Raw genomic sequence first — 139,375 nt, 5'->3', positions numbered from 1 at the left:
CAAAAACACTGGGACTTTTTCTTTTTTTTTTTTTTTCCTTTTTTTTTAATTTCTCCTACTCGTGCGACGGGATTCCGTGGAATTAGACAGCATTTTAGCCTCCTGCAACTACCTTGTGTGCAAATCGCCATCGGAAGTCCTAAGGGACCAGGAGAGAAACAGAGAGAGGGGGGGAGAGAAAGAGGGCGGGGGGGAAGAGAGAAAGAGAGGGGAAAAAAATAGCCATAATAGTAGTAGTAATAATAATAGCAATAATCGTCATTAGCCTGTGATATCGCTGCATTTTGCCTGAAGCTGGCAGGAAGGACGATGTGCCCTCGTGGCTAGATTTCTCTCCATCTAAAGGCAAACCAACAACAACTAGAACAAAAAAAAATATAAACCCCCACATCAACAGCAACCCAAGATACTGAAAAAATCGAGAAGGAATGTTTGGTGGACGGTGTATATGTAATCTGTGAGAGAGGAAACCAAAAAATAAGCAATCCATCCTCACTGAACTGGAGATCTACAGCCCAGCGCGGGATCCTAACTGTCAGTCTCCGTGGGGATATATTTTTGCACAGGCGAGAGACTTCTGGATGCTGGGGTAAGATTTTCGTGCTCTTCCTGGAGGCGGCTCAATGTTTCTCCTCTCTCCCTGCTCGGTGGTGAGCTAAGCAAACAAGGCAACAGCAAACACCCACCCGGTCCCCTCGCAGAAAGCCCCCTGCATGACTGCAGCGGAGCCATTCGGGAGGCCTTTGTGGAGAGTTTGCCAGGCCCCTGCTCTCCCCCCCAGCCCACCCACCCGCCCCACTCCGCTTCTCCCACGGTGTTTGAGGCCGAAGTGCCGCTTATCCTGCGGGGACCGGGTGGGCTGCCTGAGTTGATGCTATAATAGAGCCGAAAGTAGAAAAAGTGAGACTGTTTCTGCTAGCTTGGGTGCCGGCTCCACCTTCCCCAGGGTTGCTGTTTTCCTCTCTAGCATAGGTGGGAAGTGAAGAGGTCTCTTGGCAGGAAAGTGCGCCAGGAGAGGCTGGGGTCAGAGCCCAGGACGAGAGCAGACTCGCAGATAGAGCTGCTGGTTGTTTGGCTTTGTGCAGCGCCGTGCTGTACTGCAGGGCTGGGTCAGGCTGCATGGAAAAGTGTCTCCTGGTTTTTATCCCCGGTTGTTTTATTCCCGTGTACTCGCCTCTGAAATTATTTTAATCATTCAAGTGTCGGGGAGGAGGGTGGACGGCTGTGTGTGGAAGAAATATGGGGAAGGATGTTTAACCGGTCTGCTTTTCGCCATTGTTTGTGTGTATCTAGAGAGAAAAATGCCAGCCGGGCATTGTAACCTGTCAGTTTTAATTAATCTGAATTTCGTCGTAATCGCCTTGATTTGAACGCACTAAGCAAATTGCTTTCATCTATTCCTGATCGTATAAAAAGACCTATATGGTCGGCTTGGGTGAGGAGTAATGGAAAAGCGGGTTATTTCCATCCTGGCTTCGAAATGCCTTCGGGTAGGAAAAAAAAAAAAAAAGGAAAAAAAAGAAAAAAAATTGATTTTTGATACTAAGCAATCTTGCATGGACTTCGTCTCCAGGTGGTGGCTGGTTTACATTTAAATATGTGAGGATTTCTAAATACTGTGCTGCATGACCGCTTGATGGAAAAAATAAAACCGAAAGAGAAAGAACGATTAACACCCACACTTCGCATGGTCCCATTCTGGATGTTCTGCCCAAATTCACCCGGGCTCTGCTGTAATGCGGATCTGTCAGGCTCACGAGACCCGATTTCTGAAAGCACTGCTATTGGTACCATCATTTGCTGAAAAGTTGGGAAAGGGAAACAAGCTGGACAGTGAGCGGGCTTCCACCCGGGCATAGGCAAGAGCAGCCATATTAGGCTTAGAGGAAGAGCTGTTTTCATGGGTATCTTTGCTTTACATATGAGAGAGGACACAAAAAACGATCCTTACGAGCTGGCTGAGTTGTACATGGGCATATGATCGCATGCTGAATTGCAGCACGTACTTTGGGCTCGTGTTATACAAATAGCTTCCTATAAAAGTTACACAAGTACAGGTACTTTAATTATAATACAATTCTGAGAGTCCATCAAAATATGAAGTTGGAGCTTTGAAGTCGTTGATTTGACAGTCCCGCTATAGTGATACTTCCTGAACCCGCCCCGTAAAGCAAGCATCGATGAAGAAATGTCTTTAGTTCGGTGGGTTTCACGATATGTGAATAAGGCTCTCCTATAAAGTTAGCAGTGGTACAGTAAAATCTGATGTGTTTCTTGGCGAGTTGGTCAAAATAATTAAATAAAAAAAATGAAATACCTTTATAAATCATTGTTAAAATTTAATGTGCATTAGAGAGAACCTTATATCCTATAAAATTCAATTTAGCTTAGAATCCCAGTCAATTACCTTGACGTGAATTTCTGTGGCACAGTGTGGATCTCGGCATCTCAGAAACAATCTAGCTACGACTGGCTGGTCTCGGCATTGAGGCATTTCACTTTCTGTAGCTTTCTGGACTTAATCTAGAGGGCACATTATATATCTCATAGCTCTTGTGCGTTGTTTGTATCCTGAACTGGTAGGCAGAAAATGCTCGTTTGCCAGAGGCAAACGCGATAGGATTATTTTTTCCTCTCGGTGAATATATTTCCTGGATTAACAAATCTAAGGTCAAGTTCAAGGCATCGATTCTAGCAATACTTTTAAATGTAAGTCGACACGGGAATGTTTTGGCGGACTTTTTTTTTTTTTTTTTTTTTTTTTTTAATGTGTTGAGTAAAGCGGCACTCTCGGTTGCGGGTGAACTTTGCATGGGAACACCGCTTGGGATACGGCCGTCCGCAGGGACAACTGTCGATTACCAGCACCTTACTTTCAAGGGATCACTGGGGATGTTTCCCTAAACCGCTCTGCTTAATTCTTCATAAAATACATTGACACGAAAGGGGATTGGTACCTGCTCACTACAAACGGTGCTAAGGACATGGGGCTTTGTGGGTCTAGGTGGGAGTGGGTGGAAAGTGTCTGCTCTTCTGTACCGGCTCATTATAACCAAGGAAATTTGCTTTCGCCCCAGTTCAGAGCCCGCCGCTGGCTCTAGACTTCCCTCTCCCGCAGACGAAGTTTGCTAGAAGTCCCTTGCACCTGTATCTCGACGGACGAGGGGGGAAATAAGTGGCTGTGTGAATGTTTTCTTGTGTTGGGAGAGCCTCCGAGAGTGTTCAGGGGGAGAAAAAGAGACATTTATAGCAGCATCGTCAGTCAATCAATTTCTGGTACACTAGCTGGTCTGAGGAAATCTCTTCTTGCGACCGTCTGATTGCCAAACCCCGCAGCATTGTCTTTCGGGACTAGGCTCCGAGCAGCAAATGTAAACATTTTAGAGGTGTGCTAAATCCCATTTAGCCCCCAGAGAGAGCCCCCAGACCCCGGAGCTCCGGGCTGGGAGACCGGGGGGTGAGGAGACGCGACATTGCGAGAGACTCCCCGCGCGTTGGGAAGGCGCCGGGAGGCTGTCAGAACAGCAAACTGCTCGTCTGCTGGTGAGCAAGAGAATAGCTGCCGAAACACCAAGTTTTCTATCTAGAAGTAGCTTCCTCTCCTGAAAAAAAAGCCCGGAATATTTCGGCTACTTGCTGCTATCAGAGAGCCCTCGGATGTTCTTCAGCTCAAAGGGATGCAAAATATCACTATTGGTGGCCAACAACGTGTATATCTCCGTAGCTCCGTAGTCGTTGAATCCTAAAATTCAAACTAGACGGGAAGCTTGGTAGGAAAAATACCCGTTCACCCTCTTGATATCAGCAACTTAAAAAGACACAGAGGGTGACAGAGGAAAGGATTTTGCTAATTGATATTAAAAATGAATCTAAAGTATTCTAGCCCACATGAGTGCAGCCTTTTGAGATGTTCAAGCCCCTGAAATAATGTAATGTGGTAAAAATAATAAAAAAAAAAGAAGTCAGAATTACACTGAATCCTCTTTACATTTGCTCATTCTCTTTACACGTATTCTGCAGTTTCCTAGCAAAATCACAACCACGCCGCCTCACGTTTTGGAAAATAAATAGCCATTTCACAGTACGGGGTTTCTACCTTATCCAAATATACACATACACAAATATATACAAGAATTCACCTATTATTTAAATTATTTAGCTAGCTATTGTAGCACTTCATTCTATTGCAATCTTACGGAAACATATTTAGTTAAAAGAAGGAAAAAAAAAGAAGAAGAAGAAGAAGTACGCCTATACCTTTTTTCCATAACAGACAAAATGGCAAACAGAAAATAAATGCCTTTTAAGAACTTCTGAGCCCGAGATATTTAAAATCCAAATAATTAACAGGTTTTTCTGAAGCTGCATTCCTGGCAAATTTTGCGACGACTTATCGCCTTGTGCCCCTATTTGCATTGGTAAAGGCGGAAAGACGGTGCGCTTTTTTTTTTTTGTTGGCAGCGACATTTCAAATTCCCTAATGCTAGGTTTTCTAATAAGCCTTTGTAGACTGTAATCAACCCTCAGTTTTACAAAACACTGCCCTAACTCCTTAGATATTTTCTCCTGCTCCAGTGATAATACACTTCACCCTCCCTATGCGAGAGAAGCAACAGAGATTGAAGCCAGCGATCCTGTAATATTTTAATTAGCTCCTCTTGACGCAAATTCCTTCTAGCACACGTTCCTCCTGTTAATTAGAGGCACCCACCCTACTGGCAAGGTAAATGGTCGGCTTCAAATATTTTCCAAGCAGAGCCCGGTGCAGAAAGACAACAATTTAGATACAATAGAACTTGACCTTTTGGAGAAGCAGTAGCGAGTTAAACAGTTCCCCTTGCACACCATCTGTATATGTAAAAGCTAGACTACCGAGGCGTCCTAGTTCTGTTTATATTCCTCCAAAGAAGAAGAGATCTAGCTCTTTTCTCCTCCCTTTGTTTAGCTTAGCTATGGGTAAGAGTCTCCCCACCTCTTGGCCACGCTTCTCCTTTGCAAAACCGTCCTGCAGCAGAGGTTCCAAATTCAGAGCGGTTTTACCCTCTCTAATCCGGTCGAAATACATGGGAAGGCGTAACGAATGCATTTTGCTTCTCCAAACGAAATGCCTGCCTTTGTTTATGTTGTTCTCAGTGAGGTTAGCGAGGGGAAGGCTCGGTTTTCCCCCTTCCTCAACGCGGAAGTCCCAATTACTGTATTAAAAGAGCAATTCAACATTAGACCAAATAATCAACATTGATAATTGTGCTGAACACAGCAACTTAACAGCAGGCTCCCTGCAATTACCCACACATTCCGGGACTTTAGGCGTACATTATCTCTTGTTTCACTTAACAGCAAATAAAGCAGAGAACAGCCTGTGCCTTGGGTGTCTACTCGCTCCCAGACGAGCTGTGCCCCCCTCGGTTTCCCCATCGCCCTTCCCGCTTGCTGTGCAGGCGGCACCCGGAGGCGTTTTGGGGTCCCCCTGCGTTACAAACCCGCTTGCAGAGAAATAGGCAGCTCGCTTTGGAGAGGTGGGGGAGAGAGCCGAGCGATCCAAAAGCAGGCATCAGGGCTGCACGTGTGCATGCTGTGCAAGCACATATATGCCCAGACACACGCACACCCACGCACACACACACACTCCTATTTCCAGTTGCCTTCTCGCCCTTCTTGCCTTAATTTCCCTTTGTTTCCCAGAGGCAGCCCCGACCTCTGGCACGGCGGAGCCTCGCACGGCGCCGCAGCCCCCGCTGCAGAGAGGAGCGGCAAAGAGCCCCATACAAACCTGTGCCAGCTCTGCTCCCCATTTCTAGCCCCAAGGTTTGAAATTTATTGAAATGCAAGAGGGCGGCTGCAGTGAGTCCGAGGAGGTGGCGTCCCGCGATTAAGTGTTGGGCAGCTCTGTCATGTCTGCTCTGGCACAAGCTGAAGTTGACTGCCAAAGTGCTATAAAACCGCAGGTCAGTCTAGAACTGTTTTCGGTTCCCCTAGACGCGCCGTGTTCAATTATAGCCTTAAAAGCCCTAATACAAGTGCAAGAATTTGTTTGCCATCACACAGAGGCGGGGCGAGGCTCGGCAATGGTGGCGCCTTTGTTATCTCAAAGTCACTGAAATCCTTATACATTCCTTTTTGTTCGAAGGGAGGAGTGTCTGCGTGTGTGCAGGGTGTGGGGAGAGGTTTTCATCGACGGAATTGAACGGTGCGGGTGTACAGGGGAAATAACCAATGCTCGGACACCAAAAGAGGGCTTCCGACCCCCCAGTCCACTCCACCCACCACCCCACCACGACCACCCCCTGCAAAAAACCGGGGGAAAGTGAATGCGAGCAAAATTACAGCGTTGAGGAAAAAGCCAACCAGGGCTCTGGCACACCCCTCCCCACCTCAAGTTAAAAAAAAAAAAAAAAATTAAGAGGGAGAGAGAGGGAAAGCCCCCAAACCTCCCAAAGCTTTTTACAATCCCTAAACGACATTGCAGTCTTCTGCTAGCGGTTTTGACGACATGCAATCCCTTTCCATCCACTTTCTAGCAAATATGTCAAGTTGGAAGATTAATTCATTAATTTCAAGTTCAGCTCACAGACGTGCAGTAAGCATAAGAAGTTCTTGCAGCAAACCAAAATAAAGAGTTCATTACAGGGATACGTCCGGAGCATTTGATTTGTGAAGGGTAACCCTTGTAAAATAAGAAAAAGGCATATAAACATTAATGCTAATAAATTAGTTTACTCCACTACAAAGTAATTACTTGATAATCTTGAATTTACAGCTTGAATTCAAACGCAATAGTTAACTATAATGTAGGGGAAATACATAATGAGAATATTTTCTCTCTGCATAACATGATTAGATTTGTTATTGAGTCGGTTACGATAAGCCAAGCAATAAATAAACAAATCGATGTTGACATTTAAATACCGAGGATCTCCAGAATTTAGTAGAGAACTTTCTCCGGATATATAAATACTTCGACAGCACTGCAGAGGAAGAGGGGGGGAAAATCCAAATATTATTTCCCTAACATTTTCGTTTCCCTTCCACTAGCCTCCCAAGTCCACGGGGGCACGGATCTTGAACTACGTCTGATTTCCTAAAAGTACTGACTTCACAATAGCCGTTTGCCACCCTGTTTTTCTATTTTGATAAAATCCAGCCGGAACTGAAATATTTATTTTCTGAAATCGAACATCAGAAGAGCAAAAAAAAAACTTTTTCCGAGAGCTTAGGGATGTCCGTGCCTCAAAAGGTGCTGTATTCTTTGGCGTATTTCTGTGTTTTCTTTGGCTTTGCTCATTCGGAGGGGTGTGCATTTTTATTGGCAGAAAAAGTACTTTTTCGTCTCTGCCCCGTACAATCCGCTTTCTATATCATCCCTTTCATGCAACAATAGTAAAAGTTTAACCAGGTTTTTAAAATAGTTCTCCCTGAGTGTCAGCCTTCAGCGACGACACAAAGCTAAAAGGAAAGTATCTCGGTACGGCGAGTTTGTTCCTACCGGTTAACAGTATGTCAAATAATTTTAACTAGGCTTCTGGCAATTAAACTCGGAGTATTTGTCAAGCTGGGGTAGCCCAATATCCACTGGTTTTTCAAGCATTTAGTTGCAGAGTTGAGGCGGAGAGATCAGCAAACAGTCTTTAGCTCCGTGGTCTGCACTTTAAGGGGCTTGCTGGCTTTCTGGCGTTGCGACTAAGGCAAGGGATGATTTGGAGAGGGTGAGGAGGGGAAACCTGCGTCCCGGGGACCCGACACTGTTAACTACCTCCAGTAAACCTTGGCTGAAGCCGCGCGGGGTATTTGAGGTTAATATGTAAGTAAGGGAAGGAAGACACTAAGCGCTTCGGAAGTGAACATGAATGCAAGCATGTAATCTATTCACCATGAAAATCAGTAAAGACTTGACCCTGGCACATTCTTCCTCGTAAGGTTTCCAGAAAAACCCTGAAGAGTGAGGTCTTTTTTCTTTTTTTTTTTTTTTGGGCGGGGGGGGGGGGAGGAGGGAAAGCTCAAACCGATCAAAAAAAAAAAAAAAGGACAAAAAATAAAAAAGGGGGAAAAAAGGAGACGTTTTCTTCAGGAGCGTTTTCCTCCTCCTCGTAAGCAGCTTTCCACAAGAAAGCGTGCGTGCATCTCTACTACGGTGCCCTCCTTCTCGGAGCCTGCCAGCGAGCCGCCGAACGCCCCAGCAAGCCCACAAACAAACAGAAAGGTCTCACCTAACCCCGGGGGGAATTGATAAGCCTCTCTGCTGCAGAGCCAGAGGGTGCCAGGGCCCGGGCGGCTAAGCCGGGGCAGTGGCAGGGCGGCAGTGTGTCCCCCCGGGCTCCCCCCCGGCCCAGCTGCGCTCGGCTCGCCCCTGGGCGCTGGCGACGAGCTGTTGCTTTCCCCCGCGACGGCCACAAAGGGAGCGGGGCCCGGGCCCGCCGCTCGTCAATGTCAACGTCGGGCCACGTGACCGCACCTCCCTGCGCCGCCGGGAGAGCTCTCCACGTCAGCCTACGTCTCCCCATCCCTTACTTCACGGATCCGCTTCAAAGGGGCAGCTGCGCTAGAGAATCATGTTAAGCTCAGCTAATGCGGAGAAGCCGAGGTAGCCCTAATGATGGATTTTGATGAGCGTGTTCCTTGTTCCTCTAACATGTATTTGCCAAGTTGTACTTACTACGTCTCGGGTCCTGATTTTTCCAGCCTCCCTTCTTTTTTGCCCCAAACCCCGTCTTCTCGCCCTATGACATACTCCTACTCCTCCAACCTACCCCAGGTCCAACCTGTGAGAGAAGTTACCTTCAGGGAATATGCCATTGATCCCTCCAGTAAATGGCACCCCAGGAACAATCTGCCCCACTGCTACTCCGCAGAGGAGATCATGCACAGAGACTGCCTGCCTGCCACCAACACTGCTAGCATGGGCGAGATGTTCGGCAAAAACACAGCTAACGTCTACCACCCCAGCACCAACGTCTCCTCCAATTTCTATAGCACGGTGGGCAGGAACGGGGTCCTGCCCCAGGCTTTCGACCAATTTTTCGAGACGGCTTATGGCACGGCGGAAAACCTGGCCTCGGCGGACTACCCGGTAGACAAGAGTGGCGAGAAGGCGCCCGCGGCCGCCGGGGCGGCGGCGGCGGCAACTTCAAGTTCGGAGGGCGGCTGCGGCAGGGCGGCGGCGGCGGCGGCGGAGAAGGAGAGGAGGAGGCGGCCGGAGAGCAGCAGCAGCCCCGAGTCATCTTCCGGCAACAATGAGGAGAAATCCGGCAGTTCCAGTACGTATAAAGGCAGCGCCGGAGCGCTTTTAGCAAAGGCAGCTTGAAATCTAGCGCACCGCCGCTGTTAAATTTTTATATGCTGTTTTATAAGCATATAAGGTTTATGAAGGGCCTTTAGATTTCCCCCAACAAAACTTTGTTATAAAAGGCGAGATCACGTGTTTAGTGCTGAAATTGGCCGTGAAATACCCACCGGGCAATGGATGCCTAATTTTTTTTTCCTTTTTCTTCTCCTTTTTTTTTTCTTTTTTCTGCTTTTTTTAAAAAAATAATAATAAAAAAAACAGTTCCGTGGTCAGCTCTTGAAAATATAATAACGTTCGTTCTGTGCCTGTAAATTCGGCAAAAAAGGAGATCCTGACTCCTTTGATATCAATGTAATCCAGTGATTTTATAAAAGCCATGTGTTGCACCAGAAGTCTAGTTAGGAGCTGAATTCAAAGCCCTCGCCGTTTTAACGATTGCGCTAGAATAGCGTTTAACAGATAAAGTAGCCGCCTGAACTGTAGCAATATATTAAAAGAAGCAAATTAACCTAAAGCTGGCCTTTTTGTCTAAAGGAAGCCATTTTACTAAGGCACTGTGGCAATTACGTGTTGCCTTCTGTCCAACAGTTTGTTACTTACAATTGTTATTCAATCTGTCAAAGTCTGATTTTTTTATGTGAGCTTTTTAAAAGGCAAAGCTAGTATACGGCCGGGGGAAAAAAATACCTCGACAATGAACTGTACCAGAAAAGGAAGTTTTTAAAGGGATAGCAGCTACGTTTAATGTAAAGAGCTCCTGAACCTTGAAACCTTTTATATTCTGCTTAATGAACTTTAAAACCGTAATGGCTAATCGAGAGGAGAATACCTCAATGCGGTGGAGAACGTACTTGAAAATAGCCGGCTAGGGGGAGAGGGAGACGCCTCAGCCTTGGGCTCAGGGGTTTTTCCCCTGCTCGGGACGCAGGGACGGGATTAGGCCGGGCAGCGAGGGCGAGGTGCAGGCGGGCAGGGGCTCGGGGTGGGCTGGGCGCGGGCCCCCCCGCCCGCTGCAGGCAGCCAGGTGATGGCTGCTCCCCGGGCAGCTCCGTGCGGGGTGGCGCCCGGCCGAGCAGCCCACAAAGGCTTTCCTCCGGCTCGTGAAATCCGCGAGAGCCCCCCGCCACCGCTCTTTCCTCCAGCTGCCCTCCCCGCGGAGGAAGCGCGGCCGGATCGCGGCTCTCGGCGGGGGTTTCGCCCTGCGCGCTGCCGGGGCCGCGGCGCCGCGGGGGCCGGGCTGTGCCGGCTGCTCCGGGCCGGGCCGCACGCACCCGCCACGGCGGAGGGCTGGCGCCAAGCCCCAGAGCCACCAGCTCCCACCCCGGAGCGGGCAAAACGCGTCTTTTCCACGTTAATGTGCTTTCCCTGGGAGTACCCCCGTCCCTCCTCAGCCCCCGCCGCCGGCCACCGCCGGGTCTCAAATGTTTCTGCCTTTTTTCGCTCCACAGGTGGACAACGTACGCGTAAAAAGAGATGCCCATACACCAAATACCAGATTAGAGAGTTAGAAAGGGAATTCTTCTTCAGTGTCTACATAAACAAAGAGAAACGCCTCCAGCTCTCCCGAATGCTCAATCTGACCGACCGTCAAGTCAAAATATGGTTTCAGAACAGAAGAATGAAAGAAAAAAAAATTAACAGGGACCGATTACAATATTACTCAGCTAATCCACTACTTTAAAACTCATAGCGTTTTTCAGGACGAGATTAAATTCAGATTTCGCCCTTGACAAGGTCAAGCCACGGGGTTACGTGGAGGAAGGAGGTGTGTATCTGACGGGACTAGAAGAATCTAAGGTTTTAGACACACGTAAACCTTCTCTGGAACTGCGATGATGATTTTTTATATATGTATTTACATATCAACTGGAATCGATTTGATTTTGACACACATGGGATCCATTTCTAAACGTGCACGTCACCTCTGAGTGCAAAATCCATACCTCTTACCTTTGCAGGCACTGCGGCTCACCCTGCCACCGCTTTCGGCAGGCACGGGCGGGGACGGTCCCTCTCCATCCCCGGACTCGCCCATCCTCTGCCCTTCCTCGCCCCTGTGCTGCTGTGCAACATCTGTCTGGAGATCGCCAGGTCGGGCTCACCCGACCAGGACCACTACAGAATATAAACTCTGAGAAATAATCTTTTGTTCTTCCTTAGGAAAATGTCTGGGTTAGAGGCAGTGTTCCATTGCTCGTGGGTTTGAAATAAGATTTGAAGGACGGAGACACACACACAGACACACACACACACATACACACACATATGCACACACACACATACAAACAGAACTAAAGAAAGGGGGGGATGTCATGTCCACACCTTCCTGGGGCCAACCGCGAGTAGTTGTAATATGGATGTAGTGATGGTTATAGTAGTGTTTCCTTTGGGGATGTGGGATGGGATGGGGGCGAGGGGAAAAAAGACCCAAATGAAAAAATTAATTATTTACTTTTAAAAATCAGGTATAAATTCGCCATATGTCGTAAAGAAACAATCACTAAAAATAAAATTAGAAAAATTTTATTAGCTCTTGTTTTATTTATGACAACAGACTATGCGTTGCCATCTTTTTGGAGACAAATCATATACAAATACTAAAAATAAATCGGCAAAAGAGTGTGAATTTCAGCGTTTTAAAAGAAACAGCTCCTTAAAGGAAACTAACCTTCTGGCTTCTGGCTCACAAACTTTCTTCAGGAAATACCTGTGGAGAACGACAGTTTAGCAAATACCACACAACACTTAATTGAAACTTGGAGTTGTGCAATGCACTAACATTGGATGATTAAAATAACTCTATTGCATGTTCGTTTAAAGGTGACTAGTGAGGAGTTTAAACAGAAGCCAAACAATGTAAATATGGTAATTTTGTTGTTGTCTACTTTAAATGTCATGAGCTCTACTTTGTCGCCCAGTCGACGTATGCAAAGAATGGAGAATTGTTTGAACTTATTTTAAATATCTATAAATATATATATTTCCCTGCAGGAACCAAAGCGTGAAAAAATTGCAATTAAAAAAAAAAAAACAAAAAAAAAGAGGAAAAAAAAGGAAAATATTTAAAATTCTATATCAGTTTACAAAGGATACCGTGTTCTATCGTTGAGGTAATTTGCTGTCGAGAAAATCTGAATGTATATTTCATACAGGAATGGTGTTTTACAAGACTTGTAAATAATAAAAAAAAAAGAATCCATGACCTATTTTGTTCGAATGCCCTTTTTTTTCTCCTGGTTGGTTTTTTTTCAGTGGTGTTTTTTTTGGGTTTTTTTTATTGTTCCTTTGGGGCTAAAGGATGTGGGATTTCTTTACATGTGCAACAAAGTGGTGATAAGAATGTTTTTGACTAATAAATTTTACCAAATGGATGTAATTTCTTTGTCACAATTCACAAAATGCAATATCTTTATATGACGTTACTGTTTTCAATCTGTATCATCTATATGTATATACAGTTTTCTTTTAATATGCGCAAGTATTTGGTTGCATGTATACAGTGGAACAGCGCACAAGGAAAATAAAATTTAAAAAAAAAAAAAAAGGAAACTTTATATTTTTACTCTGGTGTTACATTACTGCATGTTCTTTTCTCAAATGTAACTCCGGGACCCGAAATTCCTCGTGACCTTCTTCGGCCATTTGGGGCGAATTACTCTTCTTTTGTGAACTTCATCGTTAAATCTTCGACTCTGGAGTTAACAAGTGAACCTAGGCTTGTTTGAGCATACTTCCAGCGGGTCACAGGAAAAGGAAAATTAAGTGTGTACATAGCTCGCTACGTGTTAGGCCTTCTCCTTCTCCTGCCAGCACCGGCAGGGCAAGGTCCTGTGCTCCAGGGCTGGATGTGCCATTGCCGCTTGCTCCCCGCCGCATGTGTCCAGGAGAAATGCCTGCCGGTAGCATTTGGGACGCGTTTTATAAGCTGGCACCAAAGGGAAGTTTCAAGCCAGCTGATGGATGTGGCCAGAATTTGAGAGCCCTAAGAAAATTGTTGTCTTTGGGGAAAAGAATCCGCATGGCAGCGTGGTGGAAATGGACTGTTTGAAATTGTCCTTGATCTCCAAGGCAGGGAGGGGGTGGACTGAGGCGGGCAGCGGGGGGAGGAGGGCTGGAGGGAGAAAGTTGGAGAGGGCAGGGGGGAGAAAACCCCAAACACCAAACAATAGCTGAGATAGGAATGTGTTTTGAGGAGAGTATTTGAATCTTTGATGTTGACCCTAATCCTAATCAGGAGAAGAAAGTGGATTCTGTTTTTGCATTGTTTACTGGCTTTGAACTTCTGTATTGCTTGGACATCACCCATAACCTTGAGGTGAAGGACTTACTGACTTTGGGCCTTTGTTGACCACCGCCACCCAGCCAGACAACGTTTTCCCAAAGGGAATGTTGAAAAGTGAGCGGGAAAAGAGGGGACTTTGTTTGTTTGTTTGTCTAGTATGCAAGGGGAAATGCCAGTTAAAAGGAGACAGACAGATGGATGGACAGACGGTGAGAGAGGGATAGAGGGACGGATGGAGAGCTGAATGGCAATGAAAGTTAAGCCTGCAAGCTTCCTTTCCTGGTTAAAAATTAACTGGTATTCAGAGCCAATCCTAGAGACAGTAAAAACATGGAGTTTCTGTGGTCGGGGTTTGGATTTCCTAGCCCAATAAAATCGCATCCTCTGTGTTGCTGTGACATTGCGGCCATAAAAACTGTCCGTGACTCGTCCGCTCGCCTGTACCAAACGCATCGCTCTAAAGGCAGCCGAGGCGCGCCCGGAGGTTTTTACACCGGGAGGTGAGCCACCATCGCTCCCCGCCGCCGTCCGTCTGTCCGTCCCCCCGCCGGCCCGCCGTCCTGCCGCGGGGCCCCGGCGTGAGGGCGGGCGGGCAGACTGACGGACGGACGGACGGATGGACGTCGGCCGCGGTTTAGGGGCTGCTTTGCCACAAGATGGCGATCTTCAGATCAATGTCAAAGCCGCCCGGGGCGAGGGGAGCAGCCCTGCAAAGGGAGAGGGAAAAAAAAAAAAAAAAAGAAAGAAAATCTTGGCCTTTGTTCACTTTGCATCCCTGGAGCCACACGGGTAATTATTGCACTTACCGGGCTCCGCTGTACAAAAAGCCGCTCGGGATGCCGGGGGAGGGGGGACACGCTGGGGCTTCTCGGTGGAGTTAAAGCCTCTGGGCTTTGCGTTAGGAAATGCGCGAAGGTAAGTGTTTTATACATCTATCCGGCACGGAGAGCGGCGAGGAGTGTGCGGTGACCGGAATGGTACCCTGCCATGTGGGGTGGCCCTTGCCCTCACCGCTGAGCACCGCGGAACAGAACCGCAGGGAGGGGAAAGGATGCAAAAAGTTGATGATTAGGATGTGAAATAATATAGAAGGGACTTTCTAAGCTGCAGTTGACCTTTTATTTTCTCTTAGTTTTGGCCAGCCACGTGGAAAATCCTGGTTATCTGGAAATATTTTTTTCAGAGTAACTTGTAGCTTTCTTCCACTTATTAAAAAGAAAAAAATAAAAAGATGAAAAAAAAGAGTGTAGCATTGGAAATATTATGAAACTTGACATTTATGTGTGGAACAGTAGGTGTCTTCAATCAAATAGATGTATGGCAACACAGTCTGCAAATGACAGACAATTCTGACGATCTTATTAGTCTTGAACTATAGTTTAGTTAGGGTCGTTTGGTAACTTTAAAGGGTAGTCTGCTTCCTTGCAGCTGGACACAGATTGTGGTAAACAACTTTTGTCATACTTATGCTAAAAACTGTTTATGTGATTGCATATTAGGTCAATGTTCATGCAAGACCAGATTTAGACTTCGATTCTTTCTTTTCTTTTCTCTTTCTTTCTTTCTTTCTTTCCTTCTTTCTTTCTTTCTTAATCAGCACATGTGCTGTAAACAAACAATAGTCACTCATTCTCATGTGCTCAGGGCTGCTCTGGATTGTAGCTTTGAAACTCTATCCTCTCTACGAGTACCCCTAACTCCAGGTTACTTTTCATGCCCATAAAATTTTCACATGTTTTTCTTATGTCTCCATTTGAGAAGGGTGGGCGGGAAGGTGGTATTGTATGGAGAAGATACTGGTTTGGCTACATACTTTAATACACGTGTTTCTTAGAGCAGAGTTTAAAATATCTGTCCGAAAAAAATTTAAAATATGATTTTATCCTTTATCTTCTATGTATATAATGCCTGTTGCCTGCGGTATTTTTTAAATTGTGCTTCCAGGGGACTGTTGCAAGTGTAGTTAAAAGCACATGCTCAGTCGACAGAGAGCAGTTTCAGATGATTATTGGAACCTATCGATTTCATCAAAGATGCTCCATTAAAAGCTCGGGGATGTTGATCCCTTTTGACTCCCCTCAGCAATTCCAGGACGCAAGAAGCCACGTGAGAAGCAGGGAGATTTGAGGGTCCCTTTGCAACATTTCATTTTACACCAGTCAAGTTAAACTCCGCATATTTGATCAAATATTTATTTTTCCCCTTGTTGTTTCCCTGTCCCATTCAATACTTGGCTGAATAAATCAAAGGGACCCCAGCAGCAGTTAAAGCGCCCTCTGGTTACGAATTGTTTACTGACGGCCGCGGTCATAGGATAATATTTTAAAAAAACAAGCTTGTTTCTTACAATAACTGTTTATTATTTCACATTATTTGGGTTTGCATGTTTTGGAGGGAAGAGGGAAAGCCAGCTCAGTGTCTACACTGTGTTTAATTAATCGTGTACTCAACTTCAACTCACATACCACATCCAAACCCCTGGGAGGCTTTTTCATAAGCTCATTGGGTTTGTGTTTTGTTGTCTATATTTTTTTTGAATTTTTTTTTTGTTTGTTTGGGTCACAATCTTTTCATTAAATGCGCTGAAATCGAAACTTCTGGCCGACGTGTGTGTCTGACAGCCAAGCTATACCGCAACCAAAAAAAAAAAAAAAAAAAATGGATTCAGATCTTCTTTAAAGGGAAGACAGCCACAAAAAAAAGGAGAAAGGCTACAGTTTCAAATGCTTAATAGAGCTGTGCGGCGCATCTCTGGCAATAGAAGGGGTACACTTAAAAGACAGACTTGGGCATGGAATATTTTCCCCACACATATATAACCCGATACCGTTGTTGCTTCTGCATGGTGTTTGGGGCTCTCTGGACAATAGAAAGCCCCGTTGTTCTCGTCAGTGCCGGAAAACGGTGAGGAAATAAAGCCCTAATGAATTGGTTTGGGTGTATTTTGTCCTGCCGCACACCAGCATTTGAAACTCGTCAGAATTACTTGCAAAATATGTTCCTAATCCAAATAAGTAAAACGATACATGTATAATATAAAACATAGTTAGGCGAGCAAGCCTCCGGATGGCTGGAATAAAATTAAATCGCCGCCTAATTTTTAACGAGATAATCCGCCAAAACAAGCCAACCTCCCCAGCAGCACCACCAGTGTGAAAGAATTTCTAGTAAAGATAAAATTAGTGGGGCCGTCATTTGTCACCTAACTTGGCACAGACGCTGTTCCTAAACCTCCTGTCTGAAATCCGCCTTCTTTGGAGCAAATCCAGGAAAAAAAAAAAAAAAAAAAAAAAAAGGAAAAAAGAAAAAAGAGGAATCTGGCACACACACACGTTCCAGGGAGCTGACAGTTCCAATATTAAATAACTATAGTCTGATCGCATTAATTTTTGGAGCTGCATAAAATGCAGTCCACGGCTGTACTCTCAGATAGGCGGCGCATGCACTCCCGCACAGACTGCAAGGCCGTTTACGTTTTCACAAATTGCAGCTTGCCCATGTCTACAAATAAAAGCATATTTTAATTAGCTCGCAAAATGCGTCTCTGGATTAACAGCGCTGATCTTTTGGGTTATACGGGCCAATAATAAAAAGATAAATCACGGTTTAACACGATACGTTTTGAGATTTCCAGTCAGAGTTTGCTTAGGCTGAGCTGTCGGTTTTTATTTATTCCCTTTTTGTTTTTAATTTTAGTTCAACCAATAAAACGGCTTAACGACTCTATTAATGCATCTATTATATTTTTCTTAGATCAATAAAATTTTATTTTGATAGTATTGTCTATGTACGCCATGAATTTAGATTCTCCACGAAAACACCTTCTCGCTGGCTTTGATATTTATCAGAATTTTATTTGCTCAGTTTTATAGACCCTCGGATAGCTTTACTTACAGAAGTAGAATTAAAAAGAAAGTAATTCTCGTCCCCTGGCGTCCACAATATTCTTTAAAATTTCTTTTAAATAGGGGTTAAGTTCCAAGGGACACATTGTTAAGCGCTGGTAACGCAGTAGCTGCACTCAGCGCATGCCAAATTAGCTCAGTTTAGTCAGAATTGACCATTATCTTTTATAGTTACGAATCAAGTGAACATTATTAGTTTTACTTCGCTGGGTTTGATGATGCTGGTTACTATTTGCCTTGGCCTTGTTAGCGATTAAAGAAAGCGGAGATAATGCAGCGCCGAGCTGAGTTCATGATCTAGACGGGGTCGGTGCCTTGACCATCAAACCGGCTCCGTTTACTGCGGTCACCGCAAGAGCCCACGGCAGCTCCCGCGGGACCTGACACGGGGCTGGGGTAACCCACTGCTGCAAAACCTAAACGGGGAGGCCAAAGAACACCTTCCAAAATTCTCACCGGCCTCTGTGCCTTTTGTCTGATTCCCCTGCACTAGATCGCAGAGGGAGGAGAAGCCAACTCGCGTCTCACCGATGCACTCCCAGTCATTTCGGCTGACGAGGTTTGCAGCATACTTTTTATAGTACTTTCCTTCATTTTAATCCAATTTTTTAAAGGGAGCTGCTTATTTTAAAAACAGTTTTGGAATGATTTCAAGCGTTTCTCCTCGGTTCCGTATGGCTTTTAGATTTGCAATCCGTTTCTATTTAATTTGGCAAATGCAAAATAAACATACCACAAGAGCGGACTTCCCCAGAGTAATTTTTATACCTGACTTGTGTAGAGAAATGTATTTGGAAGGCGGCGCTGGGGCTCACGTTTCTTTTTATTTAGATCTGTATTTATGAAGCTAAGCCTATTGATAATAGCCTTCCTGTATACCAGCCAATAAACCAGTTCCTTATGTGGTATTAATTTTGTTAGTAATGATATGGCCCTCATAGGAATCTGATAAGGGTTCGTCCATCGCACATTAACACATCCAAAGTTAGTCTGGTTGGGAAATCACAAACAATGTCACAGGAGGAAATGCGGGAAGGGAAAAAAACCTCGAAGGGCTTCTACAGGCTGGGAGATCTACCCCTGTCACCGCATCCCACGGGCCGGTCAGAAGGAAACCGCGATGTGATGTTCGCCCCACCACGCTGGAAAAATCAGGCGCCTTTCCACAGAGATTTTATGGGTGTTTCAAAGTTGTAGCATCCCCTGCCTGCCCTGGCGCTTCCCGGGGGCGCGGAGGGACGCTGGGGAGGGCCCCACGGGAAGGGACACTGCCCTCCTGCCGCAAGGAGGGATTCCTCCCGGGCAATGTCACGCTGTGGAAAAAAAGCTTTTCCCCGTGACAGGCAAATATTGCGGGACAAGACCACGTGGGGCTTGACAGATCCGTGGGGCGAGGGGGCAGAAGTGCTCCCTGGGGATTTCGAGGGCCGAGGGTAGGGCTGGGGAATTCGGGGCGCCGCGCCTGCTCCGGCACACCCGTCCCCGCAGGCAGCGGCCCCAGCACCGCCGCCGGTGCCCTCCAGGCAGGGACTCTGGTCCCGGCCGGTGGTGACGCCCGGTCGGCCGCCGCTCTCACCCGCCCGACCTGCTGGAAGCGGAAAGCGGCCGATGGCCGCTTCTCCCTGCGGCGTGCGGGAGAGAGGAGCGAGTGATGCTCCTCAGGGATGGGCAGCGGGAACTGGGCAGCCTCAGGCTCCCCTTGAACTAAAGTGCCCTTGTTCCACTGCCCAGGCAGTGAGGCGACTTCAAAATGGCATAAGCGGGAGATGATGGAAGTGAAAGCAAGTCATCATTAAGCATTTCATTACGAAATCTATCTGTCTCTCTGCCTGCGTCCCTGCCTGTCTGCTCTCTGTCTGCTACCTCCGCCACAATTACATATCGACTGGACCGGGCTGTCTAGTATCTCGGTATTTATCTAGCTACTCTTATTTCTATTATTTAGTGCATTGCTTAACGGAGACGATGCTTTTGAAGAGGCGAAAGTGAAAAGACCCAAATGGAGAGGGAGGGAGGGGAGATATAAAAATGATCGTCCAAATATAAACACATCAATAAACACGGTGCGCAGCATCCTGCGAGGATCCATTTGAACTGCTCGCGTCTGGATTCTTTCTGTGACATATGTCTGGTTTTATATTTTAAATGGTAATCAGACCTCAGTAAGAATCCAGCGTTAACTAAAGCATTAGAAGCTGCAACCGCACAATCAATCCTCCCAGAGTGGCATTGCTCCCTAAGAGATTCCTCAGCGCAGCGGCGAGCATTTTATCTCCAGGAAAATTAAGCCCAGCCTGGCGTCGTGGCGGTGATGTTAGGCTGCAAGCAGCCCCCTTCCTCGCTAGTTTAACGCGGGAGGCACCAGGCCCCTTTACGGTTTCCAATGATCCGTGATAAACAATAACACGTCTTTTATTTCTTAAAAAAACGAGACAATCAAATAAAATGAGCAGAGGCTGAGCATAAAACACCGGGCGAGCCGTGGCTTTATTAATTTCGTGTGACACATAGCTGCGGAGGGAGGTGAGCAGGCATTGCTGCTGGAAAGCCCGACCACGGGGAGAGAGGAGCGATAGTAAAAGCTTCATCTGGACACGGCTTCAGCCTAGGTATAATAAACATCAGGACCGCCGGGCTATTTTATAGCGGTGTGTGTGATAAGAAGGGAGCAAACTTGGAGCCAGTACCAGCACAGCCCTCTCTTTCCCCTTCCCCTTCCCCTTCCCCTTCCCCTTCCCCTTCCCGGGAGCGCGGCTCCAGCCTGGGCGCAGGCGCTGGCCCATATGGTGGAAGTGCGCGCGCCCGTGTGTATGGAAATCCATATTACACATTAATATACATCTATCTTCCAAATTCAGAGGTCGACCTGAGAGCAGCTCTGTGCATACGAAACCAGACGGGGAGGGGTTGCTGGGGAGGCCCGGGCTTCCATTGGCTGCGGGCGCCTGCCGTGGTGCGGGGGTATCTCTCATCATATTCAGCATGTTTTGCACAAGAAATGTCAGCCAGAAAGGGCTATCTACTCCCTTCGCCAAATTATTCCACAACAATGTCATGCTCCGAGAGCCCGGCTGCAAACTCTTTTTTGGTAGACTCCCTGATCAGCTCGGGCAGAGGGGAAGCGGCGGGAGCAGGAGGCGGAGGCGGAGGAGGAGGCGGCTACTATCCCAACAGTGGGATCTACCTGCCACAGGCGTCCGATCTGTCCTACGGGCTGCAAAGCTGCGGACTTTTCCCCGTTCTGGGCAAACGCAATGAAGGTACTTCTCAAAGCATGGTCCCCAACTCGCACTCCTACGTGTCAGGGATGGAAGTGTGGCTAGATCCTCCCCGGTCCTGTCGCATGGAAGAGCCGGAGAGCCAGCAGGCCACCTCGTGCTCCTTCGCTACGAGCATTAAGGAGGAGAGCTCCTACTGCCTCTATGACTCAGAGAAATGCCCCAAGGGCTCGGCCGCCACCGAGCTCGCTCCCTTCCCGCGGCTGAGCGCCGAGGTCAGCCCAGCCAGCGGCGGCGGCGGCGGGGTCCCCGTCCCGGGCTACTTCCGCCTCTCCCAGGCTTATGGCACTTCCAAGAACTACGGCGCGGGGCCAGCCGGGGCAGCCCCCTTCCCTCCGCAGCCCCCCGGCAGCTTCCAGACGCCTCCATCTTTGCCTCCCGTCCCGGAGCCGGGGAGGAAGGAGGATGAGGAGCGTGAAGGAAGCCCCTTGGCGTGCGTCTCCCAGAGGGAGGACGAGACTCAGGCTTCATCTTCCACCGCAGAGGAGCTCTCTCCAGCTCCGTCAGAGAGCAGCAAAGCTTCTCCAGAGAAAGAGCCTGTAGGTAAGCGAATGATGATGGTGATGGTGGTAGTGATGATTAAAGAGAAAAAAAGAAAAGAAAGAAAGTAAGAAAGAAAAATAGTCGTTGAGGATCATAGTGGCATTGAAATGCGAAAGGAGGATCCCAGCTGCCCCGCGGGGCTGCCAAGAAGCGCTGCTCAGACTGACCTTCTGAACTTTGTAATATTCGGGCATGGGGTTGCCGTAAAAATTAATGTCCATCCTATAGTTTAAAACCCTTAGAGCCTCCGCTATGGGCAACTTTAGCCTGCATGCTGCTAAAACATATAGAAAAACAAGATCAATCTCTCCCCCGTGATGTGAAGGTGCCTACCAGATAACAGAGATGTTTGTAAAGCATCCAAAATAAGCAATAGGCAGTGCCAATAAATAAACCTATTAACGCGGTAAGTTATATTTTACGATCCAGAATGCTTTTCGGAATAACAACCGCGCTGAAATGTGCCATCTATGAGCTGCTATCAAATTAGACTGATGAATGCACGGCGAATATCCTTCAGCATCTACACTAGATAACAGAGCTGTTATTTATACTTTTCTTTATTTATTTCCCTTTCGTGTCCCCATGGCAAAAAATAGCTCCCCTTCCCCGGACGGCAGATTTAGCAGGAGCTTCTCTCCGTCCGCCTTTCGGACGCCCTTTTATTCCTTTATTCCTTTTAGGTGACTCGTTGGAAAGTAGCATTTAAAGAAAAGGGAAAAAAAAAAAAAAAGGAAGGGTCAGCGAAAAACTGTTAGAGAGCCAACCCCAAACCACTAACCACTCTTGAGCCATCAAGGGATTGGTGTTACCTCTTTCCCAGTCAGTTTCACTGTTAGAAGTCACCTCAAAACGTTTTTATTGTTGTTATGACCGCATTTTTCTTTCCCGAAATGGTTGGAAATGAGAAGGCCATGGCGAAGCTCTCCGGAAAGGCAGGGGCTGAAGGCAGGGAGGCTCCGGCTCCCCAGCTCACCTTGTTTTCCACCTCCGTAGCACGCTTACAAAATCCAGATGCTTTGTTTTTTTGGAAGCAGGTGCCTGGGGGGAAGGAAATGAGACGGCAGGCCCTTCAGCAACTGCCCCCAGTACCAAAGGGCTCGGAATGGCCGACAGGGAGAGGGTAGGAGCTCGTTTTGGAGGGTCGGAGATAAACTACAATCCGGGGCACGCTGCCCCGCCAGAGGCTGCCCGGAGGTTTGTGAGCAGGGGCAGTTCTTACCAAAACCTTTGGGAAACCGTTCTGAAGCTCTCGGTTCCCTCAAGGACACCCCACATTCCCGTTCTCCGCAGCTGGCGGAGCGACCCCATCGCACACACAGACACAGGCACACGCACAGATGCTCCTTCCTTCTCCCCCACAGCTCTCTGCCTCCTACCCGATGGTAACGTCCATTTTTTACTTTCTCAAAACTAGGCAATTCAAAAGGAGAAAATGCAGCAAACTGGCTCACGGCAAAAAGTGGCAGAAAGAAACGATGCCCCTATACCAAGCATCAAACTCTCGAGCTGGAAAAGGAGTTTCTATTCAATATGTACCTGACTCGTGAGCGTCGCCTAGAGATCAGCCGCACAGTCCACCTCACAGACAGACAAGTTAAAATCTGGTTTCAGAACCGCAGAATGAAACTGAAGAAAATGAACAGAGAGAATAGGATTCGGGAGCTCACAGCCAACTTTAATTTCTCTTGATGAACCTATAAACACATCTTTATGGTTTAAAGAGCCAGTATCATTTTCCTAGGCTGTATTCATCTGCACCTGTATGGATTAACGATTTTAGGCGCTCTCAATATGTCCTTAACCTCTTAAGAGCTACTTTGGGGGGTGGGCGGACTAAAGTCACGCTAAAGCACAAAATGCCGTGTGTGAACCTCCCCTCTTCCTTCAGCCTTTCCCGGGGCCAATTTGTTTCCTCTAAGCTTTGAAACATAAAAATACCATTTCAGGAGCTGCAAATATGTTTCTCCCTATCTGTCTCTCTGAAAAGTAAACAATCCTAGTTAAAGGCGCATTCATTTAAAATAAAAGTGCTGTAACTTGGACTGTACGTAGCTGCACAATGAAGAATTTAAGCGTTGCCATATTTCTATATATTAGGAGCTTTCCCCTTCTCTGTTTGCCTTTTCTCCCCCTCCCCCTTTTTTCCTTCGAAAAGCGGGACTTAAAATAATGAAATGCAGGCATCCTTTACAAGGGTTTCACGGGAACGCGTGTTAGGAATTATTTTTCTTTTTTTTTTTTTTTTTTACACTTTACCTTAAAAGCCAATATTACAGCTTTAAATTTGGCCAGGAAAATGAAATATCTTCTCTTTAAAGGTATAAAAGATTTCGTTTTACTCATGGACTAAATTATTACACTTACCTCTGAATTTCTCTCGCTGGTTGTAGATATTTACTTAATGTAGTTTTGCTTAAATATGTGAATTTGGTGATTTTCTTTTGTGTCTATATATAACGTTACCATTGGTAACGCATGACAAGCACACAGAAATTCCCCCTTGAAAAGAAAATAGTCACTTTTTTCCTCACTAATTTCACTGAAAGTATATATCCTGAACATCAGATGGACTTTCTGAGCCAGAGTCTGAGATTGCGAGGGAGAATATGTTCGTCTTTCTTTATACTGTGAAGTTACATTCATTAAAGGGTCAAACATATAGGTCAAAAAATAAAAAAAAAATTAAAAAAAAAAGAGAGAAAGAAGGGGAAAAGCTATAAATACAGATATGGATAAATGTCTATTATTATTAAAATGGCGATACTGTTTTAAGCAAATGCATTCTATCGTTATTATAAATGTTAGTTCTAGCTATATCTAGTTCTTACCTTAAATTGGAATAAATTAATATTGTAATGCTGCTGTGCGTGAAAAAGACGATGTTTATGTTCTCATAGAAGAATAAAAAACCGTGGAATGAATCCTTTTAATTTTACCTCTTTTTGTGACTGTTTATCCTCAGGTTCTACTTTATGTCTTCGAGAACTTTTACAACAGGAATAGTTGCCTAAACCCCCTGCAATTACTTTAGGAATCTATTTAAATATTACCTAGACGGTCGTAATTTGTCTGGGCCATATAGCGATGGTGCTCTAAGGTTTGTCGGCTTTTGTTCAGTTTTATGACTTGCTAGTATATCTGGATTGTTGCTGTCTTGAACGAGTGGTTTCAGTTGACTGAGGAACTGCATAGACTGAGGAAGCAAATTACTATTTCTTGAGGGTAGGGAAACGATATATTTCTTCTCTTTTTTTTTCCTTTTTTTTTTTTCCTTTTTGTTAATCGAACACCTACAAGTGTGCGGAGATCTTTAACTCCAGAGGACGTTGACAAAATTCTAGCTTTATCTCAGGGCTGAGAAGAAATCGTAAAGGTGAGATCATGGGAGGGGGGGGGACCCCAGCCTCGCCTCCCTGCCAGCGGGCCCCTCCAGACAAGGCTATTCCCTACCTGGCTGCATGTGGAAGAGCTTATTTCACACAGGCTGCCTTTTTTTTTTTTTTCCTTGTCTTTTTTTTTTTTTTTTTTCTTTTTTTCTGCATCCTCTGTTCCTTGCTGCATGTTTAGCTAACAGAGTCTTGCACAAAGGGAAGGCAAAAGGAAGGCTGGAAGAAAAGAGACAGCTAATGCTTCCTTGCAAGGGTATATGTATGCCGGGAGGAGGGGGGGGACAGACTTTGAACCCGGGCTGGCTTCTTGGGAGCCGTTAGCTTTTCGTGATGTAACATCGTCGTGCACGGCCCTTTTTTCCCCGATTACATCTGCATGGAAAGGCGAAAGCTGCCCGCTCGCGTGTGTGTGGGTGGTTGTTATTATATTTTACTCTTGTTTTCATTAACCCACCCGAGGCTGGCCGGGGGGCGCGGAGGGGCGCCGGCGGGGTGGGCGGGAGGGCGAGAGGCATGTTTTAGTCACGTTTCTGGTTTTATTTTCGTAGCGGGATCCTTGCGTTAAGGACCACGGCAATGGGGAAAGTAATAATTAGCGCCTGAGAACTGCTCTGTGGTTTAGGTAGTTTCATGTTGTTGGGGCTCCACCTTTCTCTCTACAGCACGAAACTGCCTTAATTACTTCAGTTGATATCATCACCAGGTATGCTTGGTGCGAGGGTCCTTTATACCCGAAGAAATCTTAGCGCTGAAGTGAACTGTAGGCGTCAAGTCCCAATGCCATTGTTTCCCATCTGCAGCGGAGCCTCCTTTGATTCCTCAGATAAACACGGCAGCCGAGGGGGGAAGCTTGACAAGTTCTTCAAGGTTAGCTAGCTCCTAAGCGAGTCCCTGCCTGCTTGCGGGTTTTTAATATATCTCGTTGGCTGCATTCAAGGTCAGGTGCGTTTTTGCATTCCGCTCGGCGTGGGTCGAGCTCGGGGGGCCGGGGGGAGGTGGGCGGCTGTTTTATTTTTCAATCTGCATGTATTAAAAACCGAGAGACCTGAAAGCGTGCCTGGGGGAGGGGGGGGGGAGAGATCAAATCTACCTGCCCCACTCCAGGCGTCATCAAAAACTGGGGCCCGGAGCGCACCCACGGGCGGCGGGGATGCCCGGCCCGGCCGGCGGCTCTCGGCCCCGGTGCTGGGCAGGCCGGTGCTGCCGGAGCCTGGCTCGGGGCTCGGCCGGCTCCGCGCCTCCGCCGTCGGGTCCCCTACCCCGGGGCTGCCCGCGGCCCGCAAGGCCTCGGTTACGATCACGATTGCAGTGCGGGCTCTCCGCGGCGGCGGAACGGGCAACAGCGACCTCTCCGGGCCCGCTGCCGTCGCCGCCACCGCCGCCTTTTGTGTTCGCAGCGCGACCGCGGGCAATGGGCGGGCTCCCGCCGGGCCCTCCGCCAGCAGCCAGCGCCGCCGCTGCCGCGGAGCGGGGCACCCTCCGCGGAGGGAAGGAGGGCGGGGAAAAGGACAGAAAACTCACTCGTTGCTCGTTTAATTCTATTTATTTTTTAGCGGTCGTGATTATGTTTGCCTTTAAAAAATAGCAATAGTAAAATAAAACCTGAGAAGTTTTTCGAAACTTCAGGCTGGGCTGCAGGAGCTCAGATGAGTTTGGATAGCGGATTTCAGCCGTACTCAGAAATGCAGTCGTCCCCGGTCATGGCAGGAGCAGACCACTGCATTGCAGTAAAATTTAAGTGCTTGTGTTTGCTTCTCCACACAAGGTCTGACGGGCTATCTGCAGTGTCTGTGTACATTTCGGGGAGTGTATTTACAGTTCCGTGTTTGTGTGTGCGCCTGTATGGCGTCTTTTGCCTCTGCCCTTTTGATTCCCAGCTGAATCGCCTCATCCTGATTTTGGACTGCTTCCTCTAAATTCTGAATCATTTTTTCTCTTCACTGTGCCAAAACCCCTCCGTGGCTTCGTACCACCACTGGTTCCGTGAGAGAGGTCTGCAGTGGCAGGAAACCCTGGGAAAGGCGATCCTGAACTTCCCGTTCAGGCGAGATCGCCAACGCCCGCGAATTCCTGCCCCGCGCCCGCGTACGCTGAGCGCCTCCGCGGTGCGCGGCTAATGAAGCAGCGCCTGAAGCTGCCCCCCCGTAAAACCCGACGGGATCCTTCCTGATGCAGCCGGGGGCTGGAGCTAGCGGAATGGGAGCTCTGTTCGGTTGTGTTGGGATGGAGGACAGGGAGTACTTTTATTTGGACACGATCGCTCCAGTGCTGCTTCGTTCCTGGGAATTCTGGTTTCATGTAGCATTTTAATGTCAATGTCTGTTTCTGCCCTGTTTGGGGTCTTTTGGCCCCGAAGGTGGAAGTCACCAAAACCTTAAGTAATTTGCAAAGTAAATTGATGAAGAGAAATCGCCTACGTGGCTCGTATGAAAAATGTACTTTGGGTGAAAATGGATCTAAAACGGCGATAAAAGAGTTGAATATCCCAGCGTAATTGTCAGCAACGTGACCGCGTGAAAAATATCTAATTATTTGCTGTATTTCTCCTCTTACTTTCTGTACAACCTCTCCTGCCCCTTGGATGTTGGCAGCGAACAAATGCGGAATTTTACAGGGGAAATAAAAACGCAGTCACGTTCTTTTAAGCGCTATTGTTATTGTTATTCATTTGCTATTAGTTTTGGTGACGAACCAAAAAAATAAAACCCGCTGCTGAAGTTGAGAACCCAAATTCGAATATAAACATCCAGGACTCCTGCAGCTAAGATTATTTTTTCTGAATGGAAAAAGGAAGTTCTACAATCACATTTCACCACAGCTGACTCTTAATAATAAATACAAATGACGTGGAGTTCCGTCTTTCCAGGAAAGAAATACAATTATTTTTTTTCTATTACGGAGTGTCTATACAATGGGGGGGGGGAGAGAGCTTTATTTGCATTTTTAAAATTGTTAGAAAATAACGGGCCCCTTGTTTATTGAGATCTTGAACTGTTCCACGATTTTCGAAGTCTAATAGGGGATAATAGTTTCATTATGAGCCTTTGTAATTTTGAATGTGGGAGAGAGCGGTGTTAAAATAGGCCCTCTGTAAGATTTCGGATTAAACTGTTGAGAAGACATGAAAAGAAAAAGAAAGAAGGAGAGCGAGAGAGAGAGAGGGAGAGAGACAGCCCACATAGCGATGTAAAACTAATTAAAACCACACTTTCGCATGCACAATATTTACACGCGATTCTAATCATTACTCAGTCGTCCCTGCCGTTTGCTGGGCTCTATTTTCAATACAAGATATTTCGAGTAAATTGAGCCTCTCACGGAGATTTTTTTTGTGCCCCCTGCATCTTAGTGACCGCGCTCCTTCGCCAGCCACGGGGATAAACAGCGTGAATGTCCGCCAGGGAGAAACCAGGGAGTCGCAGGCATGTTTGCCAAGAGCTCAGCCACTTCTTTAATTCCTAACACTGGACTTGGATCTGGCCGCCTCTTACTTTCCCCCGCGCACCCTCCCCTCCTTCTGCGGAGGATTGTAACCCTCCGCTCGGCTTCCGATGCCGCTAGCGTGTGTCCTGCAGTCACAGGAGGTGCCAGCAAATAAATAACTATATTTGCACATAAATTTGATTCACCAGAATGCCGGACGGCCGGCTGCGAACGCCCCTTTGATAGCCGCCTGGAGAAGCAGGGTGCCTTTCGGCAGAGGGGAGACGGGGCATTTTCTCCCCTTTCCCCCCGCTGCTTCCCTGCATAGTTGAAGAATTAATTGTGGTGATAAATACCGCAGCCCGGCTCTGCCCGCACTCCTTCCCTCCCGGCCAGGACGGCGGCTCACTCCGGCCACCGCCGCCCAGCCCCGGCTGCTCTCCCCGGCCTGGCGAAGGGCTCCCCGGTCCAAGGGCAGGGGCGGCGGGCAGGACGAGGAGGGTGTTCCGGTCACTGCCACACCGTGCCCGGCGGGCTGGGCTGGTGAAGTGCACTTTGGTGCGGGCCGGGCTAAATACCGAGCCAGCGCCTGCCCCTGTCCTTCTCCGGCCGGGCGGGGAGGGCCGGCTCTGTGCCGGGGTTTCGGAAAGGGGATACGTTGAATTTGACTTTCCGCTGCCAGCTCTGAGCCGAACGGAACGGTATTATTTACAGTGGGTTCCCAAACTAAACACAATAGTATAATTTAACCTTTCCAAGCACTCGTAAATTTTTACTGCTGTGAAACACAGCGATGCAAATGAGCGCGCTCATAGTTACTGACTTAATAACAACCCCGTGGCTCCCGAAACAATAACTCCTTATGAAATATAATAAATGTATATTTAAATACAGTATACCGCAACTACTATTTTGCTCTTTTTATTGCTTCGGTTATTGTATCGTTTTATGTGAAGGTCTCCGATCACAAGGGTGGCGGGATTTTTTTCCGCGGAGAACACGACCCACTGATGGGATGATTAATTTTGATATAAAATAGTCCGCTTAAACGAAAAAAAAAAAAAAAAGAAAGAAAGAAAAAGAGAGAGAGGGGAGAGAGAGAGGCAGAGAGAGAGAAAGAGGGGAGGGGGGCTGTAATACGGAATCTGATCTTTTAATCTCAGTTGGCCGCAATTAAAACAAACCCCGCCGTATAACTCAAATATCCCTTTGCATAAAAACATATGGCCTCGCTATAAAAATTATGGCTGGAAAACACTGACCCATTAATAGCCCGCGGACTGATTTATACTTTATTGTTCTGCTCCCCCGCCACGTGACAGGCGCAGCCAATGGGCGCCTGCGCTGCCCTCAACTTATTACTGACTCTACTTCTCCGCCAGCACCAAGTTGTTACGTGAAACCCGCAGCCCCGAACCGCGGCGGGTCCTCCGCCGCCCGCCCGCCCGCCATGTCGGCTCCCGGGACCCTCAGCAATTACTACGTGGACTCCTTCCTGGTGCCGGAGGGGGACGAGCTGGCGGCGCCCCGCTACGCCCCCGCCCCACTGGGGCCGCCGCCGCGGCCGGCGGCGCTGGCCGAGCACCCCGAGCTGGCCCCCTGCAGCTTCCAGCCCAAGGCGCCCGTCTTCGGCCCCCCTTGGAGCCCCGCGCACCCCGCCGGCGCCAGCGGCGTCCCCGCCGTCTACCACCCCTACGCGCACCACCAGGCGCCCGTGGCACCGCCCGACGGCAGGTACATGCGTTCGTGGCTTGAGCCTGTGCCGGGCTCCTTGTCTTTCCCCGGGTTACCTACCAGCAGGCATTACGGCATTAAACCTGAACCGCTGGCGGCCAGGAGGGCTGACTGTACCACGTTTGACACTCACACTTTGTCTCTCTCTGATTATGCTTGTGGTTCTCCTCCAGTTGATAGGGATAAGCAAAGCCACGAAGGCGCATTCTCTGAAAGCAATGGAGAAAGTGAGGCAAACGGAGAGAAACCGCAGATCGATCCAAGTAAGTGGGACGGCGAGGGTAATGGACTTCAGGGCTCCGCGCCGGCCGCGGGGAGGTGTCGAGGCGCTGGGGCTAATTACGCGGCCGAGCACCGGCCGCTGCCGCCGCCGCTGCGCCAGCCCGCCGGGCTCTGCCATCTGCAGAAGCCAGCGCCGCCTTTCTCAGGCTCGAACGGGATCTAGGACGGCTCTGGCTTTCCAGGGTGAAAGGAAACAAAAAACCCACCCAACAACCGCCACTTAAAAAAACATTAAAAAAAAAAAAAAAAAAGAAAAAAAAGGGGAAAAAGAGAGAGAGAGAAATGCAATAGCCGCCCATCCTCACTCCTGCCACCCCAGCAAACTCAGCAGGACGTGCTCACATCCTCCTGCCTCGCCGCGCTCCCAGGCGTGGGCAGACGCCGGGGAGAGGGGTGCCTAGAAAGCATTGGATGTGAATCAGATCTTTTTTGAGACGGCTCTCAGGACAGGGCGGCTATTGCTGGGCTGAGAGCAGAAACCTCGCCGTTGACTTGGTTCCTCCCCTCCCCCTTTCGTCTCCTCGGTGGAAAACCCCGGGCTGGATGCTCCCAGGACTGCGAGACTGGTGGCAGAGCGCCTCGGGATTACTATCGCGATTAACGCCGTGCAAATAAGGGTCCTAAGAGGGCGAGGGTTTAATTATGCCAGCTGTAGATTAACTCGCCAGCTCCCTGGGTTTTGCCAGGTATGACACAGGAGAAGGTAGAGATTAAAAAGACAAACAATTTCGATGACATGTTGATCTGGCTGGTTACTCCCCGGGCTGGCAGTTTGAGGTGTAGGAAGGCCAGGAAGGAGGGAAGGAGTTAGAGAGTGAGGAAGAGAGAGGAGGAGAAAGTATTTAAAAATTGTATTCTCTCCAAACAATAAAAAAGGCGAGGGGAGGCGGGGGCAACGGGGCTTTGCCGCGTGTGGTTGCGTGTGACCTCCCCATGTGTCTGTATTTTGGAGTCCATTGTGCCTCACGAGCCTCTGTGCCTGGGGAAATGAGAGCCACGTCCCAAACACGAACACCGGGACACCTGATGGGCTCTTTCTGCGTGGATTTCCCTCCCAGCCCCCTCCCTCCACCTCCCACCCTCCCCCTCAGCCTGAACTTCTGTTGTTTTCGTTGTAGATAATCCAGCTGCAAACTGGCTCCACGCAAGGTCCACCAGGAAAAAGCGATGCCCTTACACCAAGCATCAGACACTGGAACTGGAGAAGGAGTTTCTGTTCAATATGTATCTCACTAGGGACCGTAGATACGAGGTGGCCAGACTCCTCAATTTGACAGAGAGACAAGTGAAAATCTGGTTTCAGAACAGGAGGATGAAAATGAAGAAAATCAACAAAGATCGAGCGAAGGACGAATGAGGGCGACACGTGGGTTAAAATGAAAATGCGTAAAGTGAAAGAAAAAAAAAAAAGAAAAAAGTTAAACAAAAAAAAAAAATTCATCCCCTCGAGCCCTGCCATGCAATGCGTCTGGGTCCAGGCCTCATTTTTCCCTTGGCAAATTCTGATTATGATTGTACAATGATAGTCACAGAGGCCAGATTGCCAGGAGAGGTACAGTAAGACTTTTAATTTTCTAATAGGAAAGAAAAAGGGGGCATTAGCACGAAAAGGCTGTCTAACTGGCTTGTATAAATCTACCTGTTTCTTCACTTATGGAAAGAAAAAAAAAAAAGAAAAAACTACCTTTTCATAATGCACAAGTATTTACGGACTGTATAGTTTAGTCTACGTAGTTAATTTTATTCGCTTTTTTTGCGTGGCAGAGAGATCTCTGCTCTAATACTTGAACACTGTGTTTTATTGTGGTAATTATGTTTGTGACTCAATTTATGTGCTTGGGTGCTGTACCGGATGTAATGGTGTAAGCTAGAATTCAATTTGAACTCAGGTTGTTTATTATAAAAATTGCATAGAGTATAGCTCTGTAGTGTATTAAGTCTTTTCTGTATAATTAGACAGTTAACCTTTGATTGTAAAATATATATATTATATATATCCCAATGCAAAATAAAAAAAAAAAAAGGTAGAAAAAACCGTTCGTTCGGGATGTCTGGGAATTACGGTTCTCAAAATATGAAGCAAGTAATTTTAGTATGCACAGTTGATACATATATAGTACTGTCTTTGTCGGTTGTATATATAATCTATATATTAAAAAAAGTAAATAAACAGACTAGCTTAAATATTGTTTTTGCACCAGTGAGCAGTTAGCAGATTTCGGAGCTATACGTATATGTGAAAAGGGTAACTACCTATGGTTTATGTTTGAATTTTAATCGAATGATTTGATGGTTATTGTAATGAAGGTTAATTTTATTGATAATAAATTATACATTATAAAAACCTACATTTGGTTATTGTAAATTTGTATCGATTAAAAAAAAAATCTGGGAAGTTATGTTAATGCAGAACGTACACTGTCTATTTTGAAACAGTTACCTCATGGCCTACTGACCAAATCGTTGTGTTGAAATGATATTTAACTTTTTGCCAAATAAAATATATTGATTCTTTTATATTTTGTGATGTTTTAAGATTACTGAGGAGAGATTCTTCCACAGCACACCGAGTCTCCCCAGCAGATGTGGCGGGGCTAGGGCAGCTGCAGAGGCGAGGAGTGGTATTATTTTCGAGCCAAGGCAAACCCACGGTGTTATAAACGCAGCCCCCAGGTGACGAAAATTTGGTCTTATTTTTATCCGAAATGGACACATTCAGTGTCCTAAATGCCATAACTTCTCTGAGGGTAGGGATTTCTTCCTCCCTTCGGGATGTGATTCGGTAAGCTGGTGCTTAGCAGTGCGCGGAGGGAGCCCTTGGATGGCAGCAGGGCACGGTGCCTAGCCAACGCCGTTTTAATAAAATTCGCCGCCGGGGCGGGGGAACTAGGACCAAACCAAAATGTCCGACGTTCTTTAGCGCGGACAACAATGTAAATCTGCTCAGATGGCGACATTTAAACTGAGATTGTTAATTGGCTTCCACCAGAAAATGTCCAGCACTAAGTGTGCTTCCACAATCCCGGTGAAAATGCTCGCCTTACCAGGGGGTTCGTTTCAAATTCCCTGCTAGAGATAATTGCCCATGCAAAATATGTTATTTCAAACGTCGTCCACTATTTTCCTTCCCGTGCCTTCATTTTTGTGATTTTTTTTCCCTTTTAGATGTCCCGTGGCAAATAAATACAACCCGTTGCGTTTTACTAGCGCCTCAGATTATATATGTATTTATAGATAGATATAGAATCAGATAAAATTTTACTGACAATTATGGTAGAATTTATGGTGTCAATTTTAGTCGCTGATTTAGCCGAAGGAAAGTGGTGGGCTGGCCACAGTCTACAGCAGAGAATGCAAAATTGTATTTATTTTTAAAAAGAGAAGAATGATTTCTTTGGAGTGGAAGATTTCCATACATCCCCTCCCCATTTCACTTACCCCTCCCCCGCCGCCCCAAGCCAAACCAAGCTCAGCAACAAAAGAAAATAGCAAAGTCTATGAGCTTGCTGAAATTTACCCTTGTTTTGGGCGGACATCTTACTGCTTGCTCACGGTGGATATCCTCCATAACATGAATCGCAGCACAGCTCTACATCACACGGACCCTTGTTTGCAAATATGGCGAATAACAATAAAATCCTTCTTGTTTTATGAAGGTACCTTTACACACACACACACACACACACATATATATATATATATATATATATATATATATATATATGTATATGTATATGTGTTGAAAGCAAAATAGGACGGAACATGCTTATGGTCTTGGCAGAAGTTGTTGTTAGGAAAATTCAGAGCCATACTACAGTGCAATAAAAGAAAATGACTGCTGTAACCGTTTATGGGGTGTAAAACGCTGCAGGGCTGAAGACAAAACTTAGGGAGCCGGCAAGAAGTTTACAGATGTGCAGAACTGCGGGAGGAAAAAAAATTGCTTTCGACTTCACCTTAAAAAAAAAAAATAGAAAAGGAAATAATTCCGAGGTAAGATTTGATGAGTTCTAATTAGCAAAAGGGAGCCCGTTCTGGCGTGCACACACACAAAAAAACCCCTAATTGATCCCCGAGCCAGTATTTGGGGATGCTGGGACGCCCTCTGTTGTTGCAGACAGAGGCAACTTCAAAGAATCAGCATTAAGAGTGTGTAATAAATGACGGGTCTGCAAACTGTCTGGAATTCGGCTCTTAATGAGTTTACAACTGTCCAGCCACAATTAAGATTTTCTACAAAAGCCTTTTCATTTGTTTTGTCTGGCTGTTTTAGATAAAGCGGGAGAGCGGAAATAACAACCTTTTATTGGCCTTCCCGTGCTTAAATCCAGGCTGGGAGGTGGACATTTATCTTGCCGCGGGCTGGCGGGCCGGGGCGCGGGCCGCGGCGGGCCGGGCCGGGCGGCGGCGGCGCCGCAGTGGCGGCCGGCCGGCGGCAGGTGGCGCTGTGAGCCCGCGAAACGGAGCCCGGCCGCCCTCCGCCATCAAGCGCTCGGCCGCCTCCCGACAGCTCCTAAAATGTCGACTTTATGGGAGCATAACTGGGCTCGGGAGCGCTGAGGTGGTTTTGACAAAGGCCGGCGGGTTTGAGGGTGCTTTTTGACCCCCTTTATCCCCGAGTTTTTTCCCGCCTTATCCCACCGAGCGGGTGCCGTCAGGGTGGCGTTTGCCACCTGGCCACGCTCAGGGCACTCGTGGAGAAAGTGAAGCTTGATCTGCACCAAGGACACACTGTGCATTTCTTATTCTCAAAATACCGAGACATTTCCTATTATGTGATAAAGACGGATTGAGCCCTGGCACCCAGCTGCCAGCTCCTTCTTTTCTCCCTTGCCCCAAACCTTTGCTCTTCTCTGCTTAAGCTCGGAGCCTGCAAACAGGGTATCCTGATTTCCCGAAGGGCTGGTGTGAAATGAAATATTGGGAGAAAGGGGGAATTGAAGGGTTCGGGCAGGATGTAAGAAGGTCTCCCCCGCTCAGCCTGGGAGGAGAGCGCCTGAAGATCTTCACCCTTGGAGCTCTGGGGCCAACCGATGGATTTTCCAATGCCCTTGTCCGCTCTGCGCGGCTGAGACAGTCGTGCGGGGAACCGGCAGTGCTGCAAAAATCTAGTTGGAAAATTATTTACCGGCCGGAGAAATTCTTCAACAGCTGTCTTTGATACAAATAAAAAGCCCTGCTTGTGTCCGAAGCAATTTCAACTCTGTGGGACTCGTTGTGATTATATTACACAGATGTGAGAAGGCTGATGCTCTGCAAACTTGACGTGTCTCTCAAAGTCATTCCTAACTTGTTCTCGCCGTCTATTTTGTTTCCTCAAATAGTTTTCTTTTTTTTCCCTCTTTTTTTCTTTCTTTTTTTTCTTTTTTTTTTTTTTTAATTTTTCTTTTTTCTTCTTTTTTTTCCTCCTTTTTTTTTTTTTTTTTTTTTTTTTCCGCTTTGCTTTTGTTGGCTCCCGCGTCTTGAGAATGAGGCTTAGTGTGGAGTTGTGGAATATTTTCAGATGGCAATTGCCAAAAGAGACGGGAGAAAAAAGTAATTGGAAGGAAAATAAATGCAGGAGGAAAGGAAGTATAAAATATGGGCTGAAGTATAAACGTTGTATTTCGTAAGTTTAAGCCAGAAAACTAAACAAATCCCTGCATAGTCCTCTGTAACAGAGCTACTTTCTCTGCGTCTTACTTACATTTCCTTAAATCAAAGTCATTCTCTTTATATCGAAATTCAGCACTGGGAATGCAGTGAGCTAGTTTTTTTTTCCCGCACTGATTCAAAGATTTAATACTTTCTAGGGATAAGGATCAACAGCCACTCCCTGCTTTCTAACAAGAGCCTTCCTATCAAATGTTTGTCGACAATGGCATTGCTAAACTTATTATGAGTAATTATTTTTTTTCTTGGGCAGTAAAATTATATTGAAATTAAAAAGTGTTTATGCATCGTCATACTAAGTAATAACTTGGCACAGCATGTTCCATTATAATCGTGGATAAATTATGGCGAGAACAGATTCCAAACCAGCAAAATCTTCTCTACTATGAACCACATCAAGATACTGCTTAGTACACAAGCCATAATCATGTAGTGCTCCCAGGTCGCTTATAACTTACGAGCACCGTTTTATCACTACATTTTACTTCCCGGAAAGCTCAGTGCCAAAGAGGGGTAGTCCAGAGCTTACAAGGAAAAAAAATACAATTTATCCATCCTAGAGGATTATTTTTTAAAGCGTGAGAGAATATTACCATGACCAAAACCTTGAAATCTGCGCCTGTTCACCCTTTCTCGATTGGAAAAAAAAAAATTCAAATGCAAAGCGGATTTACAGGCACGATAATCCAGCCTGATCCTGTAAGCGACAAAACGGGAGATTTCAGAGAGTGTTTCAGAAGCAGCGTTATGCCCAACTCGCAGAGGGTGGGGGGAGTCAACAAGGTGGTGGGGACCCATGTCTAGGGGTCCTTCTAGCATTTATTCATTGAAGGCTTTTCGATAAATCTAAACGGCTTGCAGGGGAAAATAAACTGCAAGCAAAATACATTTTTAAAAACCGTGGCAGCGACGAACACAAGTAAGCAAACAAAAATACCTAAACGTGCAAATTGTAGAGAATCAGAGAGCTCGAAATGCAGCCACCCAGACAATCTATTCGTTCCTACACTATATTTAAGTCTAAACATTGGTTATATTTGCTGTTTCTTTTTTCTTGCATCTTGGTATGTTGTCACCAGAGGAGCAATTTATTGGTCTAATGCCATCTACTTCAGCCTCTTTGATCTTCTTGGTCGTCGTTTTGTTTGCATCTCATTCGTTTAAGTTCTTGGGCCTCTATTCCCCTCCAGCAGCCTCTTCTGCCGGCATGCTCACGCACCGCAGTTGCGACCGCAGGGATACTGTCTAATATTGGTGAATTGGAAGAAATAGCCGAAGGGGCTCTTTCGGCGCCTTCTCCCTTAATGCCTGCGAATAATAACTGCGTTTTCACATACTTAACACTTGGCAAACATTTACATACATCCAGCACATCTGCATGCTCCGAAGCACCAGTATCTTAGGGATCTGGTGATTTCAAGAATTGACTTGCTTCTGTCAGTAACCTGTGTTCATGGGGCTGCAATAACCACGCATAAAGGGTGCCAAAGGGTGCGCGGGTGGGTGTTGGAGGTGTGCAGGGGGGGGAGAGGGTGCTCCAGGTTTACAAACCACAAAGTTTAGGGTCCGTGCGAAATATCGGCAAGAACAATTTTAACTGGTGAGAAAGTCTTTGTACACGGGGCACCAAACTATAATTGAAAGGAGAATTTCCGGGGCAATTCCATTGTGCTTCTTCCAGTTTATGATGTGCAATACAGGCAGGCAGTAAAAGCTGTCTTTACCAGGACTCCCTGTCTGAGGGAAGGAAACTCATTTTACGATCCGTTTAAAGGAAGGGCACGGAGCAGCATCCTCAATGGAGAGCCATTCGCATTGTTGGGGACCCCAGTGTTTAGAAAAGCAGCAACTCTCCCCGTCATGCGGGCGTACCGCTGCCGCCTAACGCTCTGGACTGCAAGGTATGTAGGGCGGAAAGGTAACTCGGGCAGGAAAGAGGCGGCGGCGATTTGAAGCTATTTGCAGGCGATTTCTCCAACTCTTAGACTTTCGGTTTATTCTGTATTTTCTTCCTGAGACATTCAGAAAGTTGAGTCCTCAATTTTTTTTTTTTTTTGGTGGGGGGGGGCATTATTTGTAGTGGGTGCTAGGGGGTTTTTGTGCATTCTGTTGTTGGGTGGGACTTTTTTGTTTAGTTGGATGTCGTTGTTTGTTTAGGGGTTTGGGGGTGCTTTTTTCAGTTTTTTCCCTCCTTTATTTTCCCGAGGAGGACGACTGTGATTTTCGCCCCCCCTCGGGGGCTGGCTGCTGGGAAGCGCCCTGCTTTCCGCGGCTCTGGGGAGCGGCGGGGGTGCCCTGGCACACCCTGCGCAGGTTTGCCGCCTGCCTCTTGCCATTACAGCGCGCAAACAACGCGGGGTGTGTGTGTGGGGGGGGCCGAGAGGAGCCACCTCCTTTAAAACGGGCGCACACAGATAACTCCACGCGTACACATTTAAACCTCTAAAACCTGATTTCTCCCAGCGCCCCGCGGTCCGCCAGCGCCCGGGTGGGGCGCGGTGTCCCCGGGGCCGGGCGGGCGGCGGCTGAGGGCGCTGGCGGGCGGGCGGCCCCGGCCCGTCCATGGCCGGGCACCGTCGGGCCCCGGCCGGCACCACCTGTGAGGCGGGCGGGGATTGGCGGGCGGCGTCACATGACCGGTCACGTGCTGCGGGCAGCTCGGTCCAAAAGAAAATGGGGTTTGGTGTAAATCTGGGGGTGTAATGTTATCATATATCACGCTACCTCGTAAAACCGACACTGAAGCCTGCCGGACAACAAATCACAGGTCAAAATTATGAGCTCTTCGTATTATGTGAATGCGCTTTTTAGCAAATATACGGCGGGGGCTTCTCTTTTCCAAAATGCGGAGCCTACTTCTTGCTCCTTTGCAAGCAACTCCCAGAGAAGCGGCTATGGACCAGGCGCGGGTGCCTTCGCCTCCTCCATGCCCGGCTTGTACAATGTGAACAGTACCATATATCAAAGCCCGTTCTCTTCCGGATACAGCCTGGGCTCTGATGCCTACAACCTGCATTGTTCCTCTTTTGATCAGAACATTCCCGTCCTCTGCAATGAGCTAACCAAACCCAGCTGTGAGAAAGCGGAGGAAAGCAACCTGCACAACCAGGCTGAGCCTAATTTCCGGATATACCCCTGGATGAGGTCTTCAGGTAGGGGCGAGCGGAGAGGGCTCGGAGCCGTGGCAGCCAGGCAAAGCGTGTCGCCAGGATTACTGTCAGCACAGCCTTTATGGTTTTAATTATAGCCGAGGCGCCATTGCGTAGAAAGCCCGTGGCATTGTATGTAAATGAGTATCATAAAACTTTTTATTGCCCAATTAATGGGTTCTAGCCTCGTAAATTTATTTAACTCCATTTGCTATGGAATTTTTAGCATTGAGTTGATTTGCGCTGTTTGCTATGAAAAAGCGGAGAGCTGGCTGCGGGCTCCCGGAGCCCCCACGGATTAAGCTTCTCCCCTGCCCTCTTGTCGAAGTTGGGGGGAAAAAAAAATCCCGCTGGCTGGGCGAGGCGGAGGGGACAGAGGCGTTCGGGAGCGAGGGACGGCGTGTCGAGGGCTCTGCCAGCTCGCGTTGCCGAGACGTGCCACTCTCGTCCCCCCTGCCCTTTCCACGGAGATAAGAATCTATAGAAATGTACTAAACAGGAAAGCGGAGGGGGGAGGGGGGCACTGGGGCACGAGAGTGTGTGTGTGTGAAAAAGGAGAGCTCCCTTCTGGAGCTAAATGCTATGTATTGTTTACGATCCAGGCGGGATGGGTGGGGGGAGCCCACGACATTAAAATAAAATAAATACAGCCCAGCCTTCCAGCTTTTTATTTCCCCTTGCGAAACGTGAAAGTCTGGAAGGTTTTAGGGAAATACATCGCCTGGGGGAAAAGTTCCTCCTCCCAAAAGCAATTTCCTCCCCCACCTCCTCTCCTGAACGCTTTCTCTTCACTTTTTCTAGGTCTCGAGCAACTTAATTTTTGCCCTGCCTGAGCAGGGCAGGTCGTGTGGCTGAAATGTCTTTGTTAGGGCAAAGTGGGGGGGCGGGTGGAAGTCGAAGAAGGGGATCGTTCACTCTGGCTCGGCCACTTTTCTGTTTGTATGCTTGTTTATTTATTTATTTATTTATTAAAATTGTCAATAAGAAAAATAAAAAAAGAAAACTTTCCACTTCTCTTCTTGTCTAACTCCTGGCCGTGTGTGTGCCTGTTTTCAGGTCCAGATAGGAAGCGAGGGCGCCAGACCTACACCCGCTACCAGACCCTGGAGCTGGAGAAGGAATTCCACTTCAATCGTTATCTGACTCGGCGGCGGAGGATAGAGATCGCCCATGCCCTCTGCCTGACGGAGAGGCAGATCAAAATCTGGTTCCAAAACCGGAGGATGAAGTGGAAGAAGGAGCACAAGGAGGAGAGCTCCAGCACCCCGGCTCCCAACGAGCCCACGTCAGCAGCAGCCTCTGTCGAGAAAGTGGAAGAAGACGAAGAGGAGGAGGACTAAGGAGTCCCACTCGAGGAAGTGATCTCTTAGAATAGTGTGTGCACATGACAGTTGGAAAAGCTCCCTTTAAAGGAGAAAAGAAAAAAAAAAAAAAAGAGAGACTTTTTATTAAAAGAGAAATCAGTTCCCATTAATGATCATCTTGAAAGCAAGCATTTGCAAACATGAAAACATTTCTTGGGTTGGTCTTCCAGCCTTCTCTCCACTCTCCCATACTCCCCAAGCCTGCCCTATGCCGAACCTTTCGGTATTATCTCCTAAGAGCATCTTACAATCAGCTTGGTTTTTTTTAATCTCCATTAACCCAAATCTGGGTGGGCTTCTTCAGGGGACGTTTCAGTGGGAGAACTGCTGCTTGCACAGATAGTAAACCGTGACCTTCCGAAGTAACTACCTGACTCCATAGTCCCAATCATGTGTAAGGGGAAAAGTGCATTAGGCTCACATTAAGAAAAACTACCTAATTTTGAATAAGTAGCTCTGCACTTCTCTTTTTGTTTTCTTTTTTTTTTATTGTTGTTAGAAAAGTATCTTAAGTAACAGCTACACTAACAAAAGGTTAAACAGCAAATAAAGGGGGGAAAATGTTCCACAAACCACTACAATCTACAGCAATTATTTGTACTACCTATTTTCCAGACTACCTACCTATGTATCTTGCTCTGCCTACCTATCTTCGAAAGTATACTGTATTTTAGTAGTCAAAAGGATGTTACAAGATTACTAATGTGAATCGCAAAATGCTTTTAGACATGTAAGTGTAGTCGTTCGAAAAGCACGCATCAATAGCTTTGGTATAGAATTTGGTACCGAAAAGTCTGAATATATTTAAATTTAAAATAATATATTTATTCCAAAGCAATTATAAATGAAAACCATATGCTGCAATATATCTTTGTTCTCGATTCTTTGCTATTTCGAGAGAGGAAGCAAACACACGCCAATATTGTACAAAGCGGTTTAATATCTCCCGTTGGCTTCTACCTTCAGCTGCTTCTGCTAAAGGCCGTTTTCTTATTCTGCGTTGATCTTACTTAATATAGCGGAAAGTGTTCTTTGAAAAGTGAATTTAAATGATCATGTAACCACCTTTAAAAAAAAAAACAACCACAAACTATTTGTCCTGATTATCTGAACGTGTTAATATGTAATACCATGATTTTTCCTACAATAGCAGATATTGTAATTTTTTTGTCATTTATATTCGTCTTGAACCTCATTTGTAAGATCATGTCATAAATTGGGAAGTATGTAATTAATTTGGAAACTTTGTAGCATGATGTATTGTTAAGAACTCTGTATAAATCCGTCTTGAAGGTTTGGCTAAAGTTTATTCACAAATTGTATGTTACAATGTGTTTCGGTGTGTTCGTTGTGAACATTTGGATATGCCGTGTAAGTATTGGAAGTGGGAAAAATAATGTCTGTGAACTCTCTTTGGAAGTGATACCGTGTTCAACTATCTCCCACGATAAATGTGTTTTATGTTACACAGAAAATAAATATGCTTGTTGACAATGAATTGTGTTTCTTTATTAAGGAACAAGTTCGAGGGAAGCAAAAAAAATATATTACATAGACTAATAAAGAAATTAGACCATCTAAACATTTTTTTTCGGTAATCAGAAAGGGAAAAAAAACCCAACAACAAAGTGATGAATTGATAGGAATCAGTCAATATCTCTATCTCGACTTCGTGATTTTTTTTCCCTAGCGTTGTTGATTAATAAAGCGGAAAGCCTTCTTTATGGGAGAGCTTCCTTCCACCGTGTTCCCGTGTCCTCCTGCAGTCATTACCCCAGTCCAGACGATCGGCGATCAAGTCGAAATCTCATGCCGTGAAAGAATATTTTGTAACGAACAGAAAGTGAAAGACGAAACTTCCAAGTGTAAATGATCTGATGGGGTACATATGTGGTTTGTGCGTGCGGCTTTCGGGGGCCAGGGGGCATCACGGTAGCACGAAAATGGGGGAAAACTGCCCCGCTTTAGTAAACGTCTTATTTTTGCCAGGTACCACGTAGTATCAATGAGATCTAATATTACCCCCCCCCCTTTTTTTTTTTCTAATTAAAAGAAAAAAAAAAAAATCGAACCTGAAAAGTCCTTTTATTCGGCCGGGTAAATACAGGTAAGACCTGGAGCATTATTTGCGCTGAAGTTCCCTTTTTTCTACTACACTCCGTTCCTGGTCAACGCACTAATTGTAATTTTAATAAAATTAGTACAAAGTCCAGGTCTTTTAAAAAACTCCAGGGCTGCCTCTGTGGTAAGATGGCGCCTCTCTAAGACCTGCCTCTTCTTAGTGATGAGGAAAAGGCCATAAATCCGTTGTTGTTTATGAAAATTTACAACTTTGCAATACAACTTTATGAGTTGTTCGGTTTTTCCATTGGTCGTTGTCGGTCATGTGGATGGTAACCGTGAACATGAACTTTTTTATAATTTCCCTTGCGAGAATAGAGCCGCATTCTTTTGCTGAGCTCTGTCCTGCTTCGGATCTCTCTGGCTTTCAATCCCCATTTCATTTGTTCTTTGTAAGGCAATAGTGAACAAAGTGTGCTGAGGTTCGGCATAAGCAGCCGCCTAGAACACAGATCCGGGATGGCAATTTCCAGTTCCCCCGCTGGAAGGTGTGGCATATTGGATTCAAAGCACTGGCGTGGCAGATTTTCAACTTGCAACCTGGCTAATTTCCTGCTTCTTCTGGCACCAAAAGGAGGGCGATTCGTCTCCTGTGCAGCCAAAGCGACAGCTGTCAAAGTCGCAGGGGCTCCTGTGAGCCAGAACCTAAAAGGTGAGAAATGTATATGACACTACTGTAAGCAGGGAAAAATGGTTTAATACGTTTAAATATTAGACATGTGCAATTAAACCAAATGGAAATGTTACCGGCCAAAAATAGAGATGGCTGCAGCTCAGCTGATTTTAACTTAGGCAGTGCATGCAAAAATATGCCTAAATAAAATGTTTGTTTTATGTAATTTAGCTAAGAAGAGGTGGATTTTTTTTTTTTTTTCACGAAGTTGATTTCTTTTTGCCTTCGGCAGGGGTATGTTGTGACGTTCAGGTTATTTTCTAATAATTCAGTTTTACAGCATCAGTGGAGGGGATTTTTTTCCCCCAGCATGGGGGGGAAAAAGTGATATCCCCACACATTTTTAAATATTAATTCGCAGTATTAACTCATTAGCTTGAATTTCATTTGCGGTTGAAGAAATTTAGATGTGATTTATTTTTTTACTATGTTATTAAAAAAAAAAAAAAAAAGGAAAACAACAGCCGAACAGCACAATGTCTCCTTGCTTCTCTGCCATGTCCGGGAGGTTATTTCTAGACGGGGGGAAACGGCGCGAATGTGGCTTAGATTTTCTTTATCAGATCGAGCGCTGCCTGCATAAATCCCTTGCCCCGCCGTGGGTCCGCCGCCGGCCGTTCGCGGCTTGCGCGCCTCGGGTGCGCGGAGCGGGCTTGGCGGCGGCTGAGCCCATTTCAGCGCCGGAGACGGAGCTTTCCCCCCCCTTGCTCTCCTTGTTGTGACTGTTACGGTGCGGCGCTGGGGCGGGGGAGCGGCGGCCGGCGGGCCGGTGCCCCGCGGTGTGCGCCGGTGGGGGGCAGCGAGCACCCGCGGACGGCGCCCCCGGCAGCCCCCGCCGCTGCCGCCCGGCTCCGCTCCCGCCTCCTCACGGCGAGAGAGCGGCTCGGAAGGCTTTAAACGGCGGCCGCGGGTCCGGCTGTGCCGCCGGGTTGATAAAGCACTGCATTTGCATTGCATTGCGGCATCCGCCGGGCTGGAGCTGCAGTGAGCGCCGATTATTTATTGCGGTGGCGGGTGCTCAGTGCTGCCACGGCGTGGCGGGACGGCGGAGGCGGGCGCCGAGCGGAGCGGCCCCCGCAGCCCCTGGAACAGCAGCGCTGGCATTCTGCGCTGCTCGGGGGAGCCCAATAAAAGACCAAGAGGGGACAAAAAAAAAAAAAAAAAATGCGGCCTAGCTTTTTCTGTGGGAGTATCGGAGCTCGCCCCCGGGCAAAATATTCCGGCAGGACCGGCTCTGCCCACTCCCCTTACCCTCCGATTCTAGCTCGGTGTGTGCCAACTGCAAGTTACCACGGTGGGAACCGGCTGGGGAGGACCCGCCCGCGTCCCCCCGGCCGGGCTCTCTGTACCCCGCCAGTCTAAACAACGATTCGCCTTGCCCAAACTGTTTGGATTAGGAGCTATTAGTTAAAGGTTGGTTTTGATGACGCTGGAGAGCACGAGAATTATTTGAAAGTGGTTTTATATACGAAGAGAAGGAGGCTTTTAAGCTTAAGAGGGTAACTACTCCCGCACCTGTACCCGAAAGTGGCTGGGGTCGCGGACGTGTTTGCGGCGGGAGGAGGAAGGCGGAATGTTCTGCGGAGGAGGTGCTGGGGGTGCGTGGGATTACGAAAACAAATAAACGGGGTATGAAATACACAGGTACCGCGAAGTGTGACTTTGTTGCGGTGGCAAAATGCAGCGACTGGCTTGCTTTCTTTCGGCTTTCCAGAGCGGGGGCGGGAATGGTGAAGGAAAACTGCTGTGAAATGTGTCCAGGCCGGACATTTCCTCGGCAGACTTGGGGGGCAGCAGATTATTGTGATTCGGGGTTTTCTGGGGTAGGGGGAGGAGCGGAAAGGACGCCTGAATGTGACTGAAGCAGAGATTGCGGTGCAGATTGCTTGGCTGTCACTGTAACTACTCGAACACGACCCAGTCAGGCAAACGTGCAGATTTCATTCCTTTTCGTGTTATGGGATCGGCGAATAAATATTTTCTCTGCGTGCGATCGGGCTTTCACAACTTGGTTTGGACGCAAACAGTAACTTGAAAAACAGGAAAGAAACAAAAAGAAATGGAGGGGAAGAAAATCAGACTGTAGCCCATGCTACAAAATGTAAATATAACTAAGCCTGGAGCGATTTTTATTTTAAAATTTGTTTTGGTCTTTGTGTGATGGATTCAAACAAAAGATCGTCTGCCCACAACTTTTTGGAAGTAAGGCCGGTGGGGTTTGTTTGTCCCGAGTATTCTTTTTTTTCATGGTGTGTTTTCGTTCTGACTTAAACTGGCGATAATATGCTCTTTTAAAAGCCTTTTCGCGTTTAGCATGCTGTGTATGAGTGCTTGCTTTCTGGTGTTTCCTCCTTTTTAAACTCTATTCTCACCGAGTAAAAAACCCCTCATTTTTCCGGAGAAATCTGCTTTTCAGGAAATACATGTTTCTGAAATGACCTCTCAAAGCATGCAGCTAGTGAGCTGTAATTCTACCAGGTGTGTTTGTTGATTAGCTGGGCTGAAGAGGTTAAGGAAGTTGAAAAAAAACCCGAAGGCAATCAACATCTGAATGTGAAAGTCCAGCTGAGACTGCAAACAATACAAACTATTGTGGAGCGATGTTTTAACTCACTACTGTTTTATAGGTATCGTAATCTGCCCCCGGAAATGAGACAAATAGTCTCCCAACAACAACAAAACTCTCCTTTGAAAGCTGCTTTAGGAAACGCTGCTCGTACGAATGTCACTTTACGTGACAGAGCGCGTTTAAAATTAGTCTATTCAATCTGTTGTAATGGGCAGGGATTATGAGTAAACACATATTGGAATGAACAACCCCATGTTATCTGCAGAAACTGCAGGGTTACGGCTGAATTAAACCCGCATCAGCGAATTTCATCAGAACAGTTACGGTCCGAGCCCTGGGCCAAGAATTATATTTCCGCTATGGGGTAACTGCCATATTGAAAAATGGAGGTGGAAATGTTTGTTTCGTGTATTGTTCTTCCCCTCTTAAAGACACAAATCCGCGTTTAATCAAATTATTCCGAGCAACAACGAAACCGATTGGCTTCCGCTGAGTCACTAGAGGGGTTGTATTAATTAGGAATAGTCCTACTGGCTCCTTTTTGAATCTGAATGTTTGATACCCTCGGCTCTACTCTGGCGGGAGGAGGGTAGACTTGGGGAGAACAGACACATGGAACTTCATCTGGGCTGCCGGGGGGCGCCGGGAGCCCATGCGGCTCTTCCCGAGGCCTCCTCGGGCACTTGGTGCAAATCAAAAATCCCACTCCCCAGAAGGCCACCGCCCCAGCCTCCTAATTATGGGGATGTTCATTAAGATACGAGACCTCTTCCACTGCAGGACGCGTTAGCCTCTCTCACAAAAGCTGGATTCGGCACTGGGGCGGGCTCCCTGAGCTCCGAAGGGAAGCCTTAGTGGAGGGGCAATTTTCGACTGAATGGATAAATAAATACGTTTTAGAATAGCTTAAAAATCCTTGGATGCAGTTGTGGCATCGCGACGGCAAAACGGAGAGAGGCCAGGTCCCCCCGCGCCCCCCGGGCTGCGCGGCGCTCCGCTCCCCCTTTCACGTGCTCCCTCCTCTCCAAAGTTTCCCTTCGCAGCATCCTCCACCGCCGTCTCCTTCCCTCCCTCCTCCTTCCCTCCGCCGGAGCTCCGGGGGCGGCTAGCCCACCCTTCCCACGGGGTTGCGCGACTCCCTCCTCGTGGGGGCTCCAACTTTTAAGGGCGCCCCCTCCCCACCCCTCGGGCAGCCGGGGGGTGTCCCCGCCGCCCGCTCCCGCACCGCCCGCGCTGCCGGGAATTATCGCCGCTGCTGTTGTTGTTATTATTATTACGGGACCACTTTCCCGCGCGGGGCGGGGGCGGTGCCGCGGCGGGGGCGCGGCCGGTGCCGCGGGGAGCGCGGCGGGCGGCGCGGGGGGCGCGGGCGGCGCGGCGGGGCCGGGGCTGCCGGTAAGTTGGCGGCGCGGTGGCGGCGGCCCCGGGGGAGCGGGCGCCGCGCGCGCTCCCATTGGCCGCCCCGCCGTCAGCTGCTCCTATTTTCTGCTGTCGCTTTTGGCGCTCGGCCATCCAGAAACAAACCACTTCGATGACTCCTAATAGTTATCGCCAGATGTACTAATACACAACAAATCACGGTCCGGGAGAGGGGGAGAGCAAATGAGTTCCTATTTTGTGAATCCCACTTTCCCGGGGAGCCTGCCCGGGGGCCAGGACTCCTTCCTCGGGCAGATCCCCCTGTACCCGACGGGCTATGATGCTCTCAGGCATTTTCCGGCTTCGTACGGGGCAAGCAGCCTGCAGGACAAGACTTACACCTCACCTTGTTTCTACCAACAGTCCAACACCGTCATTGCTTGCAGTCGGGCTTCCTATGAGTACGGAGCCTCTTGTTTTTATTCGGACAAGGACATTAGTAGCGCCTCTCCTTCCGGCAGTGGCAAACAGAGGGGGCCCGGGGACTACCTGCACTTTTCTCCCGATCAACAGTACAAAACCAGCGGCGGCCAAGCCAAAATTATAAATGACGAAGGCACCGACCGGAAGTACACGAGCCCTGTTTACCCCTGGATGCAGCGGATGAACTCCTGCGCTGGTAAGGCATCTCGGTGCAGTCAAGGGCGGAGAGGGGAGGAAAAGGAAAAGTTTCTTTCTTTTTTTTTTTTTTTCTTTTTTGCTAGATAAAGTCCAGATTGCTGGAGAAACACGGTTCCTGCAGGGCAACATGTAACATGAAACCTTCGCAGGTTTAGACCTGGCACGTTGGCACCCAGGGAATGGTGGCCAAGGTCCCAGTATGATGTAGGTTTACTGGTGAAAGTTACAGGGGAATCCTTGGAAAGTAGGGGGAAAAAAAAAAAAGGAACAAAGCACTTTTATCACTCTCTTAAAGCCATCCCAAAGCCTCTGCTCTGCTTCTTCATTGTCAGAGAGCGATGCATGGAATATGCCCTCTGTACTGAGGATCCAAAGCATTTGTGGTACATTCCTCCTCGCCCCCCTCCCCCAGCTCATTAGCCTGTGAGTATTGGATATTGAGAGCACGTTTCTGGGGCCGTGGGCGCACTTCCATGGCATCGCGAATTTTTTCAGACTTAGGAGTGAACTTCACATAATTGAACTATTCTGTACAGGAGTGGTGCTGGGGGAATGGGGGTGGGGGTGGAGTGGGAGGGTTGTACTGGAGTGACATTTATTTTTTATAATCCCAAATTTAAACGTTTACTTCAAGTGTTCGCTAATGACTCGCCTTCTCTCCCATCCTCCCGAGTTTATGTTTGTAGCAGGGTAGGTCTCACAGCTTTTTTTGAAAATTAAACTTTTAGCAAGACCATTCCGATGCTGCTTTGCATTCAAGAGCAATAAATTCTGGAGCAAATGGCAAAACGCTCTTCTATGATCTTTAGCTGATGTCTATAATTATACTTAGAGACCTTCTGCAGTCCCAGCCATGGCAATGGCTGTGTGTTTGTGTCAACACAGCCACATGTTCGTGCACACACACACGCACAGAACATGCGTGAGGCTTCCCGGGCAGCACACGTGTGCCTGTGCCTGTGTGTGTGCACAGAGCAGCCTCTGCCCGGCCACTCGCACCGTGCTGCCTCCCGCACCTTCCCCAGGTCCACCTCAAAGCCTCTTTGTATCCCACTTACCCCGTAAGTGCACTGCACATCTGCATTTACAGCTCGTCAGGCAGGAGAAAAGGAAAAGAGAGAATTAAAAAAAAAAAAAAGAAAAAAAGGAAAAAAAAAAAGCCTCCAGGAAACCAGAGCAGCTTCCCCCACTCCCTCGTGATTGTGCCTGCAAAAGGAGGCAGAATATTCTAATCGCTCTTTCTGGTCTGAAATCAGTGGGCCCTGTCCAATGCGATCGTTTTGTCTTTACTTCTACAGGTACAGTATATGGAACACATGGGAGACGAGGGAGGCAAACTTACACCAGATACCAAACGCTAGAGTTAGAGAAGGAATTTCATTTTAACAGATACTTAACCCGAAGACGACGTATTGAGATTGCAAACGCTCTCTGCCTTACTGAACGCCAGATTAAAATATGGTTTCAAAACAGGCGGATGAAATGGAAAAAGGAAAACAAATTCATAAATTCCACACAGCCCAGCAGCGAAGAAACAGAGGAAAAGTCAGGGGAGTAGAACCACGTTTAATAAACGCTACCAGGCCTTTCCTTAGCGCTTACTACTACTGCTATTATTATTATTTACCTTGTGTTCCTTCTGCTACTGAAATCCTATAGGTTTGTCACAGTCTATTAATCCCCAAAAGGCTTGGTTAAAAGATGTATATTTGCAATCATCTGTGACTTACTCTAATATATGTGGAAGCCCCAGCTTTCGAGCTACAGGCATGTATGTATGTAACCACCTTCCTAAAGCGTATATGGCGTCGGTTAAAGCATTACAGAATTGGCCCAGAATTTTAAATGTTTGAGATTAGCATCTCAAATGGGTGAGTGGGTGGGTGTCCCTGGTGTGCTTGTGTGAGAAAAGATAAGCAAATTATTTTTTATCCTTTTTTTTTTTTTTAATTAGAAATGCTTATATTGTAGAAAGACAAGAGATTTTAGAAAATATTTGGTTTATGGTTTTGCTAGCTCCCGTTACGGCGGGCCATGTCGTTATTCTGTGTTTGGGAGTTTATGATCCGCAGGGGAGAAAAAAAATTTTAGTTATGTATAAGATATTTAAATAGCAAAAGGAAGAAAATTTCTTTTAAAAAACGTTGTATAAATCCCTGTGTATAAACTTTCAGTTAAAGCAAAGATGAATTGCAGGGAGATTTTTTTTTTTTAATGCCGCTAAACTGCTTAGTCTGCACTATAGAATTAAAGTAAAAACTCGGCGTTAAACTTCAGGGGAAGCGAGAGAAGAGGTTTCGAAGTGGGCAATTTTTTGTGGTTCCCGTTGAGCTTACGCTAAGGTTTTGGTGAGCTCAGCTCTGCACTGAGGGGGCTTTGAATTGTGGACTACATTTCTTGGAGCTTCGTGAGCTTAGATCGATCTTTTTTCCTTTTATCTTTCTTTCTTTCTCTCTTTCTTTCTTCCTTCCTTCCTCCCTTCCTTCCTCTCCTTCTTATTTGAAGAAAAGATCTTATTAACTTGGGGATTTTCTTTCCTGCTTCTGCGGTATCTTAATTCACATTCGCATTACTTAGCACTGGAAAAAATAAATTGATACTTTGAAAAAAAATAGCTGCCATAAAATGCTTCCACTTCGAGATTTGTAAAAGTAAAATAAGCGCAGAAAAAATATTGATTAATATATATGTTATATCTCTCTATATTATATTGCGTGCGCATGAATGTGTATGTGAAGCTGTGTACAAATGCACTTGTATACGCATCGAGGCTCTTTTGTCTGAAAGGCAGCACAATTTGGGCTACCACTCTAAATGTTTTAAAAGCCAGATCTGGAGAATATAATGCAAAATGGCTACCACCGCGTTTAGAGGATTTTTTTCTCTCCGAGAGGCGATGAAATAGCGGCAGCCGTAAAGTCGCCTGGAATCTGACCCCCTAGTTGGAAAAAACCCTGCACGATATTCATCTTTAGCAGATATCTGCCATTTCACATCGGCAGGACCCGGCTGCCTCTCGAAAGCTCCGGCACGGGAATAGGTGTGGGGAAAATTATAAATCTATGTATATATGTGTAGAAGGGACATAAGCCTTGCCAGCACCCGAGAACGGATGGTATAGGATTTGTGAACCGGTGTAAAAAAGCCCCGCACGGAGGAGCAGGCAGGCACAAAGCGGAGCTCTCTCCGCACACCCGGCTCGGAGGAGCAATGCCCGCCAGCCCCGCAGCCTCTCCGCCGCTGCCGCTGCCGCTGCCGGTGGCGGCGAGCCCCGCTCCGCTCCGCGCCTCTCCGCGCGGCTCCGCGCCGCCGTCGGGGGCCGTCACCCCGGGCCGACCCCGCGGAGCCGCCGCCATCCCCCGCGCCGCCAGCGGGTGGCGCTGGAGGCCGGCGGACGGGCGGGCGGCGGCGGCGCGCACGGGAGGCGCGCCCCGGGCCGCCCGCGCCCTCCCAGCTCCCCCACCAGTGCACGAGTTTACCTCTAGAGGTCATCAGGCAGGATTTACGACTGGACAACAAAAGCACGTGATGTGAAGCCGTACCCCATATTTGGGTGCCTACGTAGGAGGGAACCAAGTACATGTCCCAGTCATTTCCATAATTCATCATAAATTGTGCAAGGGTGCTATAGACGCACAAAACGACCAAGAGCCACAAATCAAGCACACATATCAAAAAACAAATGAGCTCTTATTTTGTAAACTCATTTTGCGGTCGCTATCCAAATGGCCCGGACTACCAGTTACATAATTATGGAGATCACAGCTCGGTGAGCGAGCAATACAGGGACTCCGCCAGCATGCACTCCGGCAGGTACGGATACGGCTACAATGGCATGGACCTCAGCGTCGGGCGCTCTGCTTCCACTCACTTTGGTGCCAATGAGAGACCCCGCAGTTACCCGGCCAACACCACCTCTGCCTCGACAGAGCCCAGGTACAACCAGCCCGCGACGTCTTCCCACTCGCCTCCCCCTGACCCTCTGCCCTGCACCGCCGTGGCCGGTTCGCCTGTCAGCGAGAGTCACCACGGGGTGAAAAACTCCCTCGCCAACTCCACCAGCACTTCGTCCAATTCCAGCAGCAACACGCACATCAGCAGAGACGGGGTTGGCACCTCGTCTGGGACTGAGGAAGACACTCCAGCAAGCAGCGAGCAGGCAAGTGCCCCGACCGACCAAAGCACAGCCCAGCCTTCACAGCCCCAGATCTACCCCTGGATGCGAAAACTGCACATAAGTCATGGTAAAGCAAATACCCTGTTCTTTCTTTATTTCTCTGGAGGAAAAGGAGGATTTAATGTAAACCGGGTGGCTGCGCCGAGCAAGGTCGGGGAGAGGGGGAGAGGAGGGCGTGAGAGCGGGCAGTCTCCCCGCACACCACAACTCTGATCGCAGGGAAGCAACGCTCCCTTCTCTGGGCGAGTCCCCCCCGAAAGGAAAAAAAAAAAACCTCTCGGCCCCGAAAACACCGCCCGCCTGGCTGCCAGCGCCGGCGGGGGGAGTGCAAGGCGCCTTGCCGAAGGGAGATCGGGAGCAGAGGCTGCTCCCGGCTCTCCTCTGAATGGGGGCTCTTCCAGTGGGAACGGCGCGGCTGACCCCATTTATTTTGCTTAGACATATTAAAAAGAGAATAGGAAAGGGCGAGAAGGGCAGTTTTCACTGCTGGGAAGCCGTGGGGGAGGGGGCAGGGCGAGTCGCCCCAAACTCGGGGTAGGGGGCTCGAGGGGCAAAGCGGGGGAGCAAAGCAACTTCCAGCCCCGGGTACCTGCCCTGCCCTCGCTGCCGGGAGAGCGGCCGGAGGCTCGCTGCCTCCCAGAGCCTTCCCCAGCTCAGCCGTGGGAAAGGGCTGCACACTTCAGCTTTGCTCTCTGAGCTCTGAAAACCCAGCTATCAGCAGAGACATCCTCCAAATCAGCTTATCTGGGGGAGGCATGGGGGAGAACTAACCTTATCAAAAAATTATATTAAAAAAAAATAAAAGAAACTGAAAAAAAAATTAGAAAAAATCGAATCGTAAATCCAAGCGAAAACTTACCGAGACTACCAAATCCCCCTCCCCCAAGCCTTTCCTAAGAGGGGCTGGAGGGGGAAACTTGTTGAGCGTTTATCCAAACCAGAAACAAAACCAAAGCAGGACTGAGAATAACGGTCCTGGTTGCTGGTAGCTGCAATGAGACACGAAGGCTCCGAGAGGCTGCTGAGAATCTAAATCATGTACTTTTCTCTTCCAGACAACATAGGGGGACCAGAAGGGAAAAGGGCTCGGACTGCTTACACCCGCTATCAGACCCTGGAGCTCGAAAAGGAATTTCACTTCAATAGATACCTGACCCGCAGAAGAAGGATTGAAATAGCACATGCTCTTTGCCTCTCAGAGAGACAAATAAAGATCTGGTTCCAAAACAGGAGAATGAAATGGAAAAAGGATAATAAGCTGAAAAGTATGAGCATGGCAGCTGCAGGAGGGGCATTCCGTCCCTAAGCGTTTGATCAATTAAAAGTACTGAGCAGTATTAGCTGACCCTGCGTCGTCTCATGTCAGTACTAAGTTGACTTTCTAAAACTTCCTTGTGTTACTTCTGTGAAGAAACCCTGTTCTTGTCGCCCTTATTCATCTTTTAATCATGAGCCTGTTTATTACCATTCTCTCGCGTGTATAAGTAGATCTGCTTTTATCGTACATTTCTTTGTCTTGAATGGCTTTGTCTTGAAAAAAATAATAGATGTTTTAACTTATTTATATGAAGCGAGCTGTGTTACTTGAAGTAACTGTTAAAACAAAACAAAACTCAACAAAAAAGAACAAAAAGGAAAAAAAAGAAGTTAAAAAAAAAAGGAGAGAGAGAAAGGAAACCCTCCCCCGGTTTAGTACAAATGTTATGTGTTGCACTCAACCTGCTTAACTGTGCATGTGTGGTCAAGTGTTAATGTCTGTATAGCTCCAAGCTGTTAAAAATATTTTTATTCAAACTACCTATATAATTCCTGTGTAATTAATGCTGTTGTAGAGGTGAAATGATGAAATCAACTGAACTTGTCCTACGTGTAGTGAATAGTGAATCTGTGACGAAAACTGTGATTCCAAGCAGTATGTCCTTGCTGTGCCTTTGTATATGACTCTTTGCACGAACTCTTAGAAGTGGCTCTTATTAAGCGCAGCTTCTGTGATGTATGTTTTTTGTGAACAAAGTTACAAATATAGTCAAAGTCTGGCTGTTTGAGCAAACTGTGATCAGCTTTTTTTTTTTAATTATTATTATTATTATTTGTTTTTAAAAAAACCTGACTGGAAATCAACAAAAAAATAAACTTTCTATTGTAAAGTTTTTGTGATCTGATTTGTGCAAAGCAAGAAGTTGTGCTTCCTGATTTGCCTCTGAAAAAGAAAAAAAAAAAAATTAGCCCGTGCAGAGTTTGTTGTAATATTTTACCTGGCTCCTGCTGCACGTTGCGTATGGTGGATGCTGCAATTGTCCGCTACCAGTATTTTTAATTGAAAGTTTGACCATAAGTTCTTCCTTACTTGTTTCTCGCTAGGTGGAAAGCTGCATCGCAGGACCACAATCAACACCCTTTGTGGCTGAATCAACTGTTAACTGTTTGCTGATGGTTGAAATTAAAAAAAAAAAAAAAAAAAACACCAAAAAAAAAAAAAAAAAAACCACCAAACCACAACCCAAACCCCAAAACATGTGCTTTGTTAAAATAAGCTGCGAACTCCAGGGTGTGTTTGCATGGCTCTAGAATTTCTCCTGTGGTTTCATTAAGTATATTTTAGGACAGCCATGTCCAAGCCCTCTGCGCCTATTAGTAATCCTCTCTAGCCACATTCCCACTCTTCACCCTTTAAAGATTTTTGGTTTTCTTCGCTAGAATTAGTTTGCTATAAACGTAATGTTACTTACCCCATCAGAGCTTGAATGGTTAACTCTTCTGAGCTTCTAAGAGCAACTAAAGATTTGCACATTTACTGACTGGTTACATTGATGCCTTCCCTTAAAAGTTATAAAACAGTAAACTTTATAAGCCCCAGTTCCGGCTATATGACATTTGGGTGCCAAATGAATAGGGTTTTGTCTATGAATTAGATCGTAAAATCATCCATAGCACAGACAGATAGGCTCACTGGCTATAAAAAGTCACGTGGTGCCATTAAAGTAAGTTTTATGGTTTTGGGGAGTTGACATCCAACATTATATACCACATAACATATAATCTCACTGACGCTGGACTTCATTTGACTCTTTTGCAGGCTACGTGTGCCTCCTGGCCATTCAAATTGTCAGGTTTAGGGACAGAAGTATCCAAACCACAAGTTCTCAGTACTATGTGAAAAATGGCTCCTTGCAAGTCAAAGGTAAGTTTTGTGCACAAGTTCCTTAAAGTTTATTTGTACAGTGGGGAAGCCGAGGTTCCTGCTCGCTCTCGCTGCCTCTCGCCTCTCTCTTTCTTTCTCTTTCTCTTTCCCTTCCTCTCCGCCTGGAGGTTTTCAGGACGGTCCCACCGAGCCCGAGAGGCAGGATCAAGCGCTAATGATCCAGGTTGCGCTGCAAATACCTCCCCCCATCCCTTCACTCGCAGCAGCTAGCTCTCTATTTTAACGATCAAATCAAAGTAAACCACAATAAGCGACTTTGGCAGAGATGGATTTTGGGGCCTAGCTTTAATCACTTTGACTACCGCAGAAGATAATTACTTCCTTTGCTCCAATAGACTCTCCAAGTTTGGAGAGGTTTTGTTTAGCAAAGAGTAGTTACTGCAGGCGATTAAAAAAAAGGGAGAAACAAAATAGATTGGGCTTGATATTATCTGGGCAGTATCTTATGGAGGCATGATAGAGTTGGAGGCGTGATGATATGGTAATAATCTTTGGATTGGTGAAATATGCTGCACATCAGAGCCAGTATTAAAATGGCACAGACTGTACTGGAGTGTTTAGATACATATTTTCTGCGTTGAGTTGTGCAGAAAGCTTTAGCTGTGTGTATATGCACATCTGTGAGTGCGTAGTGTGTTTTGGGGATGCGCTTTTATAACACTGCTGTAACTTTTTCCTGGTTCTATACGTAACTGCAGAAATAGAAACGTATTTAAATTATATTCATGTGTGCCTGCATGTACAAACCAGTTTGTACTTCTGTGTAAAGCCGTGCAGATGCCTATATGTGTCTAATATTGGTGTATTCATGTACACAAAGGGTGTGTATGTGTGTACACATATATATGTTCCTGTGACTTCCTTTTTTTTTTTTTTTTTAAGCGAACCAATTGACTGTAACTTGTAGCATTAATACAAGAGACTACAGGTCATTAGAGTGCTGCAAATTATGAAATACGGGCTTGGTTTATTGAAGATTGTAAATATCCCCCTAGCTCTGCTCTCTCCCTTTCTGCCTTATATTGCTGGCTGCCATTGTGGGGTAGGCCCCAGCTGCGTGTTTACTTCAACATTCTTTTTATTTAAGTGGACTGTTCTCACTAGAGTGTGATTACTCAGCAATAAACTTTATGGCCGGATTTAACTTCAGTCTTTGAATTTCCAGGACTTGAATGAAAGGGTGAAAGGAACTCTATCTTTCTCTGGGTAACATTAAGGCCTGATCCTTATCCTCAGAGCTGTTACTTTGGCGAGTGATCTCGGGGGGTATAAACAGACTAGTCAGGGGCCATGGTAGAATTCTGAGAATTGCCTATTATCTATCTATCTATCTATCTATCTATCTATCTATCTATCTATCTATCTATCTATCTATCTATCTCTCCAAACCAGTTGTGGGTACCTCTTTCTCTGCATAGGTTTGGAGTAACATTGATTCAGCAGATTGCATTGTTTTCTTTTATGTGTCATAAAGTCGGGTTTGCAAAAGAATGGAGTGGTTTGATGTGAGACAGAGATGGGCTTTGTTTTATTTCGCTAGTGCTATGTCATTTGAATGTTGTGGTTTAGGCTGGTTTGGCTACTGTGAGCGAAAATGGGAGAAAGGCGCAGGGTTTTAGGAGGGTAAGGCTGTTGTGTACCTCTGCAAAGTCTGCATATTGCTGACTGACCCCTATTTTTAATTTATTAGTCTTTAAAGAAATGGTAGTATCTAAGGTAGGTTCATCCCAAAGAGCTCAGTTTTAACAGCATTTAATATTTAAAGTCAACCCTTGCGGAAGATAAATAGAGTCTGATGCCTTTGTGTCTGTCGATCCTTCCTGTCAGCACTAAACAAACACATCTGCATATATTTCATATTAAAAAAAATGAGAAAGGCTTTAAAAGAGCATATCCAAATGCACATTTGAAAATCATTTCCTTTTAAACAGCTGGAGATTTTATAGTACTCTACTTGACACATTTTCGTCAATAGGAATATCAGAAAGTTGTATATGATAGGCATGTATTATATTATACTATACGCCATAAAATTTTATAGTTTGAGGCAAGGCATGAAAAACCCTTAAAAGTTTGGTCTTCATTTATATATAGGTCGTTTTCCAAGGAAAACCCTTTGCTTGTAGACGGGAATGATACCAGACACAAACAGCTCATGATTACTCAGTATTTAACAACACTGCCCTATTTGAATTAACTGGCTAATATACAAGCACGCACCGACGCCCGTTGGACTAATATTTTAGGATCCTGGATATCATCCTGGATTGTAATTTTTCATTGCCTAGAGTGAAAAGATTTGCTACTGTGTATTTTCCACATTTTTGAATGTGGCTTCTGGACCATATCCCACACAAAACAATGTACAGTCGTTCAAGAACTATGGAAAAGAAAAATATCCCTAGGTCCAGAAGCGTAAGAGCCCGCCTGTACTGCAAAAAACACTAGCAACCAAAGAAAGTTAGCTAGAAATCACAACTTCACCCTGTTTCTGGCCCTGCCCTGTATTAAGCATCGCAGTTGAAACCATTCAAACACAGAAATGCGTTAAGATTTCCTAATACGCTCTGAAATTTGAAATTCAAACGAGCCCAGACTGCCGAACTCTGCGAAAATAGTCCCAGATCCGAATTGTTTTCCGAGGGAAAATGTCGTAGGAAACTATACCCGAGAATCAGGAGAGAGGTTTTATCTGCGCACCTTATTTTTCTGATGAGTTTAGGGGATTGATAAATGCAAGGTTTTTTTCTATTTTAAGAATGGCACGTTGCGTTCTGCGATTTGAAATACAGTTTACTTAATCCTTTGAAAGAAATACTTGCAGTGTCTCATGTCTAAGTGTAAAAACCAATTAAAGATTAGGCAGCTCTCTTAATGTGTGGAACTGGTGACTTTGCAAGACTTAACTTTCTCTAAACCAGGAGTGTAACAATCCAATGGAAAGTCATCCGTAAATTACAGCTCTGCAGCCTTGTCTAAACTATGCAAATGCCCTAATTTCAGAACAAGGAGATTATTATTCTGCCGTTTCCTTACATGTAATAAGTGTGTATCTGTGGAAAGGTGACAATAGAGGAGTTTGCAATTTGCTCCATGGGAAATTGAATGGAACAGATCATGAGGGGGGAGATCAGGAGGTTTCGATTTCTAACGCTGAATACGGGAGCAATGAGTTTTCCCTCCCCGTAAATACAGATTTGACGCATTTAATGCAGACACGAGTGAATCTCCTGACCAAGTTAAGATGTCGTTGGCTTTCTTAGTCCTTTCTCTTTCTGCCCTCAAAATCTCCCGGATTTGAGGCTAGGGTCACTAGCTAGAGCGGAAAACCACAGTTCCCACAATCTTCTGGTCATCTTTGAAGATATTATCCCTTTCAAATTAAAGCATCTTCACCAATGTCTCTCTGTAAGGCAAATACTCATGGACCACCCCGGTCACATGTTCCTGTAGCTATGCGCACAAACAATTTCAAATCTGACACAGAGATCGTGTAAAATTTGCATGGATTTTGCCTTATAAGACGCAAAAGGAATCTTTTCTATATCCCCTCCCCCCAAAAAATGTCTTTTCAATAATAATATTTGCTATGAAGGTTATTGGGTAATTATTGCAATTTTGTGGAACAGTCCTTGCTTGAGGTGAAGTCTGTCTCCGGATAATAAATGGCAGCCCGTGCAGTTCACTGCCAGGTTAAGTAAATGCAGAAAAGATAAATCTGCACACCCTAGGAATCACCAGCAGAGCTCGCTTTAGACCAAGTTCACAGTCAACTCGTTTGCCTAGACAAGGCTTCGCAAACAATTAGACTTGTTTCTTTATGTTTAAATCAAGGAGAAATGACTAAAACCCTTCAGCAGAGAGCTGCAGCTTTTCCCCCAACGCTCGTCGTTCCATTCCTTCCAACCTCACGCCCGGAACTTACCCAGCAATTCACCTGCAATTGTAACCATTTAGCGCCTTTGAGTAACAGGCTTCCCTCCAACGCTGCCGAAAGGCTGTGCAAACTGATCTAGCAGCATTTTACAAAGCTGAGAGATTAAGGAAAAGAAAAAAACAATTAAAAATGCAAAAGTATCCGATTTCTCAGCAGCAAGAAGAAGGAAAAAAAAATAGCAGCAATAAAAAAGAGAGCCCTTAGAAAGCTGGGGGAAACAAGCAGAAGTATTGAAACAAACAGTGCGAGTCTCTTACTCCTAAAAGAAGCTGCATAGCTTTTGTATATCTTTGTGGTTAAGGGCGTTACAACTGCAGGTCAAAAAGTTGAGGGTCAAAAGTTTACGTTTTGCACCACTCTTAGTCATTCGCCCAGACAGAGTTTGATGTCAATGTTATAGCCGAGATCTTGACTATCAGCACAAAAGATAAAATAGCTTTGAGTTACGTGTGTATCACAGTATGGACTCCAGGTGAACCCTACTGGCTGAATGACCTCAATTACCAAGGAAAGGATAGAAAATTCCTCTTTTCAAGAGTAATACACGTTGTTTTTCATCTTGAATTATCAGCCACATTTGTGTCTGAATATCTCGGGTTCAGCCGCGGCAGGTAAACACGCGTGTTACCCCCACAGAAGCCACTGATGCTGCCTCCTCCAAAAGTCAGGTAGCAAAATGTCTCACCCTTGTTTATTATATAATAACCTGCTCTAAGAGGTTTAATGTTAAGCCTTCTCACTTTGCAAAATGGCAGGAAGATAAGATAGGAGCGAAGCTATTAACGCGTGTATCGATCCTCGCCGCGTCTTTGTTTTTGCTCTCATTTCTGTAGCGACCGCTAAACTGTGCTTAAACAGGACATGCCGGAGATAATACGGGCTATATGTTTGGTCCGAAGGAGCTCGTTTGAAATGCGGAGCGGTGGGGCCGTGGTGCGATACCCATGGAAAATATTACGGAGAAGCTGGCGCCCTGCGCCTCTCCGTAATTTGGAGGGTTCTCACAGCCTTCTGGAATTACCCGAGGCGGCAGTTCCCAGCGAAATTTGGAGTAGGACTCGTTGTTTTTCCTCTAGCCACCCACCCCTCTTCACCCTTCCAAGAAAAAGTTTAGTGGAGTTTCTTAGCGCGGAGAGATTCCCACATTGCTGGGATTTTTTTGTTCCCAGTGCCGCCTCTGAGTAAAAGCTTAAGCTCCTTGGTTAGACGTGTCTGCAGGGAGAACTAGCCAATATTGCTCAAGCAACTTCATTTTGGAGGGCGTCATCGCAGACGGGATTCAGCTTGAAATTTTAAGGCTGAGGGGTCGATGGAAGAGGGAAACGATACTCGAATATAGCCATAATCAGACCTGAAAGGTGTGGAGGAGGCGACAGTGCGACAAGGAAATCCGAGAAAGAGCGCACCTCACCCCCAGCCACGCATTGCTGCCTTTCCACCCCCAAGGCAGCAGCCTACACCGGCCTCTGTGTAACTGGTACGCGTGAATTATTTGCCAGAGACACAGCTGGATCGTGGCAGGCGAGCGCTGTATCTTGGGAACAAGTACGCGAGAGGTTAGATATCAGATTAGCCAAAGTGATTATCGGAGATTGTGCCTAAAGTACCTGCTGAAGCCTGGAAAGTGTGTAATGCAAGTGTTTGCTCGGCGTGTAGACGCTGTTCACAAGTTGTTGCCGCTGCTCACTTGTAGCGAGCCCTGGCACTGCGCGTTTAGGGAGCCTGCCCGCTCTGGAGATAGTATATAACCTTTCACATCCAGACTATTTATTTGGTGTAAGAGCGAAGCCTGATAACAAGCTAAAAACCGTAGCCAAATATCTATTTTGTTAGAGAATAGCAGGCGGATTGTTTCCAAGAATAACAATGCGTCTTTGATATACCCAGAATGAAAGCTGTTACTATAACCGGCTTACTCAAGAGTAGGTGACAGAAATCCATTATTTCCTCACTAAAACAATTAGTGGTCCGAATTCCGTATTTTAAATCTGGTTTAGAATAAAAATATCAATGAGAATAATTTCAAAGAAGTTGAAAAGGCGACTTACATAAATATTGACTCTTTTCAATTATTGTTTAAATTGTTTCCCCCTCCCCCCCCCCCAAAAAAAAAGCCAACGGGCTAGAACAGGACAGTTCAGTTAATAATTTGAGACGAACTCTTTCTGTCCTTTCACTCTCTGCATTCAGCACGCTGCTCTCTGGCGTGGAAGGTCTGCTCAAAAGACCATTCATTTAAAATCCGGGCACAAATCACATTTTACGTATGTTTATTTAAGCGCACCAAGACAGGGTGAGCAAACCCCGCCAACCATCCCGTTGTTAAGAGGAGCCCCAGTGCCAGGGAAACCATCGCTTTTATCAAATGCTGAACTTGGGGCAAAAATGCCAACATTGCCCCGGCAGCGCCCATCGGGAAGGACGCTCTCATCCGCGGAGGCAGGAGCAGCCTCGGGGCTGTATCATTCCCAGGAACAAAGAAAGGAATACAGTCGATACATTCCATAACGTTTACATTTTCCCTCGATTTTTTTTCTTATTTTTCCCTTAGAAGAAGTGACCTGGGCAAAGCACCCTGCTATCTAAAAGACACTGTTATAGACCTTTTAGAAAAACTAAGTCCAAGGCCGAGGTGAACTTCAGGTCACCGCGTCTAACAAATATGAAAATGTCGCCTGGTGAAGGGCACGCCTTGTTATTTAACAAAGACTGTCAATGTGTAAGATTAATAAGAAACAAAATGCACACGGTGTCACTTTTCGGTCACTTTGAAACTTGGGACAGCCTCGCATTCAAGAGGGGAAAGCTGGGACTAAATATATTCAAAATGGTTCAAATCAAAGTCAAACCAGGCTGCTAGTGCGATTCTTCCTCCTCCTACCGCTCTCGGTGGAGGATGCCCGGCACGGCAAGAGGTTGACTTGAATTATTATTATTATTATTATTATTATTATTATTATTATTATACTACAACTATTATTATTGCCGTTGTTATTATAATTTTCTCTTTCGTGGTAATTATGTCTTAGCTGCGTATGTGGAGGGTAACAGGAATGCTTGCCTGTTTCACAAGAAAAAGAGGGATCCCCTTTTTGTCCCTCTTTCGGTATGTATTGAGTTGCTTCTTCTTGGTGCATGAAAATTTACTCTCTCCCTCTCAACTTAATTCCAGTGCTGTCCCCATCCCATTTTCCTGGCCAGCCTCGGCCAGGAAACTCTCGCTTCTTTATTAATTGATTGAAGTCTCCTTCTCCAGTGAAATCGAGCCTTTAGTCCTTCTAGAAAAATAAGGGAGCTGGCCTATTTTATCCTATCCTTTTCTTTCTTTGAGAACTTAGGGTGATGGTACAAGTTTGTTAAAGGGAAGTACTGGGGGAAAAAAGGGTTTGAGATTGTTTATTACAGCCATAAATCTTGCAGTAAAATGTCGAAATGGCCGTGTGCAAGATAACACTTGGTGGTCTTGGCTGGGTTCTTGTTTATGATAACAAACCAGAAAGACACGGAACAGGCCTTTTGGAGGTCCTGCTTCAGCACATCTTCACAGACCAAGAGCACCGCACGAAAAAGCCAGACTTGAGCTGGGCAGCTCAGGTCACCTTGCAGATTTACACTCGTATACAAAACTGAGTCCTTCTCTCTGTAACCAAGTGCCAGAGCCCTCCTGTAGAAAAGGGCACGGTGAAACTTTGAGATCTAATCGCAGTAAATAATATGAAGCAGAGCCCGGCCAACTCTCCCAATATAGCGCTGATCTTACAAACCGAGACAACACTTCTCGTTGTGTTTTACTGTGGTGTGGGAACACGGCAGCCCGCCGTAGTGCTCCGGCCACAGAGCCTCAGGACTTATGCCGAGGATAATATTTACGATACCCCAGTGTAATTCATCTGGTGCTAGCAGGCAGGTATTTGTATGTGTGCCTCTCTGTGTGTGCATGTATCTCTTTATACCGGGAAAATGCTATCGTGGTGGACTTCGGCGGTCTTTTTTTTTTTAACAGTCATGCAAATGGGAGCTTTTTTCCTTTTAGGAAATGGGTTTGCTGTTGTTTTGTTGTTTGTAATCTAAATAAAACAATCTCCCCTTTTCTATGAAATGTGTGCTGTTGAGGAGTTGCCGCTGTCTCTGTGTGTAACCGCGTGTGTGTAACCGCATTTCCTCTCCACGCAGAGTAAATAGAGAAACTTATCTATTACTCTAGTTAGAGTTCCATAGATGTGCTGTTGGAAATGAGTAAGTAAATGTGTTTTAACTCTCTTTACAAATTAGACATTCGATAGTAGGAGGAAATGAGTGATTGTTTAGATAAGTACCCCAGTATACCCAAGTGCTGGAAATGTTCTAACATATTACAAGCCGCATGCAATGTGCGTGCCTATGTGTCTGTGGATAAAATATAAATCGATACGCTGTGTGTCTTGTTAGATAGAATATATATTCAAATAGAATTTTATTGCATGTATCCATTATCTATTAAACTGCAAAAGACAATAATCTGAATTTAAACCAGGGTAACTGTTAGTGTAATACCTTTAGGAAGGCAAGATCTAAACTGTATCATATTTACGCTTGATATATTAGAAGTATTTTCCCATACCAGCAGATGAGATTTAGCCACTCAGCAATTATATTCTCTAAGGGTGTGGTAAATATTTCTATCTGCTTATATTCTTTCCTGTACAGATAAAAAAAATAATCTGGAAAAGTTCGCGCCTACTCCAAATGTGGCAGACTAACTGACTTTCAATAAGTACTTTTTGTCCCCTTAGAATGAGAGCGTAATTAGTTTAACCATCAAATTTCAATTACCTAAGGTCAGGGCGCTTGCCTCGTTTCCCCCTGAGCTGCAAATACCGTTAACAGTCTCAGTTTTAGTAACCTAGAAGTGCCCGGGTGCCCTCTCCCTCCTACACCAGGGTTTGCGAGCTACTGCTGCGAAGGCGCTAGCGATTTCTTATGGAAGTGAAAATTAAAAATAAACCCCAGACGAGGCACACCAAACCAACGGACTTAAATTCGTAGTTCAGAAAGCTCTGCTCCGCGGGGAGGGATGCTCCCAGTGAGCCCTGTAATCGCCGGTAGGAAGTGTTTGATACCGTCGTGTCCGTCTTCCCCTCTCCCTTCCCCCTCTGTTCCCGGTAATTTTCAGGCTCGCTCTATGCCTTGCTCCCCGCAAGCCCCTCGAGGACTCTCCTCGGCCTCCCCGCGACCTTCGTTCTAACTTTCCCTCCAATTAGCCCAGCTCCAAAGGGGCACAGGGCTGTCCCTGGAGCCCGGGCGGTCCGCAGCGGCGGGGCGCTGGGGACAGAGGCTGCAGGGCGGCCGGTGGCCTGTGCCCGACAGCCGCTGCCGCCCTCTGCCTGCGCGCAGCCCCGGCGTTCGGAGATGGGCTCGTTCAAAGGGATTGTGCAACGCCTTGTGCAATGCCTGCCTCCCTCTGGATCGCGCAGCTGGGCTGCGCTCCGCTTCCTCGCCCCGCTTCCTACACTCTCCCAAGGGAGAACGAGGACACAAAAAGTGCTGGGGCGGGCGGGGCGGGTGGGAGACTGTCAAAGCCGGATTAGTTTTATCTCGCTTGACACCGCGACTGCTGGAAGCGGCCCGGACCGGCGGGCGGGAGGAGCCGGGGATGCTGGTGAGGAGCGGACGCGGGGCGCTCCCTCGCCAGGCAGCCGCAGCCCGCGGGGGAGGCGCGGTCCCCGCCGAGGGTCCGCGGGCGCGGAGCTGCCCTGCGGCCGCTCGTCCCTCTTCCATTTCCTGATCCGGGGTCCGCGGCCCCGCGCGGTAATTGGCGCTGGCGGTCAGGTGGTGGCGGGGCGGCGGGGGGTGCGGGTGTGTGTGTGCGCGGGTGTGTGTTTGTGTGTGTTGTAGGCGCTCCAGGGGTGGGAAGAGAGGAAGGGAGGGGAGTGCAGCGGGGAAGGGGGGGGGGAAGGGCTGGAGGCCCAAACTTTGGCAGCGGCAGCACTTGACAGCAGCGGGAGGGGGAGAGGGAGGGAAGGGAGGGAAGGGGGGGGGAAGGGGAGGGGCCTCGCCGAGCCCAGAAAAACGACAACGCGAGAAAAATTAGTATTTTTGCACTTCACAAATTAATGACCATGAGTTCGTTTTTGATAAACTCCAACTACATCGAGCCCAAATTCCCTCCCTGCGAGGAATACACGCAGCACAGCGGCAGCGCCGGCAGCTCCGCCAGCTACCACCCGCACCACTCGCACCCGCACGCCCCGCCGCCTCCGCCGCCGCCGCCGCCGCCGCACCTGCACGCCGCGCACCCGGGCCCGGCGCTGCCCGAGTACTTCCCGCGGCCGCGCCGGGAACCGGGCTACCAGGCTCCGGCGGCGCCGCCAGGGCCGCCGGGGCCGCCTCCCGAGGCGCTCTACCCCGCGCAGGCACCCTCGTACCCCCAGGCGCCCTACAGCTACAGCAGCGCCGGCAGCGCCGCCCCGGGCCCCGAGCAGCCGCCCCCGGGCGCCTCGCCGCCGCCGCCCGCCAAGGGCCACCCCGGCCCGCCCCAGCCCCTGCTCCCAGGCCATGCCCTGCAGCGCCGCTGCGAAGCTGCCCCCGCCGCCGGGGCCGGCACGGGGCCCGCCTGCCCGCTGCTGCCCGACAAGAGCCTGCCCGGGCTGAAGGGGAAGGAGCCGGTGGTCTACCCCTGGATGAAGAAGATCCATGTGAGCACGGGTGAGTTGCCCTTGCCAGGGGGAGGTGGGGATGCGCCTGCAGAGGAGGGAAGGGGGGAGGGTGCTCCCGGGACCGGGATGGGTCGTGGCGTGTGTGGCTTTTTTTCCTCCTCCTTCTCCCTCCGCGTTTCCTAATAGTAAAGGAAAAAAAAAAAAAAAAAGGAAAGAAAAAATTCAAGAAAAAAAAAAAAAGAAAAGAAAAAAAGGGAAAAAAAAAAGAAAAAAGAAAAAAGAAAAAAGTGAGAAACCTTTTGTATCCGGGGTCCTTTATCAAAAGATTTACGAGACGCCAAACTGTTAGGGCAGTAATTATAGCCCCCATAAATTTAATTGCCCTGCAGTGGCTCTGGGCCATGTGTCTTTGAAGCTTTTCTTCTAACCCAAATGCCCATCACCATTTTTTATTGCTCCTCGATTGTCCCCACTGTCGATAGGCTGGGAAACAATTTTTCTTGCCGTTTATGTATCTTATGTGAACCCGGTGTCAAGTTATTATATAATGATTATGTTCCATCCCTTCCCCTCTCCTTTCCTCTCCGCGTGTGTATGTGTGTGCCTGTGTGTGCACGTTTCAGTCAACCCCAATTACAACGGAGGGGAGCCCAAGAGGTCCCGCACTGCCTACACCAGACAGCAGGTCCTGGAGCTGGAGAAGGAGTTTCACTTCAACCGCTACCTGACCAGAAGGCGACGCATCGAGATCGCGCACACCCTCTGCCTCTCCGAGCGCCAGGTCAAAATCTGGTTCCAGAACAGGCGCATGAAGTGGAAGAAAGACCATAAACTGCCTAACACAAAGATGCGCTCCTCAAACCAGTCCACACTGAGCCAGCAGTCCAAAGCACAGACACAGGGCCACCCCCATCCGCTCGATGGGGCTACACCCAACGCAGCTGCGCTATAAATACGGTTTTTGGTTTGAGTCTTTTTGGTCTTTTTTTGTTTGGTTGGCTTTTTATTTTTTTGTCGTTGTTGTTGTTGTGTTTTTTAAAATATATATATATATACCTATCTATTGGGGTTTTCAAGCTGCCTCGAGGTGGAGGCTGGCCTTTTGGACCAAACTGTGTAAAACAAAACAGGAGCAGAAAAGGAAGACGAGACGTGTCCAAGAACGGGCACATGTTTAAACCAAAACCCGGACGATTGTCTACATTGTATATAGATAATGGTTCCATGCCCATCATTTTTTTCTATTTATGGAAACCCTCTCTTGCCCTCGGTGTAAGAGAGGGATGGATGCTGTCATGGACGAATTCTCTGTACCTAAGACGGACTCTTTTTTTTTTTTTTTTTTTTTTTTTTTTAGGGAACACGTTAAAAATAAAAAAAAATGTTTAAAACAAAGCAAAGAGCTCGTGAGACACTTGTGTAAGGCATTGACTTGAATAGCGCTGTTCTGTGGTGTGTTCATGGATTTCTCTGTGCGTGCTTGTGTGTGAGATGGTGCACAGGCACGTATACACACACAGACCAACATGGGAGAATGAACACGTCCACAAGAGGTTAAAGACTTGTGAAAAAGTCCCCTCACGCTGTCTAAAGGAAAATGTTTTATGTATCAAAGGTAACTTAACTGGTTTTAAGTGTAGTCCCCTCAGTAGCTGTGATCTATTAGTTTTTCTCCACATTCCCTATTGCATTTATTTAAAGAAATATTGTTATAAAGGCTGTTGCTGTCTTCATATTTGGCACCGTCTAAATAGTTTGGGTCCATGTACAATTTGTGGATTTTTGGTGTAATGTATAACAGTGCCAAATGCTAGTAATAAAGATTATTCTGTACAAAAGAATTAAACGCTTGAAACACAAGTCCACTACGTGCTGTTTCATCCACCTTGTGCATGGCTGGTGTTGGCATCAGGAATGGAAACCAACAGTTTAATGCATTGTTTTGACTTGGATTCATCTTGTCAATAAGGTAATGGTTATTTTAAATATGGTGAAAAAACTCCTGACTCCTATTCGCCTGGCTGGGAAAAATTGAGTTGCAGGACGAGGAAAGGTCTCGCTTCATTCTATAGGTGAGTGGTGCTCTCTTTAGCTGACTTAGGCAGAATGAGCCCGACTCCACCGCTGGCCGTGCGACTGTTTTCAGCTGCCTGACAAGAGAAACTGTGCTTCTTCTGGGAGCCAATAAGCTCCCATGCCGTGATAACACTTTGAATCTTTAACCAGTCGTGGTTTATTCATTCATTTTCGCCTGATTATGATTTCTTAGCTGGCTAGCACGGTTTAAGGGGAATACATGAACGGTTACCTAAATTTTCTTTTTAAGCTGCCTTTTCTGTTTCTATTTACTTTTTTTCTTTTTTTTTAAGATTATTTCAAAATGTGTTGAGAAAGCCTTGGTATACACATGAATTTGGATACAACTCATGAGACTTTTTTGACCGAGATTGTCACAACTATTGTGGCAAAATGGGATTCAGCTGGTTCCAGCTCAGGCTGTGCATCTCCCTGCTTCCAGACAGCTGAGGAGTTCAGGCAAAGCAGAGCTGCTAACAGAGCTGCTTGGGGCTTTCACGAGACGGTGTAGCACTGAGCTAGGCAGGAAGGGTCTTGGAAAGGAGCTCAAGTGCTACTAAATCTTCCAGGGAAGACCTGCAGGCCAATAGTTATTTATTTACTCACCCAAATACATACAAGATGGATTCTTGGAATCAGTGCTTGTCTTCACCTAAGTGGGGCCACCAGGACCAGGGGGCATCATCATCCCTGGTTGAGGTAGCACCAGGCTCCATAGGTTGTGCCAGCATCCCTGCCTAGCCATGGAACATGTACCATCCCAGAGGAAAATGGAATGTGCCACTGGCAGAACACGTTCAGCATCAGGAAGGTGGCAGCTGTAAACACCCTCAGCAAACACGGCTGTCCCCATACCTGACCAAGGAGTAGGCCTGAAAAGCACACTTGTGCTCACATATTGCTGTTTGCTAAATCCTGAGTCGCCAGTTGTCTCCTTATAAAGGGGAAAAAAATATAGCTGTGTGCCAGGTAACTACTATCTGCAAATGTGTAATTCTTCATTTGGTTTATTGCTTGAGAATCCCTTAACGTGTTTAGAGCCAAAATTAGCACAACTGAGCAAAATTCCAGCTGAAACATATTAACTGGCAGTGCAGGATTTCTTTAGTGTGCAGCCTATGCGTACAAACCTGGTTTGCTCCCATTGTAAAGAGAAATGAAATCACGCTGCAAATAGCAATTTTAGGGAGAATCATTAATCACCTCCTACAATAAATACTTCTTTGTAATTCAACAGCGGTTCTGAAAGGCATTCTCTTGGAAAAGTCTGTGAAGACGCAAAGGATTTTCCTGGGGGAAAAAAAAAAAAGTGGTCATGTGTAAAGACACAGCATCTTGGCTGTCTCCTAAAAAAATGTACATTCTCTTGCTGGAGATTGAGCTGCGGACTGCAAAATACCCCATGGCCGATTATCATCGTTTAAGGTAAATTCTCCTTCCTTCTCTTCCCCTTCTGCCTGTGCTGAGAGCAGAATGCTGCTCCCGGGCTGGGAGCCCTCTGCTCCCCGTCCAATACCTCCCGTCTTTACAATAACCTCAAAAATTACATCGTCCTGTTTAAATTCTCGCATTGTGCTCCCTTTGCTAGGGCAACCAGGAGTTCACCGAAAGGACAAATTTTCTATCCCATTAATTGTTTTTTTTAGAGGAGCAGACTGACCCTTCAAACCCTTGACCTTTAAAGACAGTATTCTTTTTAATCCGGCACTTGGACCTAAATGTCTCTGCCCCCCTCCCTCTCTCTCGCTCTCCCGGTGTCTCTCACACGCGGATTTATCTGCTCTGGCCACAAAGGCGAGCACAGCTCAAAACGCTGGAAGTGGAAGTGTGTCAATATTTCAAAGAAAGACCAAATCACCTCGGAGTCAATTTGCTGTCAGCAGGGAACGCCACTCGGTTAACCCCGGCACCCACCTCCCCTCCACCCACCAAGAAAAATACTTCTCTTCCGAGATCCCATCCTCGTTTCTCCTGCAAGCTCTTGCTATACCTGGTGTTTCATTACAGGAGGAGCTGAACTGTGACAAGCGCCTTGTGGTATTTAATAACCAGGGCCATCCTGCACAGGGGGATTACGCAATGCTAGGATTTTTTCTTTATTTCTTCCTTTTTTTTTTTTGTAATTTTTTATTTGCTTCCCCAGGGTGCTTGCAGTCCCATGTCTTCTCGTCCTGTGTTTGTAAACGAGGAAGGGGTGGGGGGAGCCCTCAAGCAGGCGGAGATCCCTACAGGCTTGCAGTGAAGCTCCAGCTCTCCCGGCCCCCCCGCCCGGCGTCGGGGCCGCGTTCCGGCCGCCCGGGCTCTCCCGCCGCTCCCGCTCCTCCGCCCGGGGACCCGCGCGTCATCCCCCGAGGAGGCGGAGGCTGCGCCCGTGCTCTCAGGGCCGGGCCGGGCCGGGCCGGGCCGGGGTGGGACCCGGGTGTCGCTGCGGGGCTGTCCCTCCTGCGCGGGCGCCCAGGCCCGGCCCACGGGAGCGGTTGCGGCGGGCCCGGGGCAGCTCCGAGGTCGCCTTCGTGCGGCCCGGGCAGCGCTGCTGGCTCCGCCCGGCCCGCGAACCGGCGGCACTCACCCCCGACACACGGCCCGGGCAGCGCCGCCCTGGCGCTCTCGTGCCCCTGGCAGCAGCGCGGAGCCCCCTCCCCGCCGCAGACAATGACGATTTGGGTTCAACTGATTCATTTGGAGCGCGAGGGGAGGAGGGTGTGAAGCTGCCCCTGCTCGCTGTGCAGAACGGGACAAACCCTGGTTAATAATGCCCCAGAGCTCTCCCTGGAAACTGAGGAGCTGTCAAAGGCAGGAGAGATTAGGGGACCCAAGTACGAGCATCCCTGCTCTCGCAGATAAAGGTGTTGCGTCTGTTCTGGGGGAGATATTGAAATTTTAATCTTTAGGGTCACGTGACTCATTAAATAATTAATGCAGATAGTCAGGAATGGATCTGTGGCCGTCAGTCCTCACTAGGAGTGATTCTCTCAGAAGTGAAACTCAACTCCTTGTTACTGGAGTTTGTTTTTCTTTCTTTCATTTTTTCTTTTTTCTTTCTTTTTTTTTTTTTCCATTTAAAAAAACCCCACCTGATTTATCTTGAAAGATTCTAAACTTCTTAAGCAAGCAATAGGGTCTGTGTTGGTAAGTAGGTAGTGTGTATTTCTAGCTTGATGACTTTAATTGTTTGTGCTTGCTTTGTCTGCTGAGCATTTGCTTAACAAGTTTAATATTTAGAAATGTTAAATCTTTGTTTTAGCTGCCTTGTGGTCACATTATGGCTTTTGGTGATTAAGTGTTACGGAGGCAAACACACTTGATAATGTTCTAATTCACACTGTGGAAGGCTGGGTGCCACAGTGCAGGAGGACCTGCTTTGTTCAATTTTCCTGGCGTTAATAAATCACCGTCTCTTAATACATGGCCAAAAAAGCAATGGAAAGGCAGTGAGCATTGCAAAGGAAAAGTCATGGGCGAATTTCTCTATGACTCATTAGTCTGAACGATTTATGTACGAACTTTGAGTGCCGCGATGAATATTAGAGCTTGGGATAACAACAAATTAAAAAAGAAAAAAAAAGGAAAAAAAAAGAAAAAAAAAGTCATAGTTTTTTTAAAGTGCTTTATTGCTACTTAGCAACTCTTTCAAGAAACAGAATACTTTAAAGGACCGTGGCAGTGTAAAATATGGTAGCGTGACCTAATAGCTCCAAAATAAATAACAGAAAGTCGCTGGCACCGTTTTCAGATACACGCTCCATATTTAACACGAGTGGGACAACCCAGTCACGACACGCTTGATCGATGATTATTGCTGTTTGTAACATGATTATTGATTAGGGATCAAAACAGCTAAGGTACGGCTTTGAGGCTAAAATGCCGGGGGGTTCCCCCTGTGCTGGAACCGAGTGGAAGGAAAGGTAGAGCAAAGGATAACCCCAGGAAGCAGCGCCCGGGCTCTGGGATTGCAGCTCGAACTTTCCATTTTCTTTTGTGTTTGCCAGTAGATTTTAACAGTCAGCGCTCTCAAATTTATGAGACAGCAATAAACAGTTTAGTAGGCTATTATTGCATGATTTTATGTAGACTGGAGTTCAACACCAAATTTAAAATTATTAGTGTAATTATGGAACTACTAAATTACCAAAGCAAAGTATCTGCTCGAAAAGTTGTCCCAAGACAGACTTAATATTTCCAGGGCTCAGATAACACCCTTCAGCAAGAACGGTGTTATTTAATTATTAGCATTTACATTTACTGACGATTGTAAGATGCGTTAGATGGGTTTTATTAGCAAGACGGAATACAGATAAAAAATATTAATTCATATGTAAAAGTGATTCAGTAAGTGGCATGCAAATAACCTAACTATTGTCTATTTGGACCAGCAATACTGTTTATTTTAGGTAAAAGAAGCAGCCCAGTTTTTTCCTCTCAGTCAATGGTTTTCGTGGATGTCGGCTTTTTCGTTGCTGGGTTTTTTTTTTGGTGTGTGTGTATGTTGTGTTGGTGAATTTTTAAATTTTTTTTTTAAGCATTTGGGCCCGATCCCGCTTCGCTGAGGTCAATTGTTAGTCTCTTAGTGAGCTTGTGGTGGCAGGATTGGGCCCGGCTAACCGTTTGAATAAAAGCCCAACCACAATACGCCCCGCATTTAAACTGGAATCCTTTCCGAGTTTTATTCAGCAGAGATGAACACCACGACTTGTGTTTAATGTCTGTTCTTGATTAAATGATCCTAAACAAAGGTTTCCCAGAGGAAAATAAAGCAGACATTCATGTAACAAGAGTTAGGAATGACAATATTTCCAAACACTTGGAGACAGAAGGCATAGCTGTCTACAGGGAAAAAAAAATAAGGAAAAAAACCCAACCAAAACAACTGCACGCTTTTATTTCTCAGCTCCCCGTGCTCTTCACCCGGGTGGGAATCCACGCTCCTGGCGGGAGCCCGAGCCCGCTCCATCCCCGCCCGCCCCTCTCCGCGCTCTCCCAGCGCGCCCGGCAAGCCATGTATTGCCAATGAAGGAGCAAAATACCTCCCCCTGCACTCCCCGGTAAGGCACTGTTTGTTGCTTGTTTACAGGGAGCCCCGAAACGAAGCCGCTCGGCCGGGGCGGTGGAAGGAGCCGGGAGCGCCTCTGCCCAACCCTGCGCAGCTGGAGGAGGTAAGAGCCCGGCAGCGGCCGCTGCTTTTGCGCCGGTGACGGCTGTAAGAATGCAATTTGCCCGGTACCTGCATGAAGAACAAGACTGCTGGAATGAGATTTTGTTGTTGTTGCGATAAATATTTAACCTAGCTGGAATTTTTTTTTTTTTTCTGGATTGGCTCTATTCATCTTCCGTGGGTGGTGAATGCGCGTGTCTGGGCAGACAAAGAAGTGTACGGGACCTGAGTGATCGCCATCCTTATAAAGGCATTGGGGACAGGAAGGATGCAAAGTCATCTGAAGAGCGAAAGAGTTAGAGAATTTCTTTGTCCGTTCTTAGCTCCTTCCGAAATCAAAGGCACAAGACGAGGGAGAGAGGGTTGGAGCCAGTTCGGTGTTGAATGGCTGCTTATCGCGGCTTGTCTGCTCGCCTCCTCCTCGAGGAGTTCCGCAGCCAGTCCTGGAAACGAGAAGTGCATGTGGGGATGTTAGAAAACCTGATTTTTGTCTGCGTGCATACAACAGAATGTTTCGCGAATAGATTTCGGGTGTTTGTCCGTCCTGGCCTGCTTTGCGCTGAGTGGAGGTCGGTGTCTGGTGGTTCGGAGTTGCTGAAGTCCTTGATGTGCTTGGTCCTCTGGTAGGAGAAGAGAAATGCTTTCCATAGTGACATTTTTTTTTTTATACCGGCCGTCGAGAGGGGAGGATTTCATAGAATTAGCTCAAATTCCTGCTAGATTTACCTGCTCCTTTTTGGATGTTGATGTACAATTAGTGTATTTTACTACCTTTTAAAAGCGGCCATAAATTACTGGACTACAAGGGCTCTTTGTGTTGGCTTAATGAGCTGCTTAAATCTTAACTACAAAAAGGCGCTGCAAATGTCTATTCACTCTTGCGTTCGGAAATTGAAAGCGAAAACACGGTGCGAAGGAACCTTCCTCCGGTGGCATGTACCCACAGCATGGCGGGCAGAGATATTTGGGATTCCTTAGCCGACCCAACACCGGCAGGCTCAGCTGACTCTGAGCAGAACTTCTCTCGCCAGGGCACAGTCGATAACGCTGCTCTTTTTATCTACTTGGGAGTGATCAAAGACCAACTTTATCAGGCGCACTGATGTAGGTAAACAGCTCTGCACCCCAGCAGATTGCAAATCTTTCGAGGTAGCGAGGAAATAAGTACTTATATCGTACGGGTGATTCCCATTTCATCTCCACATGGGAGTGATAGGCACACCTCTTACCGACTGGCATAAAAGTAAACTTGAAGCACAGTAAAAATTCTAACTCCAATTCTATTGAAGGTAACTTCAAATAGCATTAATGCTAAGATTGGCTGTTAATGCCAGAACGCGCACAAAGGGTCTCCCTTAATGAAGGCACGTTATGAACTCAGTTCTGTTTGTTGTTACTGAGGCTGGAATTCAAACTCAGCTCCAAGGCATGTGTATAAAGCACAGAAAAATCAGTAGTGCACCTACTGATAAAGTCCACATTTTTTCTACTAGAAACACTCTTTCGGGTCTCCAAATCATCAAGGTAAACAACGTTGAGTGTCCAGGAACAGAAACAAAGCAAGAAATGGGGTGGCGAGGGAAGTCTAGCGCCTGCCACTCGCAGCATCATTTGAATTTGCATTTGAAACCTCGTAATCACGCTACTAGAGCAAAGAAAACTTTCTCCAAATTTGGCGGAAGAGAACAATTTTCAGCTGCAGTTCAGGACAGCACAAAGTTAGGCAGACTCCCCCTTCTGCCTTCCCAAAGCACATTCTGTGAAAGGTATTCACACGTCAAGAAGTTACTTTTCTTAAGAATTAATTAGTTTCCCCACTATATACACCAAGTTAATTGTTAAACAGTAGTTTTAGGATTAACTTGACCATTAATACCAATAAAGATGTTCACAGAAACAAGGTTTTGAAGCCAATAGCCGCAGCTAGCGTTAAGGCATTTCAGATGACTTATGATTGTGATTTATTGCTTTTGTAGTTTCTATTTGCTCAAGACTGTAACTTCTAAAGCCATCTTTCTACTTTTGACGCAAAGCAGTCGATAACTTTTTACAGCAGCCCCAAGAAAGACTTGCTTCACTTTTTTCAACATCTGCTCCATTCCCCATTAATTTCAGCTTCATTGTTGCAGAAGAACTTCTCTGTGCGTTTCCTCTATGGGACGCAAACTCACCAAATTTAAAAGAGCCGAGAATCCACCTCAAGCAAATATCGGCCTTAGTTTACAATAAGTTTGAGAGCTGTGGAGTTACCAGGCAAGCTGATAGTTACAGACTCGGGCATGTCGAGAGTGCCTAATGCCCCCTCTTTTCTGGGGCATTTGTAGTTTTTATTCCAGTTCCCAGTGAGGGATAATAGATGTATACCCTGGTACTAGCTTAGTCACTTCCATGTGAAAAATTGCGAAGTTTTCTCCGGCTGTAACGCCATGCTGACTTTGCTGCAATGCCACTACTGTACACTGATAGGAATGGGTTTACATTCCAGTGGGCCACTTTTACAATTCAGGAGAAAGTATAATAAGGCTTGTCACTAACAAACCTTACACTAACACTAAAAGTCATCTCTAAAAAGAAATCTCCTTCCGTTCTGTTCAATGAAGTGGAGGTGAAACAGTAAGAGGGGATAGGTAGTTAGCCTCTTTGAGCTCATGGGAGACGGTGGAAAGATTTGGGCAAGGGTGTACACATGATGATGCACAATGCTGGAGCCACAGAACTGAACCAGGAGCACGGTAAAAGCGTGAACTATCTGATTTACTTTGACTCCTTCCAGAAAAGTTGTGTGAGTGGAGGGTTTCTTTTGTTTGTTTAGCTTATTGTGTCAATAGCACAAGTTAAACAATCTTACAGGGAAGATGTGATGGGTTCACACACAGGCGAAGCTGCCTGGCTCGGGGGCCACATACAACTTTGGTTTTTTTTCTTTTTTCCTTAATTTTTTCCCCTTAGGCAAAGAACTCCCCCTCCCCAGTTTTTTTTTCCTTTTCCAACGCTAGAAACCTATAATTTTGTGCATCACTCAAACTAGCTGTATAGGAAATGCGTAAGCACAGGTTTAACAGCAAGGTCCCAAAAGATTTTGCAAAATTCAGAGGCACGCCAGTGAAGGAAGGTGTATTCTTCATAGTGTGTTACGAGGACAAAAATCAACTAGCTTCTTAGAAGAGACTCTTTTTTGCCTTTGTCAGGTAATTATAGGTCTTTTTAGTTTCTACAGGAGCCCTGATGTAGCGTGTGGGAGTTGAGCAAGCCCTATACAATGGCAGGGTAGAGGGAGCTGGGGGTGGGGGGAAGGCTGGTGATCGTCCCGTTTAGAAGGGGGCTGGAAGTAATAGCATTAAGATTTGGGCTTTCTTCGGGGCTTGCAGAGGACATGCGACGACGTGGAGCAGAGCGCCGGGCCTCGGGAGCCAACGCCGGTTAATTAGGCTAAGTATCAAAGTGCAGCGTTATAAGGATTCCTCTTACCTTCCAAGGGGTTTTGTGTAAAGAAATATTGGTGTGGGAGGAAAGAGAATCAGACCAACCTCCCCCCATAGTCATCTGCATCTCTTAGATTTTTTTTTCTCCTCCCTTAAAACTCTTCTTTAACATATTGGGTTAAGGCTTTAAAAAGCGAAGGCTCGCGCTAAGAAACCCTGTTCCTTCAATGATTCCCTATTTCAAATAAAAGGATTTAAGTTGACGTATGACCACGTGAGCACATAATACAGCGCATTATTGTGGCATTTGGAGTGGAGACCCGGTCTGGCTCCGTCTGCGATTACGCTTTTCCAGTTTCTGTTCAGAGCAAGCACTGCTTTCTATTATTTTTTTTTCCTCCTGCCCCCATCACCGTCCCCACAAGAGCTGGCCATTTCGCTGACAGCTTTCGTTCCTTATGGAAAGGTTATTGTCGAGCCGAGAGGACGAAATGCTTCGTTAGAAAGGATGGATTTTATTTTAAGGTATTTCCGTTGATTGTTCATTTATGTGGTGAGTTATTGCTGTTCGAGGCAAAGGTCAGTAGCAGAGGCTGGAGCGAGTGCGTGTGTGTGCGTGCGGGTGTGTGTGCACCCGGAGCCAGGCTGCTTCCCCCTTTGTTTCAATTTGCTGTGGTAAATATTCAACTCTACCCTTGCAGCGAGCAGAGCAGGCAGAGTTTGCTTCTTTATTTATTTTTCTCCATAGAGATCCCACACTGCTGCTGATGGCCAGCTGCCTCCGCTACAGCCCCTCGATTGCCGTTTTACCATTATTTATGACCGGCTAGAGATGGGAAGCCTCTTTTATTGCCGCGTTTGAATATTTCCCCCCCTTAATTTTATTCTATTATTTTATTTGTGCGTTTGTGTGTGTGTTTATTTATTTATGTATTTGGGCGAGTAGGAGAAAGCGATGTGGGGGGCGTGTGGTGCTCCTCTGTCGGGGTCGTGCTCGAGTGTGCGGCGGCGGTTGTTGTTTTATGGGTGTTTGTTCGGCCGCTGCCGCTCCGTAAATCGATGACTGTGCGATCGTGCTGCCATTTTATTTATGATGCTTTAGTGCTACTTTGTTTATTGTGCGAGGAGCGCTGCATGAGTGCTCAGCTCCATGGCAAAGCTTCCCCTTCCCAAATGAGCCAAGGCGCTCCTCTTTATTTCTCCGCGGTGAGAAGGAGCTGAACCAAGAGCCAGCCACGGCTTCCAACAATAAATCAGCCTTGAAAATGTGGAGGTTTATTCTGCCTCTCTGAATGGGGATCTGGAAAGAGAGAATTAAAAGGAGAGAAGTGGAAAGTATCTTCTAGGAGGACAGATACTAGCTCTAAATTAATATCCACGCCGTTGCATACATAAATATAGATATATCCATATATATAAATATCTAAGTATTTGTGTATACTTATCAATGTGAAAACATAGATATAAATGTACTTTAAATGACAAAAATGAAAGATTACTTGGCTATCCAAAGAGGACAAAATGGTAAATGAAACCCTGTTTCCCCGTTCTGCCCCGGCTTTGGGAAAGGTTGGAGCCCTGGGACTCGCTTTCCTCCAGTTTGTTCCATGTCTCTCGCTTATTTCTGTTGAGCCATTTTGTGTCCAGTTACGCGCTGTTTGTAATTGCTCGTCTTCTAAGGGGTCAGAGAGAGGGAGAGAGGGACAAAAGTGAACTATGATGAAAACTCCGCTGAGAGCACCAAAAAAAGAGGTTATTTCCACTCGAAGATATTCGCGGCCGTTCTGCAGAGACCTTCAGGGTGATGTTTGGGATGGTCTCACGTTTCCCTGCTCTTTAAAGCGGCTCTCGAAGCAGAACTGACCCAAATAAATTTTATTTCCCCTTCTCGCCACACTGAAGCACTTCTCTCTCTTCAGCAAGAGAAGGAGAACTCTTTTGCTCCCATCCGTGTGTCTAAAAGCCAACATTGGCGTTGCCGTATTTTGAAATGAGCCAAAATGTGCCTCAAAAATAAAATCCAAGCTTTAATTGCAGCTAAATTACTTGGCAGTCTTTCCTCTGATTTATGACCCAGTTTGGATGCATATTGACCTAGTTAAAACACTCATAAATAATACAGTCCTGCTCCAGAGTAAAAGAAAGCAAGAAGAGTTCTGGAGGAAAGGAGGATTTCGGCGAGTTCTGTAAATAACTTCAGTCTGTTGAGCAAATAGCAGAGAATGCGATGCCTCTCTAGTGTTAGAAAATATAAACAACAATTTAGATTGACCACGGCTTGTTTCGATTGTCCAGTCCTTCCCTAATTCAGCTGATATGCCCTTCTAACTCTCTAAAGACTGGGACAAGCACCACTTCCAGGACTGGCCCCCTTCTCCCTCAACTCCCTGCCCTGCTATTTCATCTCTGGGAGCTGCCCCAGAAGCAGCCCTGAATTATGGTGCTGCCTGCTTCCATTTCGGGGCATCCAAGGACAAGGCGCTTTACAGGCATTATTTTATTCGGAAAATAGTAATTCGGGGGAGGTGGGGGGAGGGAGGGAGGGGAGGGAGTGCCACGGAGTGGGACTCTTCGGGGAGAAAAGGCAGGTCATTTCTGACTCAGAAATCAGCCCCAAACACCGCCCGTCCCCCCCCGAGCTGAGCCCTATCTCTCTCCGTGGAATGGAGCAGAAAGAAAATATTCGGCCTCTGGGAGGGAAAGGCAGATAAAAGCAGCGGGGATCTGTGCGTTGGGACACTTATCCCGACATCATAGGAGACATAAAAAAAAAATAATCATCTTCTCATGTTTAAAATTACCTCTTTGGGGGGGGGGGCGTGGGGAAATGGGACTAATTGGAGAAATCTCGCAAAATACTCTTTGCAGGCAGTCAGATGAATGGAAGAAACGTTTCCATATTCCTATGAACCACTTCGGTTCTCACGATTAAAGCCCTTATATGCTTTCATTTAAAAAAAAAACCTCCCCCCGCTTCCCCGTTCCCCGTTCTTAAATACAGACATTTAGCCAGAAAATCCCGTTGGAGATGGCTCCCAAGTTGAAACGCGCTCTTAGGAAAAACTCGCCCGGCTTTCGGCAGGGCCCCCCAAACCGGCGGGCTCCCCGGTGTCCGCAGGTTTCGGCAGTCCCCATCTTTTCTCTCCCTGTTCAAATCCTCCTCGCCGGTCCGGGGGGCTCCGTCGGGGCGCAGCGCTGCCTCTCTCAGTATTTGGCCGGGCAAGTGGGCGAATGGCAGATCAGCAGTTTCAGAAGAAAGTGTGGGGTTGATTATTGACTAAAAAGACTTTTTTTTTTTTTCTTCCAAAGCAACATTCACAGGATTGTTTGAAGCAAAACGCATACGAAGGATTTTTGCCTCTTCTCTCCTCCTACGCTGGCCGCTTCCCCTTTCATGTGGTGCCTTCTCACTTATGCCATAAGGAGCAAGTGTTTTCTGTTTTAGTGCTCTGTTTACAGCTTTGGTGCACGAAGTCATAAATCTTGCATAGCCATAAATGACAAAAACCATTGGTATGCGTAAGAGGCCACCCCAGCCTTATAGTGCTTTTTATTTCTCGCTTCCCCCTCGCTTTGTTTGTGTTTAAAGATGACGCTGGGTTCCCTCGTGCTTTAAACGGACTAGTTATATTTATAATGCCTTAATTAACGAAGTAACGTCAAGTTTACACCTAGATTTTATTCGCAGGCTCCGCTTAATGCTCGGAGCCCCGAGCCCCGTTACCGCCTGCCAGGCGGGCAGGATCCGCAACTTTGTCTAAGTTCTCGTTCGCACGGTCGCCGTAGTGTTTCTGGTGCGGGAAACCGGGGGGACACCGCCACCCCCAGAGCCCGTGGGGCTGAGGAAAGCGGCCAGCGCCTTCCTCGGCCGTGCCGCCGAGAGAAGGCGAGGGCGAAGCCGTGAGGCAAAGCCGGGCCCGCGTCCACGCGAGGCTGCCACCCACGCGTCCCCACGGGGCGCTGCGGGCACCCCGACCCGTCTGCGCAGCACATGTGCGGGCGTGAGCGCCTCTGTGCCCGTCCCGGGCGCTGGGGATATTTGAGGGGGGCAGGGGGGTGTCTGTGTGTACATCTGTGTGTGTGTGCGCTCACGCATGCATGAGTTAATAATTAGTAACTCTAATGATTTCCAGCGTGGCTCTGAAAGCATTGCCCAGAGCGGGGATCCTGGTGGGCTTCGGTTGGCTCTCCGGTCCCAGCCCCGGCTCTGCGGGCTTTGCTCCCCTCCTCGGGGCTCAGCCGGGGCTGCGCGGGGCTCCCGGCCGTGGGGAGCGGCACAGGGGCTATTCTGCAGCTGCCCCCCAAGCCCACCGGTAAGAGGGACAAACCCAAACCCCCACAGCAGCACCCTGGAGGCTGGTGAGAGCGACCCTTTGTGAGCGCCGTTTGTCTTCATTAGCATAATTTTCCTGGACTTCGGTGACGCCCGGGTGCGGGGGGGCCGCACTCCTTCACTGCCGTGCTCCTGCGCTCCCTCCCCAGCCCCCACCCTGCCCAGAGCTTCCCCAGGCGGCCGCCTTTCTTTCTTCCTTCCTTTTTTTTTTTTTTTTTTAATATTTTCCTATTTTCCCCGCTCCAACTCTCCCCCCCCCCCCCCCTTCTCCTCCCCTCTTTCTCCTTTCCTTCCCAGAGCAGCCCTGGGAACCATCCCCGTCCTCCGCGCCCCGCGCAGGGGGAGCACGGTGCGCCGAGGAGCGGCTCGGGGTAGGGTGCGCAGCTGGAAGCGTCAGGGGAGAGGGGCAGGCGGGTGTGCGGAGCCATCGACCCCATCCCGTGAGGGGCAGGACTCGCCCTCTCGGCCGGGGGGTGCAGAGGAGCTGAGCCGGTGCCCACCCCGCGGCCGCAGGGACCGAGCTGGGGCAGACAGCCCCTGCTCTCTCTGGGTTGTGTCGCCTCCAAAAAAAAAAAAAAAAAAAAAAAAGAGAGAGAGGGAGTGAGAGAGAGAGAGAGAGAGAGAGAGCATGCTGGCTTCCGCCTCAGTCGTCAGAAGTTAAGGTAAGCAGGCCACAAATACGCTGCTATCAGTCGTGAATGGCGGAGTTTATGTCCCAGTGATTTATGACCGTAGACTTAAATGTCGGTTCAAGAAGAGTTCACAAGCTGGGGCTTCCTTCCAGGCAGTGACTGATACCCTTACACTTCGTGTTCAGGCAGCTCTCTCTCCTCTCTTCCCCCCACCCCCCACCTTCCCTCAACTTTGTCTTTATCTTTCAGGAAATCTTTCAGGGGGGCTGCCTGGTTTTTCGTCCTAGAGTCAGAGTTTGGGGCTCGGTTGGGAGTTACAGGGTAGAGATCTGGTGTGCTTGGGAAGGGGGGAAGCTCAGGGAAGGACAGGGTAGGAGAGAGCTGAAGTGGGGAGTGGGGGAAACCAAGCAATTTTCCTGTGCTGTTTCTGGGCTGTCTGGGTGGGGGGGGAGAAGTTGGTAAAGTGCAGAGCCGTGTATTGCACAGACCGAGACGGAGCAGATAAAACAGGCATTGGAAAGATTGGGGGCCCATTTGTGTTTGTAAGACTTGCCTTTTTGTCTTCGAAGGGGAGAGGAGGGCTCTTCCCATCCCAGGCACCGGCTGGAGTGGAGAATCCACCTCCTCTCCCCTTTCCCGTTAGGACGCTGCCGGGATCGTTGTCGCTCTTAATCCCGCTATTCCCACTTTCTCCTGGAATGACCGGGCGCTCCTCAGGTTACCCCCGCTTGCTTCTCTATAACTTTGTAGGAAGTGATTAACTTGGCGAACCCAAACTCGGGATCTGATTTTTTTTTTTTTTTTTTACTTGCTGGCAGACAGCCGAAGCTCCAATAATATTTTGCCTTCCAAGTAAAGTTGCCTATTGTCTGCAGGCCGGCAGCTATGGGAGCAGAGCACCCCGCGCCCTCGCTCTGCGCTGCCCGTCCTGCCAGCGCCACAAAACTTCGCAGCGGCCGAAGGAAGGTGAAATATTTGGTGTCGCGGTCATGAAAGGCGGGTGCCTTTGTGAAATCACCGCTGGCTGATTGTTTCCTCCTTCTCCTCTGGTAGCGGTGTCTATAGTCTCTCTTTCAAAGGAATTGAGAAAAATCACACCAGGCCTCGATAGCACAGGCAAGGAGAGGCGAGGAGCTGGAAATTGTGTATGTGCCTCTGATCTCCACTGGCTTATTAGCTTAATAGCATCCAAAGCGCTTGATTAGTGCAATAACAGGGTAACCGCCCTGCCGTAGGTGTGTTACCTTCATTTTGTTACGATCTAACAAAGGGAATACTGTTTTCTAAGAACTTGTATAACTTGAAAGGCGTAGAATGAGCTCGTTTGGTGCTTGTGTTGTGTAAGGCTTTTCGCCCCTAAGCATTTGTCCTCGTTAGATGTTTTTAGGGGAAAATACCCAGCTGCTGAAGTACAGGGAAAGTGGTAAAAGGAAGGAGGCCCTTCTGATCTGAAAAGACCTGGTTATTTGCCAGCAAGGGGTTAGGAGGATGGTGAGAAACACACTTCAGTTTCTGAGAACAATGTGAGTGCGTGTGGAAACACCTCCTAGATCGGAGGTTATGCACAGGTCTCCTCTCTCATTAATACGGGCGATTCTTTAATGGGTTATTTTCAGGCAGGTGACGAGTAGACTTTAATTTGGGGGGGGGCGGATCCCAGAAATAAAGGAGGATGGATAATACACAAAAAAAAAAAAAAAAAAAAAAAAAAAAAAAAAAAGGGGGGGGGGGAAGGGATTCGCCCGGGCAGGAGAAGCATTCTCTGAGTTTGTGTCCACCCTCTCCCCAGCCAAGTGACCCTCATACATCAAATTACATAGCAGTTTCCAAGACAGAACCTATTATCGCTAAGTTGGAAGGAAAGTTCAAGCCGTGGTCATGGAGATGAACGCTGGTTTTTCAGGTTTCTGGTGTGTTTTTTTCCCCCAATCCATCATGTTTTAACAGGTAGGATCTGGCTGATTCCACGAAAAGTTAGTGTCTTAAAAATAACTGCTGAAGAAAACAAACCAACGACCGCCCCTGCCGGCCCAGCCTCCTCTGGAGGGGCTCGCTCTGGGGCGCCCCCCCCCCCCCGGGCGCGGCGTGGGCCGGACCCACCGCTGGGCCGGGTGGCCGCTGGGCGGCCGGGGCGCGCTCCGCACGGGCGGGAGGGGGAGGGCTGGCTGGTGCTCGCCCCGCAAATCCGCCTGGTCGGGTGATTCGCGCCTGGGCCTTCGCGGCCCAAATTGCTTTTTCCTCGCCAAACCCTCCACACGAGACGGAATCCTCTAAACTTTCACCTTGCTCTGCCCCTGCACAGAGACAGGAACCCACTTTAAGTGAGAAAGCCGTCCGCTAAAAATAAAACAACACTGGTTAAAGGAGAGGGTTTGATCTTAGAGTTGGACTGAAGGAATAGCCCAGCCCCTTTGCATTAACAATTCCTCGATCACCCTTATCTCAGAGACCGGTATTAAAACAGCCTCTTGGTGATAAACGATCAACCCGCTTGCTCTGTTCCTTAACAAGAAAGAAATAATAATAAAAAAACAAACCTAGAAAGCCTCTATCCCGGTGCAGCAAAGCACATATTTGTAGCTGCCAGTAAATCCAGGCAGCTTTTATATCGAAATGCTCCACGCCTGAGGCCAAGTCATGCTGCTAAATATTGCTGACCACTTTTTCTTTTATGGCTTTCATGTCACTTAGCTATTGAAAGTAAGATGGATTTGTACCATTTCTTCACCCTGCTCTGCTCTCCCCACACCCCAGGTCTGCCCGGAGAGGCCATTGGAGGAAGAGTGCCACGTGACAGAGGGGTGCCAATGTTATTCTCCAAGGGTGTCAAGACCCTGTCAGTTTGCGAAATAAATATTGGGAAACAACGAAATGCAAAAAGCGACCTACTACGACAGCTCTGCAATCTATGGTGCCTACCCCTACCAAGGAGCAAATGGTTTCACTTATAATGCGAGTCAGCAGCAATATCCTCCATCTTCATCACTTGTGGAAACTGAGTACCACCGCCCCGCGTGCTCCCTCCAGTCCCCCGGCAGCTCTGTGTCCCACCACAAGGCCAATGACATCAGTGAGAGTTGCATGAGGACCCTCCCCAGCCAGGCTCTCCAGCCCCCCAGCCTCGCTGACCCACAGGCTCCGCCGCAGCCACCTCCAGCCCAGCAGTCACAGCCTCCACCTCCGACCTCCACCTCACCATCTCAAAATGCCAGCAGCAACCCTGCCCCGGCCAACCCCACCAAGAGCCCAGCTCTTAACTCACCCACCGTGTCCAAACAGATATTCCCATGGATGAAAGAGTCTCGGCAAAACACAAAGCAGAAAAACAGCAGTTCCAGTTCAGGTATGAAACGTGCTCCCCCTCTCCCTGGGTACTCCTGGGCTGACTGTGCATCCCGTGGGGAGGAGGGCTGCCTTACCCACCTTCACTTCAGGGAGGGGAGGGTGGGGGCTTTTTTACCCTCTGAGCTGACCCCATGAAACTTTTGGAAAGGGCTTGCCATCACTCGGCTTATTCACTGAGGGGAGCTCTGTGAAAAACACACCCCATTCAAAACTTTCCCAGCCTTGCAGAAGGGATCTGAACTGACTTTGCTTCCTAGTGGCAGAACCACTTGTGCCCTCCAGCATCTATCACATTTCTTAGGTAATCCCCCCTTCAGTAAATCATGTCAGTGTGGAGCAGCCCAGGCCTTAAGCCAGAGGCTTGTCCCGAGTACTTTGTTGGCATGGTGCTGTTAGATTAATAAGACAGTGACCTATCTCTGCTGAAGTGTAACGGGAATAAAATAGCTCATAATCATGTGCAGGCAGGATCAATGCCCTGCATGCAGTCAGAACCTCTTCCTATTTTAATAAGCTGATTGGCAAAGTTACAAGCCTGGTAAACAAAAATCATTCATAAGTGCTATAAACTTCAGCCCATAAAACATTATTTGAGGGTTGGAAGTGTATATCAACACTTTTATTACTCAAGGAAACCCAAACTGATAACACCAGTGCTAGCTCCAAAGCCCAGAAGTCAGGTTATTCTGACTTATTCCTCTTTTTTGCTTAAATGTGCATTAGAAATAGAGTTCAAAACTTTAGCAAATGTTTTGCTGGTCTGTTTTTTTAAAGCTGTGGTAAGACTGCTGTTTTCAACCTTCCATATAATGTATTTATTTAATTAAAGAGCAGTGAGATTTAGATATATCTCCATGCCTATATGCAAGCCTAGCTACTGTATGTTCTTCTTTATACATATTATACCTCCCAATCACTACCATATGTTCATGCTATATACCAGACATGATAAAAAAAATCCACGATACTGATGATTCTGTATTTATATGTTAAATTTTTTGTATTGTAGATATCTAGCTTTCAGGCATTTGTAGCTGATACATATATATATATATATATAGAGAGAGAGAGAGAGAGAGAGAACAGCTATTTTTGGAAGACACTGATTCCACCATGTAGCCACAGGTTCAGTTTCAGCACTTCTAAACCTCACTGTGTTTCCCTGAACCTTCCTTGCTCCTCTTTACCAAGCTGGAGAGAGGTTGGATGCTGTCATTCTTAGGGCAAGCGAGTGTAGTCGCACAGTGACACTAATGAGGTCAAGGCACTCTTTCGAGGCTTGGAGCTTGGCACAACTGAGCTCACGCCTTGGGGAGTACTCGTTGCACGCTTGGGCATCCATCTTGCCTTTGGGAGCTGAAGTCTCCAGGTGCTGGTGTTGTTGGCCATTTTCTCATGTTGCCATGTGTAGGTTTGCCATGCTGATTGTGTTCTTTGTGTGATTTACATAGGTGAGAGTTGTGCTGGTGATAAAAGCCCTCCAGGGCAAGCCTCCTCTAAGCGAGCCCGTACAGCTTACACAAGTGCCCAGCTGGTAGAACTGGAAAAGGAGTTCCACTTCAATAGGTACCTTTGCAGGCCACGAAGGGTAGAAATGGCTAATTTGCTCAATCTCACAGAAAGACAGATCAAAATCTGGTTTCAAAACCGCAGAATGAAATACAAAAAGGATCAAAAGGGAAAGGGTATGATGACCTCTTCAGGAGGACAGTCCCCAAGCAGAAGCCCTGTCCCTCCAGCTGCTGGGGGATACCTAAACTCTATGCATTCTTTAGTAAACAGTGTCCCCTACGAACCCCAGTCGCCTCCACCATTTAACAAGCCTCATCAAAACACCTATGGCATCCCTGCATCGTATACTGCTCCTCTTAATAACTGCCCACCTCCTCAAAAGAGATACACGGGGACAGCAGCTGTGACACCTGAATATGATACTCATCCTCTTCAAGGCAACGGTTATGGGAATCCACACATACAGGGAAGCCCCGTCTATGTAGGGGGCAACTACGTGGAGACCATGACCAATTCTGGGCCTTCCATCTTTGGTCTAACTCATCTCCCTCATCCTCCCTCTGCCAACATGGACTACAGCGGGGCTGGGCCAATGGCCAACAATCACCACCATGGACCTTGTGATCCACATCCAACATACACAGACCTTACCGCTCACCATCCTTCTCAGGGAAGAATTCAGGAAGCGCCCAAACTCACTCATCTGTAAGAGACAGGAGTCACTAAGAGGAACAGCAAGCCCCCGAGTTTTGAAAAGTACTCATCCCTTCCCTTCTCTCTCCTCCCCCCCAACATGTGCCCTCCCCTTCCCTTCTCGTTTCTTTTGTTTGTTTCGGTTTGTTTTGTTTCCTTTCGTAAAAGCGTTTTCTAGTTTATGTGACGTAGCAATATTTGTTGCTTGAATTGCTCTATAGTTTCACTAGTGGATATTTATCTTCTTGAACTGTAGCCTTGTGTCTCACTTTGGGAGTATGCAGAGGCTTTATACTTTACCTTCTACACTTTTATCAAAACAGGGTATATGAACAAATTTTCTATAAAAGGAATTCTTAAATGTGAATTTGTTCGTACATGATTGATCCCACGGGGAAGCAATTTTTTTTATTGCACTTCTTTTAAATAGCAAGAAAGACATCAAAAGCGCTTGGACAGGGACTTCCTGGACAATTATTGATACGTGTAAGTCTTTCAATGTGTGTATGCTGGTGAACATTCAGATTTATTTATATTTTTTTTTCTCAAACATTGAATAATCTAAGTGTTTAAAATTTTATTTATCCCCATTTGTTCATATTTATATATATATAAAAAAATCTGTACCCTGAATATTCAGGAGGCCATATATTAGATGGCATATCGGCACGTGTTAGAAATATCATTTGAAAGGAAACTATTAACTCCTTTTATTAAAAATAGTGATAATAATGATGATGACGATGCAATAAAATCTGGGAAAAAAGATCGCGGTTTGAATACTTTATGCTTGTAACATCCAGCTAGGCAAAAAGTGTGTGAAGCTGAAAAGGCTAGATTTGTTTTGAAAGTTATACATTCCTTGCTGCTCACGTTCTGGAAAAAAAAATAAAGTTTTTATTCTGAATAATAAAGAGTTAAGGACATGTTCTTCGCAGCGCAGGGGAATGGAGAGCCCTTCATGACGTGGGGAGCTAGGAAACTCGTCTGTAAACTTACACGAGGGTCTGCTCACCCGAAGGGCCCCGCGATGCCTTTTCAGCATTTCATAGGCAGGGAGAGAGATTTTTCTTTTCCCTTCTCTCTCTCCCTTTCCTTTTTTTTTTTTTTTTTTTTTTTTCCCCCCTTTCTTCCAGCAGGGTTTCAGGGTTTCAGGGCCCGCGGCTGCCGCCTCCTCCCGCACCCGCTGCGCGGTGCCCGGCGGGAGCGGATCGCCCCCTCCCGCGGGGTGCGCAGGGGCATCGGCCGCAGGGCAGCGCCGGGAGCGCACCGGGGGTGCGGATGTGGGTGTACGAGCGTGCGTGGGAGGCGCGGGCAGCGGCGCCCAGGATAAAGGCACAAAGCCCCGCGTGGGTGCGGGCGCGGAGGGGCCTCGCTGCGCGGGGCTGAGCCGGGCCGGGAGGGCTGCGGGCCCCGCCAGCCCCGGGAGCAGCGCGGGGAGCGGGCTCCGGGTGCGCGGGGCTGGGTGCGCGCACCGCTGCTCCTTCCTCTCGCCAGCCCCGCCGCTTTCCCCTTTGCCTTTAAGAAGTGGATTTTACCTTTCCTTATTTTTCCCTGTATTATTATTTTAAAAAAATATTTTACTGGGGTTGATTTCATTTTTGTTGAGCAGTCTTTCCTCTCACGGCGGCCTGAAGGTGTGGGGGAGGGGAGCGCTGTGCTCCGTTTCTTCCGCGGGGGGGTGTGGATGTGTGTGCGGGTGTGTGTTTGTATCGGGGGGCGAGGGGGGGACACGGTACTGTAGAAGGGCGACGGTCCCGGCCCCAAACCGGCACCCGTAGGGGTCCCCGGTCCGAAACGGCTCGAGGTAGAATGGAGAAACCCGCAAGCTTGTGCTTAAATCCGATTTTTCTTCCTTTCAGGCAAAATGTCCGTAATTTTTAGATTGAAACTCGAAAGATAAATCAAAACGGACCTTAATAGACTAGGTAAAATATACCCCTGCACGTTTATAAAGACATATTCCTGTGCTGTGTAGATAATAACGCACGCTGTTCACCATCTGTATCTTTTAGAGCACAGAAAAAAAATGTCGCCATTTTGGTCTCATGCTGAAATATTATTAATCTTTGGGCTTTACCTTGTTCCCAGAACCATCCTCGCCTGATTCTGAAACATTGTCATGCATCCGTGAATCTATATAGAGCTTTTCTGCATAAATAGATAAAGCATGCCCAGTCAAAGAAAAGGATAGCAAATATATTTATACCGTGCTGTTTATTGTATATATAGACATGTAACCGTGGAAGAAAAGGCTATGTAGGCTAATATTTTTCACTGAAATCTGATTATTACACAATACAGACCAGTGACTGATTATTACTTTTGTAGGCGAAGGAAGCATTTTTTGCAACATTGCAGGACAATGCTGGTTTCAAAGGAGAGCCCGTATAAAATTCCAGCCGCCCCCCCGCCCCCAGCTCTCGGATCAGTTAGGTTAGATACAACAAAAGGTAACGGTACAGTCACGATACTTACTGCGTGGTTCCTTTAGCACCACGAATTGCATTTAGGAAAACGTTCAAATAGAAGGAAGTTGGCGTTTCACTCCCCTCCCACCCCGAAGAAAGAAAAATACAGACGATTTCCCCCCCTTCTTTTCATAAACCGTATTCAATCCTCTCTTCAGAGCCTGTAGGTTGCAAATAAGAATTTGTAATTTTGCATTTAAGATTCGTCCGATTAAAAGATGCCCCTGGAGGCAGAAGTAATTGATTCTCCCAAGAATTTCGCGTCCTCTCTCTGCAAAGGTTTTGTTCCAGGTGGTTTTTGTATTAGGCTGACCACAAGAAACAAATGTGCAGAATAGAGACACCCACACAGGTTTTACTCACAAAGCCTGGTTAAAGTCCAAACCTCTCTCTTTATTATTTGTCATCCTGCTCTTAATCCCAATATTTTCCAGAGGGAAAAAAAATGAAAAAGAAATCAGAGAAAAGAAAAGAAAACGTAGGCATCAGGAAGGAAAATAAAACCGGACTTTTCCCACAAGCAGCCCAGTCCTCTGCCAGCATATTTTAAAAGCAGCTTTTTTCCTTGTTTACTTGCGTTTCTTGCTCTGCCTCTTTTCACGGCCACATTTGATCTTGGAAAGAGCAAGAAGCTTTAAATGTGTTCTTAAGGGCCAGTAGCTGTCAAACCTTTTGGCGGCCAAGATTGATCGCGGGCAGACACCACCAGAGCTTTGTTTGGACTAAAAGCAAGAAAATTAAACCCCTTGCATTTTCCAACAGCATCGATATTTGTAAGGCATCCCTTTTGAGGGATTAAATGACAAGTCTCGTTCTATATTTTATTTAAACAAGCAACCACCAAAAAGCCCATTTAAAGCCTCTCGGCCCCTCCCCTCCCCCTCTCTCCAATGCCTTCGCAGATATGCTATATCTTGTGGGTGCATTAACTTAAAACCGATTTTTTAAAATGCACTTCGTGCAGACTGGACGTCGACTGATCCACTGAGTGCTTTGGGTCTTGTTTTCTGTTTCCCCTCCCTCCATCCCCCCCCGTATTTTTTTTCTTTTTTTTTTTTTTTTTAAATATAATTACGAAGACGGTTGCCGACCCCTGTTTGGCAACCCCGAAAATAAAGCGAGACGGCACCTCATCGCGCTGGCGATGGTTCCTGGCTCCTGGAGGACGCGGAGAGCGGCTCGGAAGCGCCTTCCCCCGGCCCCCGGCGCACCCCACCCCGCCGTGCACCCCGGGCTCCGCGGGCAAGCGAGCCCCGTCCGGGCTGTCTAGGGGGGCTGTAACCGTAGGATTCATCGGGTTGGTGATTGTGGCCATCATTGTCATCACTCTCCCTGTCGCCTCAGTATGGTTGGAAAATTATGCCAAAAGCATCCGAATTCGGGACTTGCCTCGACCTGGCGGGGGTGACAGGAGGAGGCGGCGGCTGCAAGAGCCAAGCATCGGAGGCGAGCGCCGTCTCTCAAGTCAGAACCCCGCAGCATTTTCGCACTGTCTGGCCCCTTGAAAACAAACCCGCTACCAGCCCATATATTTCCTGGTAATCGAAAATACTCACCAGACCCAGCCTACTACGGTTATTAAGCAAATTATGCCAGCAGACGGGAGTATCGTTTGCAAGCTAAGGCACGGGATATATACTTTTTTTTAAAGAGGCAACAGCCAGACGCGTTTGCAGCCTCGCGATTTGGCTCGCCCAGAGAGGTTCTCCTAGGGTTATGTGTTACGGTCCAATCCCGGGAAGCCAACTGGAGAGGGAAGTCATGAAGCGCCAGGGCTGCTGCCTATGTGACTCTTCCCCTCGAAGCAAGGTTGCCGAGGAAGATCCTGATAAACAATGGCTCAGCACCGGCGACCGATTGTTCTCCATACTGTACACCCGATAGCCACCAAAAAAAGAAGAAAAAAAAAAAAAAAAGGGAAAAGAGGAAAAAAGGAAAAAAAAGGAAAGAAAAAATAAAACAAGAACACAAAGCCAAACAAACAAACAAACAAACAAAAATACAAAAGAGCCCATTGAGGCTGAGTCGGGAAGGAGAAACTAGTTTTGGAGGAAGTGCTATTCCTAGGAAAAAATCAAGACCCTCTGCTTCAGACTCCTGCCTGGGTGCAACTTCTTATGCGGGGGCCTGACGGTGTCAAAACTTTGAAGATTAATGGATTACTTTGTTAATGACTCAAGGCGTCAGATTGAGGTGCTTAAATGATTTGTGAGGTGCAAAGCGTTTTCCTGACAGTCCCAAACAATGAGAGAAGAGTGTGCGGGTGGATGCGAGGAAGGCAGCAGGCTGCAGGACAAGCAGCCACACACACACACACACACACACACGCACACACACTCTCGCAGCCTCTCTCGCAAACATATCCACGCACACGCACCCTCCTCCCCACCCCCGATCATTTCAGATTAGGACGCTAAGGGGATAGATACTCGAGATATCATTTCCCCTTTTAAAAAAAAGTGTAAATAAAGCCTTTCTGGCCCCCAATGAGGCGTTCCTTCCCGACTTTTTTGGATCAATCAAACAGACAGTGGCTTCTTTTGATTAAAGCCCAAATTGTCATTGGGCAGAGGCAATCATGTGACAGCCAATTCGGTCCAATTTCAACCTTGTCTCCATGAATTCAATAGTTTAATAGTAGCACGGTCCCCATACGGCTGTAATCAGTGAATTAGAAAAAAAACACCCCACCAGCGATCTTCTATGCTATATTTTTTTCTCCTCTCTCTCCTTTTTCCTGGGCCTTCCCCTCCCCCCGAGGCCCCTGAATCCGAGGGAACTTTTTCTCCGCGGGGGCTGCCAGTTGAAGGCCATGAATTTCGCATTTGAGCGAGAGATCGGTTTTATCAATAGCCAGCCATCGCTTGCTGAGTGCCTGACATCTTTTCCCCCTGTCGGTGATACATTTCAAAGTTCATCAATCAAGAACTCGACGCTTTCACACTCGACACTGATTCCTCCTCCTTTCGAGCAGACCATCCCCAGCCTGAACCCCGGCAGCCACCCTCGCCACAGCGGCGGCGGTCGCCCCAAGGCGAGTCCCCGCGGCCGCAGCGGCAGCCCGGGCCCCGCCGGCGCCCCGCCGCCCCCGGAGTACCCCTGGATGAAAGAGAAAAAGGCGTCCAAGCGATCCGCGCTGCCGCCCGCCTCGGCCTCCGCCTCAGCCGCTGGACCTGCCTGCCTCAGCCACAAAGGTCAGTCCAAAGACGAGCCGCCAGCCCCGCCGGGCCGCTATTTTGGCTCCCCGCATCCCCCCGGCTTCGCGGGGGGACGAGGCGGAGGGCGGGCGGGCGGGAAGGACGGAGCTGGCGGGGCTCGGTGGAAACCCAAACTTTCCCCAAACTTGCCTAATGCGGGATGATTTATTTGAGTTGGAGCTGACCTCTCTTGTCTCGCCGTCCTAGAGTTAGGATATTTGACAGTAATGAAGAGTGATAGATTGCTCCCGCTCAGCTAAGCAGCTGATGCATTAATTATAAATTGCGGTATGGCTAATATAAAGTTTGCTCTGGTGTGGGGAGGTTGGGGAGCTGGAGGCAGCGATTTGGCGGAGGTGGCCGAGGGGCACGCAGCACCGGGCGCTCAGCAGTGCAACACAATGGGTTTACTGCATCCAAAGGCGGCCATTTTGTTGCAGTTGCTATTTTATGCTATATGGACATATAGATATAGACACATACATGCAGAGAGAGCACTCCCCCCCACCCCCCCGGGATGCGATGAGCTGGGGTGCTGAAATTCAATCCGTGCATTTATCTGTTTTGTACGTGTGTCCGTGTGCCTCTGCTTTCGCTGCTCGGGCGGGGATGCTTTGGGGTGCGTGTGGTGGTGGTGTTTTTCTTTTTTTTTTTTTTTCTTTCTTTTTTAACAGACCCCCTTGAAATCCCCGATAGCGGTAGCGGTGGATCTAGGCGCCTGAGGACGGCTTACACCAACACCCAGCTTTTGGAGCTAGAGAAAGAATTTCATTTCAACAAGTATCTCTGTAGACCAAGGAGGGTTGAGATTGCAGCCTTGCTGGATCTGACTGAGAGACAAGTCAAAGTCTGGTTCCAGAACAGGAGGATGAAGCACAAGAGACAGACCCAGTGCAAGGAGAATCAAAACAGCGAGGGGAAATTTAAGAACCTAGAGGACCCCGAAAAAGCGGTGGACGAGGAAGAAGAGGAGGAGGAGGAGAAATCCCTCTTCGAGCAAGCCCTCAGCAACGTCTCCGGCGCTCTCCTGGAGCGGGAAGGCTACGCTTTCCAGCAGAATGCCCTCTCCCAGCAGCAGGCGCAGAATGCGCACAATGGCGAATCCCAAACTTTCCCCGTTTCGCCTTTAACGAGCAATGAGAAAAATCTGAAACATTTTCAACATCAGTCACCCACTGTTCAAAACTGCCTCTCAACAATGGCCCAGAACTGTGCAGCTGGCCTGAACAATGACAGTCCTGAGGCCCTAGATGTCCCTTCTTTACAGGACTTTAACGTTTTCTCCACAGATTCCTGCCTACAGCTTTCAGATGCAGTTTCCCCCAGTTTGCCAGGATCTCTGGACAGTCCCGTAGATATCTCTGCTGACAGTTTTGACTTTTTTACAGACACACTCACCACAATTGACTTGCAGCATCTGAATTACTAAGAAATTAAAGAAGTCCTCTTCAAGGGTCCTGCTTTCTCCTCCTTATTCTTCTTAATTTTTTTTCCCCAGTGAATTAATTTTATGTTTCCCCTCCCTTTCCCTCTTCACTATTTTCTGTTTGTTACTTCCCTCTGGTATGCCATTTTGCCGTTTCTTATGAAGTTTTAGTTGTGTTCAATTTTAACCTAGCCACATTCTAGGTCCTTCTATGAAAGCAATATATGAGGTCTGTAAGAAAGTGATCATATAGGAATGTATCTTCACTTTCTTTTTATTTTTGTATTACATTAGGATGCGTTGTCATAAGTATTTTTGGTAGAATAAATTCTTGTTTGCTACAAGGAGCTTTCTCTTTTTTCTTTCCCTTTCTCCTCTCTTTCTCTCTGCTTTCAAGATGGATAACATGACGGGTATCTCTCCCCATCCCTTCCGCTATTAATTTACTAATAATCAAAATCCAACATTCTGACAATGAGCTCTTCCCTTTTGGCAATTTAGGACACTCGTTAGAGAGGAAAAAAATCGTTCATTTTCTTTATTATCAGGATTCTCATAAGGGAAGGAAAAACAAACTAAAGAAATTAAAACCGTTCACAGGTTTGATGGAGATTTGTTCCTTTTAATGTATAAATGTGGCATCTTATCTCTGTGAGGATACAAAGCTTGGAAATCCCGAGCTGTAACAAAAGCATGAACGAGGACTTTCTCTGTTACAGGCAGAACGTAACAGAGACTCAGTAGGATAAGCATCTCCTGCAGAAACCAGCCTGTTACATGAACGAAAGGTGCTTTCAAAAAAATTAAAATAATCCTGTTTTTCTAGAAAGTAGTGCTTAGCAGCCAGAAAGATATTTCAGAAAACGTATCTTAAAAAATATCAGAGCTCACAAAGAATGTGGTTGGTCACTTCTCACGTGCTGAGAAATCCAAGAAATCAGCCCTAGAAGGAGAGGAAATAGAGAAGTTAGCGTCTGTGAAATCAAAAGGGTGGCAGAAACGCAGGGGGAAGAAAAAAATATTTAGGGAGGAACCGGCCTCTCCCCTCCATTCTTCTCGGGGGCGGTGCGGGGCCAGACCCGAAGATATTTTTCTGTGTAAGCCTCCTTGAGAGGTGAAAGGCTGATAACGAAAAGGGGAAACTCTGACTATAAAGTTACAATTTCCTCGGGCTCCCCGCTCTTCTGCTGGAGGCGGCATAGACGGGCTTTCAGAAATCTCCACCAAACTGCCTGCCAGCCGGCGTGGCCGAACCCCAAAGCGGAGGGTGAGCCCCGTCCTTCGGGCTAAAAGGGAGCAACAGATGCCGGCGGGGCTCTGCTCGGGGGCCGGGGAGCCCGGGCGGGGACGGTCCCGGCTCCTGCGTGAGTGAGTGCGAGTGGTAGCATTGCACAGGCGAGAGGGGCTTGGGCGGGGGGCTGTGAGCGGGGCTCTGCTGTCCGTCCATGCGAGCAGCGCTGTCTCCCAGCCCTGTAACACGCTGCGGAGCTGGGATGCGTGGGTTATAGCTGGAAGGGCTGAACGCAATTCTTCCGAAAGTCATAAATCAAACTCTTTCTATGAATGAGAATGTCATCAAAGAGATCAATTGCAGGAACACATTCACAAATAAAAATCCTCTTACGTATTTGCCGAGGCTGGGGATCCCCGTCTAAAACCATTAAGTGAGAAGGCGTTTAGTCATAATTCACTTTTATTGCTCCTTTAAAACAACAGCTTGGCTGAGCTGCGGGCGCGGTGAAACCTCGGCCTCGGTTCTCCTTCCCTCTGCTCCAGCCATGTCCCTGCGGAAAGCGAGCAGCCTCCCCGGCATTTTCACTCCTCTGCCACTGGGTTAAATTGGACCGCAACATTCATGTAAGGATTGGGGTTTCTTTTGTGCCCAGATTTCCGGATGCTGACTACGCTTAAAGAAAACCAAAGCAAAACGAACTCGAAAAAACCCCAAACAATAAAACAAAACCCCAAAAACCTCCTAAACAAAACCCAGAAACATCAAACAAAAAGAAAATAAAAACAAAAAGGAAAAGGAAACGTTCTACAAGGTTTAAACTTCTCACAAACTCAATTTAAATAAATGGGGGAATTCAGCAGGCAGGAGCCGTCTCCGAGGCTCCGGGTGAACTCTGGGGCCACAGCGGGGGCACACTCCCACGGAAAAGCCTGAAGAGCCGGGATCGCCCCCTCAGCCCCAGTTCCGCGGCAGGAAACGCGGAGCGGAGCCGCGGAGGGGCCGGGATGGCCTGAGGGCAGGGGGAAGGGGCAGGAGCCTCGCAGGAGGGAGGGTGTGGTGTGCGTTCCTCCTCTGCTCCGATCCTTCTCATGGTGTTGCCCCCATGCTTAGTGCGGGCAGCAAAACCCGAGAGCCCCGCCAGAGAGACAATGCAACAAGAGACAATGGCACAAAAAGGGCAGAGAAAAAAGGAATTCAGGATGCTGGAGACTGTAAGAAAAGTGATTCATCGGAATTTACTGGTAAAAGGGAGCTACTTGTAGTAATTTTTTTTTCTTGGCTGAAGGAAAAAGCACTGAGAAGATGTCAGCCCTTTTATTAGTAAGCAGACTTAATAGCTGTCTCTTTTCTCTGCTTTATGCGGTATTTATCACAACTGGTTTACAAGAATGAAGTAAATGTGTTTACAGCTATAACCATAACCAAAATTGGCGCAGTATAATATCATAAACGCCTCTGGAGTGTTGTTGCTCTTGTCCTCCACTCCGCCCCCCTGCAGTTTGAGAAACTGAACCTTTCCAGAGGGCCTTTAACCATCCCTGCCTCTGTAGTAAATCAGAGCAAATAGACGCACTGAGGGCAGCGGGATGACGCGGTGGAGAGAGGCGCCCCTCGGTTTGGGTGGCAGCGGGGCGGCCGTGCGGATGCCGCGGGATGAGGGTGACCCAGCAGCGGTGGGAAGGAGAGCTCTGCACCCAGCGTTGTTGTGTTGTAGCTCGTGTGGGAGGGAGGAGCCTGAGGGTGTGTGTGTGGGTGTGTGAGTGTGTATTCGTGAGCGGGGAGTGGTGGCGGGCTGGAAGAGCCTTTTGGATTTCAAAACAAGCAAGGATCGACCGTGAGAACAGAGGGACGTAAGAGTCGGCACCTGCAGAAATGGAGGGGGTAGCCCCTCCTGGGGCTAGTGTCAGGGGAGATGACTTTCCATCCATCTTTCTCCGAGGCTGACGCTTCGCAGAACTTCTTTTGAAGACTTTTGGTGCCGTCCTTTCTGCCTGCAGACGGCTGGGTGCGCTGGGGCAGACGGATGCCCGGCCTTTACCTCCCCTTTCCCTTTCCGCATACGTAAACCGCATGTGAGGTCGTTACCCACATCTCACCGCCATCCCTCCTTCTCTGGCCACGGGCCCATTTTTTGACCCACCTCCCCACGGTGTTGGGAAAGGGTGGGTCGGAGTCGATGCTCAGAGCGGGTCCCGAGGGTCTGGGGCTGCCACTGGCCATCTGCCACCTCTCCCTACCGCCGACCCGGCTGGCGGAGCGCAGGGACAAAGGGGCAGGGATGGCGGGCCCTGCGCCTCCCTCCGCTCCTCTGCCCCTGTCCCGGGTCGCCTCCTCGGGCTGCGACCCGCGACACCCCGGACAGCCGTGCCCCCACCCTGTCCCAGGGCGGACGGGCGGCAGCGGCGCTGCGGGAGCACAGCAGATGGGCTGCGGAGCCCCCGGGCCGCCGTCCAATCATTCGTCCTCCTGCCCCCGGCTCCTCCTTCCCTACCCCAACCCGAGGCTGGCGAGGGTGAGCCCGGCGGAGGTGCGGGGGGAGCAGGGATGAGGGCCAGAGGGTGGCCGGTGAGCCTGGGAGAGCATAATGGCCGTCAGTCCCAAAAGCGCCTCATTTCCATGCTAATGTCCGCGGCCGCCTGGTGATGCGGCTGGACAAGCCCCTTTAACTCTTGGCGTGGCGTCGCGTCGGGGCTGCGGCGGGGCTGGACCAGCGAGACCCCTCGGCACCGGCACTGTCACCGTCTCCACCTCCACCCGCATCCCATCCACATCCGCATCCTCGGTCCCATGCCTATTCTCTACCTTATCCTTACCTTCATTCCTGTCCTTATGTCAGTTCCCATCCCGGTAGAAGTCCCCAACCGCATCTACGGTCTCATTCGCCCCATTCTCCCCATTCCCATTCCCGTTCCAAGGGCTGATGCTTTCAGCACTGCCTCTGCCTCTCTCCGCCCCATCCCTCGCCCCGTGCCGTGCATCCAGTGGCGTCCCCCTGCCTCCCCCACCCCCGCCGCTGCCCTGGCCGGACTTTGGCGGGCAGCAGAGGTGCCCGGTGCAAGCTTGGCTGCGCCGACAGCAGGGTGATGCTGGGGCACCCTGGCAGCAGCACTCACCCTGCCGGGACGGCCGGTGGCTCCGCGGGCCGGGCGCAGCCTCCAGGTCTCTCCTGCCTTCCTCTCTCAGCTGGCGGACGAGACCCAGGGGGCTGTCGCGGCGGGGGTGTGTGTGTGCAGCCCGGCCCGCCCCCACCCCCCGGGGCGCCGCCACCGCCTCCCTGCCTGCCCCGCGGTGCCGGCGGCCGGAGCGCTCGGCGTTTAAATGCCCCGGACGCGGCGCTGTCTCAGCGGCAGGAGCCGGGGAAGCCCCGCGGGCGCCGCAGCCATTGGCTGCCGCCCCCCACGTGCCTGCCCGCCGCCGGCGCCTTCGTGTCATTTTCCTGCCGGCCCCATGGAGGAAGTGGGAAAGTTGGCGCGGCCCCGCCGGACGCTGAAGACCCGGTGGCGGCGTGACAGAGGGACGCGGCGAGGATGAGCTCCTTCCTCGAGTACCCCGTCCTCGGCGGCGAGGCGGGGGGCTGCGCCGCCCGCGCCTACCACCCCGAGCACGGGATTACAACTTTCCAGCCCTGCGCCGTCAGCGCCGGCAGCTGCAGCGGAGAGGACCGCTTCCTGGCGGGCCGCGGGGTGCCCATCAGCCCCCACCGTCACCACCACCACAGCCCGCCCCAGCCCGCCGCCTACCAGCACCACGGCGGGCTGGGGGTGTCCTACGCGCACCCCGGCTGCGGCCCGACCTACAGCGCGCAGGGCTTCGGAGCGGCGTACGGCCCGTACCCCCTGGGGCAGGACGCGGAGCTGGGCGGCGGCTTCCCTCCCTGCGCCCCCGCCGTGTACTCGGGGAGCATCTCCTCCTCCGCCGCCGCCGCGCAGCACCCGCTCCCGCACCAGGGCTACCCGGGGGCCTCCGCTCAGTACGTGCCTCCCCCTTACGGGCAGGAGCAGCAGAGCCTGCCCCTGGGCACCTACAACCATGCCCTGTCTCCCCTCCACGCTGGCCACCGGGAAAACGCCCGCTCCCCCTCCACCGAGACCTCGCCGCCGGCGCAGACCTTCGACTGGATGAAAGTGAAAAGAAACCCACCCAAAACAGGTCAGTGGCCGGCGGGAGGGCCGGGGCGGGGGCCGCTCCTCTCTCTCTCCGCCGAGGGTGCGGGGAAGGAGGCGCGGGATCCCGCCGGGCTCTGGGCAGGTGGGTCGGCCCGCACCTCTGGGAGCAGTCGCGGCTGCCTGCCCGCGGAGCTGAAAGCCAGCGCCGCTTATCCCTCACTTATTCCTGACTCCCCCTTCTCCTCCTCTCCCGTGGTCATATTTCTGGTAATTCATAAACCACTTATCAAGTTTGCTCTGACACTAGAGGCTGACTCCGGTTTAGCACCTCGCACTCCATCACTCACCCTGCCGGGGTTTCCCTCTTATCCTAAGAAGTTCTCGCTCCCTATCGCTTAGCCGGTGTGGACATATTGATTACATCGCCTATAAATCATTTGCGCTCACTTACTTATCGCTGCATGTCCCCTCGCAGGCAAGGCTGGCGAGTACGGCTTCGTGGGGCAGCCCAACACCGTCAGAACTAACTTCACCACCAAGCAGCTCACCGAGCTGGAGAAGGAGTTTCATTTCAACAAATACCTGACCAGGGCCAGGCGGGTGGAGATCGCCGCCTCCCTCCAGCTCAACGAGACGCAGGTGAAGATCTGGTTCCAGAACCGGCGGATGAAGCAAAAGAAACGGGAGAAAGAGGGGCTGCTGCCCATCTCCCCCGCCACCCCCACGGGCTGCGAGGAGAAGGCGGAGGACTCGTCGGAGAAGTCCTGCTCCTCGCCCTGCAGCGCCTCGCCCGCCTCCTCCGCCTCGGACACGCTCGCTGCCTCCAACTGAGACTGGCCGGCCCCGACGGCCGGCGCGGCACACGCGTCCCTCCGCCTCCGCTCTGTCGGTCCCTCGGTCACTCGGTATCCCCGAGAGGTCCCGGGAAGCAGCCGCTTCCTCCCCCGCTACCTGCGCCGCCGTCCGGCACTGGGGTGCCGGCTCCGCCGGGTCCCGGCGCCTCGGTGCCAGGGGAATTTGCTTCCCGGCCCCCCTTCCTTTTCTGATGGTGGAGCTGCGTTGGCATACGTGTAAGGGTCTCCCTCCTCCACTGCGAGGACGCTCCGCCGAGTTTCCCTGAGTGAAAGACAGGTTATTTAGGGTACATAACCTCACAAAGAGATGCACTATTGCAAGTGTTTACACGACTTATAGGACTTTCATCCCCTTAATTTAATGTATTCTTTGTTCGTGTCAATGAGTTTGTTGCTTGTAAATACTTTGTCCAAGAGATTTATCTTTTTACAGATTTTTCTAGAATGATGTTTCGATTATCAGGTTAAGCAGGGTGAGTGCATTCGCCAAACTGGATCCATTTTTATATTGGTAAGGTAGACGACTGTATCAAGTAAACGTCTTAAGCTCAAGCAGATACCTCAAAAAAGTAGCGCTATTTCTTTAAATGTGACAAACAAGGCTTCAATTGCACTAGGTTTTTTAAACCTTGCCCGGTGTGCTTGCTCCCTCTCCTTTTCCCCCTGCCCCAAAAGCTGTGCTGGATTACGTGCAGCTGAAGGGTACAACCATCCAAAAGACCTCGCCCCTTCATATTTTCATATTAACCTTCCTTTAGACTCGATGTCTTTTCAAACTACTCGTGAATGTGACAAATGGCCAAATGAATGTATAATTTCTGTGGTTGGTGTCCAGACCTTTGCATGACGCACCGTGCTTTGCTGTACTGCGGGTACACTGAGTTCTATCAGTTGTCGTGTGTGAGCAAAATGTCCTCCTGATTTTTCTGTACAATCATGAAAGGCTCTGTGATTCCACCGGTGGTGGAATCCAGGGCAGGATTTACGGGTCCTTATAATGTCTGTAATAAATATATTCCACTTTCAGGTAGCCCTCGTCTGCCTACCTCTGCGTGACGTCAGCGCTGAGTCACAGGCTGGGCTCAGCACTTTCCTTTCCCTTCTTTTCTTCTACTGGGGTCTTTCCAAGGGGGAAAGGGAGTAGGAGTCTCACAACCCTTCCTATGTTGTTTTGTCAGAGTCAGAGCTCTGGTTGCCCAATCTGACTTCCTACACAAAACTTCTTCCTCTCCTAGGCTCAAATAATATTATTTTTAGACAATATAAGGCCCTTCTCTCCATTCTCTGTAACTGGGAGGAATTTATGATCCCAATCTAATTCTGAAGCACAAACAGGAGAACTTCCTGGGTCAAGTGCTAACCTTTTCACCTCGGGATGGATGCTGACACTTAAATAAACAGAGCACCCTTCAAAAGCAGAAACTCTCTTCAGCCAGTCTTTCCTCACACTGCAGGCGCCTCTCCAAGGACCGCGCATTTAATTAGCCTGGGCATTAAGCTTGTCCTGCTTCCCTCTCCCACCCCAAGCTGCTTGATGGGGTGCCAAAGTGGGAGATGGCTCCCAGGGTGTTTTTGGTGCTAGGCCCAGCCCATTCCACCGTCCCTTCTCCTCTTTCTCCGTGCCCGACCCCCTGCCCCCTCAGTGTACAAGAGAAAGCTCTTGCAGGTAAATATAATAACTGTTCCAAGAGATGTCAAGTGAACAGCAGGTGGGGAAGGGAGAGGAGCCTCTGTGGGGAGAACCTGGGTGGCAGGACACAGCAGAGGCATGCTCAGCTGCACGGGGGATGTCTCAAGTCACCGATGCCTCTTGAATTACAAGGCAAACACGCCTAACATCTCCTTCACCCGGCCCAGCTGCGGGAAGCGCTACCGGGCTTCTCCTGGGGTGCTCTGCCCACGCAGGCTTCGCTTTGCGGGTTCCGCAGAGAGCCAAGGAAATTTTCTTCACTTCGGTGTCAAAAGAGACAAGCCCTGATTTGCAAGGCGCGGCGGCCATATCAAGAGCCGAGCTATCTGCAAGGGAGCGGGGCTGTCTCCAAAGGCTCCCGCCGATGCCTCTATTTCTTTCATTTCCCCGCCTGCCATATACTTTACCTTTTGTTTATTAGTGTAAAGCCACAAAGCAAAACAGATGGCCTTCTTCCAGAGTCTTGGATGTGTTAAAGTGGCATTAACATGCCAATGAGGGCATTTCAATATCGAAATCTGGATCTAAACATTGCTGGAATCCGGATCTACAACTCGATTCCACCGGTGTTGACTTAATGTGTTAGAAAGAGTGGCCATAAATTACACCCTAAATACGTGAGACAAGACGCTTGTCAGTGCGTCAATCTGAGATTCGTGATTTGCGGGCAAAGAATCCCATCTCCTTCCAAGCCCAAACCCTATATATATATATATATATGTATATATATATTTCTCACTCCCTTGCCTCCCCCACCCCGCAGTCATAATATATTTCAAGTAAAGACTCTTCAAACCTCCCGATTCGGTCTCATTTTGTTAGCGTTATTACTATTTCGATATAATCAACCTTCGGGTTCAGGGGTGCGGTGAAGAAAAATTAAAATCTCTAGTTTATAGTTTCTACCACAAAAATATCGCTAACCACCACCTCCCTCCACCGACAAAGCGCTTTAAATGAAGGCATTAATTTATCCTTCAGATTGTAAGGATTTTTTTTACACAATTTAAAATTAAAAAAAAAAATCTCTCTAGAATCTCAGTGTGAAAAATGAAGAAAAAACCCGCATCTCATCAAAATCCGTCAACACAAATTGCATTCAAATGTCAAACGGAGTTTAGTATCTTCCTATCATACTTAAGGCCATTTCTGCTGTTCACCTTTAAAGTTTACTTTTGGAGGCTATTGAGATGCTTTGGTGTTTTCCTCTGGGGCAATCAGATTGAAACCGATCAATATTTACTCAGTCTGAAAGGGCTGTTGAAAAGGCAGCTAACAACAAACTGCTTAGCTGCTCTCCCCTCTTTAATCTCAGGTTCACCGAAAGTTCAAGCAGAAATGAATTCGGTGATGGGTCACTTTAGAATAAATCCCAGTAGTTAATCTCACAGCCTTGATAAAGGCAACAATTACAGAGTCATCCCTCTCCCTCTCTCTCCCTCTGTCTCCCCAGCAGCAGCAACTTTCCTCTCACTTTTGCCCAGAATATTTTTACTAAATTTTAACAGCTTTCCGTTGTTTTGCGGAGACTGCAAAAACTCGGCATCATCCCCGCGCTGCATCCGACGCTCAGGCGGGTGTCCTCGGCGAGAGGTACCGGAGTGAGGGGAAAATAAAAACATCTCGTAAAGCACCCGGCATTTTCAAGCGGGGGTCCGGGGACAAAGGGAGGGGTGCTTGGGGCTTTCTCCTCAGCAGTGATGAGGAAAGGCATAGCTGGAGAGGCACCTGGCAGCTGGAGGCGCTGGTGGAGCCGTGCTCCCCTCTCCATTCTGGACGGGAAAAGAATAGAAATCTGGGCAAAACGCGATGGACGTTGCCTTTAATTGCTGGGACTTTGCAAAGGCCAAAGTTCACATAATCACTGCATAAATGCATGCTTAATAGGGATTTATTAGTCACTCTCTAATGGCAGCTCACGTTTGGGCCATACACTCGAGCTGCTTTTTACCGGCAAATGCTTTTCCGGAGCGATGCTGCCTCCCACCCAGGAGCTGCCCGGGGACCCTGGCACGGACGGCGATGAGCTCCCGGGGATGCTCCGAGCACGGCCGGAGCCCGGACGGCGGCTCTGCGCTGGGGACGGCCCCGAGGACACTGAGGCTGCTCCCGTCCGCAGAACCACAGGGCCCTGCACCCGGCGGGAACACCGGGATGACTCCTTTATTGAAGGGGGAAAGAGTAGTTCAGGAATGGTTTTTGCATCAGCTTAGGAGCAAGATCTCTTGTGTGTTTTTCTTTAGGAATTAGCTCTGTGAGATCACAGTAAATTTGTAACCACAAAAAAAAAAAAATTACATAAAAAATGAAATTAATGAAGTATGAATAAACAGATATGTAATGTATTTTGAGAATCTTTCTTTTCCTTCCTTCCTTCCTTCCTTCCTTCCTTCCTTCCTTCCTTCCTTCCTTCCTTCCTTCCTTCCTTCCTTCCTTCCTTCCTTCCTTCCTTCCTTCCTTCCTTCCTTCCTTCCTTCCTTCCTTCCTTCCTTCCTTCCTTCCTTCCTTCCTTCCTTCCTTCCTTCCTTCCTTCCTTCCTTCCTTCCTTCCTTCCTTCCTTCCTTCCTTCCTTCCTTCCTTCCTTCCTTCCTTCCTTCCTTCCTTCCCTCCTTCCCTCCTTCCCTCCTTCTTCCTTCCTTCCCTCCTTCCTTCCCTCCTTCCTTTTTTTCTTTTGCTCTGCCTTTTTCACTTTTTCTTTCTTCCTCTCTCTCTTTCCCTTTTGCCTTTCTCCTTTTCCAAGACAAACATTCCTTTTCTCCCTTAGGCACACTACTTGGCCAACTCTCATTGTTAACATTATTCTTTTATGGTTGATATGTCATAAAATATTACAGGTCACAGTTTCTCCTGTTTCAAGCTCGGAAAGACCAATGAAATCAATGGGTGCTCTAGGGAAAAAAAGTCTTCTCTTGTGCCTAGGCATTTGGGAGCAAACTGTGTTGATTTTGATCATGCAGGAGTCCTCTTTGCCATGTAACTTCGAAAGGATTACACATTTCACTAGTACGAGCAGGAATGGATCCAGAGAATGCTCCTGTGCTGCTTTTTATAGGGAAGTGACACAGTGTAAGCCTTTGTTCCACACGGAGAATGTTTCAGCTATTACTTTTACTGTTATTTTGGCCTTCCAACATATTTTCCTTGAAAGTGTATATCTCAGAAAGTTAAATCAGAACTACTGGTTCTGATAAAGATGTGGTCAAATAATGACCAGCCAGGACTACAACAAAACCGGTAGCCAGTTGATGACTTTTCCGAGTGCCCATTTTATAAACACAAACTCAGCGTATTTCAAAACTTCTCCCGATCAAGAAAGTAAAAATACCAAAAGGAAAAAAAAAAAAATAAATCAAATACCCCAAATACAAGGGGGACAGAGGGAGGTACGAAGCTAATCTCAATCACAAACTCTGGTGCCTGTGCTCGCATCGCTCTCAGAGGTGGTGCAGCCAGCGGCAGGCGGAGGGATTAGGAATATACGGGGACTCATGGAGCGTTTTGCTCGCCAGGGTTGTCGACAGTGTCCGAGAGGTGGGAGAGCAGGGGACGAGCGCGCCCTGCCCCAGGGCCCGTCTCGATGCCCGCCCGGCGTCTCGGCGCTGCGCAGCCGTTCCTCTTTGCCTCCAATGAGCCTGGCTCTGCCAAGTACCAATGCAGGTCCTAATTCTGTCCCATGCGGGGTTGTAACTTCACCGCCAGAAAAGAGAAAAAAAAAAAAGACAAGTAAAAAAATAGCAATATGCTATCGAGTATTATAAATTAAAGATTAAAAAGAGAACAAGGAAATATCTACTAAGACTGAACACTTCACTAACACATTTTGTATGGATCGATTTCATTCGCAGCTGTCTTTGTATTTGATCTTCATGAAATGACTAATACGAGTGAAATTCATTGTGTGGATTGGAATAACAGCGGAGCGGGGCTGCGGCAGCGGGGCCGCTCCTGTCCGCTCTGCTCCGCTCCGCTCGGCGCTGGGCGCGGTACACGGAAGGCGGTACCCGGTACGCGGTACACGATACGCGGTACGCGGCGGCCGCGCTCCTCCGCGTCCGCTCCGTGGGTCTCTCCACGGGTCTCGCCTGCTGAACGGCACCAGCCAGGCTCACCCCAGGGGTGCCCCGGCGCCCACCGCATCTCTGCAGGCCCGCTGGCCGAGCCTGAGGTGGCACGGCAGCGCTGAGCCGGGGATATCGCTTCTGGTGTCCTTTGTCTATTAATACAGCCATCACCAAATCCCGGATAACCTCCCTTTCCCTCTGTCAACACCCCTCCGCTCCAGCCCGTGCTGGGGGAAGAGGGATGGGACCTGCCATCGGGGTCCTGTAGCAAGGGGTGCCCCTTTTAGGGGTAACTTGGTGACAGATGTTGACGTTTCTAGGGAGCTCGGTAAACAGAAAGTTGGACTGGACTTTTTCATAGCCCATGTGTTTTTCATCATTCCCCGTCAGGCTCAGACCAAAGGCAGAAGCTTCCCTCTTCACACTCCTCATCCCCTCTCATCTTCAGCAGTCACTCAGCCCCGGTGACAAGCAATAAAGAGCAGAGAAAACACAGGAGACCAGCTTCGTTAAGTAATGAAAAGAGATGGGGGTGAGGATGAGGCTGGTGGTGGAAGCAGGGGGCCTCCTCCACTGCACACCAGCGAACCTTCAGGTGCAAAGCACACCTGTATAAATCACAGACCCCTTCTGGGAGCAGTGGGGGCATATTGGAGAGGTCTTGGAGAGCAAGCACGTGTCCAGACTTCCCATATCATAAGTAGGTGAAGGTCCTGGAAGGGGCTAAGCCACAGAAGTGGGAATCTCTACATAGTTTTAATTGAAACTCTTCTGTTCCAATAAAAACAAGCTTTTTCTTTACTTTTGCTATGGGCATATTACCTCAAATAACTCTAGTGCAAAACATCAGTTGCAGTGGAAATGCCATCCAAACCTCAGTTTATTTTCTTAGCATAGTTGTAAAATATTCCCACTAGCACCCAGTAAATGTAGACACTCGGACCAGAATACTCTGTTTTGCAAGAAATAAAATCCCTGCAGCACAGCTCTGCACTATCAGTGGATTTAACATCCTTGCATAGTTCTGTGGACAGATGGGTCATAAAACAAAAGGCATTGGTGGGATAGTGTTGTGTTCTTCAAGCTGTGATGGGGGAAAAAAAGGGTAAAAAAACCCCACTGTCTAGAAATTGAAAGGTGATCCCATCTGAGCTGAGCCATCTGAGAGCCACGCATATTTCACTGCACAAAAATGTTATCTTGGAGGAACACTCCTACCAGCAAACAGTATTAACATGAACAATATGCTTAGACATAGAAGTGGGTATTGCAGACAGGCAGGACCCCATGGGGCTTAGCAGTTCATTCCATTCCCCTGTATATTTTATTTTCTCTGTTTCTGACAGTGCTATGAGGCAAGGCAGTGATCATGGAAACAGAAGACGAGGCAAAAAGGGCCTGAGAAGACCGATCTTCAGTGACAGATCTCAGATCCCACTGCACAGGAAACAGGCAGTGTTTTTCTATATCCATAGGAACATGTATGTCCCCAAAAATGTAGATTCATGTAAAAAGGCATCACCCAAGCTTCTTTCAAGTCAGCTCACAAATGGAAAGGTTTGAAAGATTTGATTTTGAGGCTTGTACCTGATACATATGTTGGCTTTGAGTGGGACCTACCATGGCTTATTTCTCAGGGAGACTCATCTCACCTGAGACCCACAAATCTGCCAATCCAAAAATTACTCTCATCGAGCCTGGTAATCCACCAGTAAAGATAAGTTTTCTCTCTTCAGATCACATCTTTCTCACCCCAGGGGTTGAACAGCATTTATACAGTAAGGTATATGAGGAATGCAGCCAAACCCACAGAAAATTCTGCTTAGGACCCTCTAACAAGACAGTTTGATTGCAAATCAGATGAGAGATGCTAGAAATACAGATAATCTCTATGTAATCCCCTTTTTTGAACATCATGATGTGTTTTGAGACTGGTCAGCCATACAGGGTGACCCCTAATTTTGCTGGAGCTGAAAGAGAAGAAGACATAGCTATTACGTTTGGCTTTGGATCAGGTCGTAACTGGAAACTCCATATTCAGCAACAGAAAAAATTTTCCCCTTTGCTTTTTCACTGAAAAGACAGCAGGGCAGACAGTGCACTGAAAATCTAGCAAGAAACCTTCTGGTCATAGATTCAGGTTTTTTTTTTTTTTTTTTGTATCCTATATATAATTAACCATAGATGAATTCTGATTGTGTAAGGGGAAGGTGATGCATTATAAAGTATTTGTTGCTATCAGAAAGAACAATTTTTCTCACCCTATCCTTTAGGTGGGAATGAAAATAAATGCAAGTCTTTGAAGTTTAAATACAAGTTTTAGCTGCAACCTGAACGATGATATTGCTCAGAATATGGGAATGGAGGAAGTCCTTTAGTAACCAGTCTTAACCAGGATAAAATACAGAACACATAATGGGACCTTCTTCTTCAGATCTTATTCATTAAAATCAGTGGGGTTTTGCCTTAAAAAATTCTCCAGACAGGATTTTTTAGCCAGAAAACATTTTTCAGTGTGACATTTTATAAATTAAAAAAAGAAATGAAAATTAGTTACATATTAGTTAAATGCACAAATGCAGCATTTAAAGCAACGGTGAGCCCATTTTAACATTGATTTCTCTCTCTGTGTCTCCTTCTCTCTTTCTTTATAAAACTTATGTACTCTGTCGATAAAATACGATCCTCTTTGATAATAAATCTGTTGTTTCAAGCTAGGATGCTACCGTTTCCTTTCCCATGTAATTTATAGTTGTATTGATTCTGCAGCTGTGGTTCTCTATTTCCCGCCTGTTGTATTAAAAATGAGTTCTAATTGCGAGGCAGATAATCTTTGGTCGGAGGACCTCACAGAGTATTTTAGCTGCAGCTAAGGAGATTTAATTTGATCAATAGAGAAATGAAAGCCTTGAATATTTAAAATGATAATTTTCAGTTTAGGAAAAAAAGAGAGACAGACAAAGAAAGGAGGTTAATGGATCCAGGAAAAGCATTCATAGATCAGCATGAGCAGATGTTCTTTTACTTTTCTGTCAATGTTTTTGGTTTGTTGTGCATATAGAAAAACAAGCTTTTCAACTCTCACCACGATTTCAGCCTGTTGCCAGCTTTGCTTGCCTGCAGGATATCTGCTTATCTAGCATGGGAGCAGAATCAGGCCTCCTCCCCTTTGGTCTAGAAGCAAAGCAACCTTTCACATGGGCTGCAAGGTTTGTCACACTCCCCGCCCCCCACTCCTCTGCACGCACATTGTCAGCCCTTAGATCTTTATTTCATAAAATTCCTTTCCTCTTACAGACCGAAATACTGGCCAGGAGATGAATGGAAGAGCTGAACAATATTAACTGCATTCAGGTGTGTGTTGGCTAAGGCAAACCTGGCCCCTTTCCTTGAGGGCAGGATGCGTGTTCAGCCAGGTGGGACAGCCATCCCCATGCAGCTGTACAGGGTCCCTGTAGCCCTGGTGTCAGCATGGAACCTCAGAGTGAGAAGGATGCTATTATTACATATCAGAAATTCCAATAGCCATTTTCCTTGGAGAAGCAACTTTGAGAGCTGCCCCATGTGCTGACATGTCTAAAGTGTCCATGTTGAAGCAAAAGACTGATCTAAGGGTGCATGGGTGTGTCCTATAAGATTCATGAGAGAGGAAAGTTATTTCATGTTTTTAATCCTTAAAGCAGGTATTTTGTTTAGTGCAATTCCTTATTAGTTTGGAGCAGCAGCACTAAAAGTGATGGAGTCCATCCTGAGCCTTCAAATTGGGTTTGTCTCTAAATATTCTCCAGGGCAAGGAATACATAACAGCCTTTGGAAAAAACCAGTCTGCATTTAAGTGAAGATTAAATAATCTAAGATATATTGTTTGCATCTCAGATGGTAGGACTTTTATTATTATTATTATTATTGTAGTAAAGTATTTAGAGTAAAAAAATGCCAGCAGGCATCAAATAGATTTCCTTTCATCACAAAAGGTTAACTCCTGCTGTATTTGTGCTCTATAAAAAGGCCTAGTATTTTCAGTGGGGAGTTTCTCAGAAAAAGGTGTGTGGAAATAGCCCCAAAAGTCAACTATTCATGAGGTAATCATTATATGAGCTCGAAAAGAAGAGGGAGGAAGGAATGAAATCTGTCAGCAGCACTGTCTTGAGACATACCTGCTTAATGTGAGTCCGTCCGAAGGCAGGCACAGTGCTCTGCTCCAGAGATCCTGTCAGCTGGCTCTGAAGGACACCCCTTGGGCTGTCATGTGACAACATCCCTTTAATTGTGAGCAGGAGTGTGTGGGCTTAGCCAGAATGCCATTACTGAAAATAAGGCCTTTTCTTGACCAGCAAAATGAATTCTAGATGTACTCAAAAGCTGAAGAGCTGAAAAATTCTTTTTAGGAAAATGGAGGAAATGAATTATTCCTTGCATTCATTGTACTCTCCTTCTAAAAAGAATATTAAAAGTAAAGCTTTATTTAGATGTTTCCCAGATGCTTATCCACAGCTATGAGACAAGCTCTTCAGCATCTGTTCATGGAGACCCAAGCCTTTTCCAGACTTCAGAGCTTACATTCTCCAGCCTTGGGTGCTACAATCTAGGTCGGATTGAAGGTGGTCAAAAGGGCAAGGCTTGAGTGGAGAAGGCAAAAGGACAGCTCTGCAGGGGCTTTGCTGGACACTGCTGCCACTGTCCCCAGGAATACTGGCTACAGAGCAGTGGGGAAGCTGTAAGGAGAAACTGCTGCCCAGGAGTAGGGGCAGGAGTGGGTGCACAGCACAGAGAGGGGAGTCCTCAGTGGTGATAGCTTGTCCTTTCCCAAACAATGTGAAATTCTGTGTTACACAGAGATGCATTTAAAGTTACACTTCACACTACTGTCCAACAGGGTTACTTTTATTTAATGCATTTTTAACTCCTCAAGGTTTTTTTCTTCCAGGTTTTTGCACTCTTTAGTTTGCCTACTATCACCCATGTTTTTATGCTTTTGATAGACAAAAAAGCTTGCTTTTCTTTAAAAGGCATGTGGACCACAGGATAGAAAATGAAGATTTTTTAATACATTTTCTACAAAAGCAGATCCTTCCTTCCTTCCTTCCTTCCTTCCTTCCTTCCTTCCTTCCTTCCTTCCTTCCTTCCTTCCTTCCTTCCTTCCTTCCTTCCTTCCTTCCTTCCTTCCTTCCTTCCTTCCTTCCTTCCTTCCTTCCTTCCTTCCTTCCTTCCTTCCTTCCTTCCTTCCTTCCTTCCTTCCTTCCTTCCTTCCTTCCTTCCCTCCTTCCCTCCTTCCCTCCTTCCCTCCTTCCCTCCTTCCCTCCCTCCCTCCTCTGGAGTGTATGGGTAAGAAAGGAATATTATGTGCAGTTTCCTTCTCAGTGTGGGGTTTGAAAATGAGGCTTTGATCTGAGCGTTGATAACTCTGCTGAGGGTAAGGGCAATGTTTTATTGTCATTGGACACTTGTTTGTTGTTTGCTGTTGATTTCATGTCTTCCCCCAATTTCTTCAGTCTGGAATTCACAGACTTCTGCTGCAGGGAAAACATGGAAATTGTTTCTTCCCTAGTCACAACGTGCTCTCTAATAGTTGCCTCCTTTTCTGCTGTCTTTTCTTCTGCTTTAATATCTTCAATAAATGTTACCATCTGCTTGGGTGCTGGGTTCTACACATTGTGAGCAAGGCCAAGAGTTTCTGAGGGGCTGGAACAGTGTTGTTTACTATTAGGCATAATGGAGATTGTTGTCTTTGCCTGGGGCAGGTGTGCTGTGCCTGGGGCAGACATAGAAATGCAGAACATGTGCTGGGGTTCAGCTGTCTACAGTTTTCTTAAAAGGAGGTTTGGCTGCTGATCTGTTGGTGTTTACTTGGTATGCAAGGACTCTTCTCCTGCTTTTCACTGGCCCCTAACATGCTTAACCTTTGAGAGAAAGACACAACACACTGTGATGCTGCTAACTGGTCAAAAGGCACTATCAATTTTAGATGAGATAGGTGCATGTCAGAAACAGCATAATTAACCGGAATGACAATCCTGTTAAATGTGTTCATGCCATTGCACCGGTAATAAAGCATGTGCAAATTTACAATTAAGACATGTCTTTCTTCTATACCTTGGAGACCAGTGACAAACATTAAGAAGTTGTATAGCTGCAGAAGCTGAAGAGAGGTATTTATCACAATAAAAACATTAGGTGATGCATTTCCCAGATTATCTGTCCTTCTTATTCAAAAACTCTTTTTGCTGGAAATTTCAGGCTAAGTAATAATTATATTTCTGATCTGAAAGGTGATATTTCACCCTCTGAATTATTGTTTTCATTTGCAAGATGGATGACAACCATATTGTTAACTACCTTGCATAAAGGTATTTGAAATAGTTCCCATTTCACATTATGCATCAAGCTGCCCTTTCTTTATATTGAATGTGCTGCACATTGCACATCCACAGAGGAATTTTCAGGGAAGCTGTAAGACATTTCCCCATACTGTACATAGATGCTACAGCTCCTGCTGCAGTGATGGCTGGAAAACATCAGCACAAGTAAGATAAAGGTGATTTAAAGTTCGTCTGTGAGTCAGGCAGAGAACTGACAGCCATCTTTAAGCAGCCTGACCCTGGGATGACCCTGAGCTCAGCTGGTTGTGAGATAGTTGGGTCTATTATGGGACAAAGGATCATATGTCTGACAGGATGCAGAGAACACATTACAGGATCACAGCTGAGTAACAGTGCAAGACATAATGTACATTTATTTGACGAACAACACAAGCAAATCTTGCCAAGAAAATTAAATTTCAACTATTTTGTTTATTTCAAGTCAATCTCTTTCTGTTGCCTATTTCAAGAAATTAATATAGCTTTTTCTCTTCTAGGAATGAAATAGATGATCGTGCTAGTGAAATTTATAAAGCATGCAGAACGTACACTGATAAATTCTTATAATGGGGTTCCACATTTCTACTGTATTTCCCTCCCATGTGGGCTCAATCTGCATCTATTCAACATTAAATTTCAAACTTCTTTGCCTACAACCCCATCTAATTTGGTCAAGTGAGGCTGGAAATGTCAGAGCTAGTGCAGCAGTAGCTAGAGAGAGAGAGAGCCATGGGCTTGAAACTGCATATGGTCTTGTAAGTGTGTAGCTGTAGCTACACTAATGTGAAAAGTGGCAGAACCCCAAAATTTTGGCATGAAAACTTTCTCAAGAAGGGGGAGAAATGCCCAAGTACTTTGATAGGCTGAGCTTCCTTCACTTCTAGTTTCAGAGGTAATTCTGTGGCAAGGGATTTGATATCTTCAACCTCAGCACTGGGCAAAAGGCTGACGGAGATATGGAAAACCTGTATAACCTTGGACATCAAAAATTAGATCAGCTCTAGCCTCTCCACTGCAGAGCTCATCGTATGCCACGGAAGGGAACGATTGCTGGACTGAAGGTGTGGAAGGCAAGGCTGGGCATTGCTGGGCCTTGCCTGGTTGGTTGTTCAGGCATTATCCAACATACCTTGACCCTGTTGCTGACCACACCAGGCCTCTGTTGTGGGGGTGTCTCATTGCTGGTGCATCAAGCAGGAGAGGTGGAGGGATGGGGAAGGAGGTCAGTGTGCCTCTCAAATGACAATTCTCTTGTCCCCCTGTGAGGGAGGCAGGCGCACATCTGCCACAACTCCTGACAGTGCTGTGCCCCATCCCTCTGCTGCCCCAAAGCTGCCATCCAGCATCACCAGGCAGGAGGCAAAAGCTTCAATCAGCAGAAGGAAAATTGCGAGTTAACCCCCTGCCCTTGGCGCGACCCCCACCCCTGTGTGGAGGGGTGATGAGAGAGAGAGAGAGAGAGGGGGCTGAGGAGCTGCAGCACAGGCAAAGCCGAGAGCAGGGCCTTGCCTGGGCCAGCTTCCACGGGGACAGGGGGTTAATCTGCTTCCCAGGCCCTGTTGTCAGTAGCCACACGTCCTATTGCTCCAGGCAGGCTTGGATCTGGCTCGGAGTATTGTACAAACAGCTCACTCTTTACAGAGCTACTGCGCTGGGTGACCTCTCCTAATGTATTACTGGTTTATATTTGCGCTGATTGCTTCCAAAGGGGAAATGACAAGAAGTGAATCAGTGTGACCTCATTAGCGTGGCTCACACTGCTAAATGGATGACCACCATTAGGAAGGCTCTGTTGTGGCAGTGCTTCCATCGTGTTACCTGTGGATAGTATCATCATCCTGCTATAACCTGCTGCAAAGATTTATGCGCTATGCTAACTTGCGTGCTGCAGCTGCTTTCTGTCTTATAAATATTGACTTCTGTGCCAAAAACAACAACTTGGTACAACAGGAATTAATCTTCTGCTTGACTGATGCATCTTTACAGACCAGTTTGTCTTTAGAAAATAGAGCTCAAGAGAGTTTTATGATTTAGAAAAATACTTTATAAGTTGATTTAAAATATAGGCTGTGATAAGCAGAGGCATCATTAAAGTGACATGGGGGCTATATTTTGCCTTCTAGATTTTCCTAACCATGCCATCTGTTTGTCATCTCGACTTCCATGAAATTTTAAAGAAATTGCCAGACTCTGGGTCCTGAATCTTTTCTGTATATTACAGTTTATCTATCACACAATTCAAATGGTTTTAATTCACTTGATTTTTTTAATTAAATAAAAAGAAGAATCTTTAGGCAATCTGATTTATCAGAAGACTTGCAGATGTCCTCCACTGACAGAGGGACACATTCTGTCCTCAGCAATAGCCTTGTAGCGCCAAACAAGGCAAAGCTCATCTCCAACCTGATGTTAGACACTAGGATTAGGTCACAACATTGCAGAATTCTGGAGTTGACAGTATATAACAGCACACAGAGTCAGAATTCTAAAAGATTTAAAGGCAGGGCAGCAGCTTATCTTAACCAAGATCCTTCTAGGAAGACTTGTGCACTCTAATGCCTAAACAAAGGTACTGTGCAAAGGAGCCATTGAGGACATTTGATCTGAAGATGAACTTACAGTATTTTGACAGCTGCCCTCTGTTGAAGTTCAGGTGTTCATGGCTCCAATTACAGGCATTTTTTGTAAGTTTGTCCATAGTATGTATGGCAGTGAGAGAAAGTGAGAACTCCTTACTACAACAGAGTTTCTGACTCAATTATGCTCTCATGGATCATGTGAAAATTAGAAAGGTGGTGTGGTTTAAAACAGTATTGTCTCATATACATTACCATGTGTTATGAAATTATACTCCATAGGCCAGATCTGATGGACTTGCAACTTAAATTTTTTCAGATGGAGAATTCTGTGCTGGTTCTGTAAGAGTTTTCATAAAGCTCATTGCCATGTTTCCCTGAATAAGCAGGCTAGAGTGAAATTTTCTGTCTCCAAAATGGAGCCAGCCACTGGGTTTTCTCAGTGTCCCCACCCAGGCAGATGTTTAGTTTGTGTGAAGAATCACAGCGATGCTTCAGAGCCACTGGCTTATGCTCTTCCCACTGAAATACACTTTTAGGTCAGTAAAATTTGTGGTAAAATACCAATAACCACTGTGGTTGGAAGCCATGAATAGGGAGCTCATCTGGCTGAGGCTGTCACTGATATGAGATTTGAGAAATCCTAGACCACAACCCCTCTGATGGCTGAAGTAATCTGAATGGTTATTTTTGCCATAAATATGCGGTTTATACATCTCAGAAATAAAGAACAGTGAGAGATGTTACAGGTGCAGAATATAAAAAAAATAATAGTGTTTTAGAAAGCTCATTTGTTATGTAGTGATATTAAGAATTTGGGTTTTACATTTGATAAACCAGAAGCTTTTTTCTTTATAGTTGATTCCTGTGCTTGCTCAGTGTTTAAAAATTCAAGCAGGTAGATGCTTGCACTGGCTGAGCTGTTTGGCAGTCTCAGAAATGGACTTTTAAAAATTTTCTGATGTCTTATCTGTTGGAGATGGATATGCCCCTGCATTTAAAATTATGATGCTGAGTGTCTTCAAAAGAAGAGTTGTTTTTCCCTTCAGAGGAGACAGCTAGACAAAGTAAACCAACACCGAATTTTAAGCTTCATCCCTGTATGGCTCCTAGTAATGCAAATATTCTCATATGGGAAAAGAATATTTATTTTGTGGTCAATCCTCTAAAAAAACAACAGAACTGATTAAAATCACTTTCAATCAATAGGAATTGTAATCAGTAGGAATTTTCATCAATAGGACTTTGGAATTGTTAACTGAGAATTCAATTTCTGTTGTGATTATAAGCTCCACATCTATTTAATTACTTCAGGTGCAATGCTGTTACTAGGAAAAGATTCATTCATAGTAAAAGACATAATTGAAGCATTTTAATCTATACTTTCAAATTGTGGCAGTGATTAGTTTACAAAAAAAAAAGTCTTCCGCAACTGACTGATGAACTGTGCATCTAATTATAAATATGCCAAAGCACAGATGGGATCTTCAGTAAATACATGTTCATACTGGACATTAAGGGATTTGTATTAGGCAAATGAACATATTTTGAGCTCTAGGAATGATTAATGTATGGAAAGTAACATGAACCTGTAGTTTAGATCAGTTGCAGACTTCAGAGTCCAATGTAGAAAACCTTATGATAGCTTAGTCTTAATTCCAAAGTCAAACCTACAAAGCAAAGGGTCTTTAGTTCTTTTTTCAAGAATAGGATACTGATCAACAGTAGACTAGTAATTGCTGATTATTTTTATTTACAGAAAGCAAATTTAGACACTGGCACCTGGGCAGCTCTCTGGAAGTGTGGTGTGGGCTCATCAGCAGGAGCTGTGACTGCAGCCCCAGGGCTGGCCAAGATCATGTGAACCCTCATCTCTTCTACAGAAGTTGCCCACTCTGTCAGTGTAGCTGTCTGTGCTCCTGAGGGCTGGGTTGCCCTTTATAACTTTATATTATTTCAGGAGATTATGAATTTATTACACACCGGACTCAATGATATCTTTGTTTCTGAGAAGGTGAAGGTTTTGGGGAAAGGGTTTTCTTCCTTATCCAACCTTAATCTTGGGATCTTAATCAAGCAAGCAGATCAAAGTCAGTGATATATGGACAATGTTTCATGTTTTCGTGGCTCTCTTGAGGCATAGTCCACTAATATTTCAATCCCTGACAGCTCCAGTAGTTTTTCATGTGTGCACTGCTTGTTATTACTGATTTCCTTAGGCTGTGATGTTGCATGCACTTGTGATGCTGTCCCAGAGGTATGAGGCCAAGCACAGGCATTTCTCTGGATTTCTGGATCAAAGAAAAGCTGTGAACAGGTATCCTATTGCTTCAGTCGCAGCTGAGCCCAGCTCTGTGCCAGCACAACTGCAAGACTTCAGGCAGACACTCTCTGTACAAGGTGTGCAAACCTCAAGTTGCCTGAAAAGTCCCCTTGGACTATGAGTTGTCCATCAGAGGGACGAGGTGAGCACTCCTCTGTTGGAGGTTCAGTACAGTCATTCATTTATATTTAGGAGAAGGAGAGATCTTTCCTATTCCCACGTCTCCCTTCTCACTTTCCTTCTCTTGTATTAAGGTGAACCTGAATGAAACTGCTGGAAAGCCTAGTGGAAAAAAGTGAGTGGAAGACCTGGTCTTGAGTCCTTCTCATGTTGCTCTGAAAAGGTTGAAATTTGTTTTAACTGGAGGCCATGGCAGGGGGAGAGGCAAGTGCAGCATTTCTCCAGGTGTCAGGGAAGTCAGTCTCGGCATGAATTGTTTTTTTCCCCTTCAATTTCAAATACTTGCAAATTTCTCCCAGGCTTCTCTAAGGCTGAAAGACGTGGTGCTTGATTTCAGCTCATAAAAGACCTTTTTTTCCTGCTGAAATTTTGAGGAAAATTCTTTGATCAAACTTTGAATCACAGAGGAGTGAGACAGTGAATCTTCTTACAGACTACAGCTTAAAAACAATCAAGAAAGCACGCAAACAGACAAACAAACAAGAAGCACTCCAGAGAAAATATCTAATTTTGACATCTCAATGTTCTTTTGTAAAGGCTGATATCCTACCCCAAATGCACAAAATTCAAGAAATGCTACGCACAGAAGAATCCCATGTAAAATCTCAAGTTTGTAAAATATAGTGTTCAGAGACAATTTCTGAGTGTGCATAGCAAAAGTATTCCTGTGAGAAACACAAACAAAGGAAAACCCTCTAGTGTGGCAGGCTGGGAATTGGAGAAGCACTGTCTGTTCCATTTGGCTGAATGCCACACTGGGACCAGGCTGCTGTCGGGGATTTGGAAATGCCTTCAGATGGATCCATTTCAGCCTAGTGAGGAATTGCCCATCCCGTGTAACTGATGGCCTTTTTGGAAACCAGATCAAGCACTGAATTTTAATAACTGCTTTATGCACTCACAATGATACAAGCGAACAAACATATTTGCTACTAGTTTTTTCCATTTAAGCAGTAAGTTTGCAGCAAATATCCTACTATTGCATTTTGTATTTATTTTAAAAAGCCTTTATAATGGTTTTAAAATTAGTTGAAGTCTTCTAACAATTTAAAGTGATGGTGGAATGAGGAGATGGCAGGAGTACATCTCAATTGCCAATATGGACCCATAGACACGGGTGGATTTGGGCTTGGTACTAGTAATCTGATCCAGTAGTGAGTGTGCATGCTTGCTTAACTGGACTGTGGAATGTCCAGGCATACAGAGGTGCTGTTATCCACAACATTCCCTTGCGTATTAATGGCTGCAGAAGTTCAGTGAACTTTAAAATTTTTCATCTGATGGGTCATCTAGACCTGGGCAGATATTTCTATGGATACACAGATTCTATTTGAAATTCAAGTGCTTGTCCTTCATAAAACACCACGTATTTTGGGTTTTTTAAGCTGTGAGGTGCTAAGCATGTTCTGATGGCCTGATTTAATATGATGCCAAACAGAAGCTGGTAAAAGAGCTGATGCCGCGAAATAATACCAGCAGGAATATGTAATGAAAGCAAAGTAATAGTGTTTACAAAATCAAGGCTTATCATGCTGTGAAAAGCAAGGCTCTTATTTCAGCTCTATTCAAATCTAGGCTCTTCTCACTGGTTTTGTCTTAATAAAAACCCCACATCTCATACTGGCTAATAGAGCAATCCCTATTGAGAATAAAATGCCCATTGTTGTCATAATGGATCTCCATTGACACATTTAACAGCTTGAAAGTATACATTTCAGACACTATAACTTACACTAATTAATCTTTATTACATCGTTAGTGCCTTGTAAAAAAAACCAAACCAACAAGCAGAACCTCTGCAAGAACGTGTCATTGGCATTAAAGGATAAGCCTGCCTGATGTTACTCAAGTTAAACTTCATTTTGAAACAGAGATGCTCCAAGAACCTTATGCAGGGAGTGGGTAAATCCAGCCAAATGAAATGCTGCCCTCCATCACTTTAGAATATAAACACAGCATATTCTTATCTGATGATGAGTTACGGGTTTCTGTGTTTAGAATTCAGAGGATTACTAAAGAGATTATCTGATCTGTCAGTCAAACTGATATCTTGATGACTTGGAATACTGCAACAGATTTAGCGAAGAGTTTTTGCTCTAATGCTCATTCTGGATGTCACGCTTAACCAACATCTCAATTACATACAATGAATAATCTCTCCAATGACTTATTATACAAATACAAGTCTCAGGAGTGACACATAAGCACAGTACATAGCTGTGAGTCACTTAAAACTTCGGGGCCCCACAGAAGGACTGCTATAATAAAGAATTCAGGAAGCCTTACCCAGACTGAGTTGAATGACTTTGATTACAGCATGCTTTGCAAACTAAGCACCCTTCAGCCAGTCCAGGGGACTCAGATGACCATATAGAAAGTCCAGGTACCAATGGCCAAATATTTGGCCACAGAAACTAGATAACTGAAGTTGAAATAATGTGCTCGTATCAACTGCTGCTGATGCATGTGGTGAAGAGAAAAAGCCACAGCACAGTCAGCTGATAGAAATTTTTCTCATTAAGTACTGGCCTGCATCCAGGTGTCCAGTAGAACCTGGAGGCTTTGCAATAGCCTTTTGGCCTCTGGGTTAATAGACTAATGGATTGGCATGCTTACCTGTCTTTACCTCACCCTCTCTGCTCTCCTGGATCAACTTTTTGTTCTCATCCCTCCATCTGCTATCTCATATAAGAGGAGGGATATTTTAATGAGGAGAGGATGGGCACATATCTGCATGCTACCTGAGCACTGATGGTGTGGAATAAATGGTATTTTGCACTCACAGCTGGGGTGTAGGATTGTTTGAGAAAAGGGCTGGAGGAGTGGGGGCACAGGCACAAAACAATGCCATGCATTGACGAGCGGTGTACAGATACTCCTCAAAATCCAGTGAAAAAAACCTAATCAGAAGAAACAGTTTCAGCACAGCACTTCTTAATTTACCTGCCTTAGACTTGTCAGGCATGTTATCTGTGCTATTTAGGCAGCCCTGGGTATAACTGCTGAATGATCTAGCATGATTTAAACATGAAAGCTTATCCCGGCTGCAGCTGACAGGGCTGACTGCTCTCCATCACAGCCTAATCTGGGATTGCAGCAGAATAGTGACAGTGGGCTATCACCGCCCCCTCTGCAGAGGAAGGGAATGTTTCTAATGTAGCTGGATCCCTTAAAACAGGTCATTGCTGAAGGAAGCTGGTTTCACTGAAAGTTATTGTAGAAAAGAGCTACACCTGTATGCTTTTGTCATTACAGAAGGCCAGGGATTATTTTCAAAGAGATGGTCTAAAATGGATGAGTGCTTATTCCCACAATCATGCAAAATCATCTGTCCTGTGCAGTGCACCCTCATCTAAAATGTAGATTCCTAAAAATCAATGCAATTAATTCTCTGTCTGGGTAGTGAAAACAAACACAACAGTTACGATGACACATTTCTCTGATTTGTGTTGGAGGTGCTTCCTGGGATGTTCTGCTGTAGCTAAACATTGACAGTACCAAAAGAACTAGATTCTCAAGTGGTGCAACCTGATACAGTACCCCAAAATCATAGCTAGGTTAGCTGATGGGAGATCAAACATTTCTGTCAAGAAGATCAAGGAAAAAAGCTCAAAGGATGAACTAATACGAATTCCTGTAACTTTCTTTATCTGGCTTTATTTCTAGCCATCTTCTGTGTAAGTTATTGTGTTCCAGTTTCTAGATACAACTATCCACATGAAGTACATTTGAGTATTTGCTTCAGGATTGCTGACATGCTTATACCAGTAGGAAATGGAAACCATCTTAAATGACCAGCTACAACATAGCTGCATGGCCTAATATGAGAATAGTCATAGCCAGGCAATGGAAAAGTTGGTCAGCAATTAGCTGATTAAGATTGAGAAGGAAGTAGGGTCAGAATGAATAAAATTATTCACACTTAGCATTAAATTGAAGTTTTGGTGTATTGTTATAGGGTATTTTAATGTTTGTCTAATTGAACTGTAGCCAGCTGTGCCTGGTATGTGTAACATGTCCTCTGTAACTAAGACAGAAATCAATGATCTGCGAATTTTAACTGTGCCCTATAGCAGTTATGACTTAAATATGCGGAGTAGATGAGAGAGCTAAAAAGTTTCTTTTTCCTTGTTGATGCACCCCTGGCACAGGACACTGACTTCTAAAGGCTGCATGACCCTTCTGGTGGGGTGGGCCTCTTTGATTTACCATTTGCATGTCAAGACAGATCTTTTGCTACCATAGGGTCATTGATTTCTGCATGGCAATAGACACTGAACAACCAGAGAGGAAAATCCCCCATTTCTTACTTTGGGCTCAATAACATCAAATGAACAAATTGACCTTGCATAGACATTACCCAAAATGATGTGCATGCCGTGTTGTTCCCAGCTCAAAGAAACAGCACACTGCTTTGAAAAGAAAATGGTAGAAATTGGTAATTTAACGGCATGTAGCAAGCAGTTTTCAGCTTTCCCTGCTGTGAATCAAGTTCATGCCTTTCTGTCTTAATCAGAATTTTATTTAAATAAGTTTCATTGTACCACAAGAAGCAAAATTGTCAATTCATTCTCTTGCAGTGAGCCATGTTGTCTGCAGGGCCAGCTCAAAGCTTGCAGCAGTGTTAGCAGGATTGAATTTTGCAGTCCGAAGCTTGGAGGACTGGGCTTGTCCTGCTGCTGGATGGGGAAGGACGAAAGAAGGGCTGGAATGGAGGCGAGTCCTGGAGAGCAAGGCTTGCTACTCCTGTGCCACTGGGGTGGGACATCTGCCACATCCCCTTACTTGACTTTCCAGGGCTCTGCTGGTAGGTAATGCAAAAGCCATCTTGCCCGTTTCTATCAGTCATCTGCTCGAGGTAACTGCTGACTTTGCCAGCGGCAGTGCCAGCTGTGGTTATTAGCCTGTCACATTGAATGCTCTGTGGAAGGCAGAGCAAATACTGGGGCCACTGAGCCACAGTGGGAGAGAGGTTTCAGCTGGCAATGCGCCTGTAAAACTGCCTTTCCCCACTGAAAGTCTGGCTGCTCTTGTTTATAACTTCATGCAGGTATTATTTCCATCTCTCACAGAACTGCTATGAAATGTGTGTCTTGCCTTTGAACTCAAAAGACCAGGATGAATTCTCCTCTTCACCAGAGTTTGACTTTGGTTGGGCAGGGTGAAAGGGGGAGAGGCAATAATAATTTGATCCTAAATGTAATTTAGATTTACTGAGAAATATTAAACCCTGGGTCTGTTCTTTTCTTCTCCTCAACAATCAGTATTCCTACTGCCAGCCCTGCCTCCTTCATTTCTGCTTACCTGTAGGATTGTTTCTTGGGGGAACTCTCCATTGTGGACTATAAATGGTGTCACCTTAAGGACGCAGAGAACTGGAATTCAGTGAGTTACCTAATTCACCCCCACTTGAGGAACACGGGATCCTGTAATCTTTTATTGGTTGTAACTCCTGTAAGTTGCTCTTTTCAGGCATCAGGAACAAAAACTTTTCTTGGTCCTGAACTGGTTGAAGAGGCTTTAGTAGGATAGGACTACATTGGCTTAACAAACAAGATGGCCTAATCTTAAATGTAATTATAAATTCCTAACAAATGCAGAAACTGCAGTGACTTTGAAGCCAGATGTACCTGTGTTACCAGAGAGGGGCAACAAGACGTCCTTGGGCCAACCCAGCCTGCGTGTACAGGTGTTTCTGGGGCATCCCCCCTGGGAGATGCTTTGAGTGCTTTGGGTTAGTCTCTGGGCTCCAGCTGTCCTATCAGCCCTGCCTGGAGTGATGAGGGCGAGAAAGATGAGTCAAGGATGGTCTTGCACATGGATCCTTCTTATCTCTGATACCGCTTGCAACCAGCACAGGTAAGATACAGGCTGCCTACCCTTTGTCTTGAGAGTGTGTGGTTGTGTCTTAGGAGCAAACTGGGGGTCTCAGCATATTTTGGAGCACTGTCTCTGGGATTGCTGCTGCTCTAGAGACACTCCATGAACACTTCTATATACCGCTCATAAGGTATCCTGTGATGAATATTTGAAACTGTTATGGCCTCACATACCTGGGTTAAAGCAATAATTGTAGCTAATCACTGAAGGGAATAATGAGACACTTCTAGATATCAGATGACCTTACCACAGTAATACCTGTCTTGTCACGTTTTATTGTCTAGTGACATGATGAAGGTTTGGAAGATAATTGAATAGCAGGCATTCACGAGTGCAGCAGTGATTAAAGGAGCAAATAGCCTAACAAGCATGGTCAGGTACTGCATGTGTTTCAGCTGCTCATCTTGCTGAAGGCCAACAATTTATCCTATGCCCAGTGGCAACTGACTCTCTTCAGGCCAGGTACATGCAATAAAAGTGGAATGTTAATTGGGGCAGAATGCAAGGCCTTAAAGGGAAGGTGATACCTTATTCCAGGTTGTTTTGCTCTTAAATTTTAATTTAAACCATGGTCATTGAAATGCTTATGGGAAGGAATTAATAAAAGAGGTAGTATGTTTTGATATATATTGGGAATCCTCATTTCAAAATGAAATCCAGGGCTTATTTTTTTTTCCTGTAGATGAGAAGACATAGCAAATGTTTTCACTACCAATGCTAGTGGTATATGAGACAGGCAATGTACTAATAAAGGTAGAAAAATGCCAGTGTTGCAGAATTATTGACAGATCTGACATAAATTCAGTTTCTGCAACACCATTCCATCCACACAGAATTAATGGGATATCAGGCTACCAGGTTCTGTGGCTGCAGGTATATCACTCGCTAAACAGTTTCCCAGCTCTGCTGTTAAGGGGGAAAGGCCAATGCTATGCTTAAAAGTATAAGCCTGTCAATACTTTTTGTACAGCAGGTGTACTTTTGTACAGCAAGTCTTGCTGCTTGCAGGATTACTGACACTGTGGAAATAGTTAAAATCTGTTCCCCGCACATTCTGAGCTTTATAGCAGATGTAGGGATCCTTGAAACTCGGGAACAGCTTGAGAAAAAACTCCTCAGGAGATAGTTTAAATGCTAAATGTCCAGGCTCAGTTTCACAAAGGTGTTTAACATTTAATCCTCCAGGGACTAAATTCCCACTAAGACCAAAGGGAAGTACCCCTGTAGGTTTTAGTTTTTCAGATATCATTGTGAATTTGACCTCTAGCATCTATAAAGCCTCCTGTTGAGTGGCATAAAATGTTTCCACTCTCCAGAGATTAGGCATATTGGTTAGCTACACTAATCCCCATCTGTCATGGAGAAAAAAAAGAAAGAAAGAAGGGAAAAAAAAAAAAGTAACTGAGATCCATAGCTGGAAAGCAACTGTCTCTCCTGTGCTATACTAACGTGCTGCCTTGCTGGACATCAAACCAAGCTATTGCTTGGAGGTTTGCCACATCTTCTGTTTTCTCATGAATGGGACACTGACAGCAGTTGAGATCCTCATATTGCCCAAGCTCTCCTGACATGAGAACTGTGCAGTGATTACAGATGAAGGGTGTTGGTTACATCTGTTTCAGGGCTGCTCCACTCTCTCTGCTAACAAGCTGAACTGCCTCAGGCCAGTTCCCTGTTGTTTGTGGCACTCCTACCTTTTCTCACACTTGCTCATGAGGCAATGCACTGACATTTGTTCTGTGCGGAGCTCGGCTGCAAAGCATGTCCTTATCAGCTCATGTCACCAGCTGGATCAGCTGGGCAGCAGGCTAGAAGGGAGAGATATGGTTGTGGTGCACTTCGAATGCTATTAAATGCACAAAGTCTTAGAAGGCTTTAGCTTTGCAGTTTTAAAGATCACATATCTTGTTAAGGTATAATGATTCCTTCTTAAGGAATTTTTTACATATTTCCTCTTTGAAGAACTGGGTACATTCTAGCCTGTGGAAGTGCTATAATCATGACCACCTTTTAAAATTTGAATTGATAAAGAGGGATCAAAAGTCTATATCGCCAGTCCTATTGAATGAGCCCATGGACCAAAACCAAAACAATAAGTGAATGCTGTTCAGAAAAAAATGAGAGTAGAAATAACATGTGAAAGTATGGAGAAAAACTCATTTATGGAATATAGTCATAAACATTTTGACTTATTTGATGCGTTTTATCTCTTTAGATGCTTTAAAAAAAATTGGGGAAGACAAAGTTTCATCTTGTGGTACAGTGCAAATGATGGATGGTGAGCTACTGGGGCCTTTGCTTCTCATAAATGGCCAATCTTGGGGCTCCAGCAAGGTTTTGATGTTGTTTCAGCTCCTTTCTGCCTCCTCTTGTTGTGTTTGGATAGCATCTCCTGCAGAGAGAGGGAAGCATGATAGTCAAGGAGGTGGTCACATGCCAGTTGTGGCCTCAGTTCCTCAGAGTCCATTGTCCCTGTGGGAGATTTGTCACCTAGCCTCACATTTGGGATAAAAGAAATGAGCCCTAAGTGAACTTTCCCATCTTTTCAAGTCTCATTTTATTCCCAGCCATCACAGTCAGGCAATATTGAGTTCTGCAGCCCGGAATGCAGTCTTCAGCAATCTGCAATTTGATGGCAGGGCCAGGATATCTCAGTTGAGTCTTAATTGTAATTTTTGGGACCTCACTAGTTCCCAGCTTATTTTATTCTTGTTTTCTTCTGCGTGGGATTACAGTGCCTCTGCTGTCAAAATTACTAATAGACCCCTGAGGCAGAAAATGTTTCTTCTGTAATGATACGCACTGTGCTACTTCACATCTGGAGTGCTGCAGGGCCACTATTTTGGCTACCTCTCACTTTGCTGGGGAGTGAGATGGAAAAATGACTGTCTTTCCTGGTATACCTTTGACATACTTTAGTTTAGTTTACATTAAATACCCAGGAGTGAGGACAGAATGACAGCTACTGTACTGTGTGAGCTGCCCAAAGGTAGACTCTGTTAATACAGAAGTTAGACAGTGTGACAGATAGATGGGAGATAAGCAAAAGGCTATTATCCCAAGGTAAAGTTATTTCAACATGCTGCCAATAACCCCTACTTATAATTTGGATGAGAGGTGGGAGAGGCATGACTTCAGCTGAGATCCTTTGACTGCCATCTACACCTTTCAGTGAGGCTCTGACACTTTATCAAAGAAAGGGGAAAAAAAAGAAAGATCAGTCTTTATATTCTGGGCAGATGTCCAATAAGAAACTCCAGCAGAAGATTAAAGTCTTTAACATGAAAGGGAGATCTAGTGCAATGTGTAATATCCAGCAGTTCTAAAAATAAGCATGTTTGTCAAGTCTGCAACAATCAGGCTGATTGCTAGCCTTGACAGCATGACATACAGCTCACAATCTGGCACAGGGGAAAAATGTGATTCAAATATCTTCACAGACAAGCTGGCCTTTGCATTTACAGGAGAGGGACTGCACAACAGCTCTGGCCCAGCATGCCTGTAGTCTCTCCCCAGCTGTGACACCCCATTCCTGAGGAGCTCAGGAGGAGCTGGAAGACAGTTCCTGAGGGGGATTCAACAAAACCTGCTGCCTGATATTGCAGGTCTGACCAGACCCTTCTAGTGGTCATTGGAGAGGGGGTCCTTGGTCTGTCTGCTGGAGTGCCACATGTTGATGGGTAGGTTGTTCAGACTGCCAACAGAAGGGGAAGGATAAGCCAAGAGAGGTGATGACTTCTCAGCAACCAGTGACTGAGCAGGGGGTAGGACCATTCTCCACCCCAAAGCACAGAACAGGTAACTGACCAGAAAAGGGGCTATACACAGCAAATGACTACTGGTGTCCTGATTGATTTCACATGTACTTCCTTTCGAAGGCCAAGTTCTCCCCTGGGAGCAAGAAAGCAGCCACTACACCAGATCCAACAATAGGGGTGCATTTTGGGAGTAGAAAAGACATGTAACTTGACCACAACTATAAAGGAAGCTGAAGTTCAGAGCAGGACTCACATATGGAATTGCTATCTTCTAAGCATGCTGAAGGAGGATTAAATATATGTTCAGGATACGGATGAGCTTCTGGTCCGTGCTCAGAAGACTTCTGATATTTATGGCCAGAAATCAAAAAAGTGGCATACAGAGAAATTCAATCTGCTTCCTGGGAAGGAGCTGCTGTCTTTGGGCTCCAAGGGGTACCTCTGTAGCAGTGCTCTGCTCCTGGGCCAGCCCTTGCTTCTCTGGGGGAGGCATCAATGCACAGGCAGTTCTCTTGCAGGGCCTGACCTCCGGTCAGAACTGAACTGGGACCAAAAGCAAACTTTATGCCCTAATAAAGAAGTCCCCAGACAGTAAACATTTGATTTTCTAAGAAGCATAATCAACCTGGTTTTCTTTTGAAGGGAAAAAGGTTTTAAAATCCACTTCAGCTTTCAGCTCTTCCTAACTAGGAATGTAATAGGACACTCAGTGCTTTCTGTGAGCCTGAGATCTGCAGTGAAGTCTCTGGGTATGAAACTCTAACACCAGGCTCCTTGTCTTTCCTGGCTAGCCTTACTCATCACCCCTTGAGTTCTAAATTTGCAAATCACTCCTTTAATTTCCAAATGTCTTTCTGATACCCTTCGAGGCGCAGAATTTCTTTTACTTATTTTTACTTTCCAGTAAGCCAAACACTAAAATCGAAAAGTGAACATAATGTTAACTTTGCTATTCCCTATTACTGGCCAAAAGAGCAGCCATAGGAATTACATAGCTAATGTTCTTCAGAACCTCATTAAAATCCAGGACAGCTGAATGCAGATGCTCACATGACCAGAACTGCAGGCATTTGCAACCTTTCACATTAACAAAATTCCAGAGTACTTTATTAAAGCATTGCAACTCCACTTGCTTCCCAACACACCTCTGGGGTCTGTGAGCCTGAGGAAAGAAAGCATCAGGCAACAGAAATATTTCTGATTCTGGCAGGCATCCTCTGTTCCCACATGAAGTCTTTGATTCCTGGAGCTTTTTTTCTTATTTTAAATGCAGAACTTATGACTTTATACTTTCTTCCTGGGGCTAAGCAGTGCTGGCTCATACCCATGTACTGCACATCACATTCTAGAGTAAATAACTCCTCATGTGCTATTCCTGTGAAAATAAAAGATAAGCTCCTGACCCCTGTCACCTGGGACGGGTCCTGGTTTTATGGCGATTCACTATTTTTGGAAAAATAGAAACATTTTAGGGAAATACAGCCACAAATAGCTGGCTTAGTGTCTCACAGTTCATGCCCAGATCTGGACTGGATGGGGAACACCCAGTTTCTCTTACTAGGTCAAACCAGAGTTCATTGCTTCTTAACTGTTCCTATGCCAGTCCACAAGGCTGTTGAGAGCCTACTGCATCTCTGAGGGATCCTAAGGGAATTGTCCTATCCTTGCTGTAGAAACATTGGATATATTTGGTCCATTAAATGATTTGAAACAGTTCAGAAAGTTTAAGTAATGAGAAATGACCTTCTGGCAGGGTTTTGAGTGAGGACTGGCAAAGTGTCCCCATATACAAACATGTCCAAACTGTTGCTATTTTCTGGGAAAGCCTTGTCCAATCTATCTTTGTAAGGTAAGCAATTAGTTAAATACTATAATTTATGTGCTTACTCACCCATAAGTGTGAATTACAATTCTTTGCCTCCTTGACCCTAAAAAGATATGTCTGGGTTTAATGACTCTAATTCAGCTGGTATTTTACCCACAGACACTTCAGCATTTCTTTCATGACAGCGTAAGAGTTCATTACCCCTGGAAAGCAAATCCAAACCCCTTTGTAGGAACAGATCCAGCACTGCTCTAGCCATGCTCCAGGAACCCCAGTCTGAGCATCCAACAACCACTGCTGATCAATTCACCATCAGAAATGTGGGTTTTTGAGATCCCAGCTGTTATGCTGGGCTCATTAGGAGGACTGGCATGCAAAGCTTTCAGGAGGGAGAGAAAGATCCTGTTTTCTTCGGGTTTCAACACTACTGCGTGATGTGTAGGAGGCAGCAAAGCATATCCAGAAACCAGCTCAGCTGGAAGAACAGCCAAATCTTTCATGAGCAAGGTTCCCACTTTCAGCTGAGCAAAGGCACTAATGTTTCCTGAATACATTATTTCTGACATTTAAAAATGCCTAGCTTTAAAAAAGTTCAGTAAAACCTGGCTCTATAACTGTTGGTATGAACTTTATTATTGATTTCAGCAGACCTAGAATTTTATATAGACCCACAAATCATCTATAAAAATCCACCTATTTAAGCTTAGTCCAAAATGTTTTTATATTCAGGTTTATGATAGAGGATGGAAGACCACACTGCTAGTTTAAGTTGAGTCAAATGCTGAAAGCTCTTTTACATTTAAGACATGATACTTGGGAATAGGATGACAGCCTGTACCATTTCACTCTTTAGTAGCACATAATAGAGCAAGTGCCACCTGTTAGGAAAGCTGTCAGCGCTCTCTTCGATGGAAGGGCGATCGAACAACGAAAAATGCTTCTCTGATCCAGTCAGGATTTATGATTACATGCTGCTGAGCACATTTTGGGGTTTAACTGTAGGAAAACATACAAACATGAATGCATCTGTCTACATCACTGATCTTGGTCCCTGAGCTGGCAAATTTATTTATTCCTTCTTTTGCCTGTGACATATTTTGATTGCATATATTTTATTCCCTATCTCCTAACAAAATTTCTACTTCCATAGAACTTTTTTGATCAGCTCTTTCATACACCCCATTACTGACTTACCCCAAATCTACATGAAACAAAATGTGCCCAAACTCACCAGGATGAAGTCAGGTTTTTTCCCCAGTTATTCCTCTCCTCCCGTGTTGCTAAAGATTAGGAGAACCAGTTTCTAACCAAGCTGTGTAGGCAGGAGATCCGGTAGGGACTGGAGGCCATTTCTTTTTGCAGAACTGTCTGGGAGGATCATGCTCTGTTTAAACAAGCCTTCTTGCTTCACAAAAAGGATGCATATGGCTGGCTTCTGTTATTCCACACTGCCTTAGCTTAAGGAGAATATTTTTTCTCTCTCACTGGTAAATAAATTTTGCAAGTCCCCTGAAGGCTTTGGGTGACTTGTGCCAGAACCTTGTTTGTTAGGATACTTAGCCCAATTACCATAGAACACCTGTTTTGTTTTGACAACATTTTGCATACATACAAGCAATTCACTGTAGTCATCCAGAGCCTGAGGACTTCACTCTGAGCTTAAGCTTTTTTTTCTGTTTGTTTAAATAAGCATTTAAGGCAAAGGAAAATGGAAATTTCAGCATCTGATCAGGTTCTGGCAAGTAGCTCAGGGAGTTGTGTGGCAAACCAAGGAGGAGACTGCAGGGGTGCATTTCTAATCATCACTGTCATGCTTGGAGAAGGGAGGAGGGTTAAAATGAAGGTGACAGAAGAAACTACTGCTTAAGGACTTGGAAACAGGTGAGCCCTTAGAGTTATCTAGGATCTCCCTAATGTCCTTAGTTATCCCTTTGATTGCAGGAATTGAGAGAATAAAGTCTTTTTGCAGGCTCAAGATGGAGCTCATGCCAGATTGTCGGTGTCCCTCTTGTATTTGGTGATCCAGCATGGAACTTCATGTGCCTGGGATGAAGTCAGAAAACCATCAGAAACTATAATACCACCTGCATTGGGTTTTATTTTGTGCCTAATCTCCGGCACAGGGAAATTTTACCTCAGTTTCACCTTTGTGACAATGTCACAAAATAAAATTTTAAAGCCAGTTTTATTTGTTACTAACTTTTGGATTTTAGGAATACTAGATTTTATACAGAGTTAGGAAGTACATGTATGTAGTATCAAAGCACTTAAACCAGATAGAGCACTGCTGCTACTTTGTAACATCTTCTTTTATATTAATTTGGTTTGCAATTTATAGGTTTATAAAATCTATCTTTTTAAACAAATTCAGAATACAAAAGCTTCAGTGTTATTTTCAAGATTTATTTTAAAAAAAAGTATCACTATGGAAAACTCTATCAAAATGCCAGATTTAATCACACAGTTATCTTTCCATTAAAAAAACTGCTTACATTAGAAGAGTCAATTAAAAAGTTTATGAAGCTGAAGCAGTTCTTATATTAATGTTGAATTTTCTAAGGGGTGAATTCTTATTTGACAGAAACTGGCATGCCCACATGCCACCAACTGGAGCTGACAGTCTCATCCTGAATGCAGTCTCCTAACTCAAAAGAATACAAATGTATTCAAAAAACCGTTAGAAAAAAAAATCATTCATAAAAGACCATCAAGAACAACTCCATAAAAAAGACGTAGTTCTTAGGTTGTCCTTATAGCATGGATCTCTAGGTACTAAGAGCTTTCGATGAATAAAAATATGCTTGTCCTGTTCTGATGATATTCTCTAATCATTAAGTGCCAGACACTGAGTAAGCCTGGACTGAGCTATGCGGATCCTTGGTCTGGCACAGTTCTGTCTGAATTTTATTTTACTTCTTTAAAACTAACAACATGCTAGCTGTCATCCGTCACACAATTTTTTATATAGTAGAGACTACTGTACTTCTCAGATTTTCAAATGAAGTCATGTTCAACTTCATCTGCATATATTTTGTGAAATATAAAATGTGTGGTGCAAAATATTGCTGTCCCTAATTTCTATAAGATATCCATTTAAGACACCCCAACTGACTTCAGTCATGAAAAAAAATGCATTTAAAATGTCTATGCCCTGACTTGTTTTTGCACAAGGAATCACATGCCACGGATGCACATTTTGTTTTCAACTACAAATATCAGACTATTTTTTTTCTCCCTGCGAGGCATACTGAGTTACCACTGCTGAGTGGTGCAGAGGCTTTAGCAGGCACAGTTAGAAAAGAACCCCCTGGAAATCCCATCAGTGTGTCAAGACTGATGTTATTGATGTATATGGGGAGACTTCTCATTCCAACCCCTGCTGCTCCTTTAGAAACCCAGAGGATTGTTAACATGGTTAGAGAGAGTTCATGAACTCTGCTCTGTATGAATGCAAAGTATCTGGAACATTGATATGGAAGTGAGGACTCTCCTGCCTTTGTTTCTATTCATGTTCCTTTACATAATATTTTAATGATTAAGAACCTCATTTAGCCCTCTGATATGCCTTCTGATTCCTCCGAAGTCACCTGATTGTTACCAAACACAGAATTTAGTCTCAAATTTTGTAAAAATAAAGTGATAAAATTCCCACCTCTTCCAACTTCATAGCTCTTTCAAACAAAACCATCTCCTTTGGCTACTGCCACCTATTGTTGATTCTACTAGAAAGAAAAAGAGAAAAGGAAGCTTAGAAGACACAGCACAACCCGGCAGCTGTGACTTTTGTGCTGGAGGCATGAATATATAGGGTAAGTTCCTTGCAGGGCACTTTTACCAGTGTTGCACGGTGCAGCAGGCAGGTGGAAGGCCTGATCCCCTCTGGCATGCCCCGAGTGCAGTGTGTGTGAGGTGGTCATGAGCTGTGTAATGTGTAATGTGAAGCACAGAATTAATTACAGCAGCCATTCATCAATCTACACACCTAAGCCTCACCCAGGAGAGCTTCAGGTTTATGCTGGACTTGGTTCAGCTCCTTCCTGGATGCCAGTCTGCCACCAGCTGCCCCCACTGCCCTCCCTCCCTGTCCTGCAGAGGGTCAGATCTCGTCAGACTGGGTCCCACTCTTCACCTGAGACATGCTCTCACGCCATGAGCCACACCAAGCACTGCCTGAGAGCTTCTGGAAGGGAGGAAGTTCTGTGCTAGAGCCTCACAGACACTTCTTGAACTACCTGTTTATCTATTTGCAAGCATAGCTGAAATGCCCCCCCCCCCTTTTTTTTTTTTTTTTTTAATATAGCTTTCTCTTTTTGACAGCTTGGACTCTTTTATATTCGGTGGGTCAAATTCTAAGGAGTATAAAATCAATTTAGCTTGCATACAAAAGGTCATCTTACCCGGTGCTCTGAATTTCAATTTCTTGGTACTTCAAAGTTACAGGATGAGTTATGAACTGTACAAAAGCTACTAAATAATTTTAAACACCTTTTAGCTATAACTAATACAATGTTTACAGCTAGCGTGCAATTAAGAAAACTGGTTGAAACAGTTCTAGGCTGGTAGGTCACTTTGGGAGAGTAGATATATGCTGCATCAGGAGCCTATTTTTTACCAGGGGTTTGTTCAGAATAATAGCTGGGGCAGTAATTTAATTTTCACAGCTATCATCCTGATTAACTTCTGAAAGATGATGAGAGGGAGCTCACACATGTAGAAAAGAGGCATTCTTGACTGTCCTCTCTACCATACCTTCCAATTTTGCTGGCTTGCTTCATGTGCTTAAGTATGGGGAAGTTTAAATAAAAGGTTTTATCCTGAAACTGTAACAAAATACAGTGATTTAAGATTTGATGGCTGGTAAACATGGTATTTAAAGTAACCTGACACCACATTTTCTCTGTAGTAAAGAAAATAAGTCAGAGATTTATTGACAGTGGCTTATGGACAGAGTAGTTTGTTCAAAACAAATGCTAAAACAACAAGAAGCCTTCTGCTGCTGCCACCACTGAAGCCACAAGCAAACAGCTCTTATCTTGGAACTGAAGTCTAACTAAACACACTGCCTCTATGCATCTAGAGTGTATGTGGCCAGGAGAATGCAGAGCAATATTGCCATTTCTGGTTACCTTTGCCTAACAACAGCCACAACACTTTTATGTTTTTATTCTTTTTTCACTAGACATGTATCCAATGGCACATTCTTGAAAAGTATACTTCAACAGAAATAAAACACATTTCAGCCAGCTACATTTTGCCACTAAACATAACATTTCTGTGCTTCAACTGTCAATGATCCTGTCAGTTTTTTCCAGAGTGTTGTATGATATTGTGCTTCTGGGTCCTGCTAAAACAAGTGAAGTCAGGAATTCCCTTCTCAGAGTGAAGCCTTCATTGCTGATGGCTGTATTGACATGGAGATGATGGCTGAAAGTAATATGTATTGAAGGCACATCAGTCTGTTGAGATTGGTGATAGTCATTCCTAAAATGCTAAAAATAATCCTAAATTTTTCAACATATTTTCATGTTAGGACAGGCTTCATTGGAAGTTATCATAATTTAAAGAGCTCAGGTCTGAATCTAGCTTTGTTTTGTATGGCTTTTAGACATGGGAGCACTTGTGCAGATTCCTGACATTTTTCCTTGTATCTAGGTCTTTTTACTTGGTGAAGTGAGTGGAAAAGGCATCAGAGTGAGATGGGCTGTAGGCTGTGTGGGATTTCTGTTCCTAGCAGAGCCAGTACACTCCCATGTGAGCTCCTGGTATGCAAGTCTGCAGCAAAACCCAAGCTCAGCTTTCCTGGTATTTAAAAGGCTTCATTAGTCTCCAAGAAAGAAGAACCTACTGCTTCTGGCTGCCCAGGTAGACAGATAAGATATCATAAGAAGGATGCAGGTTCATTGAGGATGTGGTTTCATTACACGTTTGCCAGCAGGAACATGAAACAGAAACATCAATTGTGCAGAAGGCTGTGAGTGCAGAGAGACACTGGAAGGGACATTGGCCTCTGTTTTTCCTTCATCTGAAGACGAAAGTACCACTGAGATCAGTGGCTTATGATTGACTATTGTTACTATCCCATGTCATTAAAAATGTGAGGTCTTAATTTATATACTGTAAGGTTTCTGGCTGTGGTGCAACTTTGGGGACTGTCTGCAAAGGAATAGTCCTTTGAGAGGAAGATGCTGATCCCTGCGTATCCTCTTCACATCTCAAGAAGCAAACCTTGCATTTTCTCATCAAGCAGGAATATAAATGATCATTTCTGCTGCTGCTGCACAAATCATGAGCATCATGTAGCAACATGTGTTCACCCACGTGCTCTTGCTTGCTGCCTGGACTGGAATCGCCCCTTCAATACACTTGAGGCTGAATGTCCCAGATATTTGTTTTATCAGCTTCTGGCAATTTGGTGGTCAGCAAATAAAGGGTTAAAAAAGGGTTTAGCTGTTTTATTGATGAATATATGATTGTTAACTTACAAAATTAAATTACATAGCAAAAGGTTCAGTGGTTCTGAACTTTGAAATATAACTTTTATACAAGTCTGTATTCCAATTTGGGATCAATAATTCTCAGAAGATGGCTTTATTTTTATTGCCAAGAGCTGTGTTTTTATGAAGAGTGTTTTCTTCAAAATAACCAATGGTTCTGATGATTTATATCTATTTTTAAACACAACATCTTAGTATGCAATTTACCTTATTATGGATGTCTGTCACTCATGCTTCAGTCCAGTGGAATTACTGGTGAAACTATGAGTAATAAAATTGGTTGTGAACAAAAATTCAATAACAGCAAAGTTAATTACATGTTTGCAAGAGTATAAACTTACAGTTTGATCAATATGTAAATTCTGACCTTCAATGGTCTTTTCAGCCTTCTTTTAAGCTTTTAGTCTTGCAAAGATTAACTTAACTGCCTAGAACTTCCTTTTATGAAGTTACTAGAATATGAGAACAAAGAACTTAAAATGGTGACTTTATATTTTTCAAAAACTCTAAAAAATACAAACTGTTGATGTTGTGAGTACTCATTCATCTTACTAAATAGCAAGTAGTGTTAAACTATTAAGCAATTGTGTTAAACTGATAGATATTTACTAGCAAGAACAGCTACTTAACATTTTTTATATTTATTTTCATATAAATGATGTGATTAGCTATATTAACATAGCATTCTTGAAACACACTGTTTGAGACTCCTGTCAAAAGTGAAGAGCTCTGTATAAGGGATGATTGTTAAATCAAAGCACTTTTGAAGTTATTTGTTTCCCAGGGTCTGCCAAATTAGTCTTTATAAACTGACGATCATCTTTCCCTGACCAATTTACTATTTTTTAATCTATATTTCCTAAAAAGCATCTAAAGACATCAGTGCACTTGATTTTATACTGCTTCTTCTAGGGAATCCATTGCTCTTGCATATTAAACATGCATATCATTGCCTATTTAGCATTGTTATGATGGTAATAAGCTGGATGCATAGAAGTTTTATTCAGGCCAGTCAAGAAAATATGTTTTTGGACAGATAACTTTCTGGTTAAACTCTAATCTGACTTTGGAATGACACATTGTTGGAGTGAACAATTTGCAGAATATTGCCAGCTGCACCACAAAAATTTTATGAGAAGCACATTGTTTCTATCTAGACATTCATCATTTGTATGTTTGCTTGCCTGGTTTTGTGTGTTACATTTCTGTCCTCAGAGCCAGCAGGGAATTGCAATGGGACAGAAACTGAAGGAAGTTCTAGCTTAGACATGAATATGTCCTATTGTGTAATATGAAGCTGTTATTTTTCTGAAGGATTTGTGGTTACAAGTCAAACCACAAGACTGAAGCAATTAGATGCTTTCTAGCATTTTCAGACTAAATGGCTTCTACAGCAGAAAGTGTTCTGGTTTAGCACTTAGGCAGCTCTTAGACAATGAAGTAGGTTCCTTGGTGGACACAGAAAGGACTGACTTTAAAATAACCTGCAGAATTTCATTCAATATTTTAAAATGTTTATTCTCTCGGGAAGATTATATCTCTGATTTTTAGTAAGAGAGAACTTTGTTTGGTGTGAAATCCTATGGCTTATTCAGCTGTAACTTTTGCTTCTGCAGCTTCCCGCCATATCCTACCATCCCATCATATTTAAACCAACCAAAAGCACTAAACGTCCTTTTTGGTAGGCTTGTCAGTGTGTTAGAGCAGAAGTCCTGGCCCAGGAAGGTTTAATACTTTATTTTAAATAGCTACAAGAAACTGCTTTTTCTGCTGGTTTATACTGATATCCTCAGATAGTGTCAGTGTTACCTCTGATACTGTCAGTGTTACTTAACTCAATGCCCTATGAAGTTAAGTCCCTGATTTCCTTCTTGTTAAGGTAACTGAATTACAGAAGGGAATAAGCCACCCAAACATTGTAATTTGCTTTAGTATCTACAATCTTTTCAGTCCTGACTAAAGGGGAAATATGTTGCATGGGAATAGAATTTTAAATGTACAAATTCAGAACATCATACACATCACAGGATCGTAGGTGATCATGGAAAGCTTACTCTAGTACCCAAACCAAGAGATGCTCTTTAGAAGGAAGTATAGTTTTCATGATCTGGTGCTCTTCCTCAGCACTGGGGCCATAACTGGGAACCAGAGAAGCCAAGCAGCATGCATGAGGTATGTGAAATCTTGCAGAACTGGCTGCACCATTTCTGTTGATGAAAAAGCCAGAGCTGTATTGTGACTCACTGCTGGAGGATAAAGCTTAATGCATTTTGCATGGTGTTTGTGAGATAAGGCTAAAAAAGGTTTGGTAACATAGAATGAATGTATATTTTGTCCTTGTTACTGTGATCTAATTATGATGCTGAAACAAAAAAGGGAGTGCAAAGTATCAGGCAACACACAAGAAGTGAACCTAGTGAGAATTACTTGGTCATTGAAATCTAAAAGTCAGGAAGGTTTCGATCTTTGGGCTCACCTATAATTTGTGCACCATAAATGTAGACTGAAGTCGTTAGGGACTTTGTAATGACAGTGCTGTCTATAACAGTATCATCAAGCAAGACATTGGCATAAATCATTGGCACTTTGCAAAGTGTCACTTCTGTCAACCTCCCAGTGATGTGATCTTTAGTCTTTCAAATCTATAGACTGGCATTTGGATCAGCTAAGCACCTAACATCTTGTCTTGCATATTAAAACTGCTTTAGCCAATATCTAAATGTTGAAGTAATGCCTGCTTAAAAATATTTTAAAATTATTTGCATAATATAATCCCACTATTTTAAAGCTTTCCTTTAGGGCATATCTGTACAGTCTGTCCTCTGTTGATGGATTCACAACTACCTTAATCAATAATAAAAAAATTGTATTAATTGAGGTAAACAGCCCCATAAAATGAGTAAATAGATGTTAAGGAAAATTAGATACTAAAATAATCCCAGTCTATAAAAACACTTTAAAAGAAATGCTATGAAGATTAAAGCTTTTCAGTTTGAAATTGTTTCAGATGATATACGAGTTTATTATGGACAGAAATTGTGCTTGTATAGGTTGAATATGTAGACTAAATAACACAGGTAGATTTAATAACATCTTAAAATGGACAGCAAGCAAAGACAACTCTCTCTTGCCTCTCAAATGAACTTCAAACTAGAACTCAGTAATGTAGCACCTCACTGGACAATCCTGAATTCCTGTTGGAATTGTCTTGCTTTACCCCTGGGTGAGCTTTTAAAGATGATGTATTGCTAGATGTGTAAGCACTGCTGGGTGTGTTCCCAGCCCTGGACATCTGTTGGTGTTACTGATAAATTGTCACACAGTCCCTGGCATAGTCTTGTTCCCTGACTGTTGTCTCAAGAACACTGATTGCACAGATGTGTTTGTGACGGCTGCCTGAAGCTACTAGAAAGCATGTGCAGAATTTGCAGGTGTTCTTATGACTATACTGGGATGACAAACCATAGTCACTCCTTTATACTCTTCCAATCCTTTCTCAAGCTATTACTGCCCAAGGTTGTGTTTTGTATGAGATTTTAGAAGGTTTTTCTCTGGGATTATGGGTGTATTTGTTGTACTTTAGGAGCCCTTCTAGTCTGTGCCAGAGCCAATCTGATTGATACAACCTACCACATAATTAAAAAATGTTGCCATTGCATTTGCATGAACAATTTCAGTCAAAGGCACAAAATCATACTTGCCACAAATAAAATTATATTAGCTCTATGAAAGTCAACAATTTCATGATTATCTATACCCAAGACTACAGTAGCATATTCACAGTCTAGAAGATATGTGAATATTACACTGCTGGACAGGGCTGTATTAGACAAGCAGATGTCATTCTCTTGCCCACTGGCCTCCGAAGGTTTTGGACTACTTCTAAACTATCTACACAAGGTGACTAAAACCAGACCTGTTTTCATGACATTTAGGTATTTATTGAAAAAGTTGAAGATGTATTGAAGACAATGAGGCATAGCAATTAGATTAACAGTAAGCATATTCAAATGCATGTTGGCTTTTAAGGAAGATACAGCTGTTTAGATTTTACAAAGGTCTTTCAAAATTCTGGCATAAGTAGCTATAAAGTTTCATTTATCAGCAAAAAACAATCTAAAAGTATTAAGTAGAATAT

At 46.2% G+C, this 139,375-nt stretch overlaps 10 protein-coding genes across 14 annotated transcripts; all 10 read left to right on the top strand.

Annotated features, from left to right (window-relative positions):
• Positions 1–8,587: 8,587 nt before the first annotated feature.
• On the top strand, positions 8,588–10,961 carry HOXA11 (homeobox A11). The gene is made up of 2 exons (XM_064703319.1): positions 8,588–9,251; positions 10,729–10,961. Exons 1-2 carry the CDS (start codon positions 8,588–8,590, stop codon positions 10,959–10,961), a joined length of 897 nt encoding a protein of 298 aa, XP_064559389.1.
• A 9,504-nt stretch (positions 10,962–20,465) lies between these two features.
• HOXA10 (homeobox A10) lies at positions 20,466–23,442 on the top strand. The gene is made up of 2 exons (XM_064703318.1): positions 20,466–21,288; positions 22,706–23,442. Exons 1-2 carry the CDS (start codon positions 20,466–20,468, stop codon positions 22,978–22,980), a joined length of 1,098 nt encoding a protein of 365 aa, XP_064559388.1. The 3' UTR covers positions 22,981–23,442.
• Positions 23,443–29,504: 6,062 nt separating this feature from the next.
• On the top strand, positions 29,505–32,536 carry HOXA9 (homeobox A9). Of its 2 annotated transcripts, XM_064703317.1 has the most exons (3): positions 29,505–29,837; positions 30,018–30,100; positions 31,238–32,536. In XM_064703317.1, exons 1-3 carry the CDS (start codon positions 29,554–29,556, stop codon positions 31,474–31,476), a joined length of 606 nt encoding a protein of 201 aa, XP_064559387.1. In that variant the 5' UTR covers positions 29,505–29,553; the 3' UTR covers positions 31,477–32,536. The 2 variants fall into 2 exon arrangements, with proteins under 2 accessions (XP_064559387.1, XP_064559386.1); XM_064703316.1 differs by having other exon boundaries at positions 29,505–30,100.
• A 5,890-nt stretch (positions 32,537–38,426) lies between these two features.
• Positions 38,427–41,752, top strand: HOXA7 (homeobox A7). Its single transcript, XM_064704531.1, has 2 exons — positions 38,427–38,923; positions 39,977–41,752. Exons 1-2 carry the CDS (start codon positions 38,548–38,550, stop codon positions 40,258–40,260), a joined length of 660 nt encoding a protein of 219 aa, XP_064560601.1. The 5' UTR covers positions 38,427–38,547; the 3' UTR covers positions 40,261–41,752.
• Positions 41,753–42,749: 997 nt separating this feature from the next.
• HOXA6 (homeobox A6) lies at positions 42,750–84,090 on the top strand. Of its 3 annotated transcripts, XM_064704529.1 has the most exons (4): positions 42,750–43,057; positions 54,941–55,045; positions 72,786–72,867; positions 84,008–84,090. In XM_064704529.1, the coding sequence occupies exons 1-4, from the start codon at positions 42,865–42,867 to the stop codon at positions 84,045–84,047; spliced, it is 420 nt and encodes a 139-aa protein (XP_064560599.1). In that variant the 5' UTR covers positions 42,750–42,864; the 3' UTR covers positions 84,048–84,090. The 3 variants fall into 3 exon arrangements, with proteins under 3 accessions (XP_064560599.1, XP_064560600.1, XP_064560598.1); XM_064704530.1 differs by lacking the exons at positions 54,941–55,045; positions 72,786–72,867; positions 84,008–84,090 and adding exons at positions 47,430–47,685; positions 48,986–49,489 and having other exon boundaries at positions 42,927–43,057; XM_064704528.1 differs by lacking the exons at positions 42,750–43,057; positions 54,941–55,045; positions 72,786–72,867; positions 84,008–84,090 and adding exons at positions 47,198–47,685; positions 48,986–49,489.
• Positions 51,224–53,964, top strand: HOXA5 (homeobox A5). Its single transcript, XM_064704527.1, has 2 exons — positions 51,224–51,931; positions 52,920–53,964. Exons 1-2 carry the CDS (start codon positions 51,370–51,372, stop codon positions 53,168–53,170), a joined length of 813 nt encoding a protein of 270 aa, XP_064560597.1. The 5' UTR covers positions 51,224–51,369; the 3' UTR covers positions 53,171–53,964.
• On the top strand, positions 65,096–67,484 carry HOXA4 (homeobox A4). The gene is made up of 2 exons (XM_064703315.1): positions 65,096–65,687; positions 66,262–67,484. Exons 1-2 carry the CDS (start codon positions 65,096–65,098, stop codon positions 66,588–66,590), a joined length of 921 nt encoding a protein of 306 aa, XP_064559385.1. The 3' UTR covers positions 66,591–67,484.
• Positions 84,090–93,222, top strand: HOXA3 (homeobox A3). 2 transcript variants are annotated; one of them, XR_010439119.1, is made up of 3 exons: positions 84,090–84,596; positions 86,050–87,289; positions 93,146–93,222. XR_010439119.1 is itself a non-coding variant. In XM_064704524.1 (2 exons), exons 1-2 carry the CDS (start codon positions 84,125–84,127, stop codon positions 86,817–86,819), a joined length of 1,242 nt encoding a protein of 413 aa, XP_064560594.1. In that variant the 5' UTR covers positions 84,090–84,124; the 3' UTR covers positions 86,820–87,600. The 2 variants fall into 2 exon arrangements, 1 of the variants encoding a protein (XP_064560594.1); XM_064704524.1 differs by lacking the exon at positions 93,146–93,222 and having other exon boundaries at positions 86,050–87,600.
• On the top strand, positions 91,273–93,995 carry HOXA2 (homeobox A2). Its single transcript, XM_064704525.1, has 2 exons — positions 91,273–92,468; positions 93,146–93,995. The coding sequence occupies exons 1-2, from the start codon at positions 92,087–92,089 to the stop codon at positions 93,898–93,900; spliced, it is 1,137 nt and encodes a 378-aa protein (XP_064560595.1). The 5' UTR covers positions 91,273–92,086; the 3' UTR covers positions 93,901–93,995.
• Positions 93,996–98,548: 4,553 nt separating this feature from the next.
• HOXA1 (homeobox A1) lies at positions 98,549–101,087 on the top strand. Its single transcript, XM_064703314.1, has 2 exons — positions 98,549–99,280; positions 99,713–101,087. The coding sequence occupies exons 1-2, from the start codon at positions 98,659–98,661 to the stop codon at positions 100,066–100,068; spliced, it is 978 nt and encodes a 325-aa protein (XP_064559384.1). The 5' UTR covers positions 98,549–98,658; the 3' UTR covers positions 100,069–101,087.
• The last annotated feature ends 38,288 nt before the right edge of the window (positions 101,088–139,375 follow it).

This window comes from Zonotrichia leucophrys, chromosome 2 (genome assembly GCF_028769735.1).
Source record: "Zonotrichia leucophrys gambelii isolate GWCS_2022_RI chromosome 2, RI_Zleu_2.0, whole genome shotgun sequence".
Lineage (NCBI taxonomy): Eukaryota > Metazoa > Chordata > Aves > Passeriformes > Passerellidae > Zonotrichia > Zonotrichia leucophrys.
Note: the sequence above shows the minus strand (reverse complement) of the source record. Positions and strands in the feature narration are given on the sequence as shown.

What these genes read in the sequence shown, in the direction of transcription:
- HOXA4 (XM_064703315.1), top strand. Translation starts at nt 65,096, where the DNA reads ATGACCATGAGTTCGTTTTTGATAAACTCCAACTACATCGAGCCCAAA. An exon ending in GAAGATCCATGTGAGCACGG is followed by an intron (nt 65,688 to 66,261) that starts GTGAGTTGCCCT and finishes TGCACGTTTCAG; the next exon opens with TCAACCCCAATTACAACGGA.
- HOXA2 (XM_064704525.1), top strand. Translation starts at nt 92,087, where the DNA reads ATGAATTTCGCATTTGAGCGAGAGATCGGTTTTATCAATAGCCAGCCA. An exon ending in TGCCTGCCTCAGCCACAAAG is followed by an intron (nt 92,469 to 93,145) that starts GTCAGTCCAAAG and finishes CTTTTTTAACAG; the next exon opens with ACCCCCTTGAAATCCCCGAT.
- HOXA5 (XM_064704527.1), top strand. Translation starts at nt 51,370, where the DNA reads ATGAGCTCTTATTTTGTAAACTCATTTTGCGGTCGCTATCCAAATGGC. An exon ending in AAAACTGCACATAAGTCATG is followed by an intron (nt 51,932 to 52,919) that starts GTAAAGCAAATA and finishes TTTCTCTTCCAG; the next exon opens with ACAACATAGGGGGACCAGAA.
- HOXA9 (XM_064703316.1), top strand. Translation starts at nt 29,554, where the DNA reads ATGTCGGCTCCCGGGACCCTCAGCAATTACTACGTGGACTCCTTCCTG. An exon ending in GAAACCGCAGATCGATCCAA is followed by an intron (nt 30,101 to 31,237) that starts GTAAGTGGGACG and finishes TTTTCGTTGTAG; the next exon opens with ATAATCCAGCTGCAAACTGG.
- HOXA11 (XM_064703319.1), top strand. Translation starts at nt 8,588, where the DNA reads ATGATGGATTTTGATGAGCGTGTTCCTTGTTCCTCTAACATGTATTTG. An exon ending in GGAGAAATCCGGCAGTTCCA is followed by an intron (nt 9,252 to 10,728) that starts GTACGTATAAAG and finishes TTCGCTCCACAG; the next exon opens with GTGGACAACGTACGCGTAAA.
- HOXA10 (XM_064703318.1), top strand. Translation starts at nt 20,466, where the DNA reads ATGTCAGCCAGAAAGGGCTATCTACTCCCTTCGCCAAATTATTCCACA. An exon ending in TCCAGAGAAAGAGCCTGTAG is followed by an intron (nt 21,289 to 22,705) that starts GTAAGCGAATGA and finishes TCTCAAAACTAG; the next exon opens with GCAATTCAAAAGGAGAAAAT.
- HOXA1 (XM_064703314.1), top strand. Translation starts at nt 98,659, where the DNA reads ATGAGCTCCTTCCTCGAGTACCCCGTCCTCGGCGGCGAGGCGGGGGGC. An exon ending in AAGAAACCCACCCAAAACAG is followed by an intron (nt 99,281 to 99,712) that starts GTCAGTGGCCGG and finishes GTCCCCTCGCAG; the next exon opens with GCAAGGCTGGCGAGTACGGC.
- HOXA3 (XM_064704524.1), top strand. Translation starts at nt 84,125, where the DNA reads ATGCAAAAAGCGACCTACTACGACAGCTCTGCAATCTATGGTGCCTAC. An exon ending in AAACAGCAGTTCCAGTTCAG is followed by an intron (nt 84,597 to 86,049) that starts GTATGAAACGTG and finishes TGATTTACATAG; the next exon opens with GTGAGAGTTGTGCTGGTGAT.
- HOXA6 (XM_064704528.1), top strand. Translation starts at nt 47,250, where the DNA reads ATGAGTTCCTATTTTGTGAATCCCACTTTCCCGGGGAGCCTGCCCGGG. An exon ending in GCGGATGAACTCCTGCGCTG is followed by an intron (nt 47,686 to 48,985) that starts GTAAGGCATCTC and finishes TTACTTCTACAG; the next exon opens with GTACAGTATATGGAACACAT.
- HOXA7 (XM_064704531.1), top strand. Translation starts at nt 38,548, where the DNA reads ATGAGCTCTTCGTATTATGTGAATGCGCTTTTTAGCAAATATACGGCG. An exon ending in CCCCTGGATGAGGTCTTCAG is followed by an intron (nt 38,924 to 39,976) that starts GTAGGGGCGAGC and finishes GCCTGTTTTCAG; the next exon opens with GTCCAGATAGGAAGCGAGGG.